Here is a 141,860-nt window from a genome sequence, read left to right on the forward strand (position 1 = left end):
TTGCCTGTTCCTCCTCCAAGCAATAGAACTCGGGGATTAGCTTCGTGAGGAAATGCCTTTAGAATCACAAGCCTTTGTTTTGCTTTTCTGTTTTTAACACACCCCCAAAAGGCTCTGAGGCTGCTGTGCTGTACCTGTCCAGCTTTAAATAACAGATTGTGAATGCACTATGCAGAGACTCAGAGATTTCCCTCAGGAGTAAGAAGCAAAAAGTAGAATTACTATTGGACTACGAGAGGCCATAAATATTAATTCAAACAAATGCTAATCTGTTAATGTCTAAAACAGCCCACCTGCAGTTGGCAATAAAATGCAACAAAAGCAAATCTGCTCTATAAAATATGATTTAAATTTTTTTTGTTTTTTTTTTAATGCATCTTTCCTTTCTTTGTTCCTCCCTGCGGTCCATAGCAACACAGGATTTGGAAAAGGCCAGAACATGTTTAGATTTTCCTCATGTCCAGGTTGATGACTTTCAAGGCCTCGTGACATTATCTGTGCTTGTTCAGTAAACACAAAAATGAACCACTTACACATGGGGTAATCTCCCTCCCTTCCATAAATTCACCTTGAATGTTTGCATTTTATTGAGTCAAGAGGCTGTTCAGCAGTGTAACATTAAGTATCCATTTGGCCATGGAATTTTACATTTTACTATGATAAGAAAAAAAAAGTCTTTATGAAGTCACAGTCTGCAGAATACCACAGACTTCAACAAATCTGTTTCACTTCAATATCCTTTTTTTTTTTATCCCACTGTTTACATAGTTGCTACACAATAAGTTAGATATGAAGCACACATGAGAGGGCAGCTATTTAAAGGTGTCTCTTACCGCTGGCTCACGTGTTACAGGAAAACTGTTGAATCACTGTAACTCTGAAGGTTTGAGCAACAAAACTGAAGTCCTTCCAATCACACAAACACAGCGAGTCTTTCTTTGAGTACAGCTGTGAGTCATGTTGAGAGAATTCCTCATCTAAACAGTGGGCTGACAAATTAGACAATGTGTGTGTGTGTGTGTGTGTGTGAACATATTTTTGTGGGGATTCAGCTTACTTTTCCTTCTATTAGATGGAGAAAGTGAACCACACAGGTGACTGTACTGCTCCATTCACAGTAGTAATTTAAGCTTTCACTGCAACAACACATTTTAACGTGACATTATGATCGCAAAATTAACACTGAACTTATCTGGGTGCACAGCAGACTGGATATATAGCAGATGCACATGGAGATTCATTCATCAAGCATTTTTTTTTTTGTATTTGCCTTTGTAATCCACTACGGTGGCTTTTTAAATCAAACATTCGATATGTGAAGCGCAGACTTTCAACTTTGAGTTTCACAAAACCGTTGCATTAACTGTTTAGAAATTATTGCCATTTTTATACACAGTTCCATAGTTGTTATTTCATGACAAATTAAACAGATAAAAGTTGGAGTTGATTCCAAATTTTTAAAGAAGGAAAGAAGTTAGAAATCCAAAATAAATGTATCAGAGAGACAGCAAAAACTTTAGGAGCGGCCAAATCAAGAATCTGGCGCGTTCTAAGAAAGAATGAATGCATTGGCCAATTTAGCAACACGAAAAGGCCTGAAAAACCACAGAAGGTGACTAAAGCGGCTGATTCTTTTCGTGGTTAAAAAGAAAACATCTAACCAAATCAACAAGTCGGGAGATTTTCAGAAGATACCCGCCTTCCCAGGAAGACCAGAATTTTCTAGGCCTGAGGTTCTGGCCGAGATTGGAACAAATCTGCAAAATTGCAGAGAAAGCTTCATTAATCTGACCAGTACAATGGCACACACACACACACACACACAGACAGCATCAGGACCAGCTCCCTTCCTTGTGCTCGCCCTCTTAATAGGGCCGTGACACTTTCACAGATATCACAGGAAACCCTTTAAGCTTAGAGACATTTTCAGTGAACTCAGACCTTTCAAGCACAAAATAGATTAGTTTTGTTTCCTTTGCACATTGATTCATCGATGTGCAAAAACTTTGCTAGGCTGCTCCAAGACTGCAACTGCTCCATTGCATTTTCCCTGTGCTTCATTTTAGCCTTGCTGAGTCCATTTTTGCACTTTCATGCAGACATCCTGTTTAAGATTTCTGCATGAATAGATCCACATTGTAATATGTTGGTTTCTAATTATGAACTGTTTTACAGCGGCATGAAGATAAAAAGAGACGTTGGGCTTTTAATTTTTTTTACTGCAACTGTATTATGTTTCACGACAGTTCTGAAGTAGACGGTGGTGAAGGTGGTTTGGAGGGTTTGGAGGACATAGTTGGACAGGGGAAGAAGGATGAGAGAGGGTAAAAGAGGGGGAGCAAAGGGTTGTGAGACTGAAGAGAAGATAGAGGGTAAGAAGGTAACAAAGGAGAGGGTAGGGCGTGTAAGGAAATGGAGTAAAAGGTTGTGAAAGTGGTACATATGGTTAGACTAAAAACTATAGGGTAATACTGGGTAGAGGAAGAAGAGTGAGAGAGTGTAAAGAGAAAGTATGAGGGTGTGTGAGGTAGTTGATGGGGAGACAAAATGTTCTCATCTTTCCCTCCGTTTCCCTTCATTCTTTCTTTTCTGTCTTTTCTTTCCCCTTCATCTCTTTCTTTTGTCTTGCCTCCTGTTTCTTCTTTCCTTGTTTATCTGCTTTTCAGCCTCATTTGTGCAATTTTTTTTTCTCCCTCCTTTTTAATCTTCGCCTTCTGCTTGTCGGTTAGTTGGGCGAGATTCTGGAAAAACAAAGAGCAAACATATACTCATTAATTAGTCTGTTGCGGACCAAATGTGACACAAAAACAAGCTGTTAATCCTCCGAGTCATCTCTCCAATAACTTCAGAAATCTCTCTGTGTCTGAGCCCATCTGTTCTTTTTCTTTCTCTACATCTAGTCAGCTTCAAACGTGGCAGGTGCACTGCTGAGGTGTAAAAGTTGAGGTTTTTGTGTAAGGCCCAATGACCGGTGATGTCACAGATTTAGATTTTAGAAATAGGATCGATACAACTGTCAGCTAATTTGCTTCTTTTTTTTTATCATCTTATGGAAAAGTAATTAAAGATTCTTGAATTAGGACAATGACCAACTTTAGTGTACTAAGCAGATTGGCTGAATGATGCACCTGAAGCTTGCCTTTTTTTTTCTTGCTTACTTTTTTTGGACTGTTTCTTTTTTTTGCAGCTCCTTTCTCTCCCCTGTCTTGCAGCAGTTCCTGAGCTCACCTCAAGCTCACATCTTTTTCTTCTGGCTCAGGTTTCTTCCGATCCAAATCCCCGATTCTGATTTCATCTCTTCGCTCTGGAGGAACTTGCTTTCTGTGACTCCCAGTTCTCCATGACCTCAGTTTCAAGAGCTATATTTTGAGTAATTAATCTGGCAATAATATTGACTTTTTCCAAGGATAGCGAGTGTTGACTTCTTTTCACATTTCTGCTGCAGGATGTTAAACTGGGCTGCCACTTCCTCCTGCCTTAAAAACCACCGGTTTCCCCACTCTGTATTTAATGAAATGAGATCTTTTTCAGAGACCACATGAAAAACTTTACACTGCTTCTCTGAAATCTGGTTCTGGAATCTGTCTGGTCTGGATTCTCTTCTTTCCTACTCCAACTTCCAGTAGTTCCTGACATATCCAGTCTCGCCAAGTGTAGTTAATCTCACCTTCATTCTCTCTGAGTTTTTGCTCCAGGTCAGAAGTTTTAGTCACTTTCTGACTGCCGGCTCCTTCTGACTGCAGAGTCTTCTTCAGCCTTCTCCTTTCCTACTTGCAGCTGTGCTCTTTGTCAGCCATTTGCTCCTTTAGGGCACCAAGTTCTGAAGCCAGCTCATAGTTTGATTTTAGGCATCAATGAGGAATTTAACCAGGCAGCTGGGAGTCTGACTCTACTGATCTTATCCAGCTGAACTGATTTGGTCAGGACACAGCTGGATGGCCTGTTGTCTGTGTGACTGAAAGACCCAAATGCACACAAGAGTAAAAAAAAAAAAAAAAAAATCCCATCCTACTACTGGATAAAGACAAAAAATTCTTTAAAATACATAAGTTCACTTTTCTTTCTTTAATCCTTAAAATTCGTGTCCACTCATATCCAAAAAAATAGAATAACTACATGTATGCGTTACTGTGGACAGTTAATATTTATGCCTAATTTCTCAGCAGTGCGTGTGTGTGTGTGTGTGCCAAAGGAGTTGATAAAATTTGATCTTTAAACAGCCATGACATAAACCATAACACTAACTCACAGAAAACATTGGAATGTAATATAATAAAACCAAATGGAATTTCAGTCTACTTTTTAGGATTCTGTTGTGCTCCTCATTGCAAATCAATCCCCTCTAAAAAATCAAGTAACCTTAAAAAACACAAAAACAATAAAATAAATAAATAAAAACCACATAATATGAATACTTAATGTTTGGTCAACAGCAGCTGTGGACACAAGTCCCAATTACAGGATAATGCAAAATCATAGAAACATCAGTACAGATGAGTCATTAAAGTGACTGAATAATATAAACTCAGAAGCTCAAAACAAGAGTCAATAGCACAATAAACAGTTTGGCATTAGCAGAGAAGATTTGGCAAGTTTTGATTAGCGCAACCCAAATACCCAACTCTGCTGCTCAACCCACAAATGCATTTTCTTTATAAATGTGGCACCATTTAAGGGGGAATAAACAGGCCTTCCAACAGTATGGGATTTATTGCCAAGAAGCATTGTTACAACAAAGAAATAATAAACCAAACACAATTTCCTTATTTTTCTTTTGTGTCAGGTTTATGTTCATTTTAACTAAGACTGACAAACATAAGCTAAGAGTAATAAAACAAAAATACAGTCACAGCAGCCCTAGAGATACAGTAAGGAGCTCGGCCATTAGGGAGGGGCTGACAGAAGAGTCTCTACTTCTTCACATCGAAAGAAGCCAGTTGAGGTGGTTTGGGCATCAGACTAGGATACCTCCATGGCACCCCTGAGGTGAGGTCTTCTGGGCATATTCCACCAGGAGGAGCCCCTGGAGCAGACCCAGGACATGCTGGAGAGATTGCTCTCCAGTGGCTGGCTTGGGAGCACCTTGGTGTTCCCCCAGAAGAGCTGGAGGAGGGGGCCAGGGAGAATGAAGTATGAGGAGCATCTCTGCTTAGACCGCTGCGCTAGTGATCTGGAACCAGATAAGCATTCGACAGCATGTATTAAATTGATGTGTTTTAATACCTATGACTTCAACATTTCATTTTAAAAGAAAGCCCCTGATCTCATAGTATACTTTTGACTGACTGCTTCAATGATTGCTTTATCTCAAGTCTAATTTAGACAACAGCAACAAAAGCCCAGCGAGACCAGTCTGTTGTCATTCCTGGGGCATTAAATGGTGCCGTTTTGTAACAGTTGCTCACAAACATGCACAAGATGTCTTTTGGTATCTTCAGCATGATGCAGTACGTTATCTGTGAGATATCAATATGTGCCTCCTAACTTGTCACATTTAGAAACTTGTAAAGGACCCCTTGTGATCTTTACAAATTTTGTAAAGACCAAAAACAAAGAGAAACGTAGTACATACAAAAGTCTGAATGTAAATTGAAACTGGGACTTTTTTTTTTTTTAATTTTGTTTGTTTGCGACCAAGAAATTATATAAATAAAAATTTGGATCATTAAAGGATTAAAGCCCCAGCTCACCTAATGCCAACTATTTCACAAATATGTGTGCTACCAAGCCAGTCAAAAGTCAGCACATCAATACCATACTGTACATGTTCCTAAAGAATCTGCTGCTCTCAATTCTCTGTTCATAACATAAATAGACCAGCATACCGTTTAGGCTTGTGGTTCAACTCTCACTTCATCAAATTATCTTCCTTTCTCACGCACAAATAACTTCATTTAACTCTGAATTCTCGCGCACTCTTTACTTTCTCTCTCTCCCTCTCTCTCTCTTTCTCTCCCTCTCTCTCCATCGGTTTTGTGAGGTCATTGTCGAGCAGCCACTCAGTGCTGGGCTGAAGCTGAAGGAAAGCTGTGAGCTCCACATTTCTGGATAACAGGATCGGGATCTCTGGAGCGACGGAGACTACTCAGCGCAGTCCGCTCTGAGTAACGACTGCAGCAGACCCGCTACAGCCTGCTCCAATAAGCGCATGAAGTAAAACCATCCCCGACAACATGCATCTCTAAAAGCTTCAGCGGGCCATCTTTTGTCTAGCCTGAGGGGGGGAAAGTCTGCAAGCCCACTTTCCTTGCTCCACTGAGGTGAACTGAGCGTCAAAAGACCCTTTTCTTTTTCGGCTACACTGTTTTTTCCTTTCCCCCCCTCTTCCGCTTCTCGCAGTCCATTGCTCGATATTATTGGACGATTTTCTTTTCTCTTAAGCACCACGGTTTCCCCAGAGTCTACCTGCTTTTCCAGCACCCATGAATTCAGATAAAAATGTGTATCTTGGAAAAGACAAAGGCATCATGCGGAAGAGAGCCTTGCTCCTTCGGAAGGGTTGCAGCTTCGAGATTTCCAGGTAGGTCCTCCTTTTGAATGGTGGGCGATTTCATTTCTGTCTGGGACATGAGGGTGATCAAAATGGCCAGACTATCCCACTAGAGTCGCACTCTCATGACTAGAACTGGCACTTTTCGCGAAGCCAATTAGTTTCTAATGTAGGTTTCACCTTGTGGATTGGTGATTTTACCGGGATCTGCCGTGTGCGCGCGCAGAGATGAGCAGGGGGGATTCCCGTAAAACAGAGATCCAAAAGAACCGTAGATTCATAACCATGACAGGTTTTAACCTCTTTGGCTAAAATCAAAAGATGCGTTTTGGCCATTATATCATTTTGCATCTCAACACTGTGCGTTCACATTTCTTATCGGACCGGTGGGGGGGTGCGTTACGCACGGGCTCTTTTTGTCTGCACCTGACTCTGCAATATTGACAGAGCTGCTCAGCTGCAGGACGCGGTGCGTGGTGATTTTTAGAGCCTAAATCAGGGGATGGTCGTGCAGTCCAGTTGCCACCAGCATGCACTGTAAAATAAAAATGAAAAATTTGGGATCTGTATGCTGTACTGTGACGCCAGGAGGCACCTGTGAGTTCATACATCCCGAGGAGACAAATTAACGAAGGCAGGAGGGTTTGGGTGACAAATAGACCACAAACTGTGGAGTTGATATGACTTGGCTTGGTTGTCAAGAACTTGTGACAGCAGCTGTGTTAGCGGGTCATCTTTAGCTAAGATATTTTCTTTGATAATTGTTTTGTGTGTAAAGCAAAAATAAATAAATAAAATTGATGTCTCGTTCAATTCGTGAATCTCACATACTCACAATTCTAAGCTTTTATGGCCAACAGTGTGTCAGTATAACCTTATATAATATACTCAGTGACAGTACTGTCTCTGTGCAATATAGAGCCAAGTAAGTTTTTATAAATGCTCTTATTAAATGGCTTAATTAAAAATGGCTCTGTTCATTTTCCTAGAGACTGAGCACAGAGCGATATCAACATATAGCCTCTTTTTGTTTTGTGTCTTTGACTTTTTTGCTCATCATTTTGGTCATATTATCTTGTCAACTCCTGCCTTCACTCTAATTACCTGCCATTTCAGATAAGCTGCGGAGGTGTACAGAAGTGCAACATTATTCATGTATCTCACTTCATTGCTTTCATGGTTGGAAACTTGCTCCCAGTATGTGTATGAGGGTAAGACTTCTCTCTGGGAGATGGCTGCATCTACGGCTGCCGGCCTCAGTTTTGTCGTCAGAGCCATGTTTTGTACTAAGGCTGCCTGTGTTCGTTGAAATTTGGCTAGTTTTGTGCCCAGCACTTACTTTCAAATTACACATCCCTTCTAATGAGCCAGATCCATCCCGCGTAGTGAATGAGCTTGTTCCATTTCTGTGCTGCTCTGTGCTGGATCTAGAGTCACACTGTAAAGCTTCCTGGCACTCTGTCTCTCAGACACTAGCAGTTTAACAGACAATCAATCAGAGCCGGGCCTAAAGTGGGACTGCGTGGGGAAATAGATTCTCTGCTATACTGAGGGGATGTGGAAGACACTCGAGTGAAAGGCTTCTGCTGAGTAGTCTGTGTATAATTCATTGCACTGCAGAGAGGCAGTGCAGTGTGTCACATCTGATCATATAGATATGACACATTGTAATCATTTCTCTGATGAAGGACACTTGCTGTATGTTAGAAACATACTTTCATAGGCATGATCAAACTTGCTCTCTCTTACACAGACTAGCAGAGGGGTTCCATACATATGTCTAGTGAACTACGTTAAGAAGCAGCTTTATCTAGACATTTTCTCCTCCAGGCTACAGACAGTGGAAAACATCTTGCAGCGTTTAAAAGGAGCTCTTTACGGCTGCAGCTAATGAGTCTGTTATGATCATTTAATCTTGTTATCATTTTCTCAGTTGATTCATTCATTACTCGGTCCACAAATATGAAAAAAGCAATCAAAGTCATAACTTCCCAAATTCCAATATGACATTTATCAAATGTCCAACAGCAACAAATCCTCACAATATTCTGCAACAAATGGGTGAATTAAACACATTAGAGCAGTCTGTCAATCATTTCATCCTTTCACAACTAAAATCCAAAATCTAAGTTAATGGTGTAAAGCTGTCATGATCTGTGCTAAGCTGCTGGAGCTAATACATTCTGGTATAAACATGTCACTTCCCATTAATATTTCCAACTATGATCTGGACGCTGTTACATCATGACTAAGCCTTATCTAAGCAAGTCAGCGGAACACCAGTTGGCGGATATTCTCACTGACAGCATGTAGCTGCGACGGTTAGACGGACCACTGAAACCAATTACTGGGCCGTTTTCCTCTGCTGTTTGAGATTTACTGGTTGAGGGATGCAGGTGGTTCAGCTTATGTGCATACTTCTGTGCATCACGTACAGTTGCGCGCACGTCTGAAGTTGTCAGGACTTAAAAGGGAAGTCCGCCAGTTTTACGCTGAGTCCAACAGGCCTCTGTAGCCTACTGCTCATCTCTGTGCCTTGTGGCTCAAGCCTACATTGGCTGTAATCATAATGCTGTCCATTCTCCAATTGAGCTGTGAGTTGTACAGTGACTAATTTGGGAATCCAAGTCTGCTGACCTACAGCCTTTGGGGGAATTTTGAGGCTTCCTCTGTACACTTGAAGACTTCCTGTTCCTTCTACCGGTCAAGATTTAAGAAGGAATATACATTTTAAAACACTAATAAAAACCATCATGGTGTCCTGCAGCTTTGCCAGTGGTTCGGTTCAGATGTTATCACTGTCACATCTCATCCTGAAGTTTCTGGGTCTGAACCTGTTGGCTGTTGTTCTCCCTTTGTGGGTGCTCTCTGGGTGTGGCTTCCTCCCACAGTCCAAAGACAGCCTTGTTAGGCTAATTGGTGTTAGACTTGGCCATATGTGCGACTGTGAACGCAAATGTTTGGCTGCGTGTCAGCCCTGTGATGGACCGGTATCTTGTCCAAGGGTACCCTTTTCATCCAATGTTAACTCTGGGCTAATGTGGGCACCAGGTTGTCACAGGAAGGATGTTATCTCTGGTTCTGTTGCATCTATTTTGATCCACCATGAGGTTGGCAGTGTTACAGAAATGCTATGCTGAGCACTGGAGTATGTTTTAAGAAATATGAGGTTCTGCTTGTGCATACACTCAAAGTACATACAAAGTGAGTTTTGAGCTTGACAGAAGGAGAGTCTGGGTATCCTCCAGGAATAACGAATCCTAACCTAATTACAGCCTTTTTCCATTGTTTTCAATAATAATTGCAGCATGTGTGTTCGTCAAGTCCGCCTGTCACCAAAATCTTGGATCTGGTTTGTCTCAGAGCACTCCCAGCCAGCCTTGGCTAATTGTGTGTCAATGAGATTAGGCTAGGTGTCACTTCAGGGAGCCAAGAAAGAGCTGGCTCGACTCAACTCGACGAACTGGCAGAACAATCATAACTTCAGGAAACAGTGCAAGAAAGACAGAGAGGAGAATGACGTGAGTGGTCATTGCTACTAGGCAGTATTACGATCCATCAAAGATAAAGATTAAAAACAGACCACATAAGGAAAATGACCTCTGATGAAACCCATATCAAAAAAATCACCAAATGCAGCATGTTTTCTATAAATCCAGCATCAACATCAACACATTTGTATGTGGTGGAAACCTCACGTGGTTACTCATCAATCCTTCACCATGACTTTTTAGTTTAAGCACTTGCTGCACTTGTTACTGGACTGCGAGAGAAGACAAGCCCATTTATCACCAAACTAGCAAAACACAATGTGTGAGTAGAAAATATGTTACTATGGTTTAATTTTGTAAGACAGACCTGACAAACAGCTCGAGATCAGGAGCCTGTTTGCACTGTAGGCAGGAAAGATTTGACAGCATGGGTTGGTCGGTTTTGAAATGTGTGCAGTTCATTAATCGCTGCGCTCAGTTTGCCGCTGTTGCGTTATCTGTCCATGTATGCTTCCATCCACTGCATTAGACTAACATTGCAGTAACAACTTCACCTGCACAAAAAAAGATCTTTGGTGGCCTGCAAGCTGTGAAACTCTCACAGAATGCTACAGTCACTCGCCCTTTTATCCTCACTTGTCTTGAACTTCTCACTTGAGAGGTTATTTGAGTGCACACTCTTTGAAGTGCTGTCAGTGTCTTCATTAACCTTGCCTATTGCCAAACCCACAGTGTTTTGTATCTGAAGTTGTGTGTTTGTGTGGCTGGTTTGGAGGGGTGGGGTAGATTGCTCTGGCTCCAAACGTAGCTGAAGTCCGCCGCGCTTCATGTGCTTCGTAAAGGAACGGGAGAGGGAGTTGTGAGCATAATGTGTCTTTAAGAAAAAAAAAAAAGAAGGAAATATGCATTAGGGTTTGTCCTCTTGCGGTTTCCTGGTGAAGCGTTTATAGTAGGCTTCAAAGCTCAATGTGAATGAAGAACATATGCTTTGAATTTTAGACATGCTTTCCTGTAGTTTGTGTTTAGATCTAGGAATACACCAACAGTCTGTTCATGTGCAGAGGTATTGCTGATGCACTCTCATACAGACAGAGCTGAAAGTGGCTGCGATACGCTGGTTTGCTGGGGTCTCCCCCTGCTTTACAGTCTGTCATAAAGCACCCAGTGGGGGGGGCTGACATTTTTGCTGACTTAAGGTACTCTTCAGCTTTGCATACTGTGAATGTTCCCCTCACACAGATGTAATGCTTGTTGTGTACAGTGTGTGTTTGCATTGAACATGATAAGTGAAGAAGCCATGTGGACAGTTATAATTTAACGCATTAAAGGTAGGCTGCAACTAACAGTTAACAGTCCTCAAAATGATCCGATTTAGCTGTTTAATTTAAACAGCTATTGTGAGTGATGCACAACAACAGGATGTTTTCTGATCTTTTTGACAGGACATCATTTGGGTGGTTTAGCCAGAGCCTCCAGTTTGACTGATGTTTTGGGCAGGTATCAACATTGATTTTGAAATGGGGAAAATTAGGGTCAATTTAAAAAAAAAAAAAAAAAATTCCACTAATGTATTTGCAACTAACCTCCAACTTACCATTAAGACATCACTTGACATCACCACCATCTTCTGCACTGCTACATGTGCTTAAACACAAGCTATTGTAAACAGCGAGGGTGGAGCTGCCTTGCTGTACAAACTTTACTGGCGCCATTGCTAAATTACCCCAAGCATTGATCTCTATATTATATTCATCCAGCCATTTTCCGCCACTTATCAGAGTCCAGGTCGCAGGAGCAGCAGTCTAAGTAGGGAAGCCCAGACGTCCCTCTCCCCAGCCAGCTCCTTCTTCCTGAGAGATCTTTAATAGACCAGTATTGTATGGTTTGACCTCTCAGGGCCACCATAGCATCAACTGATCTTGTATCTGTCAGGATCTGGAAATGTGTATCTGGTGACAGTGTTATGTTTATGCTGTGGTTTGTAGTTTTAGAGACTAAACCTGTCTTTTAAGGTTTAGTCGACCTTCGTTGTCATGGATTAAAGAAACCTGTTGATTGTGACTGTAAACAGTGAGCAGTCTGTAGTTTCTCAATCTGTGCGTCAAGTTCTGTCATTTTGTTGACCTGCTGGCCACAAACCTGCTCCTGTCATTGGCTTTGTTTCCTCTGTTGTCATCACCTGATGTCCGCCCAGCAGATAAGATTTGCTGCAATTTCCTTTGGAGCGAGTTGTGTGTTTAGCGTAACTCTAAGTTGTTTAGGTTTAATGGAAGAAACCACAGATGTTGAAACCTTTAATAAGAAATATATTTAAAATGTGAAAGGAGTCCAGTGTGACACTTTCACTATTTTAATACAGTTTTACATTTACAACCAGTTTACAAGTGTAAAAACAAACAGAAAAAACCCCCCAAAAAACCAGGAAATATTCACATTTGAGTTGCTTAAAATTTTGATCATAGTAGATGCAGATTCTTTCCGGTCATCAAAACGTTACTCATAATGCAACCTAACTGCTGCAAATACAACACTTTTAATGACCAATATAGCCTCAGACTGATAGCTTTAAAAACCTGTACTTTAGAGTTCAGGTAAACCTACTTCCTGCTACCCATATGGAAAAGTTTCATATTTACACATTACAGAATTGTGCAAAAGATTTGAGTCACCCCTCATTTCTTTATAAATAAAACAGTATTTTTGTACCAACAAGGTGACTCTCAAAGAGCTACTGTATTAGTGAAATCTTGGCATATTTCTGCATGGTGTGCAGCCCTTCAGCTGATCCATCTACTGTTTGCCGAAGCTTCATCAGTAATGATCTTGATGTAAGGGTGGCTGAGGTACCAAATTACGTGAAAACTGGACTGAAAATCTGAAATTTTGTACATCATCTTGACCTTCATCTGCACCTTTTCCCATTTTCCTACCAAAATATAAAAAATCAGGGGGTGCTGTAAAACTTTTGCACATACTTCTGTTGTATGTGAATTTTTTTTGCTTTCATAAGTTAATCATAGAATAAGACATATGGCTTTTAATATGAGACAATATATCTATATATGTATAAAACATTTTTTCTTTCATTTATAGGTAACTCCACACCCCCTGATTGGTTTTTAGATTACATTTCCAAGTTCACACAGCTCCCTCTGGAGAAACAACCAGCTTTATACAACTATTTTCACAACAGACTTTGATGCTTTCAGTCTCGTCACCTTCCTCATTACTTAACTATATGATGGAAATAGTTTCAGATAGATTTCCTATGAACTAATCATCTAACTGGCTCATCTACCAATCATTTCACTTTCTGTTTCCAGGAGTCACAGTTGCAGTTGTTTTTCTGTGCTGTATTACTTGATTTCCCTACAAGGTTGTAGTTTGGAAACTGAAATCATGTGCACATGGCTGGTTTTGCTCTGCTGAGCCACACAGTCAGTCCCTCAGCAAGGTCTGATAAACACTGGACTGTAATCGCTCCCATATGTGGCTGCATAGCTCAGCACAACCCAGCTCAGTTCAGCCATGCACACAATGCAATGCACCAGGCTCATTGAGACAGAAAAATAGACTCAAATTACTACAAGGAAAAAAAACCCTGAAAACGAAAGAAAAATCCCTCACTTGATTACAACCCCGTGTAAACTTTTATTCTTTGACTAAAACATCTGCTTCCATTTATGGTTTTTAGACACATACCTACACATTAAAATGCACTGCTCACTGCTCCAGGAAAGCTTGGAGTGGAAAACATTTCCCATTATAGTTGGCCAGAATAAGACCGACATAGAGTGAGTTGTACTTAAAGTCGGGTATTGGTTGAGATGTGGCTGCCTCAAGCTCAGCCACAAGCCACATGCACACAAGGCTCATAATCTGGGGAGTTTTTTTTTTTTTTTTTTTCAGTTTTATAAACTTCCTTTATGCCAAGGTCACTTTCAAAGTGAAAGTGAATGTTTGAAAGTTCACAGGAAGTCTGCACATATAGAAACACTCTGGCTATACAACGTACGTTATCTCACACCCACGCACTGTCTCATGATAACCCTTATCCAGGTATCCAGGAGGGATGGTGTGGGAAATGGAGCATGTGAAGGGTTACTGTTGGACATTTTTACTCTGCGGTTTTAGAGGAGGCCAGCCAAAACCACTTCTTGGTTAGTGGGTGAGCAACAGAACAAGACATGTAAGAATGAAAGAGATGGAAGTGCAGTTTAAATGCACTTGTAGAAAAATAAGGGCATGCAGAGGTTGTAAAGCTGTAGCGGTGTTTTAGAAAACTGCTTATACTGTAGGAGTCTACCCCCACTGTGGGCCTCATACTGCACTTGTATACAGACTATATTGCACGCTGCTATTTCTTCTGTGCTATTCTGAATGAAGAAAGTATGCATCTTGGTTTGTAAAAACACAGGTGCATATCCACACAACTGCACAGATGAATGCATTTTCCAATAATCACTTTCTACTGCACAGTGTTGCCCAGAAGCCCTACAGAGTCTTTAGGAGCCCCACCCAGATATTTTATTTCTCATCATAATTTTATCGATCAAATGAGGAACTAAAGGTGGTGTATTGATGCATTTTAGTGTGGGAACACCCTTTGAGGAAGTTGAGACAGCAATGATGTTTTCAATTGAGATAACCGGTTGAGAAATAAAGTTAGACTAGTTATCTTGTACTTTTTTCTTAGGTATTTAGTAACCAAAGTAAAAAAAACAAACTTTTGGTTGGAACTTTAAGAGACTGATGTTATTATATTTAATCTTTTTATAACAATAAATGGAGTACAACCCTGATGGGTTGAATCTGACACAGCGGCTGTGAAACCACAGATTAGGTCCAAATCTCAGAATTCGTAACACCTCACACCTGGAGGCAGATTGGCGTCAACAGAAGAAAATCATGTTGGGCTCCTGTCCCATCAGCCAAGAACAGAAATTTGAGACTACAGTGTGCACAGGCTCACTCAAACTGGACAGTTGAAGACAGGACAAACATTGTAGAGTCGGCTCGGACTCGGTTTCTGCTGAGGCTGCAGATGGTAGGCTCAGAAACTTTGGCTTCAGCAGCATCAATTCAGGACTCAACTTGGCTTGTGTGAAGAGTCCTGGCTGCTCTATAGTTTAGTGTCATGGAGAATATTCTGTTGGCACATTTGGTCTGTTAGCAGTCATTTAGTTTAAAGGCCAAAGCTTATTTCAGTATTGTTGCTGACCTTGTGCATCCCTCAATTTACCATCTACCAAAGGTTACCTGCAGAATGATGATGTACCAAGCAGCAGTGCTCTGAAAATGGGCTTATGAACATGAGAGAGAGAGTTAAGTAGACTTCAGTGGCTTCTCTGTCGTCAGATGCAAGTCCATCACAACTCCATCACACAACTGTGTGGTGTGGTAAAACAGCAGAATCACACCAACAATGTGCACCTGGATTATCGGCAGATATGGCAGAATCCATGCCACCAACAACTAATACTTGGTGTCTAATTTCCCTTCCCATTCAACTGTGATAAAAGCTAAAACCACAAGAGGGCAGACTCTTCCTGTAAAAACAGTGGGATCATGTGGCAGTATGATGTAGGCTGAAGAGGACTGAAGACAGGGAATTCACACACACACACCTCTCAGTGTGAGATTTTAGAACTAAACAGAATATGTCAGAAGGATGACTTCAAATTCATGCAGAGTTCTTTGTAACCATATGAAACAACATGCTTGGTACCACGCCTCTCCACTAGGAGGAGTGTGTACATTAAAAAGCAGTGACATTTGTGAGGAGAGCAGGAGGAGTCATCCCAGGATTTCATATCACACAAGTTCACTGTGTGTGTGTGTGTGTGTGTGTGTGTGTGTGTGTGTGTGTGTGTGTGTGTGTGTGTGTGTGTGTGTGTGTGTGTGTGTGTGTGTGTGTGTTCTATAACAGCTGAATATATGTCATTGTCTACAAGCAGCCTGTTAATGCAGCCCTCTGTCTCTGTCTATACTCAACTACAAATCATAAACAGTCTAAAAGGTGCTTGGTATGTCCAATACACATAAAAGCAACATCAGGAATTTCCAAAGAAGAAAATAAGGAATAAGATGTTTGTCCTTTAATTTCAATTTTTATACTGTAAATGCTACATGGTTACAGTGATAGAGGCAGATTTCTGTTACAAAGGGAAGCATATTAGTTTCATTCATTGTAAACTAAAAGGCCAAATGGTTTAAATATAAAGCTATTTTTCAGTATTTTCCTGTAATCTGTTACTTTTGCTCACTTGCATTGACTCCCATTGCTTTACAGTCACATACTTATGTGCATTGCATATTTTAAGATATATGAATTCACATTTCTCAGTGTTAACTTTGACAAATTGTTTCATAAAATGAAAAACATTTTTCTCTATTGTAAGTTCATGGGCCCCACTCTGCATGGGGGTGATGAAGGCCTGTAGCTGAAGTGTGTTTGTCTTGTTAAACAGCAGATAGAGAAGGACTTACTTATCTGGAAGTGCTCGTAGCGACTAGGGCTAAAACACAGTTGGGTGAAACCAAAAACATACAAAAGCAGACACACGCATACACATGTACTTAAAGTGCCAAGGGCAGAGCGGTGCACAGGGCTGGTCTGATCATCACTAACAAAAGGTTAATTCACCTGATTACATTTAACGTGACTGCCATCATCAATCGACACAGCCTGACATAGTGGCATTTCACCGAGGCCACATGGTGACCCGCTGGCATTTGGGATGCACTAGAAACAGAGAGGCCATGGAACGAATCCAAAGTGTGTGTGTGTGTGTGTGTGTGTGTGTGTGTGTGTGTGTGTGTGTGTGTGTGTGTGTGTGTGTGTGTGTGTGTGTGTGTGTGTGTGTGTGAGAGTGAGAGAAGTTCTGAAAAATTTTATGAAAGGGGAAATATAAATATAGTGGAACTACTGGAGCTCATAATCACAGTTGGGGAACCACTGTTTCATTGTCTCCAAATCACTGTATTTAAATAGGTTCCTATCAGAGACGATTAAGTAAATAGAACTGTAACATGTAACTGTGGTGCAGCAAAAGCTACACTGATTTGTATACGTGAAAGTGAAGCTGAAGTATGAAGTAGCATTTTAAAAAACCCTCCCTGAGTAAAAGTATTTACAGTGGTTACTTCACACATTGATAAAAACCTGTAGTCGAATCTACTCCAAGCTGCTGTTCTGGAGTGTCATGCGTTACAATGGCTCAGACCTTTTCGCCATAATCAAATGGCACCAAAATGACTACTTCCTCTTGCAGGTTACGCATTACACACAAGCAAAGGCTCATCAAAGAAGTGATGTCACGGCAGGTGTTTTCATTTGCATGTAGCGTATGTGGCAGATAATAACCCCACTGTGCATATTCACTTTTGCATATTATAGTCTGCAGTGTTTACATTTCTTACTCATTTTCATCCATACCTATTTATAGAAGTTACTCCCATTGGATTTAGTGTGATCTTACCTATTACTGTATATTGTACACTTTCAGACAGGTCTTGTTTATCCTATATGTGGGGAAAATGCCACGGATTACTTTGTGAAACTACAGGGCGTGAGTGGCATCTGTCCAGAGAGAGGGCGGTGGAGCTCAAAGGGATTATCGCACTACTGAGTCAAGCGCTCTTGATCCCCCACCTTGTAGCTTCATGTGCTTCAACTGCCATAGCACACCCTGCAAGTGAATAAACAATTAGCGTACCTCTGTACCTCAGCCTTCCCGGCATTGGCACATGGACTGTAAATCCACACACTTTAATGCTCACGCCCACATATATATCCTTATCTTTAAAGTTTCAGTCGTCTGGGGATCAAAGAGCCTGAGAAAGTCCACTGCTTCCAGGTCCTGCACACATACAAGAGTTAAAGACCGAGGATTAGAGTTTGTTTATGCTGAAGCCCTTCCATAGATCAAAGGACAGAGCTTACTGATTGGAGTTTTTTAATAGAAGCTCATCAGCTGAATTTTACAGCTGCCTTATGGCTCAGTCACACTAGTAAATGAAGGACAGCAACTCCTTGCAACTAGTAAAAATAACTGGTTGCCCAGTGATTGTGTTGATATTTCTTGCATATGGCTCCCACATATGCTGAACAATTGCAAGTACTTGCAGCGACCACTTCTGATCACAAATCAGTTACGCAGGTTCCCTGTTGGGAGGGGGACAACTTGCAGGCGGGCTCAGACTGACTGCAAGGCCACTTAACATGCACCTATGAATCACTCAAACAAAAGTCTCCTAAATCTACACACAACTTAGCAAAGAACCAACTGTAAAATGTATGTTTAGGCACTTTGTTAAAAGCAGCGTGTCACAAAGACACATAACGGGTATAAAATAGTATATTTACACCAGCAAGGTGATTCCCAAAGAGCTACTAGCTGACAGCTTGTCATATCTCATCATGGTGTGCAGTGTGTTCTTAAAGAATTTGAGGAAATTGGTCAAGCGGAAGACAAAAGAAAACATGGCAGGCCTAAAAACCTATTTAGAGCAGATGAACAGTATCTTAAAGTCATTAACAAATAGGAAAAAAAAAATCCAGCAAAGCAGAGCAGTAAGTAAAGTTTTAAACAACAGGTAATATTTCATTAAACATACAAACAATGCAAGAGTAATATTTAAAATTTGGGATTTTAGTTTAAAAAAATTTTTTTTCCTTATTTGCTGATATTTTATGGAATAAGCAGGAAATACTTTTTGAAAAAAAATATTGAGTAAATATTTTGAGGAATTCATGTCCTTGTAAGGATTGTAAGCATTATATTCATCACCTTAAGCAGGCTTACACATTACACTAATTTTCTTCTCGAAACAGTTTTATTGTGACAACCTCGCGGCTATATTAACAGACTGATCTGTGAAGAGGAAGACTTCCCTTGTTAAAGAATGACTTCATAAGCATCCGTTAAAAAAATTAAGTCTTTATGCAAAGGGCACAGAGGCCAGTCCATGATGTGGTGTGACAAGAGTTGTGTTTATGTAACATGTATGACTGCCTCTTTGTGCAAGTATATGTGAGTTATTGGCCCCTGGGCTCTAATTAGAGCTAGGGGTGTTCAGTTATCTCAGGTTGCCTCATTGTAACTCAATCCTGACCTGAGAAAACGGCGTGTTTCACCCCCAGTCTCCTTTTAAAAGGCTTTTTTTTTTTTTTTTTGAGGCTTCAGGCTGTGGCAGATTACAGCTGCATTTCAACATGAGCTATTTATAAAGGTTATCACATTCAGAGAGAGAACAAGACAAAATGCCATGTGTGTTGGTAGCTTTAGGTGTTTTCCTGTAGTGTGGCATGTCACAGAGGGGGGTTTCTACTGATTAAAAGTTGATGAGCAGCTGAGTGCCATGTAGCCTGAGCTGAGCATTCCTGCACTCTTTCATTGTGTGTGTGTGTGTGTGTGTGTGTGTGTGTGTGTGTGTGTGTGTGTGTGTGTGTGTGTGTGTGTGTGTGTGTGTGTGTGTGTGTGTGTGTATATACGTAGGCTAAGGTCCAGACACAGACTGTGGCAGCACTATTGTGGAGGTATCATATATACTGAAGATCATATTTCACCTGCTCTGTGTGTGTGTGTGTGTGTGTGTGTGTGTGTGTGTGTGTGTGTGTGTGTGTGTGTGTGTGTGTGTGTGTGTGTGTGTAAAAAAAGAACAAGAGAGCTCAGAAACAAGATTTAGAGTCCATCTTCATGTTTCTTGTGTCATTATCGCTTACCTATTGTGCTCCATCCATTTACTCCATGACAAGTATTTTCTTTCCTTTTTCCCATCCTGTATTATTAAAGTTAAACAACAGCTTTATATTTTTTCAAGTCCTTCTTACACAGTTCATTTAAAAAAAAAAAAAAAAAAAAAATATATATATATATATATATATATATATATATATATATATATATATATATATATATTATAGGGGCCAAATCCAAAGTCTTCGTTCAGTTTTAACAATAATTTTTATGTTCATTTAGCAGTCAGGTCCATGAGCTTTTGGACAGCGACACAACTTTCTGTAATTTTGCCTCTGCTCACCACCACAGTGGATTTTAAATCAAACATTAATATGTGATTGAAGTGCAGATTTTCAGCTTTAATTTTAAAAAATGCATAAACTCTTATAAATAGTCAATTTTTATGCTTAGTCCTCTGTTTTCAGAGGCTCAAAAGTAAACTGACACAATTTTAAATATGGGGATTGTGATGAAGCCAGTTGCAGCCAGTGAATGAAGTCTAGAAACTGCAAATGTCACCAAATGCTGTGTTTCCTCCCTTGAGATGCTGTCAGGCCTTCAGCTGTTGCTTGTTTGTGGGTCTCTCTGCTTTCAGTTTTGTATTCAATGGCTGAAAAGCTGCTGCTCTCTTGGGTTGAGATCAGGTGACTGACTTGCCTATTTAAGAGTATCATGCAACCCCGATGGCAAAAAGTTGGGACACTGTATGAAATGTAGATAAAAACAGAATGCAGTGACTTACAAATCTCATAACTCTATTTTATTCACAATAAAACATAGTAAATATAGCAAATGTTTAAACTGAGAACATGTGCAATTTTAAGAAACATATTAGCTCATTTTGGATTTGATGGCAGCAACATGTCTCAAAAAAGCAGAGACAGGAGTGCAGTGCTACTCAAGGGCCTGAGGATCATGGGCACAAGTACTGATTTTCAGCATTGGGCACAGAGATTTTCCCCAGATTCTCTAAATATTTTCATGATATTATGTACTGTAGATAATGAGATGTTCAAAGTGTTTGCAATTTAACATGAATCTAAAATTATTCCCCAATTTTAAGATGCATTTTTTGCAGATTAGTTAAACTCTGCCCATCTTTGCTTCTGAGAAACTCTGCCTCTCTAATATGCTTTTTTTTTTTATATGCCCAATCATGTTACTGACCTGTTGCCAATTAACCTAATTAGCTGCAAAATGTTCCCCCAGTTCTTTCTTTTTAGGGCCACTTGCTTTTCCAGCCTTTTGTTGCCACCGTCACAACGGCTTTGAGATGTGTCGCTGCCATCAAAATGTTCTATTGTGAATAAAATATGGGTTTATGGGATTTGCAAATTGTAGCAATCTGTTTCTATTTAAAATTCTTCCAGCTTTTTTTGGAATTGGGGTTATATTTCTTTGCCTTGAAAAACTGATGGATTGCTTTTGCAGTATGCTTTGGGTCACCTCTGTACACTGTGAAGTGCTGTCTGATCAGTTTCACAGCATTTGGCTGAATCTGAGCAGAGAGTACAGCCCTGTACACTTGACAATTCATTACTTCTATCAGCAGTCACATCATCAATAAACACCAGTAATCTGGTTCCACTGGCAGCCATACAGTGCATGCCCATGCCATAGCATTGCCTTCACAGCTTTGGCTCATGAGCGGTTTCCCGCCTCCTCCATACTTTTCTCTTTTTGGGATTTTCAGCCTAATGACAGCCTCCTGCACTTGACCCATCATCTCTTTGGACCTTGCAGAGTTCCAATGAAAAACCAAATAGAAGGTCAACACTTGGAATCAACTGCAGAGCTTTTATCTTCTTAGTTTTCATGTAAAAACGAGGGGAACGGCCTCACCTGGACATGAAATTATGTTTGCTCCTTCAAAAATGGAGTTGTATGGGTGGGGGGGGTGACTGTAATTCCTAAACAGTTAATGCAGTGCTTTTATTAAACCCATTGAATTTAAGAAGTCTGCACTTTAATCACAACTTGATAGTTTGATTTAAAATCCAATGTGATTGTGTACCGAGGCAAAAAAAAAGAAGCTTATTTGTCCAAAAACTTATGGACCTAACTGTAGCTAATTGAGGCATCACCAGTCTGCTGTACTCAGATCAGGTGGGTCTCCCTCCTAGTTGCAACATGTTTTCTTTTTTATGTTATCCCTCAACAGCAGGTCAGCAGGGAAACGGTCAGAGAAAATACAAGCTGAAGCTTGAAAAGTAATTCTGGACAACACTGTGTTCACTTGAAAAAAATCCAGTACATGTTCATACAAAATGAAGACTGGAGCTTCTCTCATCTTTTACACTGGAGGATACCATCAGTGAGGCATGTCTTCATCATACAGAGGAAGAACCGTACAGTGACCAAAACCTGTTTGGTGGTGTAAGTTCAGTCTTTTTTATACAGCCTATGGGTTTGTCAGATGCCATGAATGGCTTCTATTGAGACACCCTTTATGTGGGGTTGATGTTTTCATTCATTTACCAGTACTTCATAGATCAAACACTATCTATTAATAATGATAATATAATTTTAGTAGCCAAGTTGTAGAATAATACTTGGCCGGCAGGGGCATCTATACTGCAGTTGGCCTGTCGCCAAAGTAGTCAAGCTAAAACAATGACAAAGGTATTTTTCACAACCTGTCAGACCAAAAGTGTTTCTCATTAACCGACAACAGCTGATGTAACATCAACAACTATCCCAACGATGAATCTTTTAGTTACAATTTATAAGCCCTTGATTTATTAATTTATTTATTACCAAACCTTTCCAAATTAAAATTTTAAATTAACTAATTCTACACTGAAGACCATTTGCCGCCCTTTCCTGCATATACTGAGCAGGGGTGATACTTGCGAGAGCAAAATGCATGCGTCAATTTCCTTCACATTTTCTTTTAAGAGACGCGGAGCGTGCCTCAACCCGAAGTCCTGCATCTTAACATCACTTTGCGCTCCAGGATACCGAGAAGCTTCGCGTACAGGATAATTGACTGTGATGTAACTCAGAAAAGAATAAGCTGCTCTGAATGCTGCTTTTTGCTGCTGCAGAGCATTAAGCAACAAATTGTGTTCACTTGAAATGCACCATTGTCGAGTCTGTGTGTGTGCGTGTGTGTGTGTGAGGGAGAGAGAGAGACGGAGAGGGAGAGAGAGAGAGAGCGCGATCACACAGTAAACAGCTCCTATGGCAGATCCGTTCCGCTTCACTATGATGCAGTGAACAGTTTTGGCGTTGAAGGAAAAGCTCAAAGGAGTCGGACCACCAGCCGGGGTTTGGATCAGCAGTTGTCAGAGTTTGCGCCGCAGTGATGTCCCTGCGCTCTTAGCCGGGGGTGCGAGAAAGGACGTCGGTTTGTTGTTTGTTGTCGCCTTGTCCGCTGGACTAACATCGCATGGGGACATGAGCAGTGTGGATCCAGCTTCTAACAAACTGTTGACTTTCAATCAACGGTAAAAAAAAAAAAGAGAGAAAGAAAAGAAAAGAGAGAGACCTAAATGCTGCTCATACCTGTGTGAATGCTGGTCACTCATCTGTTGATTGCATGCTGTCGTATCCCTGCAGCACTCGCATATTTTATGCAGCAGCAAGCAAATTAGACTGGAAACACCTGCTCTGGTGTTTCCAGCTTTGTCACCATTTGTTGGTGCGCAAAGTGCGTTATTATATTTCTAGATCCGCTTCTTATTTGTACAAAAACTGGCAGTTTGGGGGCGAGTTCTGGTACTTTATGTGTGAAGTGCATGATTTATCGATCCTTCCTCATTACTCCTGGAAACTAAGCGCCACTGAATCCACAAGTCTCCAGTCTAGAAGTAGGGTATTAAGAGCTCTTCAACATACAGCTTTTAATTAAAAACCCTCAACGCAGGTTTATGTGAATCCTTGTCGTTAGTTTTATATGTGTATATTCAAAGAAAAATGTAAACCCAATTGGTTCATTTATTATATTTTTCCGAGAGAACAGACATCACAGGTGCGTATGTACATGGAAAAATATGAATTATTCATAACCTGCTTTTCAGTTCAAGGAGTGGAGGTGCATTCAGCTCCGGCATTATATCAGTGTAACATATGCGGCCACGCTGAAGGCAGGCAGGCATCCGGCTTAAACTGAGCAGCTGAGTTTTAAATGTAGTCCAAGGTTGCTGTGTAGCAGCTAATTTCCAGCTTCGTACAGTAGGTGGAAAATGCCACCGCTGCGGCTCTTTTATCAGCTCAGAAGCGACGCTGGAGAGCTTTTGGCTGCAGTGACAGTTGAACACAGAAGCTCAGCATATAGGAAACGTACGCTGAGCTGCCAGTAGTACACTGCTGCATTTGTGTGAAGATGATGGTGGAATGTTCATTCATCAAATTATTTCTAATATTGCTGTTATGAAATCGATTTTTTTTTTCCTGCCATTATTTGTGATTTCTGCATCATCTTGCAGTTCTTTCACTTTCATTCATCACTCTTGCAAATTGTGATTTAGTGTTTTGGGAATAATTCAGAAGCTCTGATAGAAAACTGCATGAGTAGTAGTTACTTTGCATATACTGTTGTATGCTAAGCAGCTGTGCCAGTAACTTCAAATTGAGATTTGCATACAGATGATCTATATCACATCCTGGAACATGCATTTAAGGAAGTGTAATTGGATAGTGAATGTTTAATTAACAAATAAGTCTCCTTGATCAAACAATTGGTAGTACAATATCATATTTTTGCAGTAATTCCTACGTAATATAGTATTTTTTTAAATGTTTTTTTTATGACTTACTGGACAGTCTGTGTTGGCAAGCCCTCAAAATGTTACATCACCTCTGAATAGTGAACCAGCTAATGGGCATTTTATGTCAGCTCCAAAGGTCTTTTTGTTTGGCATTGTTCTTACTCCTGTTGACATTACAGGTTTCTGATTTTCTCTCATAAACAAATTGCATTTTGTTGTGATTAAAGAGTCGTGCAGTACTTAATGTATTAGGAAACAATGACTGGTTGAGTCTTGCGTTGGAGGTTTAGTATGATGAGGAAAACGGATGGGTGACAGTGTGATGTGTGTTCTTTTACATTTCACTTTACTATATGGAGCACTTCAAAGGCTACTGTCCATTGTCCTGTGACAGAAACCACAATCTGTAACCTTTCCTGTACTGCATTACTGAAGGCAGCACTTGAGTAATGAATATCCATTTTACCTTGTTTGCTTCAAAGCGTTCTCTTTGCTCTGAGCTTTCAGAGTCATTTTTCTTTGGCTAACAGCCATTATACTGCCGGAGAGTGATTGTCTGGACTGCTGTAGTGCAGAGTTCAAGTTGTGATGTCTAAACATATGGGCGGCTTCACATGTGGGACTATAATTTCAGCTGTGTTTAGACGCAGCATGTCAGGAGAATACAGTAGCTAGATGGGCTTACAAACAGTCATACAGGTGTAAAAAAAAAAAAAAGACTAGTTGCTCTAATACTAACAAGGTGATGTGAAGCAGGTATCAAATTTACCATGTCCATAACTCTGGTATGCTGTGTCAGAATGCTGACATTTGCAGACAGCGGGGGCTGAGGGGGCAGGTGGTATAAACCATGTATCTACATTAATTCCAGAGTTAAGTATTTTAAAGTTGTTACAAAATAGATCTACACTCACTGGTCACCTTACTAGATGCACCTAGCTAGTAGCTTGTTTTTGAAGGATCAAAACTTCCTTAATCCTTTGTGGCATAGATTCAACAAGGTGCTGGAAACACTCCTCAGACATGATCATGATTGACTTAATGGCCTCACACAGCTGCTGCAGATTTGTCAGCTGCGCATGCGTGATGCAAATCTCACATTCTACCGCATCCCAAAGGTGCTCTATTAGATTGTGATCTGTGACTGGAGGGCATTTGAGTGCAGTGAAGTCATGGTCATGTTCAAGAAAACAGTTGGAGATGATTTGAGCTTTGTGACATGGTACATTATCCTGGTGGAAGCAGCCATCAGAAGATGGGTACACTGTGGTCATAAAGAGATGGATATGATCAGTAACAATACTCAGGTAGACTGTGGTGTTTAAACAATGCTCAGTTGGCTCTAAGGGGCCCAACGTGTGCCAAGAAACTATCCTCTACACCATTACATCGGCACCAGCCTGCACCTATGATAGAAAGCAGGGTGGATCCATGCTTTCATGTTGGTCATGCCAGATTCTGACCTTATCATCAGAATGTTGCAGTAGAAACTGACACTTATCAGATGAGGCAACTTTTCCCCCAATCTTCTGTTGTCCAATTTTTGTGAGCCTGTGTGAGTTTGACCTCAGTTTCCTCAGTTTCATTCACCTTATTTACTTTGTTTATACTCCACTCTGCATTTAATCATTAATTGATATTAATCTCTGGCTCTCTTCCACAGCATGTCTTTCTCTCCCCTCAGCCCAACCGGTCGCGGCAGATGACTGCCCCTCCCTGAGCCTGGTTCTCCTGGAGGTTTCTTCCTGTTAAAAGGGAGTTTTTCCTTCCCACTGTCGCCAAGTGCTTGCTCATAGGGGGTCGTTTTGACTGTTGGGTTTTCTCTGTATTATTGTAGGGTCTTTACCCACAATACAAAGCGCCTTGAGGCGACAGTTTGTTGTGATTTGGCGCTATATAAATAAAATTGAATTGAATTGAATTGTTGTTAGCTGACAGCGACAGGAGCGGCGCCTGGTGTGGTCTTCTTCTGCTGTAGCCCATCTGCTTCAAGGTTTGACATGTTGCACATTCAGAGATGCTCTTCTGCATACTTTGGTTATAAACAGTGGTTATTTGAGTTACTGCTGCCTTCCTGTTAGCTCAAAGCAGTCTCCTCTGACCTCAAACATCAACAGTCATTTTCAGCAATAGGACTGCTGCTCACTGGACTTTTTTCTCTTTTTTTTAGGATCATTTTCCATAAACCGTAGAGATGGTTCTGTGGGAAAATCCCAGTAGATCAGAAGTTTCTGAAATACTCAGAATCATCCAACTCAGCGTCATTCTGATGCTCACTTTGAACTTCAGCAGGCTGACCTTGACCATGTCTACACGTTTAAATGCACTGATGTGCTGCCATGTGATTGGCTGATTAGATATTTGCATTAACGAGCAGTTAAACAGGTGCACCTAATAATGTGGCCAGTGAGTGTATATCAATTTGAGTATTTACCTAAAATCTTGGATACGTTATCCTCTTTTTGTTGCACTTTTGTAGCTCTGTTCTCTGTTGACAGGAACATGTTCCTCATCACATTCAAGGCACTTTACTCCCTCAGCTTGTTCCACCTCTCTAATAGTTTGTTAGCTCAGTTTATTTGTCGCTTATCTGTTTGGTTTGATTGAAACCACCTTGAGCACAAACAGCTCTTACTTCACAGCTGGCTACACCACCTTCATGTGTTAAAATACCTTTCATTTAAAAGTGTTTTCCAGAGTAAACAGACTCAGTCTGGCAGCAGTGTTTTTCCTGTAGGCATTATGGAATTCTGACTTTGGAAATATAAACTAAAAGTCAAAAAAATAAACTGTAAGCAGCTGATTGCTCTGATTCATGTATTGGTTTTTGAACCATTTAGAGCCACTTAAGTTTTCTTGATGGCATAAATAATCTTCTACTTAAACATTTGTTTCCAAACAGGAGAACAATGCATCATAGGAGGCTCCAAACTCATACAGTGAAGAAAATGAGCTTCACTAGGAGATACAGTGTTCTCGTTAAGGAGATGATTGAGGTAATTTCACCTAATCTCCTTCCTCCAAGATAGTCCCATTCAATGACCCTCTGTCTCAGGGGTACAGTGAAGGGCAGCAACCCCCATTTTGGGGAGAAAAACTAGGAGCACATATAGTTGAAGCTATGATGGTGCAGTTGTGATGGACCACTTTCTTAATTGCATCTCTGTACAAGAGGCAAGAATGAGGGATGAGCAAGTGTAAGGAAATGGTGATGGATACATCCCGTAGTGCACACACACACAATTGCATCTTTTAAGCATGAGTGGGCATTATGTATTAACAGCCTTATCTCAGCCTTTATCTCCTCTGCAGAGACAAATAAACCTTACCATGGAGGGAAGAGTTAAATGGAGGTAGAAGGGAAATTGAGGGTGTTGGCCAAAAAGAGAGAGGAAGCAAAGCATGGTGGTCATAATAAGCAATCATGGTACATGATACATGCTAACACAAGATCTACAGAATGTGGAAGGTGTATATCTAATAGCCCCCTGTTATTCACATACACAGGTATGATTTAAAACTCACCGAATCAATCTGGGAACCCATCAACTAATCTGCTGACTTAGTTTCTGGGATCAGTGGCTAATATTTTGGGACTTCTGGTGTAGCCAGTGGATATCCAGGCGAGGACTTCCTGTAGCAATGTTTACTAATGCAGATCAAATTTTTAAAAGCTAATAAAAAGCAGCAGCATCGTGAGATCGTAGCCTATGGCTTTGACATTATATTTGACAATTGCACTCCTTCCTTTGCCCTCCACATGGATTGTTTACTGCACTGGAGTACAAGTGGGCTGCATGCAGAAAGCAGAATGCTTTTGGTACCAAAAAAACGCACCAGTGTACTGTGCTGATGAGAACATGCAACTTCAGTTTTCATGCAGTTGCCGTGTGACAACCGAATAGCTTTAACTTCCACAACATTCCCCTCCAACGGTTATGTCTGTTCTGATACTGCAAGTTGTGAGACATTTGTCCGGTTCTGCGGCAGTGTGAGCTCAGTATGTATGCTGGTGAAGAAAAGCATGTGTGAGCAGTGTAGCAGCACCTGTGAGTTTCTACCCTGCTTTCTATCTTCAGTCTAATCTTCTAAAATTCTACACAAAGGGGGGCATTGTTTTTACCACCTTTCTCTTAACCTAATCACTTACTGGAACTTCTCTGATTAACATTTAAGGAAGGGAATGACACTGTGCAGCGCTTCTATTTGGCAGTGCTATTGCTTCATAAATGGCTTCTTTGCTAATAGGATTTGACTCGATTCTTATGACATTTAGCATTCCAAAGAAATAAAGCATTGCAAAGGGAACTTTGAGAACTCTGCCTGCTGTGTATAGACAAATTAATTGATCGTTTTAGAATTCTACTCAGCTCGCTCTCTTTCTTTTCAATTCATCTTTAAGATTTTTAGGCTTTTTACGTTGCCACCAAGAATATCTTCTACATGGCTCGCATTGGATCAATAATAACGTGATTGTCATGACTGAAAATAAGCAGTGATACATGGGCATTTCAGTGATACTGTGGGCCCAATTCACTGCTACTACTGATGCCAGAGTCTCTAACAAAGTTTTTGTAGGATCATTGTTCTGGAGACCAATATTCAGACTGCTTTGTGGAGCACCGAGTGTCAAACCTGACATTTATAAACACAAAAACACTTTATTGACTGATCAGCTTTTGCTGTAATTTACTTAATACTCAGCGGAAAGAAAAAAAATTGCTTACTTCCCGAGAGTTAAATGAGGAGATTTGTGAAACTCTCAAGTCTGTGTTATGTTATAGCTGAGAGTCAAAGCTATGCTATGATAAGCTCAGTGACTCAGATCTCTAATGCTGTACATAGGAGAGTGGTATTGCTCTTTTCATCAAAATCTCAGCTAGAATGAAAATTGGAGAACTTACACTTGTGCATATTTTTAGTATTTCAATTTTCCATCAGGTCTACTTTTATTTTATCTCAAACCAGAGCGAAAACAACTCATTATTTTCTGTACCTTCTGTGCAATACTATTTTATGTCTCCATTATAATGCTTTCAGGGCCAGAAAAACTTTGAAAGGTTATTGTTATTGGAGAAACACTTCAATTATTTGGATTAGTTTTTTTTTTTTTTTTTTTACTTCTTCTTACTAGTGTCTGGCATGTTTATGCATGTGTATGTGCACATATGTGTGTGTGTGTGTGTGTGTGTGTGTGTGTGTGTGTGTGTGTGTGTGTGTGTGTGTGTGTGTGTGTGTGTGTGTGTGTGTGTGTGTGTGTGTGTGTGTATGAGAGTGCATTAGTTTCTTTCTGTGTATCTGTCCCTGTATTAACTCTATCGCCAGCAGTCATCTCTCCCAACCAATCTCCATCTATCACTCGAGCTTAATTCAATCAGGACCCCCGTCTCAATCAGAAGTGAGTTGGCCACAGCTCCCGGCCAGTCACCATGCCGCTGCCAACCACACCATACTGACAAACAGACAGAAGAAAGAGAAGCATTAAAAGAAAAAAGTAAGAAGAAAAGACTCAGTTCGAATATAATGAACAAAAGGACAAGTGAGATAACTGAAAATGGAATGAAGTGCCCCTTGGGTCATAGCAACCTTTCCACTGACCCTCGCCTGAACTCTGGGTCTCGCCCTTGTACCCCTGCCCTCTTCACTGCCCCCCGTTCCCCCTGGAACTTTTGATCCTACCTTTAAAAAAATATCCTGTGTAAAGGGCAGAACTCGAAGCAGTAGTTATAATGGTGAATTTGGACAAGTTGAATAATATAAAAGCAAATACATGCACACAATATTCCCATATTACAGTAAAAATAATATTGTATATTCATATATAAAAGTCTTTATGTGTAATTGTTTGTCATATTCACATCTGCTACTAATCCAATGTGAATACAGGCAGAAGATGATTACTTTCTAATACTCACAGTGCATTTGCAGAGGCAATCTACTAAAACTGGACTTTTTTTTTAATGTTCTGTAGATACTCAGTGGCCACTTTATTAGGCCAGTGAGTGTCTGTTTATTAGGTGCACAATGCTAGTATTGGCTTGCACCCCCTGTTGCTGTGAGAACTGCATAATAATTCATGGCATACATGTAGAGTCGACAAAGTGCTGGAAACATTGGTCAGAGATTTTGGTCCATATTGATAGCATCACACAGTTGCTGCAGACTTGTCAGCTGCATATTCATGATGCCAATATCCCATTTCATCACATCCCAAAGGTGGTCTATTGGAGTGAGATCCAGTGACTGTGGAGGCTTTGTGACATGGTGTGTTATCCTGCTGGAATCACCCATCAGAGGATGGTACACTGTGGTCATAAAGGGATAGACCAGCAGCAACTTGGCAGGATGGATGTATACCTTCATGTTGTTTACACCAGATTCTGAACCTACCATCTGAGTGTCCAAGCAGAAATCAAGACTCATCAGACTAAGCAATGGTTTTCCAATCTTCTGTTGTCCAATATTGGTGAGTCTGTGTGCATTGTAGCTCCAGTTTCCTGTTGTTAGCTGACAGGAGCGGCACATGGTGTGGTCTTCTGCTGCTGTAGCCCATCTGCCCATCTGAAAATGTTGTGTGTTCAGAGATGCTTTTCTGCATACCATGGTTTGCATCACTGTTGCCTTGCTATCAGCTCCAAGCAGGCTGACCATTCTCCTCTGACCTCTGTAAATTCTAGAGATGATTGTGTGGGAAAATCCCAGTAGATCAACAGTTTCTGAAATACTGAGCCCAGCCCGTCGGGCACCAACAACCATGCCACATTCAATGACCTTTCCTCCCCATTCTGATGCTCGGTTTGAACTCAAGCAAGTCATCTTGACCATGTCTACATGCCTAAATGCATTAATGAGCAGTAGAAGTGGTTGTGAGTGTATGTCAAATACTTACTAAATGGTAATATAGTCCTTTAGCGAGCACAGTGCATAAAAGAAGTAATAAGCAAGTATGAATAATTAAATAGTTCTGTCCTCTGGCAGCTCCACTGACCTAGTCCTCCTGATTTTCTGACAGCTGTCCTGGTGGTGCTTAGCTGTGTGAGAGGAGACAGCGAGTGGCATGTCACCATACATTAATGAAACCAATACTTTGATAAAGACAATTTGAAAGTGTTTATATATGACACAAGACACAAGATATGTGTATAGAGGACACCATCCATGAAGCAGGTAAATGATGAGTACCATTAGCCTCAGGTGGCTCCAATGACTTCTTGTAGTGTGATTCACTACTGACTGTTCTCACAGCACTTACCCGAAAAGTGAATATTTCAAAGGCAGTTGTCATTCAATAAGGTTTTCTTAAGGAACAGAACCACATAATTGAGGTCATAGTTATGCATAAATAAGACAGTGTATATAATGTAGTTCCATTGCATAGCTTATTAACCATGTACAGTATGAACACGAAGTGTTTTCCAGTAATAATAATAATATGATAAAGAGACTGAAGAAAAACACATGCTGCAACTGCAACTTGTATATGAGTGAAGTCACAGTTTATGCATTGCATTATGTGATGAGAGGACATGGGATATACATCTGAGTCTGACCATCCCTTTGTGTTACAGCTCTGCCTCAGAGGACTTGGGCTGCAGGCGTGGAGACTTCAGCAGGAAACACTATGGTTCAGTTGAGCTGGTGAGTCCCACCTGCAATGCACTCTTCTCTTTGTTGCTCTCTTTGTGTCTCAGCATTAGCATCTCCTCATCTTCTTCCCTCTCATCCTCATCATTGATTCTTCTGTTGATGGCCTCCCCTCCCTCTCCCTTTCTCTCTCTGTCTCTCTCATTGCCTTTCCCACTCTCTGTTGGCATGGATGGGCAACAGAGGGGGACTGATGAGTCATGGCATACAGGGTGTGGTCCAGGGGTGTGCTTTGCCAGTGTGGATCACAATAGTTGCTTCACTGAAAGTGATTTAATTGAATTGCGTTTTATTAATAAGGCACCGATGCACACAAAATTAATCTCAGGGCATTTCAAAGTGTAAGGTAAATATCTTACAATATGATAGACAGAAATCTGACCATAATGCAGGATGCTTTTTGCCTAACAGCCTCCAAACTTAATTTGTTTTGTCTTGATGCTGCTGGTGTAAAGCTGCGGCACAGTGTGTGTCTTTGTGGTTGATTACTAAGCTGTTGAGTCATTGTTGCCGTGGGGGAGCATGCGTGTATGTGTGAGTGCATATGTGCAAGCGTACGCCGCTCCACTGTGAGCTGAGTCTGTACTTCCCGATAGCTCAGAGGGACAGGAAGTCCTAGGGTTTTCACTCAGCAATCGTACTTCCTACCAGAGACATATTGTGGGTTTGTCCATGAGTTTGGGCACCCCATGTTCAGCAGATTAGTGATGAGAAGAAACCACATTCTGCCTATCAGCACTAGCATACAGACAACTACAGACAGTGCTGCTGTGTGAGTGGGGTGTGTCAGTGAAAAGAATGAGAGACTAGTATCCAAAAACTGAATGTGAGACAGGATGAGGTCACTAATAGCTTCAGTGACTTGCTAGATCAGGTCAGTGGCGTACTCTCATTTCGTTATCTCTGCTACACCTTAAAATGTATTTTTCTGCATTCAGTGTGTGAAGCAAGACAAAGAGTCTTCACTGACCCAGCTTCGGGGATTTAATAGTAGTAAATAGAACCCAAACAAAACTCATAAATTTTAAAAATAATAATTTCCAGGATAAATCAGTTGTTAAGACCTGACGATCCCTGTTGGGATAAAAGGCAAAGTGGCCTGTTTAACAGGAGAAAATTAAATGCAGAACTTAATAAACCCAGCTTGATATTCACAAAGAACCTTAGGGAGGATAACCACATTACGGCAAACTATGGTATATTTTTTTATTTTATATTTTTCAACAGTGTAGTGAAATTAAGCCCTTGCTTTTCTGTGGGAGAAGAAATATAATTGCGTGTGTGAGAACATGCAACAGAAAGTGTTTTTGTCAAGTCTTGCTCTCATGCTGCTTAAGGCTGCATGTCTCTGGGGGAGGCTTGTGCAAAGGTCGGGAACGACTCTGTGGTAATTCAGGTTTTGTTGCCTTTTAGCCGACAAACAGTTCTTTGTGTTGACAGTACTGAATCGATGTGCTCCGTGTCTGTTTGTCTCTTTAGTGTGGTGTTGGCAAGTTATTAGGACCTGACATTTCCTGCAAAGAATCATTCAATTGTCCTAAAAGTCACAGAATTATCAAAGTGTGATTGTTTTGCTTTTCCTAAAAAACTGATGTTGCCTAAGTTTATGTTTGTCTTTGAGATGCTTCAGTGCACGTCTGCCAGGCTGTCAGAGCAGCAAGTGCTGTGATGGTGATGCTGTGGCTTCACCTGTGGCGCCTGTGGTAGTGTGATGTTAATGTGGGCAGAGTAGTGTCCAGCAGAGATGACAATGTTGAGGTCAAAGCTTTCTGCAGAGACTAAGTTTGGGGCTCACTCACAATTACACGCAAGAAGGACGAAGGAAATTCATGTGGCCAGCTAAAGCGGCGACATGTTGTTGGGGAGTTACATTATTCATTTTTGTTTTTTAAAAACATTTATTAATTCCAGGTATTTGAAGCTCTCCTGTGTAGACTGTTATCTCCAAGTCACCTGCACTCAGAGGTTTAAAAGTCTTTGTTGTGTATTCAAATACTTATCAGAAAAATATTGATTTCATCTTTTGATATAATCTTCAGAATTTGTGTAGTAAATCTCTACATCTGTGCACAAAAGCACCAAATAGGTTAACTTCATTTACATACAGAGATGAAAGAGTTTGCCTACCATAATTAGAGCACATAAGTGGATGGACAGTGCTGTGCAAAAGTCTTGAGCCACCCATCATTTCTTTATATTTTGTTAGGAAAATGGGAAATAGATGCAGCAATTTACTGAAACATGCAAACAAGTATGGAAAATACAGTGTATAAGGCAAAAACAGATTTTATACAATTATAACAAGCATGAAAGTCAGTGTTTGGTGTAACCACCTTTATTCTTCAACACAGCCTGAACTCACTTAGGCAAGCTTTCTTGTAATTTTGTTAAAAGTACAGTCAGTATTTTTTTAAGTTATTTAATAGAAAAAAAAAAAAAAAAAGAATATTGGACTCATAAATATACAAAGTAGTGTGTAATTACAACTTCCAACAAATTGATGCATTCTCATAAGCTTACAATTAATATATAAGAGCTGGTGCCAGTTGCCAGTTGTGGGAGCCATAATTTCCCCCCACCATATTTGAATACAGTGGCCAGGAAGGACATCTCCCCTCCGACTAATCGCATTTTATGTATGCAGCTTCAGACATACGTAGTACCCCAAAGGTGGAGGAGAAGAGACATCATAGGCGTTTGTGTGCCGTGGAGAGACATTTAAATTTGTGTCTGCACTGTCAGATTGAAGATATGAAGGATCATACCTATGTGTGATCATAACCATGTATGATAAGCGAAAATACGAAGGAAAGGGACACTGCTATCGGCATCTTAATAAAATGTCATCCTCTTCCTCTTCACCTCAAAACTAATCTCCTGAACTTAAGCCAGAGCTCTAACACACAAAAATGTCCATAACATGCCTATTTATTCCCAATATTATTGCTATTGCTTATTGTCAGCAGATCAGACATGCACCCCACTACATGAAAACAGCACCTGATTATAAGCTAAGTAATGTTAGGCTCGAGTGTCCTAAAAATCCCACGAAATCCCCCAAAAATCCTCATGAACTGTTTGTATAAGAGTTTATTCACTAAGCCTCAGAGTCCAACAATGTTACAGCCACTTCCAAGACAGGTTCACTAATGCCAGCTAATAGAGGTTAACAGTGGCTAACAGCAGCAAAAACAGCAGCATTTACTGACCCTCAGGTCAGGATATACTCAACAACTCATCTCAGTATCACTGTCATCGGACAGAAGTGAGTTTCACTGACTCATCGACTCATATTGGATTCCTTTCATGAATTTTACAGCTTCCTCCAGAGTAAATAAAGGTGGATGCTTCTCACCCAGCATTGACAGTCTTTGCTATCTGAGTACACTTGCTACAGATGAACAGTGGCCAGAGTTTTTGAGGTGACTCAGGCATAAGAACGCAGACTGACACAAAAATATTTAATTGACCATATCCATTTTTTATTTCCTCATTGATTTCAAAGTGTTGATATTGTTTAAATTTGTTAAAATGTTTATAAAAATGTGTTTTTACACAAACGGTAGTAGAAATATGCGGGCCAGCCGGCCTAGTCTGTTATAGGGTACAGTCTAAGCTGCCGTTTACACGAGACCGTTTTCATTTTGAAACGGCGTCGTTTTGATGCGTTTCGGCCTTGCGTTTACACGACAACGGTGTCGTTTTGATGCGTTTTGCCCTTCTGTTTACACGATAACGGAGTGAAAACGATGTGTTTCGGAAACGGGGTCAGGAGTGGAGCGTTTCAGAAACGCACCAGCTTGCGTTCTCATGTAAACACTTGAAACCGGGGTGATTTGAAAACGCTCGACTGGTTGCGACGGCCAGTTTTTGCACAGGCAAATTGATAAACAGTACTCGCGGATTCACGAGTGCTTCTTATGCTTTTCCTGTGTTTTTACCGTTTTGTAATTCAGCGTTGTGTGCACCAGCGATCCAACCTCATCATCAGTCCACACAAAACCTCTCACATTGGCCGTTTTGTAAGTAATGAACAATTTGCCGCACTACCTACTGTGTCACTCCACGCATGTGCATCTTGCATAAACAAACTTTGCAAAGAGAAAACCAACGCCAGCTTGTGGCTGCATGGGAACTGCATCGTTTTCATCGTTTCACATGTCATCGTGTAAACGCGGATCGTTTCTGAAACGTTATCGTGTAAACGAAAGGCTGAAACGCATCAAAACGACACCGTTTCCAGTGAAAACGGCTTTGTGTAAACGGGGCCTAAGTGTAATGTTTTTGATCTCTCTTAACTGCCTAAAACATGTTTGAAGCCACCATAGCTTGGATTATGCACTTGAATTGGAAGGTGTAAGAAAACAGAACTCATTTGACTGCAATCTGAAATCTACTGACATCTAGTGGTGAAAATTTTACTCACTGCAACTCTAAGTAGTCTTCAGGAATAGTTCTTCAGGCTTTGTGAATGACTTTCAAAGCTCTTCTTTGGATGTTGTGTGCCTTTTGTTATGTACTGTCAAAATGATCCCACACTGCTTCAACAATGTTGAGATCCTAGACCTGTCCCTGACTATATGGTTTTTTCTATCTAGGTATGCTTTTACTGCATTGAAGGTCTGTTTGGGATCATTGTCATGCTAAAAAAACGATGCCATTGCAGATGCTTTCCAGATGGTATTGTATGGTGGATCAAAATCTGGCCATACTTTTGTGCGCTGATGCGTTCTGCATTCCATTTTGACAAGATCTCCAACACCACTGGCCAAAATCCAGCACCAAACCATGACAGCCTTCACAGTATTTGCAGATAGCTGTAGACACTCAAACCTCTTTGCTGACCTCCGTACATGTTGTTGGATTCATGACTCCATAAGACCTGTTGTCACTGATTTTCAGTCTAGTTCTTGTGTAATTTGGCATACCTCAGTCTTTTCTCACTATTTTTAACCATTAGAGAAAAAATTATTCAAAACTATTCCACAGACATATTATTATGTACATATACTTTCAATACCGCTGATGTTTCTTTAGACTCTTTCCCTCTGATTGATTTTCCGAGTTAACTTCAATAATTACTTCCTCTAGACTATCAACTTGTCTATTAGTCCCCATTTCTACAAGGCTACTCAAACAGGTCCTACCATTAATTAATGCTTCAATCTTTGTAATATGATCCGTCTGTCTCTATTAATGGACTACATACCACAGGCCAATAAGATGGCAGTAATTAAAGAGTCAGCTAAGACAGCTGAGTCAAGAGAATTATAGACCAATCTCCAACCTTCCTTTTCACTCAAAAATTCTTGAAAGAGTAGTTGTAAAACAGCTAATTGATCATTTGCAGAAGAATGGTTTATTTGAAGAGTTTCAGTCAGGATTCAGAATTCATCACAGTACAGAACCTGTACTAGTGAAGGTTACAAATGATCGTTTTATGGCCTCTGACAGTGGACTCATCTCTGTGCTTGTCCTGCTAGATCTCAGTGCAGTATTCAATACCACTGACCATAACATTTTATCACAGAGATTAGAGCATGCCGTAGGTATTAAGGGTACTGCACTCCAATTTGTTCATGTAAATGCAAAGTCTTCTTCACACACTAAGATTAATTGAGTTCCACAGGGTTCTGTGCTAGGACAAGTTCTATTTCCACTATACATGCTTCCCTTAGGCAGTATTATTAGAAGGCATTGCATACATTTTCATTGCTTTGCAGATGATACCCAGCTTTATCTATCTATAAAGCCAGACAACATACACTATTACTTAAACTGCAGGAATGTCTCAAAGACGTAAAGGCCTGGATTACCTCTAATTTCCTGCTTCTAATTTCAAATAAAACTGAATTTATTGTACTCGGCCCTAAAAATTTTAAAACATGCCATCTAACCAGATACTTACTCTTGATAACATTACCTTAGCCTCTAGTAACACTGTGAGGAATCTTGGAGTCATTTTTGACCAGGATATGTCCTTCAATGCACATATTAAACAAATACATAGGACTTTTTAAAATTAGAAACATCCAGTCTCAGAGTGATGCTGAAAAGCTAGTTCATGCATTTATTATGTCTAGGCTGGACTATTGTAATTCATTATTATCAGGTGGTTCTAAAAGCTCCCTGAAAAGCCTTCATCTGATCCAAAATGCTGCAGTGAGAATACTGACAGGGACTAAAAAGAGAGAGCATATTTCTCCCGTATTGGCTACTCTTCACTGGCTCCCTGTTGAAAACCTGAATTGAATTTAAAATCTTTCTCTTCACATACAAAGTCATGAATAATCAGGCCCCGTCTTATCTTAAAGACCTTATAGTACCGTATCACCCCAATAAACCACTTTGCTCTCAGACTGCAGGCTTACTTGTGGTTCCTAGGACACTTACGAGTAGAATGGGAGGGAGAGCCTTCAGCTTTCAGGCCCCTCTTCTACGGAACCAGCTCCCAGTTTTGATTCAGGAGGCAGACACCTTCACTGGCCTAGATTTTAAAATTAGGCTTAAAACTTTCCTGTTTGATAAAGTTATAGTTAGGGCAGGATGTGGTGACCCTGAACCCTCCATTAGTTATGCTGCAATAGGCCAAGGATGCTGGGGCACTGAGTGTTTCTTCTACAATCACCTCTTTTCACACTGTGTTTTTACACTACTTTACATTTAATCATTAAGTGCCTTGAGGCATCTGTTGGGATTTGAAGCTATATAAATAAAACTGAATTGAATTTCCTTCTTTAAGAATGGCTTCTTGGTAGCCACCCTTCCACTGAGACTGTTTCTGGTGAGGCAAACAGTAGATTGATCAACTGAAGAGCCAGATGCATCTGTCAGGTCTTTTGCTGGATTCTTCCTGTTTTTTAAGGAAATGAATTTCAGATACTGTTCATCTACTGTTAGGTAGTTCTGTTGTCCTTTTGTCCTCCATTTGTCCAGTTTCCTCAATTTTTTTAAAGACATACTTTACACCATGCCAAGATATGCCAAGAATTTGGCTAATAGTTCTTTGGGAATCACATTGTTAGACCAAAAATACTATTTTATGCCTGTCAAACTGTGTTTTCCTTGGTATTTCTTTTATAGATTAATCTAAAGAAATGGCAACAAATTATATTTTGTGACAGACTACAAGTAACAGAGTGCCTAAAGATAACATTTTAAATTGTTTTTTTTGTTGTTGTTGTTGTTGTTGTTGTCTGCTCTGTGCAGACAACACTGATTCATCCCATGAGTTAGGTCCCTTTTTATGTTTGAATAATTCATAATAATAATAATAATAATAATAGTAAAACATTCCTCTGAAAGTGGTGAGCTACAAGGACTAGACTGAAAATGAGTGAAAAAGCAACCAATGTCCAAAACAAATTTTCAAAGAGTTTTAAGAACCCTGGAGAACTAAATGGACTAGTTCTTGTATAGCACTTTTTCTACTCTGATCAATCAAAGCGCTTATATTGCTCAAGACCATTTCACCACAAAATATAAAGAAATATAAAGAGGTGGCTCATCTTTTACCTGGTATTACAATACTACTTAATGCTTCATTTCCCTACATGTTAGATAAGAAATATACTAAAGGCAAACATTAAACAGCAAACCAGTGACATATAATTCACATAACATAACAACAGAATTACTCATTAGAATCACCCTTTTCTGTATATAGAAAAGCCACAGTATGTCATCATGTATGTTATCATTATTAAATGGCTTTACTCTTCATGTTGTTTCCTTTCTGGGCATGGATTTGACTGTGGTTTATTCCACTACTTTGAAGAACATATTTTCAAATGTCACAACTAGAAGATATTGATTCAAAGCAGGGACTCCCTAATAAGAGAGACCAGCATAAGCAGAGCCATGACTCACCCTGACTGTTTTATTTTTGGCATCATGGAAGCAATGGCAGCAGTTGCCAATAAGAGCAGGCACCCCTACGATACATGATATGATTCATTCTTGTCCACACACACTAAAGACACTATAGAGATATGTATAGGATCCGGTTTCATTTCAGTGTACTTACATACATAAGGGACTTTGAAGCAGAAACTCTATTAAGATCATTTCATGTTGAAAACCTCTACTTTTGGTGCTGTAGGAATAAGAGAAACAGTCACTACATTAATATATTATTATATACATCTGAGTGCATATATACACACATGTGTGTGTTGGGGGAGGGTTAGGGGTTCTATCAGTATCTATCTATCTATCTATCATGTGCTGTTACAGTGGTTTATGTTCTCATTTTCACTGCGTGTGCTGCTCCTCACACAGACATGCATCACATGCGGTCTGAAGTGGAGCTGGCGAGAATCATGTGAAGTTAAATAATATTCGACTTGACAGAATGTCGTGTTACATGCTAAATTCAGCAAAACAACAAGAGTTTGAGGAAGCAAGGAAGCAAGTCAAAAGCCAACAGGGAAAGCATCACCTTCATTTAAGTTGCGCCAACTCAGCTGGCCACAGTTTGCAGTAAAGTCAAAAACCACTGCAAACATAGCTCTCTCTTTAGCAACTCATCCTCTGCTGCTGATGTTTGGTGTTTACTACAGCACACAAGATGGAATGAATTCAGCAGATCGGCCCCATAACTTTTAGGGTCAGGGTCACTGAACTCATTGCCATCACACAGCCTGAAACCTATATTTTTAAGTACTCATCCACACAACTGCGCAAGAAATACTTTATCATCATTGTTAATAGACAGGGACAAACAACATAGACATAAAAGCTACGCCCACCCTGTCCTGTCACTTCATTTAATGAAAACTCCATCGTCCACTTTAAAAAACGTAACTGTGTATTGTTTCATCCTGAAACGACAGCTTGGATTTTTTTCCCCGAGTGAATTGAATTGTCTTTGAGGCCAAGTGATGGAGTTAGTGACAGTGAGGTGGGCGCTGGCTGTCTCTGAATCTTTGTGGCGGTACACCACTCAGGAAAAAAGTAGGATGAAACCCTTCAGACACACATTCTCATGTTAATTGTTTCTGTGTGTGGACATTGCATTTATGCCACTCCGTGCTATCTGATGTGCCGCAGCGCACAGCATTAAATGAGACTGGCACTACTGGCAGAATTGGTGCGTGTGCATGTGTGTGCTGAGAGGTTAACTGTCAGCCTTGCACAACGACTGGTGACCAGACGGCTCCACTCCCACCTGCCTACCAGTGTTACTGTCATTGCCTCAGAGGCTTTTGACTGCACTGTCACACTGAATTTATTCCCACTCTCAGCGTGCATCACACTGTTTGTGACACGTCTGTTTGCCTGATTATTAACTACATAAATTTGGTCGAGCAGAAGACACTTTAGCCACAAGTAGCAATTAAGATAAAAGCAAATAGATGTATGCTGTGTGTAGTTCTTGTTTTGTTTTTGCAATGCAGCCACTGAAGTGTTTATCCATTAGGCCGGAGTCGCATGTACGTGTTTCAGGCTTCAGCCGTCTCGATTGGTAATCATTTTAAAAGGGTTGACTTCTTGCATTGCTGAATTTTCTCAACTTTCTTTGCAGAAATGCTGGTTTAAAAAAAAGGAAGGGGCGTGATCAAAGAATTAGTAAAAGGAAAAAACAGTCTTTGAACACAGCCACTAACTGGTAACTCACAACACTGAAGTTGGCCCACTGGGGCTGGCTTCCTCTTCTCTCAGCTTTTTTACCCAGTGCTGAGTCACCTGAGTCAGCTCCACGCTGGCTCCACAGGAGAAAATGGGTGGCACCTAAATCATTTGAAAGTAATTGGTGTTTTTGTTTGTTTTTGTTTGTTTATGTTTGGTTTTGTTTTTAAAAAGCACACAGCATTATGAGCCTCTTTGAAAGTATTTTAAAATTTGTGTCATAGTGAGTGCTTAAACATCCTAGCTTTATTGGATCTTGTTTCCCAATCTGTCCACATTTTCCCTGTTTGTTGTGCTACACAATTATGCAGTTCCTGCAAGTATGGATGTCATTGCTTGAAATGGTTACACTTTGTTAGTAGAATGAACTGGCGAGTAAGTGTTTAAAGTGAAAACCAAAAAAGGAAATGATCCTGCTAAAAATCCTCTGTGCCAAAAAAATCTATTACAAAACGGAACAAAACCTCTGTGCGGCACAGATGAATCAGGCTTTTAACTCCAGCCAGTATTTTTTTTTTTTTTTAGAAGATCAGCACCTTCCTATGTTGTGTCCTACAGAATTCACCATTTCCAGGTCACTCCTGGGTAGAGGAATAGTCTGAAACACCAATACCATCAGTACCTATCAATAAGCATAGTTTGCTTCTTTTTGTGGATTAGCACCACACACACGACTGAATTTATTTTTTTTTTTTTTTAATGAGTGTGAACTTTGCGAGTGGTGTTTTTTATGCATTTCTTGACTGAATTTAGTGTGATGATTGAGAAAGGAAGGTTTCATGCTGATCCAACCAAGTAGTTCCTTCCAATTTGCATCTGGAATTCATCTGAATAAAAACACAATGAAGAGTTTTAATACTGTATGCCAAGAGGAAGGAAAGAGAAGAGACTGAATTTTCATAATTCCTTTAACAACTTCTTCCCATTCATTTTTTTTTTATTTTTTGTAATCAAGGAACTCTGTTTAATCCTTCCGTTTTTCTCTCTTAAGCTTTTTTTTTTTTTTAGTAATTTCTGCCTCTTTTTCCACTCCATCTTCATCTACATTTATATGTTTTCTCACTGAGTCTGCACCTGCCTCTCTTCTTCTTCTCCTCCCCCCGTACTATTCCTTCCTTACCCTCTTTCACTTCCCCTCCTGCTCTACTGAACTACGCCTCTGTGTTTCCTGCCTTCCTGGAGGATTGTGGGTGTGCATGAACAGGCCCACTGATGAGATCAATTATCTATCAGCAGTCAGAAAAGTATTGATTTAACACCCCCACACGTCTCTCTCCACTGCATCTCTCTTTTGTCCTGTGGGCCTCGGGGAAATCAGAGGCTCTAGTGCGCCGCGAGCTTGATTTTGTGTGTGTGTGAAATGTTCAAATCGTAGCTTAAAATTGGGCCAGTTTAAGTGTGTATGCAAAAGGGAGTGTGAGTGTGCTTCCAAAGCGTCTGTGCTTTTCTTCATGAGATTAAGAGTCGTGGAGATAGGAGTTATTCTTTTAACACTCAACTTTTAGTTGTCATTAAACATCTCTCGTGAATTCTCTTACCTCACGTTTCATTCTGTCTACCTCTATATGTAAGTTCGGTCCTCTTTTTTTTCTCTCTCTCCTTTTCCTGGGCCTCCAGTATTGTTTCCCAGCAGTGTCGAGGTGTTTTATGAGTTGTTTGTTAAAGCGTAGAAGCATAACAGGCTCCCCCCTTTTCCCCTGTTGCGTCTCGTTTTCCCTCCTCCAGCCCAGAGGGGATCGTTGGAGTGCAGCTTTTCCTTCTTTGCCACTCTTCTATTCCATGATTTAAAAGCAGTGGCTACACAGTGCATACACACACACACACACACACACACACACACACACACACACACACACAGAGAGAGAGACTCCCCAGAGAGCTTAATCTCTCTTTTCTTCTGACATTTTTCTTTCTTTCACCCCATAACAACTGAAAGCCTATTCACACACTACAGCACAAACACTTACCTAAAAACACAATTAATACTGAATGTCACTTTTTTTTTTTTCTTCACCTCCAGCCACACACAGACACATCCACCACGGAGGCAGTGCATTGCTCTGTATAAATGCTACATTGGTTTCCCCTCCATTATCTTGCGATTGGACAGTTAATGTTGCAGGAGGCACGAAAAATAGAGGGAGGTGGTGGCCGTCATTTACTTTCCATTTTCAGCACTCGAATACAAAACACAGATCTTAGAGTGCCAAAGCTCATTCACTCACCCATAAATATAGGCACATACAGGCCCATTCCCCCTCATGTGAAAATATGCTGGCAATATATTTGTTTTTAGGCCTGTTAATATACATATGAAAGGAGACAGCAGTGTATTTTCAGCAGTTTCTTCTAAAACACAGTCGGTTATTGCACAGAAATCTGTCATTTATCAGAGCTTCAGACCTGCAGTAAACATGCTTAGTCTGTATTGATTTTATTATGCCATTACATACACCAAACCTTAGGGAGTAAATGCAGCTATAGTGCTGGACTTGTGTGCACATTAGGGCAGAGTGAAATCACTTTCATATTATCAAGAAAAATGTTAGAATGATTACGCTTTTCATCAGAGTACTGTTAGACTGCCTGTGCAAAAACCGAAACAAAACAAAAAAAAAACAGCTTGTTAATAGTGTTTTATTTGTTAGACTTCTTCTTCTATGGTATATTCAGCATATATGCACTGAACAATTGTAGGTCTCTCTCCTTTTGCAATCATTGTGTCTGCCACGTACACAGTGTCTCAGTTCTTGGAGTTATAGCAAACAGACTCATTTTCCGCTGCTGCAAGGTTAACGGTTTGCTTTTTTATGGCAGTTGTATTGGTGACTTTTCCATCTGAATGTACTAGCGTCTTTCACCATGAGATGGCAGTTGAGCTTAATTGGTTCATTTGCTACCATCCACAGTCAGATCAAGCACCTAAGAATAAAGATCATATCTTTTTAACTGATTTGAGTTTTATTTCAGTGTGAATTTAAAATTGTGCCTATTGTAGGGAGCGATCCACATGGCTAGCTAGATAATGGGCAGTGACTCTACTTGCTGCTTTTTCCAATGTGCTTGTCTGAAGATGCTTGCTGTAGTCTTCACATATGGAGTCCACCCTCCATCGCCTGAATCATGATGCCATTCCTTGCAAAAATGTTCAGCTGTTCAACAGCAAACTGTTCAGCTAATAAATCATACTGTAATTTGTTTGTTTACTTGCTACAGTTACTTCTGTTTAGTTTCCATATGCAGCTACACAGTTACATACTGTAATACAGTATCATACCTGATCTCAGAACAGTGGAAGCTAAGCTAGGGGCAGCTTAACTAACAGACTTGTCTGTAGCTGGTTTCCCATCAGTCTCCCATCAAGGATCATAGCTAAATTCTTAAAGTGCTTACTCTAAAAAAAAACCCTGCTTCTCCGTTTCACTTTGCCAGGCTTCAGCCTTTGTCTGCAGCACCCAAGAGAATGGCAATAACAGAGTGAATGGCTTGTGGTCAAGCTAGCTTCCAGAGACAATAGTCAAGTGTGACCAAAAGATGGCAATAAATTACAGAATGTATGTAAATGTGATGTCTATTTTTAGCAAGTACAGCTTGCCTTACTTGCCCTGATGGTGTGCCCACTGTGTATACATAACATGTTAGAACAGCAGTTTTTAAATTGATTTGTGGACCACGTGGATAAGGTATCACCCACCCCAGAGGATACAAGGGCCTCACCTACAGAAGCAGGTTTCCAACTAACTGAACAAATTATTGTTCCAGTTCAATAATAAATAATAATTAAAAATAGGCTTTTAAAATCATTTCTGGGCATGTTTGAAAAATAGCTATTAATATACAGAGGTTTAAATATTATTACATAAGCCCAGATAACAGTCAGATTAGTCAGTTACTTGAAGAAACTCCAAAAGATTAAGAAATCCTTTGTCGAGAATGACTTTTACTTTTGTCACTAATTATTCTTTCAATAATTCAGTGTTTTATATTTTAAAAAACAGATGAATTTACAGTTAATGTTATAAAGTAACTGATACAGAAGACTGTCTTGTGTGCTGGATAGGCCGAATTCTGAGTAACACAGAAATAAAACCCACAATTTACTTACCAGCCCTGTTACAATGCGTATGTCTATTTTCAAACCAACCCCAGTGGAGCTAGTTGCAAAATTTAATTTAAGAGCTTTGCACCAAAACCCCAGCTACAGTACTCCATCTCAGATTTAATTTAGTATGAACAATAAAGTCAGAGTGACAGTTATTAATGATTTTATTTAGGATGCACAGCTCTTGCCTTTTATCCTCACTTACCCACAGGAATGTTTTGAATGGACTTAAACCCTCTGTCTCTCTCTCTCTCTCTCCATGATAAATGCTCTCTCATCACTCTTGTTCATCACTGCACTGGCCGACATCATCTAATGAGCTGTTGAGGTGGGGCACAACACCCACTCTCCATACGGATCAACATTGTGCCTTGCCCAGGTTTTGCACAGGCTTTGGCAACCACTCAGAATATTGTGTTGTTTATTAGTTTATCATTGCTCATAACCTCTTACAGCACCATACTTTACTTTGAGCTTGACCTGAGGTAGTAAGTATAATGTCCTGGTTGATAGTCTTGTTCTGCTTTTGACCATATTCTTGGTCCGTGTAGGTGATCAATACAATTTGCTTTCTCTGCTTTATATAGAACATGACCTTGGTGTGACCTTTGACAGTTTCCTAACATAGCTAACATTTTGTGGACTGAATCAGTTAATGAAAATAAACCTTAGTTGCAGACTTAGCTTTACTGACTTCACAGATCAATGACACTACACACTGTTTAGTGTCTTTAGCGTTTTTCAGTCCTTCCCTCTCAGGACCTAGCTTGTCATCCTCTTTTTGCTTGGCCTGTCCAAACCATTTCAGGCCATCTGGATGTATCACAGTGCATGCAAGAACACACGTCCATGCCAGAACTTTTTTTTTTTTTTTTTCAACATACTGGCAGATTGGAGACCTCTGTCGGCAAGGAGAATAAAATAGAGCACAGCAGTCAAAAGGGCCGAAGGGAAAAGTGCAATTGAAGTGTAATATGGGAGGAGAGTGTCTGTGATTTGTTGCTTGGCAACAGAGCATCAGTCACCATGATGGGGTTAGGGGTTTAAAAAGGAAATGGGGAGGTGAAGAAGAATAAACTAAAGGGAGATTTATATGTATAAATGAGGACAAGAAAATGGTAAAAGAACAGCAACACTGACTGCTTACATTGTTTTTTACTCATTGATATACTGTTGCTCTTTTAGAATAACCATGATATTTATTTTTATTTATACACATTTGTCTTTTGATTACTTGTCAGATCAGCTCATAGACAGTCGCAAGCAGTTGCAAACAAAAAAATGTACAATTTAATTCAGTTTTATTTATACAGTATAGTGCTAAATTTCAACAACAGTCACCTCAATGTTCTTTGTATTGTTTGGTAAAGAACCTACAATAATACAGACACAATCAGATGATACCCTGTGAGCAGACACTTGGCTACAGTGGGAAGGAAAAACTCAGTTTTAATGGGAAGAAACCTCCAGCAGAACCAGGCTCAGGGCAGAGATTGATAATAATGATTAAATGTAAATTAGTGTATAAACACAAATTACTGCTGGACAATGAGTAAAACAATAGTAAGTATACAGCTATAGTCATGTGAAAAAAGTTTTCACAAGACTGTGCAGTCCTGTCAAAACCTTACTGCTTCCATAGGAATTAAGAGGATAAGTAACAACCAGGAGCTGCTAATCAAGTGAGCAAGCAAGTGTGACCGCCTCCACAAAAGCAGAAGTTTTGACAGAAGCATTCAGGTGTGTTACCACAATGCCACAGTCTACCCAGGAGTGGAAATCCCAGCAAATTTTCCCCAAAGGTCAGCCTGTGCAATGCCCAGAGAAACTGCAAAAAGCCCAAGAACTACATCTCAGACTCTAAAGGCCTCAGTTAGGATGTTAAATGTTACAGTTCATGACAATTAGAAAAAGACTGAACAAATATGGATGTTTGGAAGGGTTGCCAGGAGATAGCCTCTTCTCTCTAAAGTGAACATGGGAACAGGCCTTAGGTTTGCAAAGTTACATCTGAACAAACCATCTGAACAATGTCGTTTGGTCAGACAAGACTGAAGTGGAGATGTTTTGCCATAATGCACAGCACCACATTTGGTGAACACCAACCACAGCTTATCAGCAAAAAATGCCTCAAGCACAGTGGAGGAGGAGTAATAATTTGGGTTTGTTTTCCCGTCATGGGACCATGACACCTCACACTCCACCATGAGTCTGAATATTAAAGTATACCGAGAGTCATGCAACAGGACAATGATCCCAATCACAGCAGCAAATCTACAATAGAATGGCTGAAAATTCAAAAAAAAAAAAAAAATCAACAACAACAACAAGGTGTTGCAGTAGCCCAATCAAAGTCCAGACCTCAACTCAATTGAAATGATGTGGTGGGACTTTACTGTAAGTGAGCTGTGCATAAAAATGATTGCCTGCAAACCTCAACAAGCTGAAGCAACTTTGTGAGTGGGCCAAAGTTCCTCCACAACAGTGTGAGAGACTGATAAAGTTGCACAGAATTCAATCACTTCATGTTATTGCTGCTCAAGCTAGTTCTACAAGCTATTGAATCTTGGGTTGTACTTAATTTTTCACAGGACTGCATAGAGTCCTGTGAAGACTTCATTTGTCTCACAGCTCTATCCTACCCTCCTTATTACGCTTCACTAGATTGGCAACACACTCATGATAAATGTTTACATTTGCTGTCTTATTTTAGTGAGTTAGCAAACTAATATTTTCTCATTTCAAATTATAGCACAGAGTACAGCTCAGGTCTTAAATGCACAAATTGAAATGCTTACCTAATGATGATTCTAGATAATATTAGGAATTGCTGCACAAAACTTCATGGCAAGTCTTTGCAAGAGAGTGACTAAGCATTTGCCAAAAATATGGAACCATTTCTGGAAGCTGTACACACTTAGACAGAATCTGTTCTCAGGCTTTGTCCTCTCTTGTTTCACTCCATCTCCACACTATTAACTTTCCCATTTCATCTCATGACGTCTTCTCTCCAGTGCTGCAGTAGTAAGAGGTGAGTCAGCAAGAAACAGATAATTGTGGCGATAAGTAGAGGGTGCCCGGGGAAAATTAAGAGAAAAGTTTAAAAGTTAAGAACTGGTTTTAAAGTAAAGGAAGAGTTGAGTTACTGATGATTAAATAAGTGCAGAGATGTTGGTAACATATTCACAGGAAGGGATTGCTAATGCTGCAGTTGTCACATGGAGGTGATGTTCTACCATGGTTCCTCTTTTGTCTATGAGTGGAGCCTGCTCTAGTGTATTTATAGCCTGTTTATTACTGTCTGCTGCAAGTCACTGTTTATCAGGTATCTAATTTTGAACATGTCTCCCTCTCACAATGTCTGTCTCTGTCTTCCTCTCAGCTGATATCCAGTGATGCAGATGGGGCCATTCAGAGGGCAGGGCGCTTCAGGGTGGAGAATGGCTCATCAGATGAGGTACATACTATATCGTGCACTTTCATACACAAATGCATCTTACTGTCTAGTCTGGCTGTCGCGTGTTTCCAGTACCAATTTTTGGTTGAATAATTGTTTTAAGGGCCTGTTTTAACTCAAGCAGATTGAGGCAGTAAAAAGTTGACAGACAGGCATCTGCCTTCAATTAATACATGGTACACACTTAAAATTTCATCAAGTAATGTTTTAGGCTATTTTGTTTTTATTATTATTATTTGCCATACTTTTGTATATGTGAGTTAAATAGAATGAAGGCGGGGCGCCCGGGTGGCTTAGTGGTGAAGCCAGTGACTACATACATATGCCGCGTTGCGGTGCGGGCGGCGCTGGTTCGAGTCCCGGGCTGTAGCCAATTTGCCTGCGTGTCTTCCCCTGTATCTTTCCCCATTTCCTGTCTCCCTCCAGTGCTCATAAAAAGCCACTGTGGCCAAAAATGCAAACAAAAAAAAAAAAAAAAATAGAATAGGTGGTTGGCTTAGAGTAGAAACTGATTTCCTGGTTCTATCCAAAGGTACAAAAAAAAAAATAAAAATGTCTACAAGCCCTCTAAAGCTCCCTAATTACCACGTTATATAAAGGTGGTATTGATTTTCTTATCTAATGCTCAGCAGAGAAGACAATAAGTATCCCTTTAACATGACTCATGTAGCTGCTGCTACGAATTGCTTCTTCGTGTGGTTCCCAACTTTGGGTTTATGACTCATCCAGTAGGTCAAAAAGATATATCCAGGGGGTCACAAGATGAATAATGGATGATTAGGAAGAAAAATCAAGCCTGCTTTGTACATTCCGGCTTTCTCTCATAGTAATTAAATGCAGGACAATTTGCTTTCTACGGCTGCTGAAATTATTCAAATCAAGCAATCTACACACCCTGATGGACTCACCGTTATTTTACAGTGATATGTGGAGGTTAGTGCTGTGCCAGGGCACACTGGAATGACGCTCTGACACATTTTTTTTTCTCTGCTGAGGAAGTAGAACATTCACATTCATCATATCATAAAAGACATTTATCATAAAGCTTATTTCATGCCAGAGAGCCCATAAAAACAAACTGACAGACTGGTCAGAGCTGTCATATTGATGCGATGATTGATTCACAATGTCAGCTCGAGCACAGCAAGAAAACATTCCAACTTTAAAGCTGCTGTTAGCTGCAGGCTGCCTTCAGAGGGACAGATTATTTAGAGAGACAATTTTTTTTTTTTTTTAAATCTAGTCTGCATGTTATTCTTTTAAAAAAAATTAGTTAGAATAGTTAAATTTAAATATTTACATAAATGTATTTTATCCTATAGTGGCAGGCCTTTATTTACCTAATACACCTTATTCCTTCTATTTGATAAGAATAGTCATATTTTAGTCTATTTAATCTACTACTGCTCTCTTAAAATTACTGCATTATCATGTTCACACGACCTCAGCATTTCCCGTGGCTGTGTCAAATTAAAAGCTCTTTATACACCTGCTGTTGACAAAACTGTGTCATTTTAATGGTGAAACATTTGCAGGGAACTTGTGGAAAAATCAAACAGATTTTTACGCGAAGAAATATGGTACATAAAATTATTTATGGTTGTGATATTTGTCCTTTGTCAGCTGGTTGCTAAATCAATGCCTGGAGAGAGAGAAAGTCAGAAGGAGAAAAGGTATCCAGTTAGAGCAGGGAGTTGGGAGGAATAGATCTTTGCGGTGGCTGATAAAGACGGTCAGAAAGCAGAGATGAAAATGAATTTGAGAGACTTTATGGTCTACTGATAGAGTCAGTTTAACTTCTTATCATGCGGTCAGTTATAGATGACTGATGTGTGCCAACTGGCCGCTGTGACTGCATGGCCTTAGAAACAAGCAACAGCTTAACATACACTGCTCAAAAAAATAAAGGGAACACTTACACAACACAATATAACTCCAAGTAAATCAAACTTCTGTGAAATCAAACTGTCCACTAAGGAAGCAACACTGATTGACAATCAATTTCACATGCTGTTGTGCAAATGGAATAGACAACAGATGGAAATTACTGGCAATTAGCTAGACACACTCAATAAAGGAGTGGTTCTGCAGGTGGGGACCACAGACCACTTCTCAGTATCTATGCTTTCTGGCTGATGTTTTGGTCACTTTTGAATGTTGGTGGTGCTTTCACAGTCATGGTAGCATGAGACGGACTCTACAACCCACACAAGTGGTTCAGGTAGTGCAGCTCATCCAGGATGGCACATCAATGTGAGCTGAGGCAAGAAGGTTTGCTGTGTCTGTCAGCGTAGTGTCCAGAGGCTGGAGGCGCTACCAGGAGAGAGGCCAGTACACCAGGAGATGTGGAGGAGGCCATAGGAGGGCAACAACCCAGCAGCAGGACCGCTACCTCCGCCTTTGTGCAAGGAGGAACAGGAGGAGCACTGCCAGAGCCCTGCAAAATGACCTCCAGCAGGCCACAAATGTGCATGTGTCTGCACAAACGGTTAGAAACCGACTCCGTGAGCCCTCCATGTGCTTGCCAGAGGTAGCATGACTGCCATTAGGTACCAAGATGAGATCCTCAGACCCCTTGTGAGACCATATGCTGGTGTGGTTGGCCCTGGGTTCCTCCTAATGCAGGTCAATGCTAGACCTCATGTGGCTGGAGTGTGTCAGCAGTTCCTGCAAGATGAAGGCATTGAAGCTATGGACTGGCCCGCCCATTCCCCAGACCTGAATCCAATTGAGCACATCTGGGACATCATGTCTTGCTCCATCCACCAACGTCACGTTGCACCACAGACTGTCCAGGAGTTGGTGGATGCTTTAGTCCAGGTCTGGGAGGAGATCCCTCAGGAGACCATCCGCCACCTCATCAGGAACATGCCAAGGTGTTGTAGGGAGGTCATACAGGCACGTGGAGGCCACACACAATACTGAGCCTCATTTTGACTTGTTTTAAGGACATTACATCAAAGTTGGATCAGCCTGTAGTGTGTTTTTCCACTTTAATTTTGTGTGTGATTCCAAATCCAGGCCTCCATTGGTTAACAAATTTGATTTCCATTGATGATTTTTGTGTGATTTTGTTGTCAGCACATTCAACTTTGTACAGAACAAAGTATTCAATGACAATATTTCATTCATTCAGATCTAGGATGTGTTATTTGAATGTTCCCTTTATTTTTTTGAGCAGTGTATGTATACATGTGAGTGTGCTCCAGCACTTAAACACATACCACTACACTGACATGAATGGGTATGTGTCCCATTGCTTAGAATGATGCAAATTTGACCAGATCTCCTAATGTCATTGTCCCAACATACGGTATAATAATTTTGAGTGGGCAGACCAATCACAGGGCAGTACATCAGTCTCTTCAGTGCAGTTTAAATAGTTCTTGCATTTGATGATCACCTTTGTTTCCTTTTTAAGTCAGTTTCTGAGAATTCAGCTACAATGTATGTCTATTATTGGCCCGCCCTATTATAATTTACTGCCTTGCCTTTGTCTAATATTTTAGTATTAGTTAGGATGTAATCCACAAAGACAAAGATTCTCTTGCAAACCTTAATCCTCCCACATTTTAATTGGGAGCCATGATACAAGTAATAAACAGTTACATCATAGCTCACTGTGCTTTTGCTGTATCTGATTTCCTGCCCTGTAATATAATCAGTACTGCTTTATTGTGTAACAGTTTTCCACAATGAAGACTGCTGTGACTCAAGCTGTGACTATCATTATGACATTGTGGCATATGTGTGTTTGTGTACGCGCACGTGCATGTGTGTATGTGAAACAGACTTCGGACTACACTCCAGGAACCTGGAGGAGAACCGATGTCCATCTGGAGAATCCAGAGTACCACACCAGATGGTTCTTTAAATACTTCTTGGGAAAAGGTCAGTGCTTCTCTGTTGTGCAGTTTAAAAAAAAAATGCACTCACGCACAGCGTTAGTGTGACATAGATCAAGAACTACCTCCGTATTTCTCGATCTATGCCTGAAAGATTGTCATCAGCTTTGTCCTCATGCTGCACCACTTTTCATTCAATGCCAAAACCTGTTAGCATCCAACCCTGTCTCCACTGAGAGTCTTAACTATACTCTAACCCTAAACACCACCCAAGGAGAAAGCCAATAGAGGGCACACGGTCCCATTAGACAGACAGGGCTCATCTCCACTGGATAGCACAATTAAAATTTTAACCTTAGCTTCTGAAATGAGCCCATCATTGTGCAACAGCCTAGTAACTGTGAGAAGTTAGGAATTATCAAAATTGCTGGAACTGGCCACCTGCCCTTCACCTTTCCCATCATTTCACCGTCCGCATTATTCCCACTCTGCATTACTCCCAGACTCTCAGTGTGGCAGTGACACAACAAAAGATAATTGTTCGGATTTCCCGATTATGACTTCACTGAGGAAGACTACCATCAGCTGAAAGGCTGAGGTAGAGAGCAGAGATACTTGTCAAGGAAAGTTAAGATAGGAAAAATCAGGCGTGGAACATCTCTTTCCTCCTCTAAGCAGAGTCTAATCATTCTGTGGCACAGGCAGTTTAAAATGAGCCATGTCGCAAGAAAGTTGGCTCGACCTGTTTGGACTGCAGCTGAGCCATCTGTGTCTCACAGCCCAGGCAGAACTGACTGCATCACACAACACAACACATTATGAACTCCAGGCCAGCTACTCTAACCCAGGCTTCCTGTCTGGTGAAGCACCTGCAGTGGCACAATGAATTCAGTTCTCAGCTTCTCTGTGATAAGGTTAAGCAGAATAAAACTGTCTCTGTTTGTTTCCATGTTGTCCTGCATTAAATAAGACAATAATACTTGAGGCACTGGGAACGGTCTTTCTTCTGAAAAAGGGAGAAGCTCACTAGTAGGTGTATAATTGGAACACAGCCTCACAACGTTACTGCTTACCTTAAGCTTAAAAACATCACTGATTAGGAATAAACAGAGCTTAAAGCCAGACAGAATAATAAAATAATAAAAATAAAACACACACACACACAGGAGAAGAGACAGGCAGCAGTGAGCCTGCATCTAATTGGGTTTATATGGTTGTTTGGCATTGTTTCTGAAGATGTTACCCTGTCAACCAAGGAGGCAGAGGCACGAATGTGTGACTCTGCTGTGGTGCCGTCTGGAGATCTGTGTATCTTGGGGGTCTGAATGAAAAAAGACAGAAATGAATGAAAGAAAAGGCAGGACGGAAGACAAAAAAAACCAAACTGCTAAAAACGGGTAAAACAGCAGGGAGATGACTGAACATTTTAGTGGAAAAAAGAAAACTGGAGGAAAAATGTTAACATAAAAATGCATTTTCTACTGAACATGCAGAGGGCATGTTTAAATGTATCTGTATCTGTCACCTGCAGTCCACCAGAATTATGTGGGCACAGATGCAGAGAAGAATCCCTTCTATCTATCAGTCGTCCTCTCAGACCAGAACAACCAACGTGTTCCTCAGTATCGAGCCATCCTCTGGAGAAAGACGGTGAGTTCACAGTCTGTGCTCCTCGCAGGAGTCCATTTAAATGCTTCACATCTCTTAGACATTCAGGATATATATATATATATATATATCTTTTTTTTTTTTAAGAAAAACTGTATGAAAGCTTTTATGTGTTTGCAAGAATACTCCAGGCATCATTAATTGAGAGTATTTTCAGCAAACTGTGTCATATGCAGAAAAATTACTCCCCTGATAGATTATTAGCTATTATGATATGACTGCACTTTATTGTATTGGAAGCAGTCTCTTACTATTGGAATGGATGGATATTCAGATGCTTTTCAATTGTTTAGTTTAATAGTTCCAGACAAAAAATAAATCATTATTTCATACAGAATATAAAGTCAACAGTTTCAAAGTCAAAGCATTTACATGGACAAACCCACTTCCTTTTATAAAGAGGCTTTTATTTGTTAATATTTGCAGGCATATGCAATAACAGCTGGATGGTTGGTGCTTGATTGGATCAGTCATAGGGCCCATTCTGCTGTGACAAATCGAAATAAAAAAATGTTACTTTTCTTTTCTGAAAAATAACAACTTCAGTTATTTAGGCTTTTCATATTGTGTTACATTAGGTAAGTGAGTTCAGTGTACAGTTTGGGGTTTGTTTGTTTTGTTTTTCTTTTTTTTTGTATTTTTTATGACAATTTAACAATGGTAACAACTTCTAAAATTACAAATAGACAAAACTGGCTTATACTTACTGTACATTCACCAGACACTTTATTAGGGACATCTTACTAGTACAAGGTTGGACCCCATTTTGCCTTCAGAGCTGCCTTAATTCTTTGTGGCACAGGTACTCGAAACATTCCTCAGAGATTTTGGTTCATATTGAAATGAAAGCATCACACAGTTGCTGCAGATTTGTCTGCCCTAAATCCACAAATCCAGCACTCCCATTCACCACAGCCCAAAGATGCTCTATTGGATTGAGCCCATCAGCTTCAAAGTTCGATGTGCTGTGTGTTCAGAGATGCTCTTCTGCATACCTTGGTTGTAACCAGTGGTTATTTGAGTTACTGCTGCATTCCTATAAGCTGAAAGCCAGTCTTCTCTGACCTCTGACATCAACAAGGCATTTTCACCCATAGATCTGCTGCTCACTGGATGTTTTCTCTTTTTCAGACCATTCTCTGTAAACCCTAGAGAATGCTGTGCAGAAGCATCCCAGTAGATCAGCAGTTTCTGAAATACTCAGTTCAGACAACAATGCCACATTCAAAGTCACTTAAATCTTTCACGTTCTGATGCTCAGTTTGAGTTGCTGCCATGTGATTGGTTGATTGGATATTTATGCTAACGCCTAATAAAATGCACAGTGAGTGTAATATAACTCAAAGATGTGTAGAAATACATTTTTGGTCCTAAACAATCATTAACAAACATTTATTTTCTATAAAACCTTAAATCTGTAAAGAGAGTCAGATAAATATAGTGGTAGGGTCTAAACTGCCATAAAATATTAAATCTTTCTCCAAGCAGACGTACAGGTATTAAAACTTTGAGTACACTGGTGCACAGATTAATCCTGAATGTTGATATTTTCTGCTTAATTAAACAGTTGTAGGAGGTGTGTGTGTGTGTGTGTGTGTGTGTTTTTTTTCCTCAGCTCTATACATGGAAAAGCACAAAATGTGCAAAGTCCCTTAAAAGTATTCTCTAAGGGACTATGCTACTCCACTTTTGAGTCACCGTTTGTGTAGGTGTATGTGAGAAATGTAGGATTATTATTGTGTGCGTCTAGTTTAGTGATTCAGTTTCATGACCAAGATAGCTTGGATCTAATTTTGCCCTCCAGCCTCGTCTGGAACCTGATTAGGGTGATGCACCTCCGCTGCCTGATCACACTGATTTATCTTGTTTCTGTCAGACTCGAATTGGTACAGGATGTTGTTGTTGAACAGAACAACTTTGTCTTGCCTTGAATTGCTTCAGTTTAATTCTTTTAAGTCCTCTCTAATTATTCTGCAAGTAGTTGAAAAATGTGTTTTGTGGCCTGAACTTCTTAATAGATAAAAGTTTGTTTTTTTTAAACTAACCATTCCCAATGAGCAGATGACTAAAAGCCACCGTGCTTTGAATTTGTAGTCACTGATCTGTGTCATGCTTGTTCACTCAGGGCACCCTGAAGATCTGCCTCCCCTACAGCCCAACAAAAACACTATCAGTCAAGTCCATCCTAAGGTGAGAAGTGCATCCTCGAGCTTTTAGTCAGTACGTTTTGTTCCCTTTTTTCCAATACATGAGTGTTCTTATCTCATTCTGCTGTTGAGATATGATTACTGTCATTGCAAGATGTGACTGAACGCAGAATCTCAGTGTGTTATACGCTGTTCCTGAGGTGTTTACTGCTTGCGTGTCTTGTTTTAAGTGGGCTGTGATGCTGATTTGTTTAATAGAAGATACGCACGAACAGCTGGTTTAGAAAATCTGCTTGTATATCTACAGTTTAACCTCAGCAACAGTAAGAGTGAAATACTATGCAAATGTTGCCTGGCTGAAAAACTTCCCAGCCAGGCAACATTTACATAGTTTCACACTGTATTTTACACCATAACTTCCCATTCTTTACCCTTCAGCATTATATTTCCAGCAGCAGATGTCATGAGTGACTGGTAACAAAATTTTAAAAGATGAATGAAACAGAAGGTTTGAGATTTTAAATTCCTCAAGGCTAAGTTGCTGCTGAGACTCTAAATAAAGATGGGAAATCCCCTGTATCAGGTTTTAATGAGTGTTAACCTCTGGGCTGTTTGGCTTTCATCAACCCTAAGCACTTGCCTTTTTTTTTTTTAACCACTGTTTCTCCCACTGCTCCTTTTTTCTGCCCCTCCTGCCCGTAAAGTGCAATGAACATGGACAGGTTTGAGAAAGGCCCCAGGGAGATCCTCAACCCAGAGATTCAGAAGGTGAGAATGACACCAGCGCAACGGCAGGCTCTTAATGAAATATAGCACCAACCCATTTTATGCCAACCCTGATCAGCGACACCTAAACTTCATAATGTCCGTAGGCTGTGTCATCTCTAGCTGCAGTGCTGTCTGTGACAGTTGTTGTGTGTCCTCTTTCCCCAGGACCTGTTGGTGTTGGAGGAACAGGAGGTATGAGTGGTATAATTTAGCATATTTGTTTGTTCCTTTTTGTGGTAATCCTGGATTTATTTTTTAAAGTCAGAAGCTCTGTTTGCAATTAACACGGTTCCTCTTTTGTTTGAATTTTTTGCTTGATTTCCTTTTTTGTAGCATTCTGCATGTTTGAGTGTATATGTGTTTATGCTGTTGTATATGTACAACTCTGACTGTAGTTTCAAGTATTACACAGTTTTTGTTTCTTGCTCTTGCATAATTACATAGTAGCTATATGCTATTATGTCTGTTTCCAAGTTGTGGCATTGATATTTAGCCTTTCGTGCTACCGCTTGTGTATCTTTCGTTCCATGTTTTACATATTGTTGTACATTTCTTTTTAAAAAAATATATAATTTGTTTCACCCTTTCAATCAACTCTCATTTTTTAGGGTTCTGTCAACTTTAAGTTTGGTGTGCTGTACGCCAAAGATGGACAGCTCACTGATGACGAGATGTTTAGTAATGGTAAATCCTCCTGCGCTCATTTATTTTTTTTCAGGGTTCAAATTAAAGACCGTATATCAAAGAAGGATGCAGCCACTGTGATCTCACCCATTTATTGGTGGATTAACATTTTGAATCTTCAAGTGGGCAGTTTGGTCATCAAAATCTTGTGGCACGACAATCACTAGTTCTAGCAGGCTAGCTAGCAACATAAATCTGTGATTGACTGTGATATTAACAACAGGCTTAAAAGAAAACACTTGGACTGTATTGTACAAAATGAATAAGACCTGAAGAGAATTTAGAGGGCACAGATCAAGAACTAGGCTCATTTTCCTACAAACCTCTAAACTAAAAAACAAAAAAACCCAAGAAAAACCCAACAGATCAGTCGCCCCCTTCTGGCCATTAGAAAGAATAATTGCAGATTTATGGTACTACTTTCATTCGCTTCCCTTTATCAGTACCTGAAGTAATGTCCTTCTTTTATATACTAGTAGATCAGGTTCCGTGTTTTCTCAGAGATATTATTAACAGTCATTTACATAAAAAACACACCTTTGTATAACCTCATTAATCTTACAGCATTTCCCAAATTGTCAAACTACAATATTCGTTTTGGGGGGGGGGAACCACTAAATCTCACAGTAGAAGACGTCTGCTTAATGCGAGTTCTGTGTTTGTCACAGAGACGGGGAGTGAGAACTTTGACAAGTTTCTCAGTCTGCTGGGTGATACCATTACACTGCAGGGATGGGCAGGTTACCGAGGAGGGCTAGACACCAAGAGTAAGAGTGCTCACACATTCAGCCACATAACAAAACATCCCTTTCAAGTTGCGGCCGTTCAGGAAGCATTTTTTCTCTCTTTTGTATTGTTACTTTTTTTTTTTTTTGTCTGCAGATGACACTACAGGAATTAAATCCATCTACACAGTGTATCAAGGCCATGAGCTCATGTTCCACGTCTCCACCATGTTGCCCTACTCTAAAGAGAACAAACAGCAGGTGTGTGCCTATCAGTGTGGATCTACATGTTTGGTCTATTGTTTTATAGTTTTAGTGTTTTCCTTTATCTCATATATTTTTTGCATAGCTGCCTCCTGGGATCACATTCAGTCATTATGTTCTTCCATAACTTTGATCAAAGTGAAATATACTGTATTGGAAGGACTGATATGCAGTTTTACACAGAGGAACGATTCTAATAGCTTTGGTGATTCCTTTACACCACCTTAAGGTTGTGGTTTTAAGTGAAACATCTTGATAGATTTTCAGCCACGATCAGCTGATATATTGTCAGTGACGCCTGCTTCATTCTGTGCAGGGGTCTCAATGCTTCTGTCCCTATCTCTGGCTTTCTATGTACAGTGCTTAACCAATTTATTAGATCACCTTTCATAAAGGTCTAATTATAATTCTAATAATGCAGTGAAAATAAGGGTGTACTGTGGCAATGAATGCAGTAAAATGCGGTTAGTATGGGAAGAGAAGAAGAAGAAATGGGCTTTACCGCTGCCTTCTGTAATGCCAGTGTTTTTAGGTTTGATTTCAAGGATCTGCTGCTTAGTTAATCTAACACATCTTCTTAAGATAATCATTCTGGCGGTGATTAATAAAGAATACTCTGTGCCTGTAGTGCATGTGGGTGCAGTCACACTCTATATCACACCTGAGTCTTTGTACAATGTAAAGTCAGATTGTTTTAACTGTAGCGTTAATCATACACTAATCATACACAGCAATATTTCTGTATTGTTTGATGTGAAAGAAACATATTCTTACTAGTAATGGGGCTAAGAGCATCAATGTGCTCAATAAATTAAAGCTTCAATAGATAGTTAAGCTACAAGTTAGAATTAAATGAAGACAAACACGCTGCATGATGTGAAGTGCAGAGATGCATTCACGTGTTCTCAAAAATATTGCGAAAGTATTTGGCTGATTTGGCCTGACAAACACAAACACACAGATGTGACACATAGACTTTTAGATTTAGCGTGAGTTCAACTTTTCTGAGAATATAATTATCTCCGATTTCCTTTTCAAGGAAATGCAAATCATAGGAAAAAACGTTCCTATAGCTCCACAGTCTGCCCAATAACTGCCACGTGTTTAAATGTCAAAGAATTCATTGATCATCATCTGCACATCCCGTGGTACACTGCCATTTATGAAAACAGGGGTTATCGTAGTTTTAAGTGGACAAAAAAAATTAATGGTAGATAATTCCTGTGACATAAATTGCGGGGTACCGAGGTTAATTTGCTGTGTTTTTCCTTATCTTGGTGTCTCTGTTGTTCATCCGTTCTGTCAGGTGGAGAGAAAGAGACACATTGGAAATGACATTGTTACCATAGTATTCCAGGAAGGCGATGATGCGTCATCATCCTTCAAGCCGTCTATGATCCGATCACACTTCACCCGTATCCTTCACATGGACGGCGACTGCCAGAGAAATTAAGTGGTAGTCAACAACATGAGCCATGTTTACACCAGCTTCAGCTAATGAACTCATATCACATCAGAGCAATGGAACGATATTGTGCTAGAATATATTCGGTTTAATTGTTTCCTTTACTTTCACTTCTAGATATTTTTGCATTAGTTAGGTACAATAGCCAGACTGACAGTTACAGGTGAGTGCCTTTGGTTAACAAAAGAACAGATGAAGTTACTTTTTTCAGGTGTGAGAAAGATGTCACGTGTGTGCTCTCTGCCACAGGTTAAAGATTTTCTCAGAGGAAAGCGTTCCACTGTTTGGACCCCCGCTCCCATCTCCACCTGTGTTTACTGATCACCAAGAATTCAGGGACTTTTTATTAGTCAAATGTACGGAAGCATTAAAGAGAAATGCTTTGGATATGCTGATGTATTTTCATCATCTCTGACTTCCTTACACTGATTTTCCCTCATCTCATTTAGTAATCAATGGAGAGAAAGCCACACTGGAGACACCAACGTTTGCCCAGAAGCGTCAGCGGACCCTCGACATGCTGATCCGCTCGCTGTATCAAGACCTCATGCCTGACCTGCACAAGGTACAGCAGCATTTCTGTCCACAACTCTGCTGCAGAGACCTGTTGTTTTACTTTTGGCCATCCGTCCACTCTTCTCCTCCTGACTCCTCCTTGTCACTTCAGTCGCTTGCAGCGACTGGAGCCACTGCTGAGTTGCCCTCTGCTGTATTCCACTGCAGCCTCCGCATACTGCATCACACTGACTGGATTCTGCTGCAATGCTGACTTTCTCAGCAGGGCTCTCTCTCCTCACATTACTTTTGTTCTTATATCTGTTGTTTTTCCCCTGCTTTCACTGTTGCTCCTAATACAGCTTAGTTCTAGCTGTGCACCGTTTATTGTTATTGTTCTCACTCCCTGCCAGGGTCCATTTCTAAGACCCCCTTGTTACTTTTCTTTTTCTCTCTCCGTGTGGTTGCGTGTGTGTGTGCGCATGTGCCACATTTTGTGTGTTCCATGTTTAGGTTCCCTTTTCTCCCCAGAACATGTTAAACAGACGGTCCTTCAGCGATGTGCTGCCTGAGTCTCCAAAGTCAGCACGCAAGAAGGAGGAAGCACGGCAGGCTGAATTTGTCAGAATAGGGCAGGTAACTAAGTACTGAACACGTTAGCACGCATGCACAAAGACATGAAAAACAACTGCAAGTGTCCTGCAGGAAACACTGAAGAACATGTACACATGCAGTTCTGTGCATTAGTCACAAGATACCCTTCATTTTCTCATATTTTGCTACTGTAGGTAGGTGCAGAAGTTTGTTGAAACATGTGGAAACATACATTGAAATACAAGGTAAAAACAGAGTTTGTACAATTCTAAGAAGCTTGAAAGTCAATATTCTGTATGACATGCTTTATTCTTCAGCACAGCCTGAACTCTCTGAGGCAGCTTTCTTCTAATTTCTTTAAGTAGTCTTCAGGAATAGTTTTCCAGGCTTCTTGAAGGCCTGCCACTTCTTTTGTCCTCCACTTGTCCAGTATCATCAGTCTTTTTAAGGACATACTGCACATCATACTGAGACATGCCAAGTCTTTGGCTAATAGTCCTTTGGAAATCACCGTGTTGCTGCAAAAATACTATTTTATGCCTGTCAAACTATTTGATCTTTTAAGCAGAAAATTAAGAATTGATAAGCTAAGTGAAAAGTAAATGCAAATCAGAGTTTCCTGGGAAGTCAAACAATTCTAAATTAAACAGAAAATGTCCCTGAGTGACTTTAGCCTGGTTTTTAGAAAGGAAACTGCATAGCATGGACTTAGTGTACTTTATTTGCTTTACTTTTTGTTTCTCTTAAACAACGTAAATGTAAGAGTGCTGCGTACCGTTGCAGGAGAAACTACCCTCTCTGTCATTTATGAGGAAAATGTAGAACTCTTTGTACTGATAGTGTTTCAAAGGCTGAGTGAACTGAACACCTGCTTGCAGGATGATAAAGACAGAATAATAATCTGAGACGAGGGTCACTATGTGGCTGATGTGCCTGATATAATCATACTGGGGAAAAAAATAAGAAAATAAAAGCTTACACCATGCATGGTTCTGAAGCCAGCTGATTGGAAATGATTTGTTTGTATAAGGCTGAGAGACTATCAAACTTTCAGAGTGCCTCTCCCCGAGGTGACTTAAAACGTGGTTTAAAAATTGTGAGTTCAATTTTGATAAATCAATAAAATTCCTCTCAACATAAATACATAAATATTTTTAATGCCATTGATTGATATTTTTTTCCAACATGAAAATTTTATCCATAGTCCAAATGTTTTGGCTTTGGTAGCAATAATAATGCCTTCATCATCACTCATGGTTGTATTCTAGCTTAAAAATGTTCAAACGGTGCTACAAGCCAGACAGGTTCTTATTTTAGTCTTTGTGGTGATTTCACATTCTCCTTAATGTCTCTGAATATGATTTATTATGGATGTGTTCTCAAGGATGGCTACAGCTAGGCCACCACAGTGGTGGTTGATATTGACCTCATCATCATCTCCAGATCGCCTGTTTATGCAGATGTGTAGATGTTAATGCTTTGTGCAGCTTGGACTACCAATTTCAGTCAGATGGTCGCAGCGTGCACGTTTGTTCAAACTGTATTTGAATTCTGAAACAGCTTCAACCTTTTATGCACTATGACTTCTTTGTACTGTCACCTTCATGAGCCATCTGTCACAGTTATCAGAACCTAAATGAGCGTGAAAAACAAGCAATGGCAGGCCAACGAGCAGTAATAGAATACAAGATACGTTTTTCAGCAAGTTAGGGCTCATTTATCTCATGCAGGATCTATGAGCGTGAAAGCTGGGACATTATTTAAATAACAAATAAATACCGTAAAATGTAATTTCCACCAGCAAAGTGATTTTCTCTGAAAACTTCTCTGTCTGAAAGGATTTAAAGTGTCCAGTATATAATAAAAAAAACTGAGAATGCCAGTGATAGATGCATTTTATTTTTGTATGGGCAAGCTACCTGTTCACGTATTGGAGCCCAAAAAGATCTTTTCAAAATAGTAATTCAGCAGGGCCTTACAATAGCCATCTGACATTAGAGGAGAGAATAAGAGGAAGAGGAAAGAACATCATCCATTCTCTCCTGCTTATCCTGTTCAGGGTTGCGCGGGGGGGTATCTATCCCTGTACAGGTTGCCAGCCTGTCGCAGGGCTAACACAGAGAGACAGACAACCATTCACATTCACACTTATAGGCAAAACAAAAAGAAAAAAAAATCTGCATATTTGTGCATTTGTGAACTTTTATTTTTCATTCTTTTCTACCTCATTTCAGGTCGGGAAATACTGTTAAACAACCTAGTAACTGCAAACCTGTTTACAAAATAAATAAACTGTCTTTACCACCACTGGCTACAGTGGTAAAAATGCTGCCCTCTCGTCACCGCAACAGTGTGAATGTAACACTAATATTAGCTACATGGGAGCAAATCTCAAATTCAGGCTTCAGACATGCGGTGATGCAAGAAGACTTCAGACTTTCAGAGGCGTCTGTGCTGTGCGTCATATCTGATGCCGTTTCTTCCCCAGGCCCTCAAGCTGAAGACCATAGTGAGAGGAGATGCCCCGACTAGTCTTGTTACCACAGGCTTGTGCAGGAAAGAGGTGAGGGCACATCTTTAAAACATTACACCACCTGGAACCTTATATCTGATTGAATCTTTGATTTTTTTTTTTTGTTTGTTTGTTTGTTTTTGTTTCAGCAAAAAAAAAAAAATCTTATATTTCCAAAGTTTACAAAACAGTTAATGAAATAAATGCGGTTTGCGTGTTGCTCTTTGGATTTAAATATCATTTATGATTTAGCAAAGCAAGCAAATATTAATCATATTGTGTGCATATGCACTGTATCTGTACATGTGCTGCAGCCATGGGAGTCCCAGCTGTTCTGCAGCACGTTCCCCTATGATATCGTGTGCGCTGACTCCTGGGGTCAGTCTGTTCTGGTTGCTACTGACGCAGCAGGGGTCATGCTGCTTGATGGTGAGGTCACTCTAATCAATGCACCCTGTGCCATCTAAATTAAGCCACCCACGTCTAATTATTCAATACTCAGCAGAATGTCATGGCCGGCAGCTAACATTGTGATTATAATGATGTTGTCCATGTTTCAGGCCCTGATCCAGCAGTGTTAGGCAATGGTGAGTGACACAATCAATATTCCTTATTCCTGTTTAGAGGGTGTTGTATTTTTTTAATCCTCGCTTATAATCTTTGTTTAATTGTATGATTTGTGTCTCGTATTTCAGAGACACAGACCCTTCCCCCAGTGCAAGTGTTTGACAGAACCATGGTGGTGAAGCAGATGCACGTTCTTGAGCCTCAGGACCTGCTTATCACCCGCACTGACAAAGGTAGGCTCAGACCACAGAGAGGATACTGCTAAACATTGCCTCCCTGCACATCACAGGCTCCTGCTTTCCTTTGGCATCCTCTTTTTGACTCACAGCAGTATTTACAGCACATTGTCTTTATTTTTATTCCTATTCTTCTCTTCTCATTTCATCTGTCTTCTCTCTGCGTGTTAGTGTGCACACGCTTGCCCTTTCCACCTCCACTGGTCCAGTGAACACATCGATCCATTGCTGAGATCTAAGGAAGCTGACCTACACAGAACCAGTCCCTATAGGGGTTCTGTGTGCTTATGTATACAAAAGAATGTGTGCCTATTTATCTGAAGAACCACAGAGACTATAAGACTGGGGTGGGCTATAAAGTACTAATGAATATCCAGACAGGCAGACAGATAAAGTTAAACAGAGAGACTGACTAAAGTTTAAAAAATACTGAGAAGTGGCAGCAGTTGGACTTATCTCACGTTTGCTTTAACCATAAAATAATACAACTGGTTACTCTGCAGATGATCAGCAAACAGGGTTGATCCAGATTTGATAGTTATTATGTGATGGTAATGCAGGCATTTGTCACGACTGTGTGTGGGCTTTGATCAAGCTTCTGCGAGAGCACGAGCTTTAAGAAGCCTTCTAGTAATCCTCCTGCAACACCACAACGTTGTCTGGTCGTGGGAGGATGCTAAATAGGAGCTAGCAAATTAAGAGTAACCTCCATGCAAAAACAGAAGAGGCTTTTGTTTTGTTTCCAGGGAAGGATGCTCGGCTTTATGTGTTCAGACTCAGCACGATCAAGAAAGGCCTGGAGGAGAGGCAGCTCGTCAGGGGCAAGTGTGACAGCCGGGAAAATAAACTGGAGAAGACGAAAGGTAAAGCACAAGACGCGGAAGAATATGCACATTGTTGCACATAATGCAAAGTAATCCTTGCAGTGAAAAAGGTGAAGACACTTATTCAAGGTAGAAAAACCCACTTTAGCTTAGCTGAAGTTTCAGGTATTAAAGCCCACTAAACACTTGTGGTAAATATTCCCCCCGTTAATACTGGCAATTAAAAGTTTGTGGAGGGACCTTTTAAGTGGAAAATCATATCCCAAAGTTTATTTGAGACCACAACATTCCTCTTTTACCATCCTTCAGCTGTAGCTCAAGGGAGGAAAGCAAGAGGCAATTTAGAAGTTTAGAAGAAATTGAGTTGATTTGATTTCATACCAATATCCTCATAACTTCAGAGAAACCTTGAAACCTATTTTAAGACAGACTGGATGACTGAAAGCATCTCTCTGTGGCCAGTATAAACAGGGGGTAAAAAGGTTTCTACTTGGGAAAGCTTTTCCAGTGGCCTCTGGCTAGTATTGCCAACTTGTGCTTGTCATGGTTAAACACCAATATAGATGCTTGTTTCTTCAACTTCCGTGGGCCTGGGAATGCTGGACTGCTACTTTTGTAGTGCTTTGCTACTTCAGCTGATCTCTCAAAGTGCTTTTAGTACAAGCCTCATTCTCTCTCATTTACACACATTCACAGCCCATGTTATTCTATGCCTTAAGCACTATCGTGCTCACACTCGCGCTCCGATGGGTGCACCCATTCCACCTCCAGAGCCACATGAATGGTGGTGCCTTAAGCAACCAGTAAGTAATGTAACTTGAAGCAGTTTATGTAGCAATTAACATCTAACTGGGATTTCCCTGCTTGTAAAGATGTAAACTTCTGCAAATTAGCCCATTCAGTCGCTTTGCTATCAATTGTATTAATATGGAAATGGAAGAGAGATTCAGTCAGCTGCTTAAGGCACAACATTAGGGGAGGAGTCAGAGAGAAATTCGTGTTTTTTTAAAGAAAACCTGCCAGCGAGTAGAGTCAGTGACTACCCCAGGGCTTGAGTTACCTCCCTTTGTGGTTAACAAACTCTGCATCCTGGAACAGGCCCCTGCTTCATCATATTAGGCACAGCCAACGCCACGGTGCTGGCCTGAGATGACCATATGAGGAAATCCGTGTCAAGCTGACAACAGCTCAAGCAGAAAAAATGTTGGAAAACAGGTTTTTAGAGCAGACTAAAGCCTGAGGATTTGACGTAAATAATGTCTGTAAGCTGTAAGTGGTGTCCATCTGTATCAAAACATGTATATATGTTGCTATAAGTAGTAAACATAAAGTAACATGTTTGACCTGTTTCTCATCACTTTTGGCATAAGGATTAACTGCATATGTTTAATAAGCCTGTTTACAAGGTTAACAAGCATCTAATAAATTCTCAAGTGCAACTTTAATGAATGTCCTTTTTAAAGTGCATTGTACGTGCACACAAACACACAGTGTTAGATCCACTGGTGTCATGCCAGCTTTCTGAGCGGCATGCATTGATCTGCGGGACGATGCCAGGGAACGGCACCTGCAGCAGCAAGTATTCATTATAGTTTCCGGCACTTTGTCAGTCTCCCCTCTCATCCTCTTTGTCCTAGGTTGTCATTTGTACTCTATTAACACCCACCATGGCTCAGAGCTGAGGATAGTAGCAGCCATCAGGAACAAACTCCTCCTCATCACCAGGAAACATCCGCGTTTCAGCGCCGTCGCCACGGGAGCAGATTCTCCTGTGGAAGAGTTTCAGTACATACGGGTAAATCAAAGTCTACAAAGAGAAGAACAAATAATTAGGTGGAAAAAAACTGTATATGAATCAAGAAGGTACTAAACAGCATGTACACTGTATACTTTTAATAGTACTGGGGTTAAAAAATAAGGATCAACTTGTAGCCCACATTTACTGAAACAATAAAAATGTTCTCTGAAGCTTAATTGGAGCTAGAATATAATTATCTAACACAGAAGAATGGCAGAAGGTAAAAGAAGAACTAAGAGAGGAGTGTTATAATAAGTGTACTAATGTAAACCATGTGTGCTCACATTAGGAGATCTGTCTGTGTGACCCACCGGTGGTGATGGCTCTAGTGGACGGTCCAACTGGGGAAAATGATAATATGATTTGTGTGGCCTACAAACATCAATTTGACCTGATCAATGAGAGCACTGGAGATGCCTACCGGCTTCATCACGCAGAGGCCAACAGGGTGAGCCACATGCACGCACACACGCGCGCGCACACAAGCACCAGCCGCTTACTCTTTGTCTCCTTGTGTTTCTACGTGATGTTTATTGAAGCCAAACAGGACTGAAACCTTTAGTTAGCTGCTTTATTTACCTGCTGATCGCCAGTATGCTTGGGTGAATCAACACATTGTCATTCACAGCCACCAGATGTGGAGGAGAGGGAGGAGAAATGGATGAGCAGGCTGGAGGATGAACAGCTGCCTTCATAAAGCATCTCATTCTGCTTTCTATTTAAAAAAAAAAGCAAATCTGTAGCTGGCGTGCAGTATATTTATTTTGTATTACCCCTAGAGTAATGACCTGACATTATTTGTTAAAAACAGTCTCTCACATGTGACCTTTTGCCTCTGAACCTTCTTTGATTTCTCTAAACTGACTTGTTTGTGCCTGCAGGTAAATTTTGTAGCAGCCATTGATGTGTATGAAGACGGGGAGGCAGGTCTGCTGTTGTGTTACAACTGTGAGTGCCTCTTTTTTTTTTGACTCCGAACATTTATGTTGTGTGATTCGGGTATCTGTCTCTACTGTCAAAGCCTTTTCCAGTGCCACTGGTATAAAAATCATCGCACGGACTGCTCCAGAATATTAAGATTCAGGGAGCGGCTTCTCAAAATCAGCTGGATAGCAGGACAAACAGCTGTCAACCATCTTTGAGTTACAATAACAGGCTGCTCTCAGTCCTTGTGTTTAAAACACAGACAAAAAAAAATAATAATAAAAATAATAAAACTGAACATAAACAGAACATCTTTCATTTGAACCCTGTTTGTCTTTTACAGATATTTGCTACTATAAGAAAGTTTGTCCGTTTAACGGCTCCACACCGATGATCCAGTCCAACACCTCGGATTTCCACTTCAGCTGGAACCAGATGCCCAATGCTATTGGTAGGTTACCACGGCAACAGTTCTCGGGGCCCCACCCTGCCCATGTTGCTGGCCTGGCCGAGCTTCATTTCACCATGGAAACACGATGTGTGATCACAAGTGTCCAACTGGCCTAAGTGATTGTGTGTGTGTGTGTGTGTGTGTGTGTGTGTGTGTGTGTGTGTGTGTGTGTGTGTGTGTGTGTGTGTGTGTGTGTGTGTGTGTGTGCATTTTATTATAAACAGACGGTGATAAAAAGGAAAAAAAAAAAGCTGGTGTTAAACCTGAAACCCTGCCTCTGTTAATAGCAAAATGCTGCCCCTCTGGCCTGCAGTGCATAATGTAAAGTGTAATGTGCCCTCCTTTCTTACACACATGCACAATAAAGCCAGCAGTGCAGAGTAATAAAACAAATACACTAAGACACATTGGATATATTCAATTTAAAATCAGCTGTATGCATCCCACACTGTTGACTTTTTCAAACCACTGACATATAAAATAGTCATTTTCATGATGAAAAAAAAACAAACAGATCAGACACAGGCATGGGAAAAGTCATCAAAATGAATTAGATGATCCAGATGAGGTGTTTCTACTCTCTGTGTGCATGTTACAAGATTCCAATGTGCATAGAAATGAGGATAAAGTCTGAAGAGGGCAAAACTCCAGCTCGTATATTTTTTATATCTTCGACTAACAATCTAATGGTGACATTTTTTTGGTGCAATTAATTGCTAAAAATTATGTATCAAATTTTTTAAATTCATATTAATTTTATAAATTTTTTGTGTTGTGATCAGACTGGAGACGTCTTGATTCAGTGGCTTCCCTTTAATGAAATACTCTTTTTTCCATGTCTGTGCTCTCTTTGCAGTTTGTGCATTTCCTTACATCCTGGCCTTTACCACGGACTCCATTGAGATTCGACTAGTGGTCAATGGCAATCTTGTGTACACAGCAGTGGTCCCGGAGCTGCAGCTGGCTGCTTCACGGGTCTGTATGAATGACAACATATCACGTCCACTGAGCAAGAGTCCTCACGTTTTTGAGTCTTTTCAGTGTTTGGCCTCATTCTGTTGTAGAAGAAAATGCCTTAGTGCTCTCATTTCAATCTGTCTTTATTATCCCTGTGGGAAATAAGGCTGGTAATCTGCAAAGCTGCAAAAGCAATGATACAGCTATAATTTATACACATAGATAATTTCAGACACAACAGCACACCTGGGATCAAATGAATCATTCCGAATCTTTGTTCTTTCTTTTTTGTTTCCATACTCCACCTCCTGCTTCAAACCTGTTTTCCTGCCTTCTCTACATGTCCATCATTTCTTTCTCCACCTGCATCTGCTTTCCCACCTGCAGTCAGACATCTATTTCGTTTCATCGGCTCCGGTGAGCTCAGCCTCCAACTGCAGCTCGAGAGACACCAGTTCCCAGAGTTCCCCACAGACGCCCACCGGCTATGAGATGCCCATGTTCCCTTCGCCGCTCGGTGATGGTAAGCCTCATGCAGCAAATGTACCATAGGATGTTGACATTACAGCTTTTATTACATTAAAGGTTTTCATATGTCAACGTTTCCTGCAGATATGTTTCCAGGTCTCTGACGTTCAAGCACTACATCATTTGCATACATTTGTTTGGGTTGTTAATGTGTAGTTTTTACTGATATCATTTTTTATTATTATTATTATTCATCTCTGCCATCATCTTTTCTTATGACAAAATGTCCTTGCTGAGGTACTAGTGGCACTAGTGTAAGCACCCTTTTAACCCTACAAATAATTTTCCCTTCAAATGTGGTTACTTTTATTCATTACTGACTATTTTCAAAATATACAATTTCACAATCATCTCCAGCCTTAAAAGCACCCATTTGCTTCCAGTTATTTCAGAAAAAACTCCTTCATTCAACAAATTTTATGTTCTCAATAATTCATTTTGGGGCATTTAAACGTGAGATAGGAAGAATTAATGGTCTTTGTTTAATTATCTTCATTACCAAGCCAAAATCGTTTTGAAAATGCTGCCTGCTGGTGTGTTCAAGGACCCACTGACATCTGAAAGTTTGCTGTAGATGAGCCTCAATCAGCTATGTTGTAAGAAACTTTAAATAGATAAATAGGTGAATGTTGAAGAATAGGTTTTCTATTTGTTTAATTTAAGTCACAGCTTACAAAAATTGTATCATTGTCCACATGCTTATAGACCTGACTGTAAATCATATCAACTAAGTTTCCATCCATGTTTTCCCCCTGGTTGTCTGGATGTCAGTGATTTCTTGAATTTTGGAGGATCCTTGAACACACAATTTTTCAAAACAGGCATCCACATGATGGAATATTGACATATTGCCAAAAATCAAAGAGACAAACCGTTCTCTATGAGATATTACGTTACATAAGGTTTTATTTCAGCAAAGAAATTATATCTAGTATAAGGAAAATGAAAAATGGTTGTACCTTAGCTAAATTTGATTAATAGTTAACAGACATGAGCCTTTTGTTTGCGAATCATTAAGACACACACACACTCTCCCTGACATCTTTGATTGTGTATTTGACCATTTAGCCTCCCGTCCTTCTGTTCCTGATCTCTTCCAGATTAATACAGCTGTACAGGTTTGTCATTCATTGCGTGCCAGCTGACTGATTAGCGCAGTCTAGCTTTTGAAGAGACACAAATGTGTCCATGTAGTTCCGAACTGCAGGGAAGAGCAAGATTTAAGAAAAAAAATAATAAAAAGATTATGTTCCTGCTGCTGCACCATCCAGACAGTCTTTTCCTGAGGGAAGTGCGTATTTACAGGTTCCATTAAGGCTAACAGAGAGGAAGGTCTGGCTGTTGCTGCTGCAATTAGTCAAGTGCGAGATTTCTGCTTAAAGGAATTTTCATTTTCTCTTCTGATTTATCTGGTTATGCATATAATTCTGCATCACTGGAAGATGTCGACATAATAGAGAACCTACTATGTATGTGTGTGCGTGCTCCTAAATGTATGTTACTGTGTGTGTTCGGTTTGTGTAACCCTCTTCTTCATCCCTGGTTCAGATTCTATACGGATCCCCTATGGTACCAAGCTTTCCCTGTACATGTCTAAGGATGCTGAAGGTACTTTAGGATTCTCCCATAACTTGTCCACTGTTCATAAAAACACTCATAACGCTGCCCTACTAACATGCACGTGCTCCCAGAGTGTATCACCCCTGTCTGCTCCAAAGCGGCATGTTGACTTGAACGTTGGTTGAATGTTAAGTGAACATTATGTCTTCCCCATCCCCCCCCCCCCGGCCCCCCTTCTGACTGCCAACTAATTAAAGCATTAGTGTGAGGAGAGAATGAGAGGGGAGAAAGAAAGGTGCTAGAGCTCAAAGTACAAAGTGAGGCAGAGGTGATAAAGATGAAGAGTTATAAAATTACAGTGGGAAGAGAGAAGAAGAATAGGTATGCAATGAGTGTGAGTGGATAGGGAGGGGTTGTGGAAGCTGGGAAGGGGAAAAAAGAGGAGCAAGAAAAGGGAAAGAGGGAAGGAGAAGACACGTCTGCTGCAGCATGATTTACAGATTGCACTGTCGCCATGGAGACTTTTGTCAGCCCTCTTTTCAATCCAAAGTGGTCCAAACAGCGGTGCCACAGTCTGATGGTGGGTGGGTGGAGGCGGATGGGGGGGGTGCTGGAAGGGTGCTGACAAAAATCCCATCCTCTTAACTGCCTGTGCGCCTGCCGTATCTGCTCCTTGGGAAGGTTTTCATCTGACGTAATCACATCAGTGATGCGAACAAGATGTTACCGATGTGGCTGCAAGCCACCATCTACCTCCACTGGCTTAAAGATGCACCAAAGACCTGCACAAAACCAGCCCCCGTGTTCTGGTGAATTTTACTTCATTTAGTACTGAAAACATACCTGACATGTTTTTTTTTGTTTTGTTTTTAGCCAGTGCTGGAGTGTGACACTTCCCCTGGTCCAGAAACGCATGTGGAATATATTGATCTCTGCAACTATATATTCCAAATACTTGCATGCTTTTGCCGCATTTTGGCTATTTCTTTTGCCGTCGGACAGCACGGGCAAACGAGGGCAGATCTGTAACAGCACTAACACAGTGTACCTGTCAAGCCTCAGCAGTGACCCTTTGTTTTTCACCATGGCTCTTTATTCTCCTCTCGCCCGCTGACATTTCAGAGGAGACAGCCCTCTTTTTCGCAGCGTAGTCCCCACCTTGATTCACTCTCATCCGTGTCACTATCGCCAGCCCACCTCAGTGGAGCAGTGTGCAGTTTCTGAGCTCCAATACTGCTCCCAAGTGGAACAATTGAGCCCTGCAGCTGGCACACTACAGCTCTGCGGGCAGATTGTGTCACTTGAAAACTTTCAAACATCCATTTAATGCACCCCAAACAGACATTATGTCTCTGCTGAATAATAGATGGTCTGCTATAAATGGCTACTGAACAGTTACATTAGCTCTCTGTTGTAAGGAAGATTAATTTTAAGACTGCATGCTGTTTCAGTAAATAGCACTATTAATCACTTTAAAGTGGCTTCATTTCACTGTGGAAGTTTGATCCTTTTGTATCGTCAGAGTGCTCATAGAATCCTAATTACATAGACTTAATATTACTGCAGTTTCACAATGCATGCCGCAAGATTTTAGAGTAAACTATTTATTCTATTTTACTGCGCTATGAAAATACAAAGGTTACAGTATTGATTGAGCTGTGTCACCTTTTCGTTTTCCAGTTTCATAAGCTTTTGCAGCTGCAGTCATTGTCTATTATGAAACTGGTGCATTCACAGACTAGTTCTTCTTTAATTTTCTTTAAATTTCACATTATACCTTTACAGACATCTACAATACATTTTCGTGAGTTGGAGTGTCTGGCAACACAGAAAATGAGAGCAATGCTAATTAGCTGAATGTTAGAGAGTACCTGAATGCACCAGAAAGGTGGAAATATGCCTCTAGAATTTAAATATGAGATATTTTGCTGCTGCTCTCATGTCTGAAGCGCCTGTTTCAAGTTTGTTTTGCGTAAAGATTATCTCGTGTATTAGCATTAGCTGTATTAGAGTCTCAGAGGTAAGAATCTTTTTCCTAATACCCCAACAACATTTTTCAAGACCTAATCTTGCATTCAGGTGAAATAGCTTGGGAGTATTTTAATATAAAACTGCACTGAAAATACCTGCAGAACATATGTTAGTTGATAATATATAGTATTGTGCAAAAGTCTTGAGTCACCCCTCATTTCTTTATATTTTGTTAGGAAAATTGGAAATAGGTCCAGCAAATAATTGAAACATCTAAACATACATTGAAATTTAGAGTAAAAACAGAGTTTGCACAATTTTAACAAATTTGAAAGGCAATATTTGACATGGCCACCTTCATTCTTCAGCACAGCCTGAACTCTCTGAGGCAGTTTTCTTGTCATTTCTTTAAGTAGTCTTCAGAAATAGTTCTCCAGGCTGTCACGCTGCTTCAGTAATGTTGAGGTCTGGGCTCTGGGCAGGCCAGTTCATGGCTGAAAGTGTTCTACTGTGTGTTTCTATCCAGGTTTGCTTTTACCACATTGATGGAAGACTTTTGGTAGATGACTGTAGACTTTCACTGTTGTACCTCTCTCCTGACCTCCTCTATCCATATTGATGCCGATTTAAACCAAAAATTTTAAATACCTGTTGCCACTGATTTTTCAGTCCAGTTCGTGTGTAATTTGGCATACCTCAGCCTTTTCTCCTCGTTTCCCTTCTTTAAGAATGGCTTTTTGACAGCCACCCTTGCATGGACACATTTCTGATGAGGCTTCAGTGAACAGGGCCAGAGTTAAATCTCAGGTCCTTTGTCAGGCTCTAGATAGTTTTGTTTTGTTTTGCTCAGGCCTCCCACTTCATCTGTTCCAGTTTCCTCAAATTTCTTAAGGATACATCGCACACTGTGTGATGTATGTGTTTTTGGCTAATAGCTCTTTGGGAATTAACTTGTTGGTTCAAAAACTGTCAAATTTTGTTTTCTTTGAGAATTTTGAAGCTTCAACTAAATAAATGGGAACAAATATGCTTTTGCAACAGGCTGCTTGTAACAAAGTGCCAAAAAACACAATTTCTTTTTTTTTTTTTTTTGCTAGGTTGTTGGTTATGTGTAGACACAACACTGGCTCATCCCTTGATAAGGTGCCATTTTTTCCTTGAATGACTCATAGGTCAGTGTTAAGCAGCTTAACTAACAAAAACAAAACATTATTGAGGAGTGGACTGAAAACGAGATAAAAAAGCAGCCAGTGTCCAAAGAAAAACTTCAGACTGCCTGGAGAACTATTATCCAAGACCACTTTAAAGAAAAAAAATCTTTTTTGCACCATACTGTATATAAACACTAATGTAGAGACTCTGTAATGTTTTTCTGTCCAGGTTTTTGTACTGATCTTTTTCTTATTTTGCTCTGCCAAAATAAGAAAAAACAGCCACTGACTAAAAAGATCCAGTGGCTGGTTGTAAAATATAAAAATATATGGTATGTTTTTGAATTTTAACTAATTTTTTTATTAACTGTTACACATTCTTCTTTCTCTTTTGATTCCATTTTGTGCCCTCTCATTACATCTACCACGATTTCTCTTCCTCCTCCTCTTCCCATCCTCCTCTTCCTCTGGGTTTCTTCCTCCCAGGCGAAGCAGCATGCAAGCATATCTTTAAGATCCCTCTGTGTAACTTGGTGGGCCGCAGCATTGAAAGACCCCTGAAGTCCCCCCTCGTCAACAAGGTGCTGACGACACCGGCCCCCGTCATGGTGCCCCCTGCTCCCCTCATCTCTGCAACACATTCGCTTTCCTTATCACGCATGGAGATCAAAGAAATAGCCAGTCGCACACGGAAGGAGTTGCTCGGTAAACTGAAAAATGATTATACTTCAAATAAGAAACTGAAGTTGTTTTTATGTAGCTAGTGCCCACTGCAGCCTTTAATTATTCCCCACATATCAGCTCCTGCTTGGTACAGCTATATTTGGCCATATTAGCAACAGCAAAGATGCATCAAGGTCACCGTGAATGTATAACTCAGATGTCCATGTGAACAGACACACATTCCTTCTTTCGTTTTTAGTTAGAGCTAATTCTAAAATATTAGAAGTATTCTACAATATTGCATACTGGCTCAGTCACACTACAAAAAAGTTGAACTTTTTACATTCAGCAACCAAGTACAAGCAGTTGCGGCCACCGACTAGTTGCCCAGAGGTTAAACATGCAACACATTCAACCTCTGGGCAACTGCTTTTGATCATATTGCACAGGTGGCCTGCAGACAGGTTGCTAACACTCTGCAACCAGTCTGAGTCAGTCTGCACCAATGAACACTACTCATCTGTAATGTGTGTTTTCAATTGGGGACTCGACTCAGGGTTCCTGAGCACTTCTGCCATTATGCAGCAACTACGTGAGAATTTCTGAGCGTGCTCATTGGCCTTCCTGTTATGTGAGAAGATCATTGCACTGTTATATATTACTTTTACACTAAATGTAATTTTATAGCAATATTAGCTTAATTTTAACAGCAGAGGCAGAGAAACTTCTAGCCTAGTTTTGTCTAAAGAAGCAATCTCCACCTGTCTGTACCTTCATATACTACTAGTTAGGTTTAAAATTTTCAGGAAATTACTTCTTTTGGCCAAGAAATAATCTAGCACATAATTCCCCAATAAAGTAAAATCCTGTTGTTTTATAGTATTGTGAATTTTTGACAGCTTAAACAAGATTTGGATTATAGTGCTTGAAGGCTGCCCCGTTTATGATAATCGTGCTAATTTAAGCTAACCAGCTAACATTTTTAACTAAATTTCAAATGAGCAGATGTAAATGTGATATCGCTCATCCCAGTATCAGCAAGAACACAAAATCAGCATATTTCTGAGGTGTCCAGTGCATGTCCATTTTCTTTTGTCTCAAACCAACAAAGGCTTGACAGAGGAACCAAGTGGGAAATCAGACGGGGGATCGGTCAAACAGAGAAAGATGAGCAAAAAGAACACTGAGGAGGAGCCCAAAGTACGAGCGCTGACATCAACGAACAGTGACAGGTGACGCATCGAACAGCAGCGGCACATTTAACGGTTGCTTAGTTCTGGTTGAGCTTGAGACACGAGTCTTTCTGTGTACAACAGGCTAGCCTCAGAGTCCAGCGACGCAGATCAGGATGTCCAGCTGCACTGTTCGTCCAGTTCGGAGGCCGAGCCAGAGAAGGTGGTGCTGCAGGCAGAGAGCCCGCCTCTCACCAGCGCGTTCTCCCTCTCCACGTCCTTTGAAGAAGATGTCTTGGACCTAAAGTGAAGACGAACCCATTGTGCACTTCTCTGCCCACCAACTTCTGTACTGTCGCCTTTCCTCTGTTGTTTTGGTTGGTTTCTGTTTTGTTGAGCTCTGTCGCCTTGTCGCTTTTTCTTTATACCCTGGGATTCTGGGTCTCCCCGTTCATTGGACAAGATGGTTGGAGTGGGAGTTGGAAGACGTGTGTGTGTGTGTGTGTGTGTGTGTGTGTGTGTGTGTGTGTGTGTGTGTGTGTGTGTGTGTGTGTGTGTGTGTTTTCGTGAGCAGTCCCTCAGCTGCTGTGTGTTGGGTGTTTGTGTTGCCCCACAGCAGATAACCCAAAGAGGTTGCGTACGATGCCGTGGTGTATTCAGACTTCTGCAAGAGCTTTGAGATAACGGTTTGATCCTAAACCACAAACTGAATGTAAATCTGTGCACCAAGGCATGAGAAAACTCTCTGCATTCTCAATTCCCTCTTACGTCGCAAGAGCTTATGTGTTGTGTGTTATGTGATTATTTCCAATCCACTTTCAAATATTGTATGATATGAATATGTGTACATCTGTTTATACATGAAAGTGCACACATGCAGGCATATATGCCTGCCTGGCCTGTGATGCATATTTATAGATATATTATAAAAATCAATTTTATTCCCATATTTAGTAAAAGTATGATTCTTTTTATGCTCTCTGCACATTTTAGTCCTTATTGTTCTCCTTACCCATGGTATACAGATAGACAGACCTGGAGGCAAAAGGTCCCCCAAGTGCCATTTGCCACCGTCCTCCATTAAAGTAGATGTCTAACAGCCACCGTAATCTGGTGTCTGACAGTAGCAGCCATGATTGTAGTCCATGTTCGATTACAATGGTGACCAACAACTCCAATCAGCTTGGATGAATTCCCTTCCTGGAGGCACGATCTCAAAGGCACAAAACGTTTCTATCTGACCTTAAATTTGCATGACTTGCCTTGGCTACTGTGCAAGTGTTGTGTCTTCTGCACCAAAAAAGAGAAACCACAACCTGAGACCAGAGAAAGTAGAAGTGCATCTTTTAAGACGATGGATAGAGCAAGGATGATGGAAAGATAACAAAACCAAAAGTGGGAATGTATGTGTGGAATGTACAGCAGAATAATTTGTTTAATATCAGAAAAGGTTTACTTTGCTGAGTAAAATTTACTTAGTTAAAAGGTAGTTGTATCTTTAGCAAAATAAAACTTTTTTCTAGACTAAAACTAAAGCCCAAACTTATAGACTTAAAAAGAACAAACGCATAATTGATTTAAAGAATGCTAAATTATTAATTAACTGTCCGTGAACATCAATTAATCAGAAAACATAACCCTATTAGGGATTCGGCTCTTAATAGCGCTAGCTGCTGTTTAAATCACTGGTTCTCATTTTGAACTTCAAGACCCAGAAGGCCCTGCTGACTTTCACCCTGAGGTCCAGAGATAGACTGAATTACAGCCGGGACACCTGGAGTTATGAGTTATGGGATAATTCACTAAAGTCTTTAAAGTCAGAACACAGTTTAATTCATCACTTATCCTTTCCTTACTGAGTGTCGAGGTTTTTGGTCAGATTGCTAATTAGCTGCCCTCTTATATTCCTGTTTGTTCCTATTGTGATGCAGATATAAACCCAGTCCAGTTTGGAGGGCTCAGAAGAGAGATTTTAATTATTATACATTTGGACTTTTAGTCTCTAATATTATTTATGCTCTAAAAACAATCCTACAGTTCATTAAACCCTCTGCCTTTTTAATGTCTCCTTGTTTTAAACTCCACACATTCAGATTGTAAAGCAATCTATTAAAATAAATAGTAATAATGTTTTGTTACTGTACTATTGACAGTACAGTAACTAAAAAGGAGACAACAGGGAAACTTCAGCATCTGAATTGGCCCTCACAGCATATTATTACATCCATCTGGGAATGCCAAACGGCTAAGGATGCACCAAATTATCCAAAGACTGACATTTAACATGATTAAAAGCAACTTGAACGCATATGGTGTTAGAGTGTGAATGCAGTGTTTAATTTTGCAATAATACACCTGTCTCAAGTCATTAAAGTGGGAGTGAGGGACTTTCAGTTCCTGGCAAATCTGTCTAATAGAGTTTTAAATCTCATATCTGCACGACGTTCCCATGCCCGTGCACCTTCAGTTTTACGTTTCTGAAAGCTGGCAGTGATTGGTTTGGCAGAGGTGAGGAGTGGATTGCATGCACACAGATAAAGCAGACTACAGCAGCTAAGAGTATTGCAGAGCCTGTGGAAGAAAAACCTAGAGAAAATCTTTTGGGAACAGAGAATTCGGGCAAATGAGAGGGAATGATTACAGTTTTAAGAGTCAAGCATGTTTTCACAGCCTTTGTGTAATTACTCTCAGAGCCAGAAGAGGGAGACAAAATTTCCTTCCTCTATATATATATATATATATATATATATATATATATATATATATATATATATATATATATATATATATATATATATATATATATATATATATCAACATTAGCATTTATAAAACATTTTTTATAAATTTTAATGTTGATCTTGACATAGATTATGTAATCTATGCCTTCAAATCACTAATATAAATATACTTTTTGTCACATTGTAAAACTTAAATAGTCCTTTGCGTCGGTGTAAAAGCTGCCTCAAACATGGAAACGAGAAAGTAATCAAAGTAATACAAATGGAAATGTTTAGCGACATGACTGAGAGAACTGGTTCTAATGTGGGTATTAGAGCACCCCTGTATGCCTGTTTCACGGCACAGCAGCTCCTCTATGAGCCTCCTCTCTCCCCGTTTCTTCATGCCTTTGCTCCGTTCTCCTGCCTGCCTCAGCGTGAGTCCCTCTAGCACCATAACGCAACTCAGAACACCAAAAGAGGGAAGGAAGAGGAACTGGGAGGGATTTTTACCCTTCATTAGTGTCTAAATGAGGGTGGATTGCTCGGGGAACACTCCTTCTCCTGCTTACATTGTTCCTATTCCTTCTGTATTTTTGTCAAGAACTCTTTAGTTTCTACCTCCCCTTGGCATTTTCACTGTTTTTGTTTTGGGTTTTTGTTATTTTTTTGTATTTGAATCTATATTTACTGTTTAGACTGTTGCTGAACCTCTCTGTGATATCAAAATGACAGAAAAATTAACAAAAAAAACACCAAGTGTCTTAAAATATTGTATCGCCATCGTTTTTAATGCCAAGTAATACTTGTAAATGTTTGTGTATCAAATGTGGCCTCAAAGGAAACTGAACTATATTATTATTAATATTATTTGAGCAGTTATTTTAAACAAGTGCTGTAGACCACTGCTGTGAAAGTAGTTGATTTTGTTCATTGATATGTAATAAATATTTATGAAATTTCAGATGGGTAGCTTCTTTGGCTTACACACACACACACACACAATTACAACAAAGAAATAATCAACCAGAAACAAATTTCCTTACTTTTTGTGCTAAGTTTATTTATTTATTTTCCTCAGCCATCCAAATCATTGGATTCAGGTGTTCCAATCACTTCCATGGCCACAGGTGTATAAACCAAGCACCTTGGCATGCAGACTGCTGCTACAAACATTTGTGAAAGAATGGGTCGCTCTCAGGAGCTCAGTGAATTCCAGCGTGGTACCATGATAGGATGCCACCTGTGCAACAAGTCCAGTTATAAAAGTTATAGAAGTGGTAGGCCACGTAAAATCATAGAGCAAGGTCTAAGATTTGCTGAGACCCACAGTGCACAGAGGTCAAATTTTCTGCTGAGTTAATCACTACAGACGTCCAAACTTCATGTGGCCTTCGGATTAGCTCAAGAACAGTGTGTAGAGAGCTTCATGGAGCTTCCATGGCCAAGTAGCTGCATCCAAGCCTTGCATCACCAAGTGCAATGCAAAGTGTCGGATGCAGTGGTGTAAAGCACACCACCACTGGACTCTAGAGTAGTGGAGACGTGTCCTCTGGAGTGATGAATCACTTTTCTCTGTCTGGGTTTGGCAGTTGCTGGGGAAACGGTATTTGTCTGACTGCACTGTGCCAAGTGTAAAGTTTGGTGGAGGGGAGATTATGGTGTGGGGTTATTTTTCAGGAGTTTGGGGATGGTCCCTTCCTGTTCCAACATGACTGCACACCAGTGCACAAAGCAGGTCCATAAAGACATGTTTGGTGTGGAAGAGCTTGACTGGCCTGCACAGAGTCCTGACCTCAACCTGATAAATCACCTTTGGGATGAATTAGAGCGGAGACTGTGAGCCAGGCCTTCTCATCCAACATCTGTGTCTGACCTCACAAATGAGTTTCTGGAAAAACGGTCAAAAATTCCCATAAACACTCCTAAACCTTGTAGAAAGCCTTCCCAAAATATTTGAAGCTGTTATAGCTGCAAAAGGTGGCACAACATCATATTAAACCCCATGGATTAAGAATGGGATGTCACTCAAGTTCATATAGGTGTGAAGGCAGATGAGTGAATATTTTTGGTAATATAGTGTATGTCTGTGTGTGCGTATATATATAGATATATAGATATATAGATATATATGAAGCTTAAAATGTCTAAATGTGTACATGTGTTTTTGTTTTAACCCCTGCCCTGTAGCTGACTGAGTCATAGGTTTGGTGTTGTTTATTCTTGAGTTGTTTATATGGAGCATTTCTTCTTGTTTGGATTTTTAAATGAGTTCTAATCAGATTATTAGGTTCAATGTAAATGTTTAGGGTTGTAGTACATTACACAGTACACACAACTGTCAAAGCCCAGCAGCAGACTGATCAAATCATCATACTGCCTTTCCCCGTGTATCCCTACTACTATGTCTTCCCTATCTAAAATGCACATCAAGTGGTCAAGATGATTTAAGAAAAAGAAAGATTCATAACTATCCTCTGTTGCTCTGTGGTTCAGTTCTGACACTGCATGCTTATGGTAGCAGGGATCAGCACTGACACTCTGATCAGGCCCATAATCAGCAGGCTGGGATGCATTGTGTTTTCAGACACTTTTCTATCACAGACTAAATTGAGATTTTCAGCAGTTTGTGCTGCAGTAGCTAACTACAGTAGTGTCTAACCAGAGGATATATACATCAACAAAACTAAAGAGACAGGCCTGTGGAACGGATGGTGAAGCATGTTAGATAAATACTGTAAACATCATATACACTTATTTTAATATTATTTACTGTAATTACATACAGAATTAGTAATTACATACAGAGTTTGAAAGTCAAAGATCTAAAGATCAGTGTTGCATTTTGCTTGAGAATGAAAGCTGAAACCTCCTGAGAAGTGCTGTAAGTGTGTGTGGCCACAAGGTGGGGCTTAATATGTAGCTTTACTAAAATGACCAGAACAACAGCTTTATTTTATCCACTTTTTGAAACAAGACTGCCCCTCACTTTCTCTCCCACAGAGGAACCTACAGTTCCTGAACAATAGAAAATATAGTCCAACGTAAACTGATCTCCCTTAACAGCGAACAGCAGTGAAAACAGAGCTTTTGTTAGAGTTTTCCTCCAATCCCGAGAGACAGCAAAACATCAACCTTTGCAGTGCTGTCTTGAAAGTGAGAAGTATAGGAAGGAGGTCAGGCACCACCTTTCCTTTTGCCCTGGCATGTCTGCTTTACGTTTCAGTCAGATTTATCGTATTGTTAGCGCTCATTCTTTAAAAGCTAAGGATTTTCCCCCGCCTCCTACCTTCTCAGTCATTTTGTTTAAAATCACAAAACACTTCAGCTGTGTATGTTCAAGCTTAGTCATCATAACTGGTTGGAAAATCACTGGAAATGGCATTACATCATCCTAAAATGAGGCAAAAAATGGTTGCTTCCAGTTGCACTGGAGTGAGAAAAGCCAAAGCCACTGGAATAACAGATGGAAAAACATTTCATGCTGGCACACAAACTTGGCACCATCTGTAAATATTTCTATAATCACATCCTGGGGGCTCCTCCTCCCCTCGGGGTCCAGAACAAAATGAACACAGCATAACTGAAGGTCTTACACAACAATCAGAGGAATGCTGGAACTCCGCCGATGCCTTTTGGGTCATCTCGCTCATGCACACAAAGTGGGGCCCCTCTCCCCTTAACACAGCATTTCTGCAGCACCCTGAAAAAACAAGTGATTTAGCACATAGTGAAAGCAGAGACTGGGTGTGGTTTGATGTGCATAGCTTTATTGCCAACAAAAATGTTTCAAAAACATGACTGCATACATTAAATTGAATAAGTTACAAAACTCTCCATGTGTCTTCACAGACAAACACAAACATAAACTAGAAAAATCTCCCAGAAGGTTGTCGTGAGGCATGTGTCCCATTCTTCCTTTTAAAGTAATTTGAGAAGCTGTTTCACTCACACAGGAGCAGCATCGGGCGTATTTGAACTTTCATCATATCAGCCATCATATCCGTTACGCTTTTGTTGAACGCACGCATCCACACGGGAAACACAAAGGGATGGCGTGAAAATGCATGATTAGTGGGTTATGATTTGTGGAGAAACATGAAAACAGGGATCAACATGGAGTGCAGAGCTGGAATTCTTTTTTTTTTTTTTCTAAAGTTGCTTAAAGCTAAATCTCTACAGCTGTCCATGAGTGATCCATGAGGGGCAACAACCTTCATTTGCATTTACAGAACATGATGTCAGCTTCAGATATCTTACAAGACACTGTCACATTTCAACTTAGCAAAAGTAAAAATACTGATAGTCATTCTCAAAACCCAGCAATGGTGTAATCGGAGACCATGTATTGCACTCCCACTGACATCCCTGTCTTTGCAGGAGGTACATCACACAAACAAACTTGACAAATTGTAGCTATCTTTAGGCCCGGAGCACAGCCTCTAGTTCAGTCCCTTGTTCCTGGATATTTAGGCATATGCTTTGACTGCCATCAGGATCTGCACAGCCATGGATACACAAGGAATCTGAGCAACAGTGTAGGCCACGGATCGGGTCGGCGCTTGCAGGGCAAGCAGGTAGGCAATGCTGTGCAGCACACGGCAGATGAAAAAGACAAGGAAGTGAAGGCGGGCCGCCCACAATGAAGGTCCAGTCATGGCGTAGATGGCACCCAAGAAGAGAAAAGGGAGGATGTTCTCCATGTCGTTAATATGAGCTCTAAAAAGGAAGAAAACAGTGAGTACATGACACATCCAATTCAGCTACCTATGATGCAGTAAAGCCATGACATATGAGTGACTCAGACTGAATTTTGATTTCCTGTGATTTTCCTGGAGAAAATATATTCTGGATGATTAAATAATAATATGCAACCTGTTGGATCATTTAACCTACTCTGGCTCATCTTATACCAAATCAGGGGTCTGCAACCTTCTCATTTTGCCTGCCCATTTAGTTAATCTGCTACACAATTTTCCTGTTTCCCTTCCGCACTTGGAACAGCTTTTTAACAATATTATTCCAGGAAAACTGCCATCATGACCATTTTTGCTTTAATAAAGGGCACATAAAAGCAGTGATTAAGCGTCCAGACTGAACACTTCATGCTGCAGCGATTTATGACGTTAAAGGAAGCTTGAAAGATCTCTCCCACTGCAAAGTTGATTCCTACCACAAGCTCTTGGAAATGTTAAGACAGACAGGGAAAACAGAAGGAAAAGTTTTACTAGTAGAAAAACATCTGCTCTCCCCTGTCACGGATCATTTTCTGACAAGTTAAAACAAATCTGTGAGGCACAGTCCTGCAGGCTGCCGGGAACAACAACAAAAAAAAAAAAAGTGTACAACTTCCAAGAAAATGGAAAACCTTCAGTTGACCTAAAACTGGGAATTTTCAGTTCTGTAGCAAGAAACTACACCAGGGTTAAAAAAAAAAAAAAATTTGTAGGCATACTAATTTTCTGTAGAAATTTAGATACTATGTTTGGAAACAGGCAATGTTACCACCAGTATTTTACTCAAGTACACAAATGAAAAACCTGAGTAACTCGATTTCATGCACCACTTTGAATTTCTTTTTTAAAACGAGAGTAAAATCCATCCATTCAACCATTAATAATTATTTCACCCACAGGCGCATGAGATGGGAAACTAAATACTTGCAACAATCCACCAATACAAGGCGCATTGAAATGATGAGATTTAAAAATCCAATCCAAAACTAAAGGGATTCTTTTATGCGTCCCGAGAAACTATTTTTTTACTCTCCTCTCTTCCTAAACACAAGTAGTCCAGTCATAAAAAAAGAGAAAAAAGTCGTGAGTTTACGGTGAAACCTTCAGCACGCTCACCTCCGGCATCTCTCCACATATGGATCTTCTCTGTGATACTGTAAACCTCCGTGTCTCAGCGCGTCCTCAGGGTTGGCAAAAGCCTTTCAATAAAGAAACGAAAACTTTCCATCAGCAAAATAAACAAACCAAAAAAAAAGATTTTTTTATGCGTCCTGTGAAACTTTTTTCCCCTCCTCTGTCTTCCTAAACACAAGCAGTCCAGTCTTACCAAAAAAAAAAAAAAAGTTACACAGCATTTAGATTCAAGTCGCTTCTATAGGACTGTGTCACTCACCTTTTTACGCAGCCTCACTTGTCCCGTTATGACCGCTATAACGTACATTTTTAACACCAGCAGCACGCCGTAGAAAACAAAGCAGGAGAAAACCGGGTTTCTTAACATGACTGCTGTGATCCACAGAGAGCTGCAGCGAGAGTGGAAATTAAGGAGTGCTCCGTGACCGCCGCTTGCAGCTTAAATAAAAAGGGGGAGTGAGAATGAGGGCAGGCTGTTTTGTAGCGTTGCCTCCACCCCCTAGACGATGATGATGATGATGAAATGCTGCATGAATGAGCCTTTGTGAATTCCAAAATTGCTTCCCAGAGGCTACACTTTACATGTGCAGAGCCAGGTAGCCCAAAAAAAAATTTAAATTTAAAAAAAAATTATTCAAATGGTGCCTCATATGCTCTTATTATCTTGGAGGATTAGTGCAGCAGACAATTTAACATTACAGGGAAATTGTTCACAAGTGGGCACAATTACCAAAATTAGCATGCTCTTTTAGGATTTTTTGTTGAATAATTTGCAAGAAAAGTTTTGTTGTACAGATGCCTTTTGTTTCAGGGACTTCTCTCATAAGTGCCCCTTACACTCCTCATCTTCTGGCCCCCCAAAGCATGGTTGTTTATGGTTGCTCTGTCTACTATTCGGAAGGTCAGTGGTTTGATCCCCCAGCTCCTGCAGTGTTCTTGGGCAAGGTACTGAACCCCCAACTCCCCCCTCATGCATCCATCTGGGTTTGCATGAAAGTGCGAGTCCAAAATAAAAAAAGTGTTTGTGGATGCAGCTCACAGTGTAAAAAGGTGCTTTGGGTGCTAGGTCAGAGAATACTCAGATGGAAACATTAATTTATAAGTTCTCACAGAAGATTAGACACTGGTGATCACTCAAGTGGTTCAGCTTGGGTTTCATTGTTGACTAACTTGAAGGTGTAGTTAGATTATATGAGTTAGCCATTATAACAAAAAGCTGGGCAGGACAGTGGTGCAACAAGAAGGTTCTTGGTCTGAACCTGTCCAAAGACCTGCTTGTCAGGTTTAAATGGTGATTCTAAAGTGGCCGTGACTGCAAATGATCCTACCTTTCACCCAGTGTCTAGGATAGGCTCCCATGAACTGGATGTGTCAGCATAAGATACCTGAGCTTAAGGAGCCTTTATGCATCAAATATATGAAGTTTGTAAAACAATGTAAATATACTAGCACCACAGTGCTCTTAAACAGGTATTCAACCTAAACAGCAGTGTGCAGCTACAATTATCAGACCATTGGAACAACAAAGAAACATTCTAGAAGTTTTTAAGTTTTAAAATCCGTGTTACTTACCTTGAGATTGTCCTAGTGCTCTGAGAGCTTTTCACCAATCAAAATGCAAGGTTTTGATTGGTGCAGGGGCTCGATTTCCCAAAGCTGTGAAGAATGACTGGGTGGATCAGCACTGCAACTCATGTTTCTTCCTTTTATGTTCCTGCTTATGTCCAGGAACAAAACAGCATATACTCAATTTATCAAAAGTAGTCATTAGTCAGCAAAATGTTGAGTGTTATATTAGCATAATTTATAATTATTATTCTTGAATAGCAACTGGTATCTATAGAATAAACTAATGCATGCATGCTGTTGCTGAAACAATATATATTCTTTGTTACAGTATTCCTAAAACAGCCATGTAATCACTTTTTTTGTTTTTGGTTTGTTTCTTACTTTCTGCTTGATTCTAGCACCTACACTGTTGTATTTTCCTAGACCCACACACTGTAAAGGGATTGAAAAACAATCACAAAATGACACTAAATGCCTGAGAAGAGACATCAAATTACCTCAAAGAGATGCTAAACAACAAAACACAGAGAAATCAACTAAAAAGTGACACAAAAACACAAACACGGGGTGCCAAAGGACTAATGAGAGAAAGATACAAAATAACCTCTAGACAGCTAAAAACAATAAAACCACATCAGCTTCACAGGAAGCGTTTACATGATGTTGTCCAGTTGCCTTACTTTACTTTCTTATAATAGTTCCGTGGCTATTGAGCTGCTGCTTATTGAGATATTTAAAATTGTTAGAATTCATCTGTCACACACAGAAACATGTAACTAATGCAATACCTCATTTTTTTAAACATATCTAACAGCTACAGTTTTATATTTGAAGCTTAACACATTCATAATGATTTCATAAATAGAACTCTCTGATTCAAAACTGTTCTCCAGGCTGCCCACGTTCCCACCGAACACTTTTACCGCTCAGACACGGATCGCTCTGGCTCAGCTTTTCCTTAAAAAAAAAAGAAAAAGTTTGTGCTAAGCGTTTGGCAAGAATGTACTCCACAGAATGAGCTGGCACCGAGTCATACTATTACTCTAAGAAATATGCCGTTCACTTTTACTGAGAAAATTATTTCACGTAAGACTGGTGGCAAAATCCGCTTTCTGAGGTTACAAAATTAGGAAAACTTCTGTCGCAATCCAGCTGTGCCCTCAGCCTGTACCCTAGTTACTCAACACCATGATTAGTCATCATTTTATGTAGACCACTGTTCACGTTTCCTGAATGCAGCTGAATTAATACTGCACTTAAACATGTTTATAGCTACTTGTTGAGGATTTTTGTTTGCTGAAGCATTACACTGATACTGAGGCAAACATTGTCTGTTTAGTGAATGAGTGCCACAGAAAACCTGGTTAAATATATTAAATGTATCCTTTTATAGGTCGTCTTTAGAAAAAAAAAGATCCATCCATCCATCATCTTCTTCTTCCGTTTATCCTTAAAAAAAAGATTCATGGTTATAAGTTAAACAACACAAGAGTACAAAAAAAATGATGTAAAATAGCAGCTTCTTAGTAAACTAAAGGCTAAAAAAAATAAAACTACTTCCACATTACTACTGCTTCTCTTGATTGGTAGATGACCCACTCTGCCTTCTGAAGCACCTCGGGGCAGCTGTGGCTCAAAAGCAGACGGCAGAGTGAGTCATCTAACAGTCAGAATATCAGTGGATCAATTCCCCGGCTACTCCAGTCTGCAGCTCAAAGCATCCTTAGGCAAGAACCCCAACTTGCCCATGATGCATCCATGTGAGTGTGTGCACTGATGTTCAACAAAGCTATGGAAAAAAAGTGCTTGTATGAATGTGTGTGAATGAGGCGGCGTGTAGTATTCAGCGCTCAGAGTAGAGGAGTGCTAAGCAAACTCTTCCATTTCAAGGAAGTGTGGCCAAATTTTACTTATGTAAAAGTACAGAAGTATTTGAAAGTACTTGTGAAGGAGTGTGATGCCTTTATTATTATTTACACTCACTGGACACTTTATTAGGTACACATTGATATTACCAGATTGGACCCCATTTTGCCTTCAGAACTGCCTCATTTTTTCTTGGCACAGATTCAACAAAGTGCTGGAAACATTCCTCTGAAATTTGTATGGATGGATGGATGGATGGATGGTATGGATGTATATTAAACTGCTATGTTTACCCTTAACATTAATTTCAGCATAGCTGACACACCCAGTTCTGTGACTTTTCTCAGTCAAAATTATTCATTCATTCATTTGAAAATTGCAGGTTGTTCTCAAAGTGGTTAGTACCCACCAAAGGTAGTAGAAAGGTAGATATTGACATGATTGCATCACAGAGTTGCTGCAGATTCATCACCTGCACATCTATGATGTGTGTCTCCCATTCCACCACATCCCTTTGGATTGAGATCTGGTGACTGTGGAGGCCATTTGAGTACAATGAACTCATTGTTACGTTCAAGAAACCAGTTTGAGATGATCTGAGTTTTCCAACATGTTATCCTGCTGGAATTAGCCATCAGAAGAAGGGTATACTGTGGTCATAATGGAATGGACCAGCAGCAGCCTGAGTTGCTGACACAAGGCAGGATGGGTCCATGCCTTCATGTTGTTTTACTCCAAATTCTGACCCGACCATCTGAACATTGCAGCAGAAATCTCACTCTGCAGACCAAGCAATAGTTTTCCAATGTTCTTCTGCCACTGTGGCACATCTGTTTCAAGGCTGAACGTGTTGTGCATTCAGAGATGATCTTCTGCATACCTTAGCTGTAAGGAGTAATTATTTGAGTCACTGTGGCCTTCCTATCAGCTCAAAGTAGTCGTCCTTTCTCCTCTGACTAACATCAAGAAGGCATTTTCATCCAGTGAACTGATGCTCACTGGATAGTTAAAATTTTTTTGAACCATGATCTGTAAACCCCAGAGATGATTGTGTGGGAAAATCTCGTAGAGCAGTTTCTGAAAACCTCAGAGCAGCCCATCAGGCACCAACAACCATGCCATTTCTCTGAAATGTAGCAAAGTAGAAGCACTTCTATAATGGGATATAATTTAAACAAAACAAAAGTCGTCACCACATCTACTGTAAATACACATTTCCTGTGTGCATCTTCGTATTTATTTACACGTTTGTATTATGACACTTCTTGAAGGAGGGTCAGCCACCAGTTCCTTGTGTCTGCCAGTCCAGCGTGATTGAGCTGCCTGAGCTGCTGTCGTCGCAGCAGTCCTCAGCGTCAGAGAAGGACGACATGTAGTGGAGGCCCGTCACTCTGTGGTAGCCTCCCCGGAGCATCTGTGGATAGGTGGTGAGCTCCACGGCCCTGCGGCCAGTCCTGCTCACTCTCACAGTCCACATGTCAACCAGATGTGTACACATGCCACAGCCCATGGTGTTTGCAAACCAGCTGAGGGGACACTATACAGATATACACAGTGACTCTATACAAGAACACAGGTGTCAGGGTAAATACTCACTCACACACTTGGTGGGTGCAGACAGGACACATCAACATCAATAATATATATTCTGTCTTGGTTCCACTGTACTTTTTCTAACTTGTGAGTACACAGTGTATTTTTGTTTTCATGTTTCTGTATGAAAATCTAAATAGTATTAGCATTCTTATAAAGCATGCATGTGTATTGCAAAATAAATCAGAAGAGTATTTGAATAGTTATTCTATGCTGTGTCTGAAAAGGAGCTCGACTTTTTGCATTTCTGCTGATGCGTGTCAAACATTACCAGCGAGAGTGTAAATGCCTGACAGTTTCCCACGAATGTGAATCAGTATTTTCTTCTATAAAAGGCAGTGAAAGAAAAAAGAAAAAAAAAAAAAAAGATAAGCAGCAAAAAGGCGTTTCACCACAAACATTACATAAAACAAAAAGCGAAGCTACTTATCAGGCTGTACACACAAGCACACACACAGCAGATCCACATCCAGCCCTGTCTGCAAGGCTCGACGAGGTTAACTACAAAGTAAAAAGGCAGATTCATAATTGGTGTTCTCCATCTCATACAGCTGCCAGACACGGTATGTAAATATTTACAGAGGTTGCTTTTGGAAAAAGAAAAAAAAAAAAATCCCAAAGAGTTCACAGACAGAAGTCAGATAGGAGCCAGTGTGCTTCTTTCTCTGCAGCAAATCACCTTCATTTCAGAAGAAACAGCTTTTCTGGTGGCGTGCTCTTCGTACTGTAGTACTTTGATTTGGCATTAAAATAACCACAGGACATTTTCACACTGAAGCTTTGATAACTGAATGACTTCCTGTGAGATGTCTGTAGCTTGATGCAGAGTTGTCACTGCAGATCTAAAAAAATGTGCAAGGAGAGAAATTGATGAGAGGTTAGTACGCAGCAGATAAACACATTATTTTCAAGTTTAAGGACACAAAACTGTTCTTTTCTACACCAGTCAATAGTCAATCAAACATTATTTGTGCTAGTGGGACAAATATAAAAAGGAAAAATAATCATCCTCTTTCAATTCTAAGGTTTTATCTATCAGGATCTGGTCCTTATCAGGTTCCAAAATTCTTTAAATGCAACCTCAATAAACAGCAACACATGACATATTACATATTATCAAATGCACTTGATTAACTGATCATCAGCAAGTGTGAGCACCTCTATAAAAGCAGATGTTTTGGCAATTTGCTGGTCTGGAGCATTCAGGTGTGTGTTAACATAATACCAGAGAGGAAAGGCAGCAGCAATGATGTAATAGCTAGTCAAACATACAAAGATGTTGCCAGAGAGAAGAAAAAGCTCTTTGATAGGTGGTGTTCTGGAAGCAAGGCTAGTGATTTGGCTTTTTGTGTGAGCTAATGCTCGTGGAAGACTTTCTAAACTCTGCGCCTGAGTGAATTACATTTTATCTAGATGAACAGAGGGTTTCCACTCTGCAGCAGGCTGCCACACTGGAAGATGAGTTTATCTTAACTCACGATATAAATGCTGTGGAATGTGACCTCCCCTCTCATAATGCACTGCAGAGGGCTAGCAATGCACCTGTTACAAAGGCTGCGTGCATTTTGTTCAAGACCCAAGGTTAAAAAAAAAAAAAAGTTTCCTTTGCCACAAATCTGGCCACCTTGTTGCTAGCAGAAAGGGCTTGGCTTGAAAAAAGCGAGTCTCAGCTCTCAGACTGAAAAAGATACCAGGTGTACCAAAAAAATGTCCTCACGTGATCAGTGTCAGGTTGACTGACTTTGACCTGTTGACCATGTTCCTAGTCCACCTAATGACCTGCAATGTGACCTGTTGCCTATACCTCAATCATTCAGATCTGCAGGTCTGGCTAACCAGCATGCCAATTGCCATGACCTGGTGGAGGGGCCGTAAGGCCTCCTAGTAGCCCCCAGTGTTCTCCATATGCGCTGGCTCAAAAACCTAAATGCCACAGCTTATGCCTAATTGCTACTGATGTGTGGTAAGAGGTATGTTTAAAATTTGATGGTGAAATGGCATGGCAGGTATACTAGTGACTTGTTAAATATTTCATTCTTTGTAATGTGTAGGACCCTCTGTAACAAACCATTGGTTTGTATTTATGGGAGGGGGTGTTATGGCCCTAGCAGGGCCTGCTGTGACTTTTGACCTAGTGGGCGTGGTGTGGTCTTTCCCCAGCCTTAGGTACCACCCTTTTGGTACAGCTGACTCAACTCAGCAATTAAGCCAGTACTCAGGGGAATGAGACGCTTTGTGATGCAGCTTGTGAGCTCTGAGTGTGTTGTGGCTGCTCACTCCTGCTCTGTGGAGAGGAGGTTGTTTTGGCGATTGTTGGCTCAGTGACTTCTGGTTTTATTAGATTTTGTTTTCCTTTTAAAGGTGTTAGAGACCTGTTCGTCTCTTTTAGTTGAACCAATAATAAATACCTTTTACTTTAACAGTTTTGCCTCCATGTCTCCTTTTTGTCAACCCGGACACCTTTTGTTACTCCTCCACAGCTCCTGGACTTTTTTAGGTGAATGTAAATGCTCTTAGAGGCGTAACTGGTGCTGCACATCAGTCTGAGATGGGTTCAAAAGGCCATTTCTATACAACTTGAAGTCCATCATTCTACAGTGAGAAAAATTATTTACAATTGGAAAACATTAAAGGCACCAAGTCTTCCCCAGAGTGGATGTCCCAGCAAATCACCCCAAGGTTAGACCGTGCAGTGCTCAGTGAAACTGCAGAAAACACAAGAACTACATCTCAGACTCTACAGGTCTCAGTGAGCATGTTAAAGGATTGCCAGGAGAAAGCCTCTTCTAACATGAACATGGCAACATGGCCTGAGTTTGGAGATGTTTGGACATAATGCACAGCACCATATTTAGAGAAAACTAAATGCATATCAGCACAAACCCCTCACACCAACTATCAGACACGGTGGTGGAGGGCCAAAGATTTGAGCTTGTTTTGAAACCACAGAACATGAGCACCTTTCAGCCACTGAGTCGATCACGAACTCCTCTTTATACTGAAGTATTTTAGACTCAAATAAAAGGTCATCTGTCCAACAAAGCTTGGATCAAGCAACAGGACAATGATCCCAAGCACAGCAGCAAATCTACTGCAGACTGTTTGAAAAAGAAAAGAATCAAAGTGTTGCAATGGCCCAGTCAAAGTGCAGACATCACCATGACTGAAATGCTGTGGTTGGACCTTTAGAGAGTTGTGCATAATGCCGACAACCTCAATGAACTGAAGCAACATTGTAAAGAAGAGCGGGCCCAAATTCCTCCAAAATGATGCGAAAAACTGATAAAGTCATACAGAAAATGATTATTCCAAGTTGTTGGTGCTAAAGAATCTTCTAGAAGCTATGAGATTCTTGAGATCAAAGATTCTTGAAAGAGTAGTTGTAAAACTGATCATCTGCAGAGGAACGGTTTATTTGAAGAGTTTCAGTCAGGTTTCAGAATTCATCACAGTACAGAAACAGCATTAGTGAAGGTTACAAATGATCTTCTTACAGCCTCTGACAGTGGACTCATCTCTGTGCTTGTCCTGTTGGACCTCAGTGCAGCTTTTGATACTGTTGACCATAACATTTTATTACAGAGATTAGAGCTTGCTATAGGTATTAAAGGTACTGCACTGCAGTGGTTTGAATCATATTTATCTCATAGACTCCAATTTGTTCATGTAAATGGGGAGTCTTCTTCAGACAGTAAGGTTAATTATGGAGTTCCACAGGGTTCTGTGCTAGGACCAATTTTATTTACATTATACATGCTTCCCTTAGGCAGTATTATTAGAAAGCACTGCATCAATTTTCATTGTTATGCAGATGATACTCAGCTTTACCTATCAATGAAGCCAGATGACACACATCAATTAGTTAAACTGCAGGAATGTCTTAAAGATATTAAGGCCTGGATGACCTCTAATTTCCTGCTTCTAAATTCAGATAAAACTGAAATTCTTGTTCTCTGTCCCACAAATCTTAGAAACATGGTGTCTAACCAGATACTTACTCTGGATGGCATTACTTTGGCCTCCAGTAATACTGTGAGAAATCTTGGAGTCATTTTTGACCAGGATATGTCCTTCAATGCACATATTAAACAAATATGTAGGACCGCTTTTTTGCATTTGCGCAATATTTCTAAAATTAGAAACATCCTTTCTCAGAGTGATGCTGAAAAGCTAATTCATGCATTTATTACTTCTAGGGTGGACTATTGTAATTCCTTATTATCAGGCTGTCCTAAAAGCTCCCTGAAAAGCCTTCAGCTGATCCAAAATGCTGACAGGGACTAGAAAGAGAGAGCAGATTTCTCCCATATTGGCTTCTCTTCATTGGCTCCCTGTTAAATCTAGAATAGAATTTAAAATCCTTCTCCTCACATACAAGGTCTTGAATAATCAGGCCCCATCTTATCTCAAAGACCTCATAGTACCATATCACCCCAACAGAGCACTTCGCTCTCAGACTGCTGGCTTACTTGTGGTTCCTAGGATACTTAAGAGTAGAATGGGAGGCAGAGCCTTCAGCTTTCAGGCGCCTCTTCTGTGGAACCAGCTTCCAGCTTGGATTCGGGAGACAGACACCCTCTCTATTTTTAAGATTAGTCTTAAAACTTTCCTTTATGATAAAGCTTATAGTTAGGGCTGGATCAGGTGACCCTAAACCATCCCTTAGTTATGCTGCTATAGGCCTAGTCTGCTGGGGGGTTCACATAATGCACTGTTTCTCATTCACCTTATTTACTTTGTTTATACTCCACTCTGCATTTAATCATTAATTGATATTAATCTCTGGCTCTCTTCCACAGCATGTCTTTTCTCTCCCCTCAGCCCAACTGGTCGTGGCAGATGACTGCCCCTCCCTGAGCCTGGTTCTGCTGGAGGTTTCTTCCTGTTAAAAGGGAGTTTTCCCTTTCCACTGTCAGTGCTGCTCATAGGGGGTCGTTTGGACTGTTGGGTTTTCTCTGTATTATTGTAGGGTCTTTACCCACAATACAAAGCGCCTTGAGGCGACTGTTTGTTGTGATTTGGTGCTATATAAATAAAATTGAATTGAATTGAATTGAATGAGGCCATGGGGTGTACATGAGGAGTTTTTCACACACTGCTTCTGCTAAGTTGCTTTTAAATAAATAATGACACTCTAATATGCCACGTGTTGTTGCTCATTTGAGGTCATATTTGAAGAATTGTACAACCTGATTATGTAAAACCTTAGAACTTTTTCACATGATTATATGTCTCACAAGCATGAAGTTTTTGCAAAAATCAAATATGCAGCTACAGGGGTGCTGTGAGGACAGCAGAAATGGGGTAACCACTCAAGCGTTCATAATCTGGACTATTAAATATGTATGCATAAACCAGGCAGTATCCTTTTTTTTTCTTCCTTATAACTGAAAATAAACACAGGGTACTTCTACAAGAGTCATTCCAGCTAATTACATTAGCTGACCTTTTAATATGGTGAAAACATGTCGATTCTGTGCACTTTATATTATTACTTCACACTATCACAACACAATCTGTGCAACTGATTTAGGCTGTTCACACATTGACATTCATATTTCCGTGCTTGACTGCAAGTTTTTTCTCTACCAGACCACCCAAATCTACTCCATCCATCATCGAAATCTGGGTGGTGCACAGAGAGCCATTAGCAAGGGTGGAAAAAGCCCACAATGATGAGGACAAGTGGTCTGCTGCTTCATGCCACACCCATCCCATCCCAGTGAATGGACCCAGCAGGGACCACCCTGTTAAAGGCAGCCTTTAAGACTCCTCTGCTGTCACTGTACCGTTATTGACTATTTTATATTCAAGAGCTCGGACACCTACTCCTACAGGATACTTAATTATTCATCAATACATCTGGTGTCTCACAATATGCATCCCATCGAGCATCCCAGCTTCAATGTAACCTTCATACCAGCAATGATGTCAAAGCTCTGTACAGTATATGTGTGTGTGTGTATTCCTGTTGAGACGCACACGCAGTGCAGGAAACATGCCAGTGTTGTGATACTGTGATACGGATGGATGCTGCACATGCTGCTCTGTGTGTTTATATAGCCATGTGTGCACAAATCAGTCCCTTAAAACAGATTTTGTGGATTTTGGCTCTTACCTGAGCACAGCGTGTCGGTTCTCCCGTCTGCACGAATCAGTATGTGCATCATATCCTCTGAGCAGCCCAGTGTGTGTTTCCCTCGTGCTCCGTCTCTGTGTGGGCTCGGCAGAGCTCAGCATATGTACGGGACTTGAGATGACATCACACCTCCTCGCTTAAGAGTGGCTTTCTAAAATTAAAACGAGCAATCCCACTGTCTCTCCCTCTCTCTCAGGGTTACATATTTTTTTCAGTATACAACAGGTTAAAATAAAAATAATCAAGTCTATATATCATCTTTCTACTCTATTTGTAGTGATGATGAAACTGTCAGGAAAAGCACCGACTCATTTTTAGAATACTGCGCTGATTTATGTTGACTTAGTATTATTTCTTTCAACTGGGCACTCCTGAAATCTGATACTGCACCATATTGTTTTAGTTCAGTTTCAGAGGAAACTGGTTAAAAAAAAAAAATCAGTGCAATATTAGGAGAAATATCCAAGTTAACCTCACATTCCCATGCTTCTCTCTTCATTTGTGGACATTATTCCTTCTCTGGAATAACAATTTTTGCATCATATGGGGAAAAAAAGGAGTTTGACTCAGGGACCCTCACCAGTATATGATTTTCAGAATAGGTCATGCGGGTAAAGCACCTTAAGGACCTTATCATGTCAGTGGATACTGTGTGCATTTCGTCCTTTTATTCATAAAGTGAAATGAAGCTCATGCTTTTGGCCCATAAAGATTATGGAGTGCAAAAATCAAAAATAAATGCATCCTTAAATGGTTTAAATGTTATTAAGTAAAACTGGAAATAAATAAGTAAATATCAATAATTGTGTAAATGTGTCATTAATGAAAACATCTTTTTTTAAAAACACATTTAATTTTCATGTTTCCTGTGTTGCAGTGCAACATGAAATAACTGAAACTGTATGGCGTCTCGTCAGCATATTTTGAAACTGAATCATTTGCTTGTCTTTAATTCCTAATGTTCAACTGTGTTATGCTTATTTATAACAATTTATTTTCAATTAAAACAACATTACAAATATTTTAATACATGGAGGAAAGTAAGAGCATTTTCACCAGGAGCAGAAACATCCACACCAGCACGTTGATGCTGTGAAGCGTGATGTCAAGCCTGCTCCAAAGGTGATCAAATGATCTGTTTTTAAAATTCAACTGTATTCTAAACATCAGCTGTCTGTCAGAAGTTCTGGAAGTCTACTAGAATAAAAAAAAATAATAATAAATTTTCTTCAATTACCAGTGAGAGTTTGAGATCTGTGGAACAGTCTGCTGAATAATCTGTAATATTGAATTTAATATACCGGTGTACAGTTCTTTACCCTCACTTTGTTCCCTATCAGTCCAGTGTTTATGACCTTTCAAAATAATTGCACATTAATGGGCCTTTTATAGCTGAGCTCTTGCCAGAGTGCTTATAAAATTATATATACATTTTAAAAAGTCTATGATGTGCCATTTTCACTATAAATATTAATCATAAGGGTAAAAAGGCAGTGAAGTACACGGTGAAGCTGAGCTGATGTCATCAAATATGCTGCTGTCTCGCTATGAGCTGTGTCCTCCCATCCTCAGAGGTCTTGAGTCCTTAATGTGCTCGCCAAGTAGGAACTAGCAAGTATGCAAATACAAAACCTGTGTACTTGGGACTGAGGAACACCCACTGGCAAGAATCGACTCCAGACCACAGCAATGGTTTGGACTAGATCAGTGCCACCCCTATGACAAGCTGTGATAAATGGATGATGAGGTTGATGACACTCTCACACCCATATGCTAAAGAGCTGGGTCTGGTTTGCTTAGCTAAGCTTAAATACTGAAAGCAGCAGAAATCACTGGCTTTGTCCATAAGTAAATTATGTTTAAATGGCTGCTTTTGTGCACATTTAAAATGGAGATAATGTGCTTATTAGAACACAAGTGCGGGTCGGCAGATTATCTTACACACATGCGAGTGCATCCGAACATTTGACACATAAGGCGTCTTTAACAGAGCCATTTAAAGCACTTCCTTATTCCACAATGAGGAAGTGGAGAGCAGAACTGACCTCATTTGACTTCAATCACAGTTTCAAAGCTGTCAAACCTTTCCTTTAACCTCAGCCCTCTTGCTTTGCAGTTATAAAGATGTCTCTTTAAGCCACAATAACCCTGATGGCATCACAACGGTCATTTTCTAAGATCTGGTAAATCTCATGCTGAGCCACACAATGTATCCTGTTTCATTGTTTGTTTACACTATATTGACAAAAGTATTCGCTCTTCTGCTTTCACACGCATAAGTGATGTCCCATTCTTAATCCATAAAGTTTAAAATGATGTTGGCACACCCTTTGTAGTGATAACAGCTTCAACTCTTCTGGGAAACTTTCCACAAGGTTTAACGCTAGGTTTAGACTCTGTGCAGGCCAGTCAAGTTCTTCCACAACAAACTCGCTCATCCATGTCTTTATGGACCTGCTTTGTGCACTGGTGTGCAGTCATGTTGGAACAGGAAGGGGCCATCCCCAAACTGGTCCCACAAAGTTGGAGCATGAAATTGTCCAAAAATGTCTTGGTATACTGAAGCATTAAAAGTTCCTTTCACTAAGGGGCCGAGCCCAACACCTGAAAAACAACCCCACACCAGGTAAACCCATACCATGAAGCCCTCTATGTACTGTTCTGAGCCAGACTTTGTAGTAATCTGAAGGTCACGTGAAGTTTGGAGGTCTGTAGTGACTGACTCTGCAGGAAGTTGGTGACCTCTGTTTACTACTATTTAGTAAGGAAGAAATTTCATGACTGGACTTGTTGCAGGTGGCATCCTATCACGGTACCACACTGAAATTCACTGAGCTCCTGAGAGCGACCCATTCTTTCACAAATGTTTGTAGAAGCAGTCTGCATGCCTAGGTGCTTGATTTTATACACTTGTAACCGTGGAAGTGACTGGAACACCTGATTTCAAAGATTAGGATGGGTGAGTGAATACTTTTGGCTATAAAGTGTATATATGGAGCTGTGCAAAAGAGCCGCCACTCATTTCTTCAAATTTTGCTTTCAAGGAGCCAGACTTTGTAGTAATTTTTTAAAGTGGTCTTGAGGAATAGTTTTTCTTTGGACATTGGCTGCTTTTTTCACTCATTTTCAGTCCAGCCTTTGTACCTGACCATTATGAAAGGAATGAGCGTCTTTTTGCTTGTTAAACCACTTAATCCTGACCTATGAATCATTCAAGCATTTAAAAAAAAAATTTTTTAAAAAGGTACGTTAACTCAAGGGATGAACCATTGTTTGGTCTATACATAACAGGCAACTTAGCAAAGAACCAACAAGGTGAATCTTAAAGAGCTATGAAATGAAAACTCTGCACATGATATCTTGGCATCATGTGCAGTGTGTCTTTAAATTTGAGGAAACTGGACAACTGGAGCACAAAAGAAGAAGTGGCACGCCTAAAAACCTATCTACAGCACATGAACGGTATCTGAAATTCATGTCCTTAAGAAATAGGAAAAATAATCTGGAGAACTTTTGCTCAAGACCACTTGACCACTTTAAAAAAAATTACATGAAATTCTAGTTCCTTGTTAGCAAAGTATAAAGAAATTAGGGGTGGCTTGAGACTTTTTCACAGGCTGGACCTCTAACTACACCTTTCATCACAGCAAAAAGAAGAAGAAGAAGAAAAAAAAGACGTTTAAATGTAATACGAGGGAATTTTAATCATCAAACTAGCCATGAGTTATTACATCAGTTATACAGATATTGAGACATCTCCTTTAATTTAGGCCAACCACTTACGTCCCATGCTATCAAAGCATCACTACTGTCATGACCACACAAGAGCCACACATTAGAGGATACAGAGAAAATCTAAGTCAATGAGATCCCGATGTGTAATGTTTCTGACTAACTGTCCACATTTTTGAGTGACGTGAAAACACGCATTGCTACGTGCTATAACACAAGTAAACAAACTCACAGATGAGGATAATTAGGTAATTAATTACCATTCACAATTTCTTTACACTGCAAAAAGGTCCAGTCTTCAGGTCAGCTGTTCAGACTGTCAGCATGTCCAGTATGTCTTTGATGATAGAGCTGAGATTGCACAAAGATTTGTCTTTTATTTCATTGCACTTACTCCCCCCAAAAAGTATAAACATAGTACACATATCACCAATATTATCGCTTGTGGATACAGCATGGGAATGTGCTAAAAGAAAGCATAAACTAGAGAACAATTAAAAAAAAAAAAATCAGTGGCATTAACAAAACAATGGGGAAAACAAAGTGGTTTTGCCTGTCATGTGACACCTTGAGTGGGGAAAAAAAAAGAGCTAAGACATACATTTTAGAGGTTCCCATTGTGTTCCATATAAAACTGGAAAACAAAGGAATGACTCCAACAGGCAGATATTCCCTTCTGAGTTCTTGTCCCTTTCCTTAACATGTCTGCACAAGTAAGAGTCTTTCTGACTGATCTTACAAGGAAACAAAGCTGTTAGTTTTAAAAGAGCACAGCTAAATATACCTTTCTAATGTAAAGGTGGATGAATGTTGGGGATTCAGTATCATGAGCCTTGTGTAAAATTTTCCAGCTTAACAAAGAGTGTGCAGGGGACTGAAGGCACTGTATTCCAAAATAGGATGACTGGACTGCAGATGACGAATTACTTGGAACTCTTGTTACCAACAGTTCGAAGTGATTGGTTTCACATTGGATGGGTGTATTGCTGGGTAAAGCACAGCACCGAATGTGAGTCGTCTCACTTTGTTGCATGGTAAGAATGCCACAAGAACCAAAAAGATCAAAGCAGATATGTCACTGAATAAGAAATTTAGAAATTTAAATCTACAGCTTCGCCTTAACACTCAGCTCTCTCTACACCACAATAGAGTGGTGCAGCAGCCGCATCACCGCAGACACTACGCTAGCATCAATCTGTCAATCTCCAACTCTGTTCTTCCCTCACTTGAGAACAAGATCTCTAGATAACTGACCGCCCCCAGTAAGGGCAGCAACTCCTTCCCAAAGCGGAGAGGGCACTCCAACCTTCTCTGGCTGAGAACCATCACCTCAGACTTGGAGGTACCAATTCTCATCCCAGCTGCAAACTACCGTATTTTCCGGAGTATAAGTCGCACTTTTTTTCATAGTTTGGCTGGGGGTGCGACCTATACTCCGGAGCGACGTATATGTGACATTTATAACACATGAACCAAAATACTCCAGGCCACTTGACATCTCCGTGAACTGCAGCTTTAAGCCAGTCTTGCGTAACCTGTGGGCGCAGTGGATGATGGATGGAGAGCACAGCTTAACGGCAACTGGGAGAATGCGCCACCCAACTTTCCTGGAAGTCATTGGATGGATCAAGAAAACATGGGCTTCAGTGACAAACCATCCTGTTGGGATTCAGAAAGGCTGGAATAATTGGAACTGCAGCTGACGACGAGTCTGACTAACGCGACACAGAAGAGGAAGCGGCGCTTCGTCTACGGAGTGTACGGAATTGTTTAGAAGTGACACCGAGGATGAAGAATTCAATGGATTGATGGTTTGGTTTTAACTTGTTAGTATGTTCTTTATGCTATGGTTATCTGAATAACTTAATGTTACGTTAACATACCGAACACGTGTTCGTTGTGCGTCATGTAGCTGAATGTGTTACGTTAGCATAACGTAGGCGTAACAGTGTTCGTCCTGTTCTTTAATCCATTATTATTTTAAATTGCCGTTCAAGATGGAATTTCTGCTCTGGGTCTCGGATTCTATCAACCCCCCCCCCTCAAAAAAAGTGCGACTTATAGTCCAATGCGACCTATATATGTTTTTTTCTTCTTTATTATGCGTTTTTTGGCTGGTGCGACCTATACTCCGGAGCGACGTATAGTCCGAAAAATACGGTACACTAGAACAAGTTCACTGCTTGATGAAAGAAAAAGGATCACATCATCTACAAAAGTACTGAAGTGATCCACCAAACTAGAAACCATCCACCACTTAGCTATGCTTCAAACTACCACTTCCAAGGTGCAATGAATATCCTCTACTATTTAGACCCATCTGTTCCAAATTATGGAAAAAACATGATTTCTCAGTACAAATACAAAAAAAAAAAAAAATCAGACTGGTAAACATAAATGTGCATGGGTGGTTTTGTTATCAGGGTTAAACAAACATTTCATTTAAAGAAAAAAAACTAAACGAATGAGGATACAGAATGGGGAAACCTCTGGAACAAACACCACTTTGCACCTTTGTCTTACATGAAAGATTAAATCAGTCTTCGTTCTTATTTTCAGTCATTTGGCACTGAAAATCTCATTATAAAAGTACTTCTCGCACCTTTTACACCACCATCAGCGCAGGTGTAACATTTATCTACTCTCTACTTCTGAAGGTTTTTCAATGCCAGTCTAAATTTCTCCCTTAATAATTACTGATAAAATAGAGATTTCAAAACAATGTATATGCACTGAGACTTCATGAAATATACCTATGGAGACATCCTCTAAATTTGACCCCAAAAAAAAAAAAAAAAAGCATGTAATATCTTGTTTAACACTATCTAGTTTTGGTTTTCAAATTTACTGAAATTTACAATAAACTAGACTAATATAATGTAATATATTAAAGGGACAAAATTAGCTTATTAAAACAATGCCAAGCATTAATTATTAAAAATGTGGTGGCAAAATTTGCCTATGCAGTTGGGATAAGGTTCTATTTAAATAAAATTTAAAAAAAAAGGCAAGCATGTGGTTTATCTGAAATGAGACAGAGGACAACAAGGTTTACTGAGCTAAGCCTGGAGTGACTTCTATTTCTTACACGTTTGACATTGAATCATTTTTCTTGCATCGATTATGCTGTAACATGAATTGCACACTTTAGGAAAATAGCTACCATTTCATTCTTATGCTAAATTATTAGGAGACTTTTTTTGATTTACTGCTTCCTTTATAGCTGGAGTTTAAAATTTACACAGTAGTATAAAAAAATTAAAATTTTTGCTTTACTTAGCAAAAATGCATCTTCAACAATAATCCAATCCTACACACAAGTGAAGTGTATCATTTGGATTTTAGATGATCCGGAAACCAAGAAAGCTCATTCGAAAATGATGCATAAATTAAAAATACCTTTAACTAAGTATCAGGAGTAACTTGAGTGGTGTAATAGGTCTGATTTTTGCATACTGTAATATTTGGGAAAGGGTCATGATCTTTCTGCCAAACTGTAAGAAGGTGGTGGGGAAAAGCACTTAATACTGCCCTTTCTTTGTTAAACGCTGCATTACCAGTCTATAGGGTATAACAGGTATCTCAAAGTGAATTTACACTTTTAATCACAAGTTCTCTATGCAAGTTCTCAAAAGCCAGCCAGGTGCACAAGATTCTCTGATATGTAACCCTCTCTCCTGCTTAACATCTTTGTCTATGACCTATGAAAATTGCCATTTCTAAATTTTGTTAATATTTATATTTCTATTTATTTAGTGCTTTAATAGACTAAGCAGAAGCGAGTCAATAAAATTATTTTGAGCACATAAACAGATAAAATGTCTGTTTGGTGGAGAGAGAAAAAAAAAATCTGCATATCATCCTGTCACTGAAATGTCCTTACCAGTGAAAAAAAAAGGAAAAAGAAAAAAAATACTTTTTTTTCATGCATTTTTAACCTGGAAGTCTTTTAGAACCCAGACGTGCATGTTTTGTTGCTTGCAAACCTTATCAAACAAAACCAAAAATAAATCCACATTCCTGAGGGCTCAGTGCATTTAAAGAGGACATATTATACCCCATTATAACAAGTTAATGCAGGTCTTACATATCCCCAAAGATTGTGTACTTTAAGTTTCAGCTTATACCCCCAGTTTTCAGGGTACTCTTTCTGTGCCTGTAGCTTTAAATAAAACAGTGCTGCTGGTGCCCAATCTCCTTTCAGGAAGAGACATTAGCACCCAAAAGGAACAGGCTGTGGTAGAAGGTGCAAAAAGTGCATCATTCTGATGCATCTACCTCTCATTTCACATGCAATATAACTGAAATCACACACAATCATTGGTTGTAGCTTATGAATATGGAGATTTTGTTGATTTTAACAATGCAGCGCACTAGCTTTAAAAAGTGGCTCGTAATTGACGACAGGTTACAAGCCAGGTTGTAGAGTTAGACTTAATATTTCATACCCATTCCCCTGTCTGTAAACAAAAACTGAAAATTATGCAAATGAAGTCAGCTTTACTTGGATTTAACCATATTAAAATGCTCAGGAGAGATGCGAATGGATGTAAGGGCTCACGGTGAGCCAGCTGAGCTTACACTGAAGCAGTAAAGGTGACTTGAACACAGTTACCTACACCAGGGCTTGTCTGCTCACCAGTAGAGGCTGTGTGTAACTAGATGTGATCTCTTTGGGAATAGATTTAGCATAATATGTCCCCTTTAAAAATCAAAGTCAATGACTGAGAGCCCTCACTTCACGTCTGATATGTAACTAAATAAAAGGCATTCAACAGAAAGCATGTTACTGTCTCTGGGTTTTTGCTTCCAGGGAAGAAGAAAAGTCCTCAAAAACATCACACTGTAATTCTAGTCACTGCAGCATTTTGGCTTGTCACACCTGCAGCAGTCTGCTTGTTTAGCATTATACAACACCATGTCACTACAGCGGCCACTGAGACACCACAGCTACCAAAAATAGCTCCAAGGATGTGACACAACATCTTATTTGTACACCTTAACATTAAGGATCAAAGGTATCCAATAAATAAACCATGTCATTTTTAAGTACCATTTTCTCCTCTTGCAACATGGCTTCAGAATCACACGCTGCTACATTTACAAAGTGCTCAAGACGGGGCTTCTTCACCATGGTGCAAATTCCTCAGCTTCCTGTGAGGGCAAGAGTGGAAAAGGGCTCAGAAGACCTGGGGATGATAAAAGTTGAGAAACAGTTTGAGAATCAGCAGACCCTTAGTAGGAACCTCAACTCCAGCTCTGTGATCTGGATTTATAGCTGTTAAGAGTCCATTATTCTTGGCCGCATATCTTTCTCTCTGTTGCTTTGCTGGCCATAAGGAATTTATGAGCTCATGGAGCGGAGATGCTGGAAATGTTTTGTGTTTCAAAGACAATGCCTTCCAGTAAACTTACCCAAAGTACACTGAAACACATCACTAAATACAACTCTGTGTACATGTATGGGGATGTAGGTTTTTAATAAGGGAAATATACAGTACTGTGCAAAAGTCTTGAGCCACCTCTCATTTCTCTATGTTTTCAAGGAAAAATTGTAAATAGGTCCAGAAATGCACTGAATCGTGCAAACAAACATGGAACTGTATAAGGCAATTCTAGCGAGCTTGAGATATTTAGTATGGCCACCATTATTCTTCAGCACAACCTGAGCTCTCTGAAGCAGCTTTCTTGTACTTTCTTTAAGTAGTCCTCAGAGTTCTTCCTTGGATGTTGGCTCTGTCAAGATGAACCCTTTTAATATATTGGCAGTGTGTTTGGGATCATTTTTATGCTAAAAAGTGAAGCGGTTACCAATCAGATAGTATTACATGGTGGATCAAAGTCTGATGATACTTTCCTATGTTCATGATTCCATCAGTCCCAACACCACTTGCTGGAATGCAGCCCCAGACCATGACAGAGACTCCCTGTTATACTGCTCTCCTGACTTCCTCTGTACACACTGACAACCATTAGAAAACATTTCCAAATTAGAGTCATCATTCCATCAGACCTGTTGCCAATGATTTTCAGTCCAGTTTTTGTCTATTTTGGCATACCTCAGTCTTTTCTCCCTGTTTTCTTTCCTTAAGAATGGCTTTTTGACAGCCCTCCTTCCACATACACTACTTCTGATGAGGCTTCAGGAAAAACCAGATGGTTCAGCTGAAGTGCCAGATGCATCTCTCAGGTCTTGTTTTCAGGTCTTTGTTGGATTTTTTTTCCCCAGTTTCTTAGAGACATTGCTTTCAGATACTGTTCATCTGCTGTAGATAGTTTTTTAAGTCTACCACTTCTTTTGTCCTCCACTTGTCTACTAGTACTTTGACTCTTTGTTGGTGCAAAAACACTATTTTATGTCTACCAAACCATGTTATTATTGGCATTTTTTGTAGATTCAACTAAAGAAATGGGAACAAATGATGTGTTTTTGTGACAGGCTGCTAGTTTCAAAGTACCTAAAGAGCCAGCCATCCATCCATCCTCTTTCGCTTATCCACATTTAGGTTAAGGGGGCAGCAATCTAAGCAGAAAATCCCAGACTTCCCTCACCCTTGCCACCTCTTTCAGCTCATCAAAACAAGCCAAGTAAGAGATAACCTCTCCAGCGAGTCCTGAGTCTGCCGCGGGGCCTCTTCCTGGTGGGACATGGCCAAAGCACCTCACCCAGGAGGCATCCTAATCAGATGCCCAAACCATCTCAACCAGCTCCTTTCTATGTGGAGGAGAAGCGGCTCTATGCCATGTCTCATGTCCCTGTTGAATGACCCACCACCTCACCCTGTTTCTAAAGAAGAGCCCAGCCACCCTTCAAAGGAAACTCATTTTCACCGCTTGTATCTGTGACCTCATTCTTTCCGTCACTACCCGAAAACTATCCACTAAAAAAAAATAACAAAGTCTGGCTTCTTGGAAGCAAAAATGTAAACAAATGAGGAGAGTCTCAAGCTTTTTGCACAGTTCTATAAAGGAAGGAAAGTGTAAAGATTCCAACCTCTCTTTATCTCAAAGTGCTCTTGTCTCTGCCTCAATCTTCCTCTCTCCATGAAGGGTGTCAGGATCAGCTGGGGCCACCGTCTGTCTCACTGCAATCTCAGGGCCTCCGCCATAGATTCCCAACAAATACTGCCAAGTCTCCTCTGAGATCTGACCATAGTCTGCACCTGGGGTGAAAAACCCAAATAATGCCTGAGAACCGTATATCACCTTATTTTCTACCTTTATGCTCTTTTCAGCCTCCTGAGATTTACCTTGTTTTAGCTGTATATGTCCTCCTTTCATAACACCAATTTTACTGTTGTCGATGGGACCGGGCGGCTCTGGAAAAAAAAAGTATTTTGTAGAGACACAAAGATGAAGAATACGAATGCACTACTGCTCATCTAACCGTAGCATCGTACCATTGTCTTTCCCCTTCACAAAGCTCTCCCACTCTCTGAACCACTGCATGCTGATACACAGGATCACTGTTGGAGCTTCTTCAGCCTGAAACTCTTTGTTCAGCTACAGACAAGAAAAAAAAAAAAAAAAAAATGCTCATTCAACACAAAGACACATTAGCACACAGGTAAATCTTTGCAGAACACACACACAGTTACCTTGATGAAGGTGTCTATTTCTGTTTTTCTGCGTTTAGCCAGAGCTTCAATCTCCACCTGACAGATTGCACACATGTAGAGGTGGTTCACTGCTGGGCCACCTCCAAAACTAAGAACAGGAAGACACCAACATTTAACAGAATGAGATGGTGACAGATTAACACATCATTTAAGAAGCAATTATAAGGCCTTTTTTTTGGCCATTACATCATTGCAGAGATACATGTCAACTTTAAATAGGCGCTGCTGCCTAATATAATCTAAGGGGGGGTCGAGGAAAGCCTTTACATTACATTACTACATACCATATTACCACATAAACCAATGTCAGGATGCCACTGCGGTGACAGAGCAGTTTGCAAAATTTCCACCCTCCCAGAATGCGCTATTATTATTACAAAGTGGAATTATGTGGGAACCACAGCAACTCAACTGCAAAGTTCCAAACCTCCTTACCTGTTGTAAAGGTATTCCCACACATTCTGGGGAACAATCACAACCAGATCATCTATGTAGTGGTATTTATTAGGCGGGATCCCTGCACAGAGATAAAATACATTAAGGATATTAAAGACAGTACAGCCATGTTTTTCAAGACATGTAAGTGGCCAACTTTATAAAAAATATTTACACTAAACAATTCTTAATTGTAGACTGGCTGCTTCTTAAACCACACTGTCCTGCTCCTGTGTGGTAAATATGCAACACGTGGGTTGTGCAGGCTTTAGAGTCATTTAGAGGTGCCGTTAACTGAGCTGAGGTGTGCTGAGCCATGTAAGTAAAGCAAAGCAACTATTTCCGCTGCATGTATATTAATATGCAGTTCTTTACATTCTTCAGGTCAGCTGCTCAAAGGTTCTGGTTTGTAACTTTACAGTGATCCTCCAGGGACACATTCAGTAGATTTACGTGCTGGTCAGTAAGTAAGGTTTATGGAGGTCTGTATATTTTCTCACAGCTGTGATTTATTTATTTTTTTTTAAAGAAAAAGGGGCTTTAATTACACACCGCCGTGCTGACAAAGAAATGTGTGATTGCTGATGGGGCCTGGCTCGGCGAAGGTGTTGAACTTGTTAAGCCATTCTCTGGAGATGTAAAACTGCAGCAGGCTGGGCTCCTTCATATTGGCCAGAGCCACCACCTTCTGCCTCTCTCTCACAGACTCCTCACTACTTTTCCTGCATCAGTCCAGGAAAAATAAAGTCATTAAACACATCTTGGATCCATTAGTGTAGAGTCAATGCACTGTAAATGGAGTTCACTTGTGCTCACCTATAAAACAACACATACGCCTCTGCATTCTGCACCACCGTCTCATGGACCTCAGTAACATACTGGTCATCAAACTCGTACCACTGGCCATTGATTACATTCTGACAGTAAGCTATGTAGTGCCCACCTGCACCCATAAAAAGGATGAGAAAACATTTCAGTGCCAGAAGCTGATCAGATATACATTTGCACACTCTGTGAGATACATTAACCATGAAGGAAATAACATGTTAACAGGAAACACTGCGGTCTCATACTTCCTGCAGTGCCGTGATGGCAAATGACTGACAGTAAGTCGTAAGTGGTAACTTGTGATGGACTCTCTTTAGCCAGGAAAGGTCGCATGTCGAGGCCCTCGAGCGGGAAGGACACGTGGCTGCTTATCTTGAACGAATACATGACCTCGTGCCGAAAACGTTTCAGGTGAATGCACAGAATCTATGCAACAAATACACAACAAACAACCCCCATTAAAGAATAGATTATGCAGCAGACCACAACTTGTTATCTTCAGAAAGAAAGAGATTTAAAAAAAAAAAAAAAAAAAAAAACTGCACCTCTGGAAGTCTAAGCACTTTGCAATATTTGACACCATTTCTCAACCTGTAGAAAACAAAACACTGTAAATAAATGCATATAAATATCCTCTTTTTAGTCAGGGTTATATTTTCAAGCATCTACTTTTACGCACTTTTTACACCTCTCACAGCTGTACATGTTGTCCCCTGGGAAAAAAAAAAGAAGAATGGAAATGTAAATTCTGAAGTGCTAAACTCTGCTAATATTAGAGGATATCAGAGTGTTGTTTACCTTTGAGTTCATCTGCAGCAAAAAAGGCAGCAAGGCAGTCCTCTAGTGTCACCATGGGCCCCCAAAACCAACTGGGGATACATGAGACTACAAACCTGCACAACACAAACACATGTAATCACTAATACTACAAACACACACAGGCGTTAGTATGTACACTACAGAGTGGGCTAGAAATAGACTGATGTTAAAACTAAGCAGCAAGCCTCTTTAAAACTGCAGTTCCTTGAATGGCCACTTGAGGCTGGCTCCAATGTGAGTTGAAATTGTGTCTATTGTATTAGGATTTAAGGTTATTAGGGGAATGAGCGCTTTGTGTGACTGGTGGGTGCCAACATTACAGACATCTCCAAAGGCTTTGCATCAGGTAATTAAAGCTTACTCAAGTTACTGGACCTGTTTGCAGCATTGATCCCTTTTGGATCATTTGAAAGCAATTATCTGGCAATAACACATCTGGATGTGTGATTAATTGGAGTAACAACTCAACAAAGTGCACTCCAGTTCTGGAGAGTGAAATTTTAGTATTTTAACTGCATGTGACTTCTTTGTATTTTCTATGCAATGCTCCCATACATATACAGAAACTACTTCCACACCAAGCTTACTAGTGTTAGGTCAGACCTGGGCACTGTATGGCTCACAGGCCACATCCAGCCCGTTGTCTGCCCATGTCTGCCCCCGCAAAGTAAATGGGGAATTAGGCATTCAGGGATGGAGCAGTCAAGACCAGCTTTTTGATTTCCCAAAAAAAGCAGCTAAAGGCAGTAAGCCATTCTTTTTTCTCCTTGGCTCCTGGACAAAAGCAGTCATGTCCATGACACAGTCCAGTTACTTTGTACAAGGGATAACAAGAGTGTGAAATTCTTGAGAAGCTGGAGTGATTTGTTCACAAAGGTAAATGCATGCTTGGATAGGCCGGGGCTGAAATGGGACAAACTGGTAGGTGTTACAGCTGATGGCTCTCCAAATCTGACAGAGATAAATGTTGGACTTTTGAAGCAGAACATAAAGTGGCTAAAATGAACTGAAACAGCTATTTTTCCATTGTATAACACACCACAAGCCATTGTGTAAGTCACTCCTAAAAATTAACCATGTTGTTGATGTTATAATTAAACAGTTAACTTCATCAGGGCAAGAGCACTGAATCACAGGCAGTTTGCTGCACTTTTGACTCACTACAGGCAGAGCACTTCACGTCAGTATCACTGCTGGATTCTTCTCTCAAAGAGGAGAACGTGCCTCACATAAGGAGACATTCCCAGGAAGACGCTCTTTGGATAAAGATTCTCAGAGCCAAACCCAGAGACGCGTCCTCTCGGTGACCTCTCTGCTGTCCTTCACACTGAACCTGATTTAACGGACTTTTTCAAGCCCAAAACACACTAGATTTCTCTCACTGAATAAGAAAAAAAACTGCAGATGAAGTAATTAAACTACAAGCAAAAAGCACTTGGCTTAAAGTCAATAGTCTGAAATTTAGAAGAAAAAAAAAAGTTTTTAGGAATGTTGAATAAATAGTGATAAAATTGAATTTTTACTATGTCTATTTCACATTGTAACATCTACTCTTATCAGCAGCAGTTCATAAAGAGATCAAATTAATTGAGTGCAGCTCATTGGAGCTGCCCTCCACAACAGTCCCAGTTTCTCATGGGAAAATTCTCCGTCCACCCCTGCATCAGCTGATAACAGCATTGTAAAAACATGGCCACTTCTGGTTCCTTAATATCAAGACTGCAACAGGCATGAAGATTAAAAATCCAGCCTTTGAAACAAGATGTCACAAACCATACAACTATACAACATGAAGAACCTTTTAGCAGGCAGAGTGTATTTACACTTCCAGCAGACAAATATGATCTTTTAGCTCTGATCTTATTTGCACTCATTCCTGAGGGAGATATCAGGCTCTTTAGTTTCTGGATGCTCTCTACCCACACAGTGCCAACTTTGTCCTTCTGCTGTTTGGTGATGACCAGGTAGTTTGCAGTGGAGTTATGACATTTCTGAAAGCACCACTTACCAATGTGACTGAACCCAAACAGTAACCTTTTAAGCCAGAAAACAAAAACACCAACAAGCTCAAAGATACCGTAAGTCTGCAGAGCTAAATACTACAAATACTCATTTGCTTCAGTGCTATTATAAAAACAATGGAATAGCTTTTTGCGGGTAAATGCTTATTTTGCTGAAAGGTTTAGCCTGTGCAAACTATGCTGAACTGTCTTCAAACAAGTCAGTTCATCATAGAAAACTGAAAAAAAAACATGCATGGGTACTACTGCATGAGTATTAACGGAGCACGCCCTGCAAGCGAAGATAACCCTACTTAAAGGAAGTTTCATGCAAGTTTCCAGCCCTCTTCTTTCAGTAGGTAATTAAAATATCTGTTGTTACAAACCATGTACAGGCCTTTAAAAAATAAACATCACTTGGGCCCAGCACTGAAAACAGTGTCACGGAGTACGTTATCAAGCATTTCAGAGCCCTGCTTACCAAATCTCTCCACCCTAATGTTCTCTCTACTTGTGCCACACACATATTTTCATTGGTTTATGAAAGAAGTCAGCTGTGATATCTCACTGCTTCCTGTAACTATCAAAGTGATCGAAAAACAGAAAAGTTTTCATCTGCAAAACACACAACAAGATTATAGATCTGGCAAAAGTTTCACTTTTGTCATCGTCCATATAATGCTCGCACACACACACACACACACACACACACACACACACACACACACACACACACACACACACACACACACTGGAAAAAGATTAAATCAAACTAAATTCACACATCAGAAGCCACATTTTATTTTGTGCTATCAGGAAAAAAGCAGATTTTCAAAAGAATGACAGCCCACTACTTCCTGTGTAAAATGATACCCTATAGGGATGTATAAAACTTATCACCAAAGACATCTGAAGATAACGTTGAAAGGAAACCACAAATCTACTGATAACATCAAAGCCTATCAGTAAAATCAGCATACAAAATTCTGCAGAATTCATGCACAAACAAGCTCACTTCTTCTCAGCCCAGTTCACTGACCGTCGTATGGAGTCCATGATGTAGGAGATCCAGCCCTGTGAGCCGTAAGTGTCGGGGCACACGCCAGTCTTGACCGGCAGGTTCTGATGGATGGACGAGTGGAGCTTTGCCAAGTCCTCTTTACCAGGAATGGGGAGGGATAAGTCTTGGAAGGTTTCCACTGTAGTTGAGACCTGTAACAAATTCAGGGAACTAGTTTAAAACAGCATGTCTCTGGCAGTAAAAGAACAATTATGCATATTTATTTTAATTATTATAATCACACAGAAAAGTCTGAATAATATTGAAATTCAGTCAAAAAAAGACATTTAATTTAAACCTGCTTTGATCAGTAATATAATATTTAACAAACACATTTTGTTTTGGGTTTTAAGGATATACTCTAGCGTCCCCTGGTGTCTAAATGTGTGAACTGCATCTTACCCTGTCACATGTCAAACACTGGACCAGACTGAGGATCGAGCCATCGAAGATGTCGGAGATCACGCTGCGATAGTGAGACTGCTTTTTCTTCCTGGCACTGAGCAGCAGCTGAGCTGGAAGAAACATGATGGGAGGGAGGGATGACTTTGGGGGACAAATGCTTGACTGGGACTAAAGACAGCCACCTTAAGTGAAGTGCTCATGACTGTGTACACTCAAACTGAAAACTGTGGTAGAAGGTTCACACTTTAAGGGGCATTAATAGAAATACTGTAAATCTGAATTTAAATCATCATCACTTTCAAACAGAATAACAGAAAAATTGCCAACCACATTAAAAAATTATAATAATAATCATAAAACTGGTAAACTTTGAGGACAGGAACTGCAGGTTGTGTTGTAAAACCTTAGTGATGATGATGGCGACGATGACGACAGTGCTGTTGAAACCTTAGCTCCAGGAGGATGAGTAAATAGCAAGATACAGCCTGACTGAATTTCTGTCTTATTATCTAAGATGATGAATAAATATAGGAAACTTTATTTTCAATCCTATAAGGAAAAACAGAAAAGTTAGCACACGCATAAAGAGGTGACGAACTGCTTCCCCAACACAGAATCAAAATGATTCACGAACTCTTTACACACATTAAAGATAAAACATTACTAATCATGTCCAGGGGTACTTTGTCAAGAATTTCAGAGTCCTTATCAACTCAGAAAATCTCTCCAACCTGTCAGTACTAGCCTGAACCTGGATGCTCTCCAGGCTCACACGCCCATTTTTATAAGTTTGTCAGAGTAATGCGCAAAAGTCTTGAGCTTCCGCTCGTTTCTTTATATTTTGTTAGGAAAATGGGAAACAGGTGGAGCAATTTAATGAAACACATGCAAAGCTACATGGAAATACACTATATAAGGCAAAAACAGAGTTTGCACAATTTTAATGAGTTTGAAAGTCAATATTTATTACTTGTACTTTCTTTAGTCTTCAGGAATAGTTCTCCAGGCTTCTTGAAGGGCATTCAAAGCTCCTCCTTAGATGTTGGCTCTGTCAAGATGATCCCACACTGCTTCAATAATGTTGAGGTCCAGGCTCTTTGGAGGGCAATCCCAGACTGATACTGTTCAGTTGTGTGTTTTTCTATCCAGGTATGCTTTTACTGCACTCGTAGTGTGTTTGGGATCATTGTAATGCTGAAAAATTAAACCACTGCTAGTCAAATGCTTTCCAGATGGTACTCATAGTACTTTCTGAATTCACAATTACAGTAATCCCTCGCTACTTCGCAGTTCGCTTTTCGTGGACTCGCGAATGTTTATTGCAGTATTTTCGCTGTTCCGTGGGTTTTTGCGGTACTCGTTCTTCACATGCGTAGCACGTGTTGTACAGTAATGTATATATTTGGTGTATAAGTTTGTGGGGAGGGTTTATAAAAACTTAGTGTGTATAAGTATTAAAATAAATATAGCGTCCCTACTTCGAGGATTTTCACTTATCGCGGGTGGTTCTGGAACGTAACACCCGCGATAAGTGAGGGATTACTGTACATCAAACTTGACAAGACCCCCAACACCACTGGCTAGAATGCAGCCACAAACCATGACAGAGCCTCCACCATGTTTTACAGATGCTGTAAACACTCGTGTTGTACCTCACTCATCTACATCTCATATTTAAATTTTGGATTTGAAGTATGTCAAACTACTTCTTGTGTAGTTTGACATAATTCAGCTTCTTCTCCGTTTCCCGTTTTTTAAAAATGGTTTCTTGACCGCCGCCCTTTGAGACCATTTCTGATCAGGCCTCAGCGAACAGACAATCTTGCGCGCTGGATGCATCTCTCATCAGGTATTCAGTGGATTTTTTTTTTTCCTGTTTCTTAAGGACATGACTTTCATGTCAGTTCATCTGCTGTGGATAGTTTTTAAGGCCTGCTACTACTTCTTCTGTCCTCCACTTGTCCAGTTTCCTCAAATCCTCAAAGAACACACTGCACAGCCTACTGAGGCATGCCAGGTTTTTAGCCGATAGCTCTTTGGGAATCATCTTGCTGGTGCAAAATTACAACTTTATGCCTGTCAAACTATGTTATAGTTGGCATTTTACATTAAGCTAAAGAAATTGGAATAAATGTGTTTTTGCAACAGGTTGCTGGTATCAAAGTGCTTCAAGATACAATTAAATTTGTTTCTTTGTTAAGCTGCCTGTTACATGTAGAAACAAAACTGTGGGTCATTCCTTGAGTTAGATGCTTTTTTTATGCTTGAATGGTGCACGGGTTATTTCCTCTGTAGAAAATACAGAAAAACGTGCTTTTCAAGCAAAATAAATCTAAACCAATATTAATATATCTACAATAGGCCAATTTTGAATGATAATATAGCTGGCCAATACATATGTTTGGCTCCAGTCTACTGCCATGCTAACAGATCTATTAGACTACACCTTGAGACAATGAAATGACCCAATGACAATGATCTTTATCTCTATATTAAGTAAAGATCACGGCATGATATGAATGTCCAACCAAATGTCATGACAATCAATCCAATAGACATTTACATCTGAATCAAAAGCACTATTGACAATGATGTCATTGAAGGATACACTGGCTCAGCACAAAGATTATTCATACCAAACTTTGGGCCACCTCCACCTCAGAGTTAATGTGATATACAGTGCCTTGCAAAAGTATTTGGCCCTCTTGAACTTTTCAACCTTTTGCCACATTTCAGGCTTCAAACATAAAGATATAAAATTTTAATCTTTTGTGAAGAATCAACAACAAGTTGGACACAATCGTGAAGTGGAATTAAATTTATTGGATGTGTCAAACTTTTTTAACAAATAAAAAACTGAAAAGTGGGGCGTGCAATATTATTCGGCCCCTTTACTTTCAGTGCAGCAAACTCACTCCAGAAGTTCAGTGAGGATCTCTGAATGATCCAATGTTGTCCCAAATGACTGATGATGATAAATAGAATCCACCTGTGTGTAATCAAGTCTCCGTATAAATGCACCTGCTCTGTGATGGTCTCAGGGTTCTGTTCAAAGCGCAGAGAGCATCATGAAGACCAAGGAACACACCAGGCAGGTCCGAGATACTGTTGTGGAGAAGTTCAAAGCCGGATTTGGATACAAAAAGATTTCCCAAGCTTTAAACATCTCAAGGAGCACTGTGCAAGCAATCATATTGAAATGGAAAGAGTATAAGACCACTGCAAATCTACCAAGACCCGGCCATCCCTCTAAACTTTCATCTCAAACAAGGAGAAGACTGATCAGAGATGCAGCCAAGAGGCCGATGATCACTCTGGACGAACTGCAGAGATCTACAGCTGAGGTGGGAGAGTCTGTCCATAGGACAACAATCAGTCGTACACTGCACAAATCTGGCCTTTATGGAAGAGTGGCAAGAAGAAAGCCATTTCTCAAAGATATCCGTAAAAAGTCTCGTTTAAAGTTTGCCACAAGCCACCTGGGAGACACACCAAACATGTGGAAGAAGGTGCTCTGGTCAGATGAAACCAAAATCGAAATGTTTGGCATAAAAGCAACACAGCTCATCACCCTGAACACACCATCCCCACTGTCAAACATGGTGGTGGCAGCATCATGGTTTGGGCCTGCTTTTCGTCAGCAGGGACAGGGAAGATGGTCAAAATTGATGGGAAGATGGATGGGGCCAAATACAGGACCATTCTGGAAGAAAACCTGTTGGAGTCTGCAAGAGACCTGAGACTGGGACGGAGATTTATCTTCCAACAAGACAATGATCCAAAACATAAAGCCAAATCTACAATGGAATGGTTCACAAATAAACGTATCCAGGTGTTGGAATGGCCAAGTCAAAGTCCAGACCTGAATCCAATCGAGAATCTGTGGAAAGAGCTGAAGACTGCTGTTCACAAACGCTCTCCATCCAACCTCACTGAGCTCGAGCTGTTTTGCAAGGAAGAATGGGCAAGAATTTCAGTCTCTCGATGTGCAAAACTGATAGACATACCTCAAGCGACTTGCAGCTGTAATTGCAGCAAAAGGTGGCGCTACAAAGTATTAACGCAAGGGGGCCAAATAATATTGCACGCCCCACTTTCCAGTTTTTATTTTTTAAAAAAGTTTGACACATCCAATAAATTTAATTCCACTTCACGATTGTGTCCCACTTGTTGTTGATTCTTCACAAAAAATTTACATTTTATATCTTTATGTTTGAAGCCTGAAATGTGGCAAAAGGTTGAAAAGTTCAAGAGGGCCAAATACTTTTGCAAGGCACTGTATCAACCTGGACCAAAGCTGTGGACTGACTGACTGACAGAACAATACCATCATTGTTGGATTAAATATGTAAAACATTAAGAAACCTCCGATTTGGTTAATTTACTTTTCTGTACATGCCACTACTCATGGCTTCCAATATGATCTTTACAACTGTCACACGGCAGAGTGGTAAAAATGTGCTTGTCTGAGGCAAACGTCCATTAAAACAGACACATCTCGAATGACCAATGAAAAATTCTCACCTTTTTTGAAGGAGTATGCAGGCCCTGAAGAGCGGAGAGGGCTGGAACGTGGGGGACTGGAGGACAATTTGGGATGCATCTCTTGAAGGGTGCGCACAGGACTACAGGGGGTGGACTGGGGCTGGGTCATCGATGCTTCATTGTCTGGCTCTAGAAAGCAGCATATTAAAAATACAAAATTAACGATAACTGATTAAAGATAACTGATGGCATTCTATGACTTAACACATTATATAATCACTGTAGTCCTGCTGGTCTTGTACCTGAGCTGTTGTTGCTCGGGACTTGACCTTGCCCTGTATTAGATGCCTGTTGGTTCTCTTGACTTTGGACTTCAGTGTTTGTGCTTGGTGCCAACTGTTCCTCATCCTCCGACCTCCTTTCAGGACCCCCCTCCTCAGCTGCTGTGTCCACATCAGCATCTTCATCCATCTCTTGTGAGCCTCCACGGAGTGGGGAGCCAGGTACCCTCCTTTCTTTAAGCCTCTCCTTCTCAGAGATCACTGGACCACTACTGATGTCCCCCATTCCACCTGTCTGTGACCTGACCCCATCACACTCATCCTGGATGAGCAGCTCGCTCTCACCCACACCTCCTCCCTCCCCCCGGTCACTGCTAGAGCCAGAGTCACAAGAAAGGAATTCATCCTCAGACGGGGAGCGATCTCCGTCTCTTCTGTCCTCCCCGTCATTTCCATCACTGCCCACACTGCACTCCGTCAGAGGCTCCTTCAGCTCTTCATGTAACTGGTCCATCAAACAGCGCAGGAACTCCTGAGTGTCCTGGAGAACAACAACATCTTCTATTAACTCAAAGCAGGGTGCATGAATAGGGCTATATTCACAGAGATGTAGCTAATACATACACATCTGTAAATACAAACAAAAAGACAGAAATACTGGAGTGACGATGTCTTCCCTGTAACACAAAATCATTTTGCACATTAGGGAGATCCTGTGCACCAATCACACGCCCTGAAAACAGCCAAAAATGCATCACAGCAACAATGCAAAGCAACAAATCCAACATGAACTAATCCAGAGAAAAAATAACAAGAAATTAGATTGGTGATAATTCAGTATTGGGAAAATTTCTGCATTTTCTCTTTAAAAATAATAAGACAAACTCAAAGTCTGATTGAAGTTTTTTCCCCCTGTCTGTGCCTTCTGAAGGACAACTGAGTTAAGACAGACAAAGCCTTCTATCTTTTCAACATTCGTGTATGCTGAAGATGTGGAATAATATAAGTAAAGCCTGTGTTAGCCCAAGTGCCAGAAATCTTTTAGATCAAGCAGCCTCTCAGAAATGAAACTTATTTGCTTTCTTGCTAAGTCTGTACACTTATACTGTACATTCATTACAGAAAGCGACAGCTAAAGGTCAATTACCTTAGCACTCAGTAACAGGGGAAACAGATAGTTGTACTTGTTTTGTTCTACAAAACAAGAGAAAAGTCCATAGGTGATATTTGATGAGATTAGTTTCTCCCTGCTTCCTGTCTTTATACTAAAAGGAAAAAAAGTGCATTTCCTGTTACTTTGCCTAATCTTAGACAAATATTAAAATTCCCCTCCCTAAAAAAAAAAGATCTCTCATTTTAAGGAAATGTTTACAGTGTTTTCAAGTTTGTCAGAACCAGAACCTGGTGGTGGTGCGAGAAAAATAAATTAGGCTGTAGAAACTAGGACCGTATCAAGATGCTGTTTAAGGATACCAGGTGGATGCCCCTACCTGCTGAGCATAACCGCGAAACATGGGGTTCACTAGTTTGATGCCGTGGGACAGGCTGGTAGGGACAACATAGCTGGGCCTGAGAGGGCAGCAGTAATGAGAGAGATGTAATTACATTTACTAGTCTGTAGTCTAATTTACAGATAAATATGTGACGTTTCAATTACCGTTTTTTATGCCAGAGTTCTGAGATAAGTTTCTGGTAGCTCTTACACAAAGCAGGCTTCTTGTCAGTCCTTACCAATCCACCACAGTCCAGGAAGAACTGAGTGAGAGGAGGGCTGGTGAGGGGAGAGATGGACAAGTGAGGTTAAAGCTCCACCTACGCTTGTAGTAGATGTTTAAAAAATGTTTATTGTTGATTACCCTGATTAAAGCCAAAAACAAACTGATCAAACATTTTAACCTTGAAACAAAAACCTACTAACTGGTCAGAATGGGAAAAGAGGAAGAGTACACACCAGTTAGACAGGGCCTGAAGAGCTGCATTCATGTAGCAGGAATTTCCAATATTTTTCATTCCCGTCAAGCCTAAATAATATGACCACAAAAAAAGAAAAAAAACAGTTTAGATGTAAACTCTGCTGTACAACAAGTCGAACAGAAAGAACCACTTCAAGATCTGAATTTAAAAAAAAAAAAAAAAAACAGGACGGTAACTAAACAAATGTGGCAGCCTTGACCACTTCAAGGATGGATTTTTCCCCTGGATTTATACCTCTGGGTTTAAGCTCATCTTCTTCTGATTCTGAACCTTCTTCTTCTGCCACAGCAATCGGTACTGCTTTTAGTGGGTGACCTACTGTCTGTGGAGCTGTGTCCTAGGAGGATGACAAATTGATATTATGAGCATCCTGTCTGTGTGCTTTCTAAAATTTAAATTCCACAAGTAAGGTAATAACATGTGCTCGGCTGAACTCATACCTGCTCTGTGGCTTTACAGAGGTGGGGTGCAGCAGGTACGGGCACCAGGGCCGGCCTGTGCTCCAGAAACACCTCCCGCTCGCACACATAACACCAGATCCTGAACGTTGTCAGGTTCACTGTAAGGTTGTGTTTCTTAGCCTAAAGAAAACACACAATCAGTTGGTGGACTTCTGACAAAAGGGGGAGGGCTTGCAGGTATACTTAATGTGAAAAGGGTTTTACCTGTGCATGCAGGGTGCTGTGATCAGAGTAGGACTCTCCACACCCGACATATGGGCAGTCGTTCTGCAAAGCAGAATACAAAGCACTGTGTAAGACAGGATCTCACACCTTTTCCAAAATCAATCAGCAACCTTTATTGTTTTCCTTGGTTGAGAGGAACAGTGTTTATAAACCACATTTATATTCCACAGTAATTATCATTTACCTGACCCACTGGTCTCAGATGATATAAACTAAGTGCAGTGCTGCAGTGTAGGCTCAGAGGTTAAGCCACCTTTTAACGTCTAAGCTAACTTTTAAGAGACCGATTTAAGGCATTTAACAGAATCCAAGTCCTAACCTTACCTGCAGACAGGCCCACAGGTTTGGGCCACCAGCTCCACATGACTGACAAGTTCCCTGCAGGAAATATTAACAGGGTGTATTAACACACTTTGCATTAGCACACCACAGACTTTCTGTATTATTGCAGCTCAAGCACTTATTAAAGCTATCAACCAAAATAGGGCATATTTGACAGCACCTCTACTTTATGAAAACCCCACCTTAGATTTCTGGAGAAGGTCCTCCTTTGTCACCTCGCCTATTGAATCGAGGTGAGGACAAATGTCTTGTTCAGCCATAGCTACCAACTCTCTTCTTCTGGTGGACCTCTGCAAACATGACAGGGCATTAGAAACACGAATCTACAGAGAAGAGGCTGCTGTAAGCTAACGCTAGCTCCATCACCTCAACACCAAACACGACCAGCACACACACATCACACAGACCTGGTCTCTGGCTGATAACGCAAACGCAGATAAATCTGCAGCTGCAGTTTGTTATTACCGTGAAGACAACAATACCCCCCCCCCCTAAATAGAAGCTGTCAGCCCTGCAAAGTAAAGGCCTTCTGTTCACCCACCAAAGCTCACAAAGCATCTCTCGGCTGCAGCGACGTTAGAAAGGACTCACAAACAGAAGCGGCTGCCACGACGCTAATGCTTATTATACATCTTCATGCAAACTGTTCATGCTCAGTGCGAGAAGGTGACGGTATGCTAGCAAGACACCGAGGAGGAGACGCGATAACCCGGCAAGCCATCCCCAAACAACCCCACCACCTCCATCCGCAGCGAGGCCCGGCACGGCACGCACGACCACTGAGCACGACGTCAGACTGAAGGAGGCTACGTCAGCCCAAACCACTGCTAGGACAGTAGATGCAAATTAAACTCAATTAAAAGATTAAGATTGTTTTGTTTTGTTGTTGTTGTTTCTTCTTGTTTTTTTGGTTTTGTTTTGTTTTGTTTTGTTTTTTGTGTCCTTGTTTTTGTTTTATCTTAATTATGTGTCTTTATTAATATTTACTTCATTACATTTGTAGATTGATGTTAATAAAAAGCACCAGTGACCAGTTTTCATAAATGCCCCTGTTTACGGAAGTGACATAATGCTGTGCGTACGTCAGAGGTACGTAAGTTAAATGGGTCCCGCGAGTCCACTGGTTGACTGTTCCATCACCACAGATACAGCGCCGAGGAAAAAACATTTTCCCTTCTTCCTCATATATTAGTTTTTTTGCATATTTGTCACATTTATGTTTCAGATCAAACAAATCTTAATGTTAGACACAGGTAACCTGGTTACATACAAAATGCATTTTTTTAAATGATAATTTCATTTAATAAGGGAAAAAGCTATCCAGTGCTGCCTGGCCTTGTGTGAAAAAGTAATTGTCCCGCTTATTAAATCATGAATTAACTGTGAAAACCACTTTTTTTCTTTTTTTTTTGGAAAGCTGGGTTCAATTTTACTAACCACACCCAGGCCTGATTTCAGCCAGACCTGCTGAATCAAGAAATCACTTTTAAAAGAAAGTGATGAAGGCTAAAAATTCTCAAAAAGCAGCACATCACGCCACAATCTTGTCCAGTTTCCTCAGATCTAGCACACCACGTTGAACTATGCCAAGCTTTCAACTATTAGCTCTTTGGGCATCACCTTGTCAGTGCGAAAATAATATTTTGTCTGTAAAACTGTTATCTTTGGCTATTTATTCCCATTTAATAAACTAAACTAAAAAAGGGTAACAAACTGTATGTTTTTGCAACAGACTGGCAGTAACAGAGATACCATTTTTAACTGGCTCTTTGATAAGTTTCCTATTATGTGTAGACACAACACTGGTGGTTGAGTTAGGCACCTTTTTTTTGTTGTTTTTTGCTTGAACAATTATATAATATAGAGTTAGCTTAACAAAAAACACAAAATAAAACAAAACAAAAATTCCTCTGAAAATAGACACTAGGGCTGGACTGAAAATGAGTGAAAAAACAACCAATGTCCAAATGAAAGCTTTGAAAGACCTTCAGAAAGCCTGGAGAGCTGTTACTCATGACCACTTTAAAAATTCCTAGAAAGTCTGGCTCCTTGGAAATCAAGGGTAGATGAAGACTTATCACAGTACTGCAAATACTAACATGATTCCTAACTATGGTCAACAAAGACTAAAAATAAAATACATATTTTTGTCGGGGATTTCAATTATTCTTCTTTGTTTTATTAATATTATATTTTTTATTGATGAATACACAGTCTGAGAGAGAAAAAACTGAACTGCGGATCTCTCAGAAGATTGCTGGACAGGATCTGATGAAATCTAATTTTACTCTGCTGTCCAACCTCTTAATGTGTCAAATGCTGTTGATGGCTGCACAACACAATCATTTATGTCTTGTGTCTTTTTAAATAACTTTTTAACCTGCTGTCCAATGTTGCATTTTTTTTAAATAACCCCTCTTATTTTATCTGTGGATTTGGGTGGCAAGACCTGTTGTACACAATTACGAGGATCAACAAAATAAAGTTAAATTGACTGTAATTTTTTTTTTTTAAAGTTAGAAAACTAAACTAGAAAGGCATAGTATGATATTGCTACACCTAAAATAGTCCATGTTTTGTAAATAAAAAATTAATATTATTTTATTTTATATATTCTGCACTATGAAAGAAACATATGATGTCACTTACATATACACACAGTATTTTTGATTAATGTGTTTCAAGCTTGTTTCGAGGCATTTATAATTTTATCAGTACGGCGAAGAAAATTAAAACAAATCGCAGTCATTCATACTTCTTGCAACACAGATTCCGAGTCAGCACCACGCTTTTCTAAAACCAAAGCTTGAGGAGGCGGGCAGCTGTAAAATCTGACTCCAGATCGGCGCTATTGGAAGCCACGTAAGACGCAGCAAGCCTCGCGGTATTTACGCTACCCAGAATACCCCGGTCTTCCTTTCTGCCTGAACCGACATGGTGGGTACATAGCTGATCTTTGTGGGGAAATACTTAAGCTGTTGTATCTGCTCGCATCCTTCTCTGCTTTTAGTTCTTTATGCTGTAGAATGTGACAATGAAGTCCTTCAACCCTGTGTAGGACCGTGATGTTGATATTGTGGTCAGATGGTGTGTTGTTTATGGCTAAAACTTAGTTAAACTGGCCGATGTGTAACCGGTGCTAGCAGTGCTGTGCCTGTGAGGGGCTAAAGCTAAAGTCGATGAACATACGTGTTTCAGGAGCTCATTCTCTTTATTTTGTTTTTCTATTTAATTGTTTAGACGTTAATACATAATGTGATCAGTAGAAGTACAGTGGGAGGTAATACTAAAGGGAAACAGTATGTATGTGTGTCCGGCTAGTTTACACGGTAGCATTAAGTGGATGGGCCCGAGCGTTAGTTGGTACCAATCTTGCATTGGGCTCCACATTTGCAGTAATTCTGGTGTTTATTTAATGTGTGAATACGTAATAAGTACTCAAGGTTTTATTGGTACGCCAGGCAGCCTCGGTCGGTCTTTAGCTCCGGGTAAATGACATGCTTTATGTGTAGAGGTGTAGCAGCATGGGCAAAGTCATGCTCTCGCATTTGACTTTCATTTCTGATTTTGCTTCAGCGCTTTATTGTATTGTGGCTGGACTTAAAAATTATTTTCAGAGAAGTTGGCATTGGTAGTGGTTAGTGCTTAGTAAAGTGGAGCAGTGTTGAAAGTTTGCATGTGAAATGACATGTTTACAACTTCAGAATCGCACATTAAGATAGAATATGAATCGGTGCTGTCAAAATTACCTGTATTTGTGCTTGTGTAACATGCTGCTCCTTTTCCACAGCCTAAGGGAAAGAAGGCTAAGGGGAAGAAGGTGGCACCGGCCCCTTCAGTGGCCAAGAAGCATGAGGCCAAAAAAGTAGTCAACCCCCTGTTTGAGAAGAGGCCCAAGAACTTTGGCATCGGTGAGTACCCACAGGTGGCATTTTTGGGCGAGCTCCGGTCGTACTGGTGCAGATGATGTAAAAGAATATTTGCTATCTTAATACCATTGATGACAATCTTCCCACCAAGATCGCTGATGCACATTCAGTTAACAACAAAATGAGGATGTACCTGTGTTTAGTGGTAGATAAATAACTTGTTGTTGTTGTTTACTACAGGCCAGGATATTCAACCAAAGCGTGATTTGACACGCTTTGTGAAATGGCCTCGTTACGTCCGCCTGCAGAGGCAGCGCGCCATCCTCTACAAGCGTCTGAAGGTGCCCCCTGCAATCAACCAGTTCACCCAGGCTCTGGACCGCCAGACTGGTAAGAACCAGCAAGTGTTTTTCTTTCGAATGGCAGGCTGACAAAAACCTGAGTATTTGAGCGTTTGTCATGTGGGTTCTAAGAACTATTTCACTTTGCAAGTGATGTGAAAGAATATTTGCTATCTGACCAGTTATGTGGACCATTTCCACCAAGATCACTGATGCATCTGTTTGAAATCCTAGTTGCTCTGCAGTTAACACAGCATGTAGCCACACTTTGGTGGTTGAAATTTTAATGCACTGTGTTCTTCCACAGCCACTCAGCTGTTCAAGCTGGCTCACAAGTACAGGCCAGAGACCAAGCAGGAGAAGAAGCAGAGGCTGCTGGCTCGTGCTGAGCAGAAGGCTACTGGAAAGGGAGATGCCCCCACAAAGAGACCCCCCATTATCCGTGCAGGTGAGTTTGATAGACTGGATGAAGCCCCACATCTGTAAAGCTGCACGTTTAATGAAAATTATTTTAGTATGTGATTATTATTATTATTTTACTTAACACACTGGCCTAATTGGTAAACTGTAGGTTTGCTCTTAAACATCTAGTTTGTGCTGTGAACGTGTCATTTTCATTTATTCATACATTAGAAGCCACCTTGTTCTTGTTAATTTAGCCTCATCTAACTTGGCCTCAATGCAGTGATGACCAGAATTTCTTCACCTGAAACTTGCCTTGATGTCTTTTGAGCTTTTTAACCCTGAGCATTGGCCAAAAAATAATGAGATTTTCTGGACAAAGTTGGTAGATCGTAAGTTGTTAAAATTTCTTTGTATTTTTTTTTTTCTTTTCCCCTCCTCTGCAGGTGTGAACACAGTCACCTCTCTGGTGGAGAGCAAGAAGGCCCAGCTGGTCGTCATTGCCCACGATGTGGATCCAATTGAGGTGAGATTGTTGCAATATTATGACTGTATTTTTGGTCCAGTTTAGTGCAGAAAGTGGTCACTGGCAATGATGTCTGAATTTCTTCACCTGAATCCTTTGTGTGGATCAAAACATACGAGCTTTTTAACCCTGAGCACAGACCACAAAGCGAGTTTTAACTATGAAGTGCAATGTCAGCAGTACCGCTTCATGGATAAACTCAACATTTTTTTGGCCAAGATTACTTTGCAGTTAAAAATTGTCTTCCTGAAATATTAATACTTGATCCTGTGGTCCCCTTGCTTTTCCAGCTTGTGGTCTTCCTTCCTGCTCTGTGCCGCAAGATGGGTGTCCCTTACTGCATCATCAAGGGCAAGGCTAGACTGGGCAGACTGGTGCACAGAAAGACATGCACTTCACTGGCCTTCACACAGATTAACCCGTAAGTTTGCACATAAACTGTGTTCAAGTTTTAACAGATAAGTTTGCCAGGTGCTCTTAGTAGTTCATGTTTGATGAGGAAAAAAAGACGTGATACTTGGGGAAGTTTGGGGTGGGGGGCTTCTACTGCAGTTGACTAATTGATTAGGTATCAAATTTTGTAGGAATCTGAAGTAAAACTGTCAGACAGGCATGTGTGTGCTTTGAGTTTTGAAAATGTAGTCCTCTGTGTAAAGTGTCAGTACTGTACTGACGGGCTGTTTTTCCCTAGTGAGGACAAAGGTGCACTTGCCAAGCTCGTGGAAGCCATCAAGACCAACTACAATGACAGATATGAGGAGGTGAGTAACAGTTACTGTGACAGTGTTTACGTTTCACAAATTGTACAAATTTTAACCATTTGCAAACTTGTTTTCCAGATCCGTCGTCACTGGGGAGGTAACATCATGGGCCCCAAATCCACAGCACGCATCACTAAGCTGGAGAAGGCAAAGGCCAAGGAACTGGCAACCAAGCTTGGTTAAATTGTTTTGGAATAAAGGAAATGTATGTCCTAAAAGAAAAAAGACTGCTGTTGTTAATTTTCAAACTAAAAATGTTAAATTGCAGTTTTGTTTTTTCAGCACAATGAGAGCAGGAATTGTAAACATGGAAAATGAATGACGTCATTTTGTTCGTTTGGATCATAGATTAAATAATAAGTAATAATTAACTGATAATCCCTTAAAATAGAAATGACTAAGATGGTTTAGGTGAGTCTAAATAAACCTAAATTTATGGGTGGAAAAATGAACTGTGGCTTTCAGTTCCATGGAAATGTAGATGTAACAAAGTCCAAACAGTTTATACTTCACTCACTGAATCTGATTACATCCAAATGACTTGTTGAATGGCCTCCAGCAGTGAAACTACCAAGTAAAAATGTCCAATTTTACAAAAAAAAATGGCTTAAATTTAATATTTACAGACTAAATTTTTTACAGGCACGTGTTCAGGATTAATTTTTTTCAGTTTTCATCAGTTCATGACATACAATAGAAACAAGAATCCCAGAGCTTGGGTACTTTATTCTCACATTAACCTATTTACACAATACCTGCAGCAGGCTCACAACAATTAAGAGTATATGGTTTTCAAGTATTCAAGTGGAATAATTTAACTGCATTAAATCCTCAAATTCTAAATCTTCTTGATGAACTTTGTATACCACATGTAGGACGTAGCTGCACACAAACCATACCTGTGGGAAGGGGGAAAAAAGTAATTACTATTAAATGCATTTTGAGATGTTTCTCACAGATCTGCAATTCAAAAGAAAAGCCTCACTAACCATGTTATTATGTACTGCATGTGTTCATTCCTCAGAGAGACTCTGGTCTGTCCACCTATTGGCCCACCAGGAATAGTGCTACCTGCATATACACAATACTTTAAATTACTTTCAAGAACAAAGTATCAGTGTGAGTGACTGGGATAAACCATGACCTGTAGGTTTATGAGGGGTTTAATCTGTATGTAATGAGAGTCAAAGTATTGGTTATGAGAACGTACCAAAGTCAGCATCAATGAAGATGGGTGCAGCTCCAGTGATCTGTGACATTGCCTCCAGGTCTCGGTAATGCCAGCGGTTTTTCTCCACGTCGTTGTTTGGTACAAAGGGTTTACGAATCTCTGTCAGCCTGACCACTCCCACCACCTCCACCTCATCCTCCACCTGCATGAAGGGAGCATTTCACTTTGGTAAGGAAGTCAGAAAAGGCTTTAAAGGAACAGGAAATTCATCAGTATGACTGAAGGAAGCTTGTGGTGTGTTGGTTCCACTTTAGTGAATTTAAATTTGTATGCAAAAAGTTTATTAGTAGGAATAACATGATAATTAAAAGGACTTGGAGCCAATTTCACAAGGATAACACGTTTAAAATAGTTACTAAAGGAAGTTTGGACCTAATTTGACATGAATTCTGAATACATTAGTTTTTTTCACACCAGAAAGACCTGGGAGAGCAACTTCCTCTAACAGCTTAGTGCTGTTCGCGTCAACAAGAAATAAAATGAACTTTATCATTTAACATGCTAACTGAGGCTGTAGAGTCTGAGATGGAGCTCCTGGGTTTTTTTCCAGTTTCTCTCAGCATTACACGGTCTGAACTTGGTGTGATTTGCTGGGACGTCCACTCCTGGGAAGACTGGCAGTTGTCTTGAATGTTTTCCACCTGTTAATGATATTTCTCACTGCGGGATGATGGGCTTCATATTGAGTGCCTTTGATTAGCAGCACCTGGCTGCTACTTACCTTCGTAATTCCTATGGGAGCAGTGAGGGTGTACTTAGTTTTTCAGACACTGCTTCTGCATTTTGGCTTAGTTTTTGCTAAATAAATAATGACATTGTGTAATATGTCATGTTGTTTATCTGAGGTTGTGTTTACCTCATTTTAAGAGTTGCTAAGGAGCAGATAATTTTTTATTATTATGTCCTGATGTGTAAAACCTTAGAACTGAAAGAGGGTGTTGTTCCTTTTTCACGACCGTCATCTAAGTTCTGACATAGCCTGAGGCAAACTTTGTTAGACTTAAAATAAGTTCATCTTCATTCAGTAAACAACTCTCAGGGCAGCATTACGACTCATTTAACACTACAACCTGGTCTAAAACATTTGTGCTAAACCAGCATCTGATGTCTTTCCTCATCTGAGATACTAACCTGCCCCTTCATCCTGGTCTCTGGTCTTATTTTCTGCCTTGGCACGTATCCTCTGTTCACCAGGATTGTGATGCTTCAGTGACACAGACCATATAAATCAGTGTTGGACAAAGTGCAAGATTGCTATACAGTTATTTCTGTGATGTGATGTTTTATCTGGCTCCTTACCCGAGGTCGGTGCAGTGGAATGGGGTGATGACATTAGCGCCGGTCTCTGCACTTGAAGACAGTCTTCCCGCCTCTCTGGCCTCTCTCTCCGGATCGACTGGTGAGCGGGGCATAATGTACAGCTCACGGGAGTGATCATAACGCCCACGTACCTTGACCCTTCTGTACTCCAAGTTATTAATCTCATAAGGACTAGGATGCAAGGGGGTGAAAAAAAAAATCACATGTAAATCTGCAACCTAATGACTAACATATGTACACAACATGTGGCTTATTTAACTTATTTAATTGGTGTTTCTGCACATTAGGTCATGGCATGAAATAGATACTCAAGGGTACCTATTGTGCTTTTTCTTATTTTCTGCCATTGATGTGCGTATGCACTTAAGCATGGCCAAAGTTTTAAACAAAGAGGCCAGCATATGTGTAAATAAATGCAACAACTTTGAATGACCTGCTGATGAAGCATGCCTGCCATTTACTTACTCCAGAGGAAGAGGAATGGGGTCTGCAGTAGTGAGTCGTGTCAGGTCATCAATCAACCTCAACTTCCACTGACGCCTTTTCACCTACACAGTGATAAAAGCACCAGAGTCCATCCAACATTAACACAAAGACATAACTGAATTGTGTATTTAAAAAGCAGCAACAATCAACAAATAGGTTGTACCTGCCATGTACCGAGGCCAAAAGTGGTGGCAGGGATAAGCAGCAGGAACCATTTAAGAAAAGAGTCTTCTCCTTTCTCTGCAGCTTTGGCTGCTGTGGAGCTGGACAGTCGTCCAAAGCCAAGGAAGCTTCCTGGATATGAAAACAGTATGAATGTAAGGTGGACTGCTTGTAAAGTCGAACTGCATATTGACATAGCTATTAAATATATTATATTTATGTCCTTTGCATTACTTTATATTATGCAGTCATTACATTTCACCTACTGGACAAAATACCACATCATAGATGAAGAATAGATTGTTTTTTCTATTTTTTTTTAATGGACTCTCAATTAAGTCTTCTGTTAAAAGAAAAAGTGTAAAAGAACAATTAATTCCCTTAAATAATATACATTTCTTCTTGAGACCACATTACCGCTGTGGCACTTTTTCTCTTTGCTTTATCTCGCTATACATTATTGCACTTTTTGTTATTTATAAATAAAGAGTAAAAAAAAAAATAGAGCTAGTGTAATTATGAGCATGTTTTTCTTGTACCGTCTGCAGGTTTGAGGAGTCTGGGCAGAAAGAAAGACCTCTTGGGGTAAAAGGCGCGATTCTGCAATTATACAAAACAAACAACTCAAAAAACTGAATATTTGTGTAAGTCGCTCACTGAGCGATGAAAAATGACTTTCACGTAACTTTTTCTCTGGGACGTAAAGACGAGAAACTACGACAATTAACGCACCTGCGTTTTTAGTGTCGGAAGCACCCTCCGGGAGGAAGCCAACAGAAGTGTCAAAGAAGCCATTCTGAATCAAAACAAAGTGAAAAATGTGGTGAAAATGAAGGAAAAAGCTAAGTACATAACAACTACATAACTGGCAGGCTTCTGCTCGGAGGGGGACCACTTCTGGTGTTACTCCTTCCGCTTTGACGACGCCCCGCCCCGTTAGTTTTTTTTTACCCACGTGGGTACGTGAATGTGTTGATGTTTTTTTAAAATCTGTAAATATCCTGTTTTAGCTGTTTTATCCGGACTAAACGCCCACTTTGCGACATGGATCTCGTCTCTAAGGACTCGTACATTCAAAAACTTGCAAGTAAAGTGTTTTCTCAACGAGCCCAGGAGCCGAAGAAGAGACCGTTCGGTAATGTTAGCTAACTGCGCGGGTTTATTTACGCACTTCTTAGAGATTTTTGTGCTGTGGTATAAGCTTACTTTAACGTTTAGGCGTTAGTTGTTGTAGGAAACTATGTAAAACTCAGTAAATGTCATCAAACCTCCTGCCACACTTTTTCATGTTACCTACTTGTTACCACAGGGGGCGCTACAGTGTTTGAGAAGGATCTGCAGTTTTTTCCAATGCAGGGGTTTGTTTATTGGAGGAAATAACCAAACTGATAGTATGTCAGAAAAGTAATCGGGTATTATTGATAAAAGCTTAATCATTTAGTCTTTTCTGCACCAAAAAAAAAAAAAAAACAGCCAAAAAATTAAATTTCTGTTTTAAAATGTTAAGACTTTGAGTTTTTGTCAAATATGGAAATTATGTGTATTTAGTTTGGGGATATCTAAAAATATTTTAAATAATTTTTTTTATGTGACATAACATAATTTTAAATATAAGGAATGTTTTAAATACAATGCCTTTACTGCAGCCACCTTCGAGCCTTGATTACAGCTCTGAAGTCCTCTTTAAGTCCCTCACCTGGCAGGGCGCATCTGTTGGTGTTTGCAGTCATCATCAATAAATCATTGCACACATTTCTTTAGGACTCATATTCAAAATTACAGTGAAACGTTATGAAATAAAAATTCAACACTATGAATCAACTACAGATGTTATGTCTACCTAATTTGTCATGTAGTAACAAGGGAGCAGGCCTCACCTGTCCATTAAACTACTTGTCAATTGTCCAGGTAATTTTGAGCCTCTGAAAATGGGGGACTGTATAAAAATGGCTGCATTTATAACAGTTGATGGAAGATTTTTTTCTAAAATCCCTGAATGAAAGCTTCAAGTCTGCACTTCATTCACAGTCACTTCTGATTTAAAATCTACAGTGGAGGTGTACAGCAGCTAAATATGTCACTGTACAGTGCAATAAATGGCTGTGGCTCAGGAGGTAGAGCAGGTCATCTATTAATCAGAGGGTTAGGGTTAGGCTGCTCCAAACAGTGCTTGTATGAATGTGTGTGTGAATAAGTCATGCTGTATAAAGACCTGTAAAAGTGCTATAAATTTACCATTTACACAGGACCAAAAAGTAATAATAATAATTAAAATAGCAACACATGCAAAAAAGGGAACTCATTTTTAACCAAACAGCTAATAACTTATATTAAGAAGTCACAAGCTAAACTGATAATTACATAAATGTTGTTCTAAAGAAAAATGTTTAAGATTGATAAATGTTTTTACTGTTAATAGGATTGCTTTCTGAAGGAAAAAACTGTCACCCACTGAATCAGCTGTTACTGGTTTTTGTCTTGTGGAGAATGAGGAAGCAAGATGATCATGAGTTCGTTTGTTTTTTCTTTGTCAACAGAAAATTTCAGATCTTCCTTTTTCCAATTAGCTGACATTGTCTGAGCATTTTGTCTTAGTCTAGAAACTGTAATTGCAATGTTGCACCAAGGCAGCCGAGTAACACTAATTAAATACATGCAGTCATTAATATGTGCATTCTTTGTGTGTCTGCAGTTCATTTCAAAGGTAAAAGTGACACCGGTCCTCCAAAAAAGAAGAAAAAATGTAAAAAGAAACATTTTAAAGACGAGGCTGCTGATGGCAAGAGTCCCAAAACCCAACAGAAGCCTTCAGCCTCTCCAACAGCGCAGAAGAGCAAAGCCACACCGAAACCAAACAGGCCCAACACTGAGGCCACTAATGGAGCTACACCACAGAAGCCTCAAGGTACACCAGGTTTATTCTGGTTCAGGGTGGAGGTTTTTTTCTTCACATAACTGGGTTTCATTTAATGCTTATTTTCTTTTTCTTAAAGGAGGAAGTGAAGGCTCCAGCTTCTCCACAGTCGATGTGCTACGCAAGAGGCTCCATGAAAAGATTGAGGAGTCCAGAGGGCAGGTATGCAGTGTTCAGAGATGCTGAACAGTATGAAAGACAAACAGTTTTATTCACACATCCTCAAATCCAGGCCTCAAGAGCCGGTGTCCTGCAGGTTTTAGATGTGTCCCTGATCCAACACACTTAAATCAAATGGCTGAATTACCTCCTCAGTTTGCAGTCAGGTTCTCCAGAGTCCTGCTAATGACTTCTATATTTGACTCAGGTGTGCTGGATCAAGGACACATCTAAAACCTGCAGGACACCGGCCCTCGAGGCCTGGATTTGAGGATCCCTGCATTACAGACTGTTCTTCAGTCCTCGTCAGAGGTGGCAAAAGTACAGACATTCTGTATTTTAGTAGAAGTACAAATACTTGTGTTAAAAACTCCTCTGGTAAAAGTACTCATCTTCTTCATCTTCTTTACTCTAGTAAAATTTAAAAAGTACAGGCTCTGAAATGTACTCAAAGTACGAAAGTAAAAGTAGCTCTTTGGAGGACGTTTCTACCAGCTATTTTTGTGTAAAGCTAACTGGACCTGCTATATTAATGTAATAATATAAAATAATATTACATGAGAATAATTTATAAGTTATTCCAATCTAAATTTTTACACTAATGAATTCTCTCTGCTTGAATCTGTTATGTAGGACACAGCTCTATAGTCTCTGTGTCCTACATTGTCGAGGGTCACTGACCATGAACACAGCCTCTGTGCACCAGTCCAACAGACAAACAGTACAGCAAACTCTTCAGTAGTGCTTACTGGTTTTGTACTGAAGTCCAGCTTTTGTTGTTTGGGTGGTGGGGGGCCTCCTGCATTAGCCGCAGCTCTTGTATTATTGTTTTAGATTAACTATGTTCAACTGTCTTTTATTAGGGAGCTCCTAAGGATACATTATCAGAGGCTGTCCAGGCAAAGAGAGCAAAGCGAAAGCTGGAGCGGGAGCGCAAGAAGAAGAAAAGGAAAGAATTTCTGATGAAGAAACTAGCTGAACAAAGTGGGAAAGAACAGCAACCAGAGATAAAACAGGAAGAGCAGCAGGTCCCTGCCTCGAGCAAAAGAAACGAGACTGCTATTATCTTCAACAAGGTCGAGACAGTGGAAGAGGGATATATAGACAAAAAACTGAGAAAGAAGAAGAAGAAAGAGGGTATAAAAGGCCAGGTAACGCCACTGACGGGGAAGAACTACAAGCAGCTGCTCAGCCGTGTGGAGGCTCGCAAAGCAAAGCTGGAACAGCTGAGAGAGAAAGACGAAGAGAAGGCCCGTGAGATGGAGAAGAAGATCATGTGGACCAACATGCTTTATAAAGCTGAGGGCATCAAAATCAAAGACAACGAGGAGATGCTGCGCGAGTCGCTGAAGAAGAAGGAGAAGAGGCGCACTCAGAGGAAGAAGAAATGGAACCAGCGGAGCGAGCACGTTCTGGAAAAGATGCAGCAGCGGCAGGACAAAAGACGGAAGAACCTCACAAAACGCAAGCAGGTCAGGGCAGAGAAGAAGAAGGAGAGGGCACGGAAGAAGGGCCGAGTGCTGCCCGAGGACTTGAAGAAAGCCACAGTTTAGAGGAAGAAAAGAGAACTTGTCATGTTTCAGTTAAGAAATCAGTTTCTGTATGACACTGTGATATTTACATGATAATAAAGTGCACTCGTTGTGCACATACTGGTTGAATATTATGTGTCATGGTCAATAAAATGTGATTGTGATCATTATGGTGACTATAAATGTGAAATTCTGTTGTCCAATTAATTTATTTACACATTTGACCAATAATCATGTCTTAAGCTAAATTTGCATATCACAAAAAAAGGCAAAGTATGTTATTGTCAGACTACCTTGTGAGGGGCAGTGATAAATAAACTTGAGCTTGAGTTCAGGACGCGTTTGTGTTTGGCCGTTGTCAGTGACGTTTCTAATTATAATATCTCGCTCCGCCCACACAGGAAGTAGATATCAAAAACAAGGCGGCTGAAGGGGAGGTGTAGGGATTTCCATTCTTGAAGAGTTGCTTGGGCCAAATAACAGGCCTGGATTTTCAGGTGAAGAGTAACGTTTTCCGCAGGGATTCAGTGATAACAGCGCTCTTTCCTCCGTGAGGCGATGATCATTCATTAATGGGAATAATCAGGAATCTTGCAGCAGGCTTGATCCTAATTCGTCAGAGTTCAGTTAGAAACGGTCATAAGGTCGGCACGGCTCTATTAAACGTCTTCAGCGATGTCAGCGTACTTTTTTTAAACGTGTTTTTATTGCAGATCATCATGTCCAGACGACTTCATGCACGCAGGACAGACGGGGTGGATAAAAATGTTTGGTGAGTGAATATAATGAAATGTTTCACATTAAGCTTCAACCCAACGACCAAGGTTAAAGCTTAATATGTGTAATATATTAACTGCTCCCCGAAGTAAGATTTAAACAGCGGTGTCTGCAGACTATGGACAAAGCTGAGCCTATTTAAAGTTGCATTCAGGTGCCTGCTCTTTGGCTACGATTTATGGTCAAAGGAGAACAAAACGAAACAGAAATCTGTCCTGTAGCAATTACACTTATTAGTTACTAGACAAAGCATTTCCAAATGCATGAACCTTGCATGCGAGACACACACTGACCTTTCAGGGGTTTTGCACCCTGCTACTATTTTTGAAACTGTGGTGAGACTTGTTTTCGGATCCGTATCGTTATGTCTTTTAAACTTTGAATTGCTGAATGTTTAGTTTGCATGACAACTTTATCCTCAGCTACAAATGAAATCTTGAACATTGATTTTTTTTTTATTTATTTCGCACCCAGCCTAATTTCGGAGTTTTTGTTTGTTTTGTTTTTTTTGTATGGAGGGTTATGAAGATATGACCCGCCCCGCGCTTCCTCTGATTGGTTTACTCTGATATTGTTGCCCCAGTTCTAACTAATCTCGTATATAATTCACTGGCCTGCTTCCTGCCTTCCCTTAAACAGATTGTTTAAATGGGGGAAAAAAAGGACACCGATTTCCTCTTTATCGCCTACCTCCTACCTTCTTGTACAGATTGGAGCTGAGTCCCTTTCTTTTCTGAAAGTGTCACAAACTATTACACATGTACCTTCAGTGTGTAATCTGTATACGCTATCACAGACAGGAAAGAAATGTCTGATATTTTATATTCGGGTTTTGCATCTTTTCTGTCTTGTAACATATGCAAATTTGAAACTTAATATTCAAAACCCTAGGCTTTGCTGACAAATTAATGTTTGACAATTTTATAGCGTTTAATTTTTATCCAAAGCTGTCATCGTGGGCTAAGTGCAAGTATTGCTGCTGGAAACTTGTGAGTCACCACAAAGTCACAAGCTAAGCAGAATTCTGTAGAATACGATGACAACTACAAAAAAAAAAAAAAATGCAATAAAGATCAATATAAACAATCACACAGACAAAAGTTTCAGGATGAACTCCTTGGCAGACCCTATGATGGTAGAGTGGGTTCTGGGTTCCTCCTGGTGCACAACAATGGCCGGCCTCATGTAGTGAGCATATGCAAGCAGTTCCTGGAAGATCAAGGAATTGATTCCACTGACTGGTCCCCCACGCTCGCCTGACTTAAATCCAGAACACCTCTGGGACATTATGTTTCAGTCCACCCAACACCACCAGGTTGCACCTCAGACTGTTTGGGAGCCCCCCCCTGGGAGCAGATCCCCCAGGACACCCATCGTCTTATTAGGAGTATGCCCTGATGTCAGGCATGCACACAAACACGCGGGGGTCGAACACACTACTGAGTACCATTTTGAGTTGCTGCAATGAAATTTCAGGAAATTTGGACAACCCTCCTGTATCATTTTTACACTTTGATTTTTGGGGTGTCCTTGAATCAAACGATGTTGCATCCTTTCATTCCTAACAAATTACACACATCACATGAGTTTAAGACAACTAATGAACAAAACTCCAATTTCTTTTATGATTATTGTAATTACATAGAGAGAGAGTTGGGGGGGGGGGGGGGGGGGTTGTTTTGTTTTTTTAGTCTGATTTATGTAACACGCCTGCAACAAATGTGCTGAGGTAATTGTAATATACGTCTCTGTCATTTAATGTCAGGGTTAGGGACTGAATATAGACTCAGGAGTGTAACTCAAGTTAGAATAGAATGATGGAAGCTTGAAATAAACAATCATCTCAACTGACTGTTTCATTCTTATTGTACATCCTGTATAATGACAATAAAGGCATTCTATTCTATTCTATTCTATTTGGCAGCATCATTTCTTTGTCTCACCTGCTTTGCTTCCACAGGGTTGAGTTCACACAGCTCGCAGCAGATTACAAAGCAGTGAACCTCGGTCAGGGATTTCCCGACTTCTCCCCTCCACAGTTTGTCCAGGACGCCTTCTGTAAAGCCATCACCGGAGGACCTCAAATGCACCAGTACACTCGAGCTTTTGTAAGTAAAAATACATCTGAAGGAGACCTGTTTTCAGTCATTTTTCTTGGGTATTAAAAAGACGGATGCAGAAATTGAAGCAGTTGAAGAACAAATAATGCATGGCCTTTTCATGGTTTTTTTCTCCTCAGGGTCACCCTCCTCTTGTAAAAAGCTTGGCTAAATTCTTTAGTAGGATCGTGGGACTGGACATCGATCCTCTTGAAGACATCCTGGTGACAGTTGGAGCTTATCAGGCCCTATTCTGCGCATTTCAGGCTCTGATTGACGAAGGGGACGAGGTACAGAAATCAGTGGAGCGAGTGACAAAGAAAATCAGAAAAAAGTGATTAAATTTCACACATGGTGCTTAGCACAGGTCGAAGTGAAAATAATATATATTTTTTGGAAGGTAATGAAAATTTACCTTCCAGGTCATTATTATTGAACCTTTCTTCGATTGCTACCAACCCATGGTGATGATGACCGGAGGAAAGGCAGTTTATGTACCTCTGAGACCAGTAAGTGGTTCATGTTTCTTTAAAAAAGTGCTTATATTAGGTCTTTTGATAACATTATATTTTGTCCTCAGTTTAGGAATGTAAATTTATGGCTCTTAAAAAGATTTCTTCTGTTTTGTTGCCAACAGAGAGAGGGCAGCACCGTCCTGTCCAGTGGAGACTGGGTTCTTTCTGCCGAGGAGCTGGCCAGTAAAATTACTCCACGCACTAAAGCCATTGTTATCAACACTCCCAACAACCCACTAGGCAAGGTAAGCTTAATGATGCCCTTATAGTGAAATCATCATTTGATTTCTTTTGCACGAGCATCGGTTTGACAGGGAAACAAGGCCGTTAAGTATGCACATAAGTTTGATTTGGTTTGTGGAATTTTCACCTAATACGATTTTATTTTCTTGTCAATTTCTATTTTTTTCCATTTAATATGCTGATTTTCCTCTTGGATACAAATGTGCATCCATGTCCGTTGCAGGTTTACAAGATAGAAGAGCTCCAAATGATTGCTGATCTGTGTATTAAGCACAATCTGCTGTGCTTCAGCGACGAGGTGTACGAGTGGCTTACGTATGATGGAGCCAAGCACATAAAGATAGGTAAGCTAACAGCCAGAGCTCAACAAAACACACAGACCAGTTAGCCACAGCACCGATGTGATGTGTCGTGTTTGTGTCGTTGACAGCCAGCCTTCCTGGCATGTGGGAAAGAACTGTAACTGTTGGCAGTGCTGGAAAGACGTTTAGTGCTACTGGCTGGAAGGTAACACACAGACTGTCTTTGTCTTTGCTGCACATTGTTACTGTGACCTGACCTTCATGGGTTTTTTTTTTTTTAATCTATTTTTCAGGTTGGCTGGGCCATCGGCTCTGGAGAAATCATCAAATACATGAAAACCATCCATCAGAACTCTGTTTATCACTGTGCAACAGCTGCTCAAGTAAATATTTGCTGAACAAATATTAGTGCAACTTTAGCGGTGCTGTGAAATTATGGCCACAGGGGGAAAAAATGATTTTCACATGACTCTATGCAGTCCTGTACACCCCTACTGCTCCCATAGGAATTAAGAGGGTAAACAGCAGCCAGGTGCTGCTAATCAAATGGGATGGTCCTAAGATTTCAAAAACAGGTCATATTATATGTAAGTATACTTGATTTATGACCTCATAAACTCATTAAGAAAGACTTTACTAATGAGTTTATGGTCTCACTCTTGCTTAAAAAACATGATCTTCATTTTGCAAATTATGACTCCATAAATTAAATAGGGAAAAAAAAAAAAAAGCAGGGTATGCTTTAAGATGTGGCTAACTTGTGATTGACCAGGTCACCCGTGACTCAAGACAAGTTTAAAGAAAAAACACAAAACAAGATTGTGATGGTCAAAATGGTAAATTAGAGGCTTCATGGATGGCTTCATCCATCTTTTATGTACTGTATAGGATTTCCCTTGGAAATCCTTCTGCTGTCTAAATTTAGGTAAATTAATGGAAGTGAGCAGGTTATTTTATTTCTTTGCTTCTTTTAGACCTTGTACTTAACCTAATATATCAAAACTGTCTGTTCATCTTAAGTTTTAAAACTCGGCGATCCCACTGAGATCTTTTCATCCTTCTTCCCCACCAACAGGAGGCAGTCGCTCATGGATTTGAAAGGGAATATGAGCTGTTTGGGACTCCGGAGAGCTACTTCCAGCAGCTTCCCGCAATGCTGCACCACAAAAGAAAGAAGCTGGCCTCGTGTCTGGAGAGTGTGGGCTTGCAGCCCATCATGCCAGAGGGGGGCTACTTTATGATCACAGACATCTCCTCAGTCGGTGAGTGATGAACAGTCGTCTGAGCTGTCTGCATCTGTCATCATCTGAAATCAATATTTACCCCCTTTTTTTTTTTCCTAAAGAGGTGGACCTCAATGACCCGAGCACAAAGGATGAATTATATGACTTCAGATTTGTTAAATGGCTTGTTAAAGAGAAGGTAAATGATTTTAAATGTGGGAATATGCAATATTTGCTCAGAGTGTATGGTAAGGTATTGATAATGTCCTTGACCGTTCCCATGTATTTAGATTTGTCTTTGATTTTCCTGCCTAACTTTTTTTTCCCACAGGGTTTAGCGACAATCCCCGTCTCTGCGTTCTACAGTCCAGAGCACAGCAAGGAGTTTGACAAATACATCCGATTCTGTTTTGTTAAGGTAAATCTGCCCTTATTAATTCACATGCACATCTCAAAAATAACAAGTTCTTCCTGTTTGTCAGTGCTTCTGTCACCACTTTGTCCTCACAGGAGGACTCCACGCTGGATGCCGCAGAGGACATCTTGAGAAAGTGGAGTCAAAAAGAGTAAAACTGCTGCTTTATCTACCTAAATAATAAATAAATAAATATTCAGTGTTTTTTTTTTTTGAGTGGTTGTTCCTACAGTTGGGTATTAAAGACGCACAAACGGAGCATCCACTTACAAACACTGAGGAACTATTTCTCAGTGTTTAATTAATTAAACACTGTACCTCTGCTGTACACTAATTTACCTGCAGGGATATTTGCCCTTGTTGAAAGTGAGCAAGTCATTAAATAAAAGTGTATAATTAAGTGATAAAATAACTAGTCTGTGCCTCAGTAACCTCATTAAAACAGTTTGGCTACTGCCTGATAAAGACATTTGCTTTCTTGTCAATTTCTATTTTTTTCCATTTAATATACTGATTTTCCTCTCGGATCCAAATGATAAGGAAATTTGTTTTAGTCATTTCTAGATAGATGTGTGAGTATCAGTGGAGCGACCTTATATATTTGTGACAAATAATCAGTCTAATGATGACCAGAGTCTGTAGGAATGCATTATAAAGGTGTAGTAATACTACTTGTTCTCATGTCTCATTTAATACATGTGTTGTTGGTTGACCTGAACTGCGAACATGAGCCATCCATTCATTTTGTAACACCAAAGTTTCAAGTTTTGTAGTATTTGTGTGAAAATGAAAGCGATTAATACTGTAATACAAAGAAAATGCACGAATATTTAAGGATGCATACGATGAAATAAATTAACCAATAGAACGTCTCCGTTTTTCCGTTAAGAGCTGGGGCATTTGAGTCTTGCACTAAAAATGG

The 141,860-nt window shown here is 40.2% G+C and overlaps 7 protein-coding genes and 4 non-coding genes across 16 annotated transcripts in view; 8 read left to right on the plus strand and 3 right to left on the minus strand.

Annotated features, from left to right (window-relative positions):
* The first annotated feature begins 6,030 nt into the window (after positions 1 to 6,030).
* Positions 6,031 to 79,012, plus strand: garnl3 (GTPase activating Rap/RanGAP domain like 3). Of its 5 annotated transcripts, none has more exons than XM_030743111.1 (31): positions 6,032 to 6,520; positions 32,005 to 32,074; positions 49,195 to 49,269; positions 53,061 to 53,160; positions 54,646 to 54,764; positions 56,908 to 56,972; positions 57,634 to 57,697; positions 57,863 to 57,889; positions 58,306 to 58,381; positions 59,050 to 59,148; positions 59,264 to 59,367; positions 60,677 to 60,785; positions 60,953 to 60,998; positions 61,085 to 61,191; positions 61,285 to 61,400; positions 61,844 to 61,966; positions 64,413 to 64,487; positions 64,751 to 64,865; positions 64,997 to 65,023; positions 65,132 to 65,236; positions 65,986 to 66,102; positions 67,701 to 67,858; positions 68,151 to 68,309; positions 68,743 to 68,809; positions 69,129 to 69,236; positions 70,093 to 70,211; positions 70,581 to 70,716; positions 72,270 to 72,329; positions 75,890 to 76,108; positions 77,178 to 77,298; positions 77,383 to 79,012. In XM_030743111.1, exons 1-31 carry the CDS (start codon positions 6,423 to 6,425, stop codon positions 77,546 to 77,548), a joined length of 3,150 nt encoding a protein of 1,049 aa, XP_030598971.1. In that variant the 5' UTR covers positions 6,032 to 6,422; the 3' UTR covers positions 77,549 to 79,012. The 5 variants fall into 5 exon arrangements, with proteins under 5 accessions (XP_030598975.1, XP_030598971.1, XP_030598972.1 ...); XM_030743112.1 differs by having other exon boundaries at positions 61,862 to 61,966; XM_030743113.1 differs by lacking the exon at positions 6,032 to 6,520 and adding an exon at positions 23,032 to 23,173.
* Positions 79,013 to 83,706: 4,694 nt separating this feature from the next.
* On the minus strand, positions 83,707 to 86,278 carry ptges (prostaglandin E synthase). Its single transcript, XM_030742497.1, has 3 exons — positions 86,088 to 86,278; positions 85,811 to 85,893; positions 83,707 to 84,677 (listed from the first exon to the last, which is right to left on the minus strand). Exons 1-3 carry the CDS (start codon positions 86,193 to 86,195, stop codon positions 84,428 to 84,430), a joined length of 441 nt encoding a protein of 146 aa, XP_030598357.1. The 5' UTR covers positions 86,196 to 86,278; the 3' UTR covers positions 83,707 to 84,427.
* Positions 86,279 to 102,893: 16,615 nt separating this feature from the next.
* On the minus strand, positions 102,894 to 122,607 carry LOC115789285 (ubiquitin carboxyl-terminal hydrolase 20-like). Its single transcript, XM_030742628.1, has 25 exons — positions 122,203 to 122,607; positions 121,844 to 121,951; positions 121,644 to 121,697; positions 121,299 to 121,361; positions 121,074 to 121,214; positions 120,868 to 120,970; positions 120,611 to 120,680; positions 120,317 to 120,430; positions 120,150 to 120,228; positions 118,681 to 119,200; positions 118,418 to 118,567; positions 113,891 to 114,003; positions 113,468 to 113,640; positions 110,408 to 110,502; positions 110,289 to 110,322; positions 110,155 to 110,200; positions 109,855 to 110,035; positions 109,598 to 109,724; positions 109,334 to 109,503; positions 108,782 to 108,863; positions 108,326 to 108,434; positions 108,128 to 108,230; positions 107,978 to 108,046; positions 107,722 to 107,890; positions 102,894 to 105,916 (listed from the first exon to the last, which is right to left on the minus strand). Exons 2-24 carry the CDS (start codon positions 121,919 to 121,921, stop codon positions 107,733 to 107,735), a joined length of 2,832 nt encoding a protein of 943 aa, XP_030598488.1. The 5' UTR covers positions 121,922 to 121,951; positions 122,203 to 122,607; the 3' UTR covers positions 102,894 to 105,916; positions 107,722 to 107,732.
* Positions 122,608 to 124,563: 1,956 nt separating this feature from the next.
* rpl7a (ribosomal protein L7a) lies at positions 124,564 to 127,785 on the plus strand. Its single transcript, XM_030742729.1, has 8 exons — positions 124,564 to 124,598; positions 125,452 to 125,572; positions 125,771 to 125,920; positions 126,179 to 126,319; positions 126,720 to 126,799; positions 127,090 to 127,220; positions 127,491 to 127,560; positions 127,639 to 127,785. Exons 1-8 carry the CDS (start codon positions 124,596 to 124,598, stop codon positions 127,741 to 127,743), a joined length of 801 nt encoding a protein of 266 aa, XP_030598589.1. The 5' UTR covers positions 124,564 to 124,595; the 3' UTR covers positions 127,744 to 127,785.
* Positions 125,620 to 125,693, plus strand: LOC115789862 (small nucleolar RNA SNORD24). Its single transcript, XR_004020736.1, has one exon. It is a non-coding gene; the product is annotated as a small nucleolar RNA SNORD24 (small nucleolar RNA).
* Positions 126,017 to 126,088, plus strand: LOC115789864 (small nucleolar RNA SNORD24). Its single transcript, XR_004020738.1, has one exon. It is a non-coding gene; the product is annotated as a small nucleolar RNA SNORD24 (small nucleolar RNA).
* LOC115789860 (small nucleolar RNA SNORD36) lies at positions 126,551 to 126,623 on the plus strand. Its single transcript, XR_004020734.1, has one exon. It is a non-coding gene; the product is annotated as a small nucleolar RNA SNORD36 (small nucleolar RNA).
* On the plus strand, positions 126,861 to 126,937 carry LOC115789858 (small nucleolar RNA SNORD36). Its single transcript, XR_004020732.1, has one exon. It is a non-coding gene; the product is annotated as a small nucleolar RNA SNORD36 (small nucleolar RNA).
* Positions 127,786 to 128,236: 451 nt separating the features above from the next.
* On the minus strand, positions 128,237 to 131,651 carry surf1 (SURF1 cytochrome c oxidase assembly factor). The gene is made up of 9 exons (XM_030742728.1): positions 131,492 to 131,651; positions 131,299 to 131,359; positions 130,761 to 130,891; positions 130,577 to 130,659; positions 130,091 to 130,282; positions 129,923 to 129,995; positions 128,771 to 128,933; positions 128,550 to 128,631; positions 128,237 to 128,459 (listed from the first exon to the last, which is right to left on the minus strand). Exons 1-9 carry the CDS (start codon positions 131,552 to 131,554, stop codon positions 128,399 to 128,401), a joined length of 909 nt encoding a protein of 302 aa, XP_030598588.1. The 5' UTR covers positions 131,555 to 131,651; the 3' UTR covers positions 128,237 to 128,398.
* A 35-nt stretch (positions 131,652 to 131,686) lies between these two features.
* LOC115789490 (surfeit locus protein 6 homolog) lies at positions 131,687 to 135,647 on the plus strand. Its single transcript, XM_030742931.1, has 4 exons — positions 131,687 to 131,894; positions 133,452 to 133,664; positions 133,753 to 133,835; positions 134,696 to 135,647. The coding sequence occupies exons 1-4, from the start codon at positions 131,804 to 131,806 to the stop codon at positions 135,383 to 135,385; spliced, it is 1,077 nt and encodes a 358-aa protein (XP_030598791.1). The 5' UTR covers positions 131,687 to 131,803; the 3' UTR covers positions 135,386 to 135,647.
* Positions 135,648 to 135,764: 117 nt separating this feature from the next.
* The window catches only part of LOC115789240 (kynurenine--oxoglutarate transaminase 1-like), a 6,189-nt gene continuing 93 nt past the window's right edge, over positions 135,765 to 141,860 (plus strand). The window contains exons 1-13 of one of the 2 annotated variants that reach the window (XM_030742558.1): positions 135,765 to 136,008; positions 136,078 to 136,136; positions 138,102 to 138,249; positions 138,381 to 138,530; positions 138,663 to 138,749; positions 138,878 to 139,000; positions 139,222 to 139,342; positions 139,429 to 139,505; positions 139,594 to 139,683; positions 140,376 to 140,562; positions 140,646 to 140,722; positions 140,855 to 140,941; positions 141,034 to 141,860. The exon at positions 141,034 to 141,860 is cut by the window's right edge and continues 93 nt beyond it. In XM_030742558.1, coding sequence (XP_030598418.1) covers positions 135,937 to 136,008; positions 136,078 to 136,136; positions 138,102 to 138,249; positions 138,381 to 138,530; positions 138,663 to 138,749; positions 138,878 to 139,000; positions 139,222 to 139,342; positions 139,429 to 139,505; positions 139,594 to 139,683; positions 140,376 to 140,562; positions 140,646 to 140,722; positions 140,855 to 140,941; positions 141,034 to 141,093 — 1,338 coding nt within the window. In that variant the 5' untranslated portion in view covers positions 135,765 to 135,936 and the 3' untranslated portion in view covers positions 141,094 to 141,860. The remainder of the gene's footprint in view (positions 136,009 to 136,077; positions 136,137 to 138,101; positions 138,250 to 138,380; positions 138,531 to 138,662; positions 138,750 to 138,877; positions 139,001 to 139,221; positions 139,343 to 139,428; positions 139,506 to 139,593; positions 139,684 to 140,375; positions 140,563 to 140,645; positions 140,723 to 140,854; positions 140,942 to 141,033) is intronic. The other variant, XM_030742559.1, reaches the window with a different exon arrangement.

The sequence above is a fragment of the Archocentrus centrarchus genome, chromosome 12 (assembly GCF_007364275.1).
Source record: "Archocentrus centrarchus isolate MPI-CPG fArcCen1 chromosome 12, fArcCen1, whole genome shotgun sequence".
NCBI lineage: Eukaryota > Metazoa > Chordata > Actinopteri > Cichliformes > Cichlidae > Archocentrus > Archocentrus centrarchus.

What these genes read in the sequence shown, in the direction of transcription:
- rpl7a (XM_030742729.1), top strand. An exon ending in GCCCAAGAACTTTGGCATCG is followed by an intron (nt 125,573 to 125,770) that starts GTGAGTACCCAC and finishes TGTTTACTACAG; the next exon opens with GCCAGGATATTCAACCAAAG. An exon ending in ACGATGTGGATCCAATTGAG is followed by an intron (nt 126,800 to 127,089) that starts GTGAGATTGTTG and finishes TTGCTTTTCCAG; the next exon opens with CTTGTGGTCTTCCTTCCTGC.
- LOC115789490 (XM_030742931.1), top strand. Translation starts at nt 131,804, where the DNA reads ATGGATCTCGTCTCTAAGGACTCGTACATTCAAAAACTTGCAAGTAAA. An exon ending in TACACCACAGAAGCCTCAAG is followed by an intron (nt 133,665 to 133,752) that starts GTACACCAGGTT and finishes TTTTTCTTAAAG; the next exon opens with GAGGAAGTGAAGGCTCCAGC. An exon ending in TTGAGGAGTCCAGAGGGCAG is followed by an intron (nt 133,836 to 134,695) that starts GTATGCAGTGTT and finishes GTCTTTTATTAG; the next exon opens with GGAGCTCCTAAGGATACATT.
- ptges (XM_030742497.1), bottom strand. Translation starts at nt 86,195, where the DNA reads ATGTTAAGAAACCCGGTTTTCTCCTGCTTTGTTTTCTACGGCGTGCTG. An exon ending in AAGTGAGGCTGCGTAAAAAG is followed by an intron (nt 85,894 to 86,087) that starts GTGAGTGACACA and finishes CTTTATTGAAAG; the next exon opens with GCTTTTGCCAACCCTGAGGA. An exon ending in TATGTGGAGAGATGCCGGAG is followed by an intron (nt 84,678 to 85,810) that starts GTGAGCGTGCTG and finishes CTTCCTTTTTAG; the next exon opens with AGCTCATATTAACGACATGG.
- surf1 (XM_030742728.1), bottom strand. Translation starts at nt 131,554, where the DNA reads ATGGCTTCTTTGACACTTCTGTTGGCTTCCTCCCGGAGGGTGCTTCCG. An exon ending in ACTCCTCAAACCTGCAGACG is followed by an intron (nt 130,892 to 131,298) that starts GTACAAGAAAAA and finishes TTTCATATCCAG; the next exon opens with GAAGCTTCCTTGGCTTTGGA. An exon ending in AGACCAGGATGAAGGGGCAG is followed by an intron (nt 128,934 to 129,922) that starts GTTAGTATCTCA and finishes CCCTTCATGCAG; the next exon opens with GTGGAGGATGAGGTGGAGGT.
- LOC115789285 (XM_030742628.1), bottom strand. Translation starts at nt 121,921, where the DNA reads ATGGCTGAACAAGACATTTGTCCTCACCTCGATTCAATAGGCGAGGTG. An exon ending in CCCGAGCAACAACAGCTCAG is followed by an intron (nt 118,568 to 118,680) that starts GTACAAGACCAG and finishes GCTGCTTTCTAG; the next exon opens with AGCCAGACAATGAAGCATCG. An exon ending in AAGTGCTTAGACTTCCAGAG is followed by an intron (nt 110,036 to 110,154) that starts GTGCAGTTTTTT and finishes TTTGTTGCATAG; the next exon opens with ATTCTGTGCATTCACCTGAA.
- garnl3 (XM_030743111.1), top strand. Translation starts at nt 6,423, where the DNA reads ATGAATTCAGATAAAAATGTGTATCTTGGAAAAGACAAAGGCATCATG. An exon ending in TAAATACTTCTTGGGAAAAG is followed by an intron (nt 53,161 to 54,645) that starts GTCAGTGCTTCT and finishes TGTCACCTGCAG; the next exon opens with TCCACCAGAATTATGTGGGC. An exon ending in TCAACCCAGAGATTCAGAAG is followed by an intron (nt 57,698 to 57,862) that starts GTGAGAATGACA and finishes CTCTTTCCCCAG; the next exon opens with GACCTGTTGGTGTTGGAGGA.